This window comes from Mauremys mutica, chromosome 20 (genome assembly GCF_020497125.1).
Source record: "Mauremys mutica isolate MM-2020 ecotype Southern chromosome 20, ASM2049712v1, whole genome shotgun sequence".
NCBI classification, from domain to species: Eukaryota; Metazoa; Chordata; order Testudines; family Geoemydidae; genus Mauremys; species Mauremys mutica.
The window spans coordinates 4559275-4695832 of NC_059091.1; the positions used below are offsets into that span (position 1 = coordinate 4559275).

Consider the following 136558-nt stretch of genomic DNA (forward strand, 5'->3'; position numbering starts at 1 on the left):
GCGAAGATCCCAGTGGAACCGTGTTTGCCCCCGGAGCGGAGCCCCGGGAGCCCCTGGCCTTGTCCCTCTGCTCTTGGGTTCCCATGGCCTGTAGGTGCATCAGAGCAGGCTCCTCTGGAGCAGGCGTTCGGTGCCAGGCCCTGGTGCCACAGTGCGTGGGAGGAACTCCGGGGTGGGGCTTGGGTGTAGTTGCCGTGACGTGCGGCTCTCCTGGGTGCACATTTCCAGCGCAAGGTCAGTCTCTTTGCTGCTCCCCAGGGAGGCAAAGCTGCAGCCTCCGCGATGTCTGCCTAGCCCTCGGCAGGAATGAGAGCAGGAGCCAGAGGCGCAGCCCGAGCAGGAGGAGCCAGTCCCTTTGCTGATGTGCAGGAGGATAAAGGTGAGCAAATGACGAGGGTGCAGCACCCCGAGCCCAAGTCTGCCCTGTGCAGGAGGGGACAGACACACTCACCTGCCTTCACTGGCCCAGGCCCCGGTGATATGGCAGCACCGGGGTAGCCACTATTCCCCCCCCCACAGGGATCACAGAGCCAAACAGCATCCAGGGACCCCAATACACCCTGACCTGGCTCTGGGGCTGGCGAGGGGACAGTGGTTCCCCGCAGAGGGGGAGGGAAGCGAGACAAGCAATCCCTAGACAGACGGACCCCTCGCACCTTCAGGGCTACAGCCCGGCGGAGGGTGCAGGTTTCATGCCGTGCCTGGCCACCAGACGTGGTTGGTGGGGTCTGGGCAGGAGGCAGCGTTTATTCTAGGAACTCGGCACCTGGTCGGTCCCCGTGAGCTGTGCCCAGCCGGAGGAAGTCTCTTTTTAATCTCTCCTTGCGGACGCCCGATCAGAGACCCAACCCGCTCTCAGTTGTGGTCGGGGTGTTGTGAGATTGGTGCGGGAGGTCTGCGCGTGCCGCTACAGGGGATGCATCATCCCGGTGGATCGGTGCCAAGACAAAAGGTGGCAGGTGATAGAGACAAAGAGGGGCTGGGGGGTAGAGGGGCCTGGGTGCTCAGATGAGACGTGGGAGGAGATCGGGGCTGAGCACAGGAGCAGCTGTTGGGGACTCAGGAACCAGGCAGCATCTTGACCCAGCATGTGTCCCAGGTGCCCCCCCTCCACCCTCCGAGACGTGGACAAAACGCAGGGTCCCGGTTCGCGGGGAGTTTCTATGTTTTGTTAGGTTCCGATTTGGACCCAGACCAATTTAAGTGGAATAGTGTTCCCTGGGGACCTGGCAGCCTGAAACTGACGTGATCCTTGTCAGTTTCACATCCGTAATCCCAGAGCCCCCCCGAGGCACACGGCCCGAGCACCCCGGCGTCTCCAGACACTGGGCCAGCTTGCTGCCCGGGCTCAGGACTCGGGCAGGCCGGGGAAGGCAGCTGGCCAGGAGCAATGAACCCAGAAGCCCCGGCTTAGACTGGGGTTCTCTCAGGGCGCCAGCTCTGCGGCAGAGAGCCTGAAAGCCCCGTATGCAACCACAGACCCTGGAAGACCGGGGACCCCCCCCAGGGCAGGTGCCATCAAAGCCCTGCCTGTGACTGGCTGTAAGTTCATTGAACGCAAGGTGGTTCCGCGAAACCTTTCGGCAGATACCGACCCACAGGGACAAAGCAATGGCCAGACTGGCTCAGAACTGAGGTCCATTGAACCCAGGGGCCTGTCTGACAGTGCCTGGCACCAGACGCGTCTGAGGAATTTGCGAGAACCGCCCCGGTCAGCCCCTGCCCCAAATTCTGTCCCTCGCTGGTGTCTAACAAAGATTAAAGCAGGTGGTTTCATGTCCCTTCCAGAATCTGCCAGCATTAACTAGCCTAACACTTGTGACCCATTGCAATGTCCAATCCTGCTTCGAATGCTTGGCCTCAGACAGTCATGTGGCAAGGAGTTCCGCAGTCCAACCACATGTCGTTGCAATAAGTATTTCCTTGGATGTGCAGAGAGCTTTGTGGGGGCGGGAGCCGGCTCTGCGTGGGCCCCTTGCTCGCTGCCAGCACTAGCAGGGACTCCTGCGTCGTGGGCAGGCTACTTATTCTGGGTCACCTCATACAGATCGGATGTGCCACCTCACCATGAAGCTCCTCCCCAGGACACAAGAGCTGTGGCTTTGCCTAGGCATGGTCATGGGGGTTGCCATAGGATTTACCTTCATCTACACCTTCAGGACAGAGCAGAGCACGTCAGCGCCGGTGCGAAGACCCCACTACTATCATTCCCACCCAGGTGAGGGATGGACACAGTCTTTCTAATGCCATAGCTGACCCCTCCCCCCCCAGACCTGGCTCGGGGAAATCCCCCTCCCAGGGTTGTCTGTGCACATTTCACTGGTCCTGGGGAATGTACAGAGGCAGTGTGGCCCACTGGGTCACCACTGGCCTGGGCATCAGGAGTGTCTCTGCCACTGGCCTGATGGGTGACCTGGGGCAAATGCCTGCCTCTCGCTGAGCCTCGGTTTCTCCATCTGCAAAATGGGGCTAAGGACGGTGCTCTCAGTGACTAGGGGCTTTGAGATCAGCGGCCAGGCAGAGCTCTGTAAGCGTTATTAGTGCGCACAGGGACAGGAGCCAGGCACCGGTGCAAGGCGAGGAATCTCCGCAACCTCGGCGTTCAGCGCCTGGGTTCCAGCGCAGCTGCCAGTCTCTCAGGGATACTGTGCAAGGAGCGGCACGTGAAAGCCCTTGGGACGGGCACCAGGGAGTGAACCAGGCCTGGCCGCAGCAAAGGAGCCAGGCTCTGTAGCCAGGACTGTTCCCTCGCCTCCGTCGCAGAGGAGGTTGTAATGCAGCCGGCCTGGCCGAAGGGCCATTACGTGGGAGTAGGGGGACGGAAATGGCCGAGTCTCCATGCTGGGAAATAAACAGGGGCCTCCCAAATTCATGGCCATGAAAACTGCATCACAGGCCGTGAAATCTGGTCTGTTGTGGGCTTTTACCCTGCACTACACAGATTTCACGGGGGAGACCAGAGGTTCTCAACCTGGGGATCCTGACCCAAAAGGGGGTCACAAGGTTACTGTAGGGGGTTCGCGGTACGGCCACCCGTACTTCTGCGCTGCCTACAGAGCCGGGTGGCTGGAGAATGGCAGCTGCTGGCTGAGGGCCCAGCTCTGAAGGCAACAGTGCAGAAGTAAAGGTGCTAACACCATACCAGGCCGCCCACACTTCTGTGCTGCGGCTGCAGGCACCTCTGACGGGATCCCCAGGGCGCAAACCTGGGACCACTGTACCCCCTTAACTCGCCAGCCTGGGCCGTCTCTCACAATGCCTTGCTAGTGACAAGCAGCAGCCCCCTCCGGGTGCTGTGATCACTCAGCATAACCGCATGTGGACAGGGCCGGTGCAGCCACTAGGCAAACTAGGCGGTTGCCTAGGACACCAAGTGGTCAGGGAAGCCAAAAAAGCAGCAAGCCCCAGCCATGGAGGAGCCGGCATGGCGCAGGGGGGCAGCACACCTGCAAAGGCGTCGGCGCCACTAGCAGGGAGCAGCCGCGCCCCCCGCCCCTCCTGCCCAGGCTGCGGCCCAGCGACCCCCCACTCCTGCAGGCTGCAGCAGATGCATGCAGGCAGCAGCCCCCGTGCGCCCCCCAGCTTCCCCCTGGCCGCACTCGGGCTCTGCGGCTCCTAGGCATGTGAGCCGCTGCCACCGCCTGGGCGCGGGGCCCCGAGCCTGCTCCAGGAGCCGCAGAGCCCGAGCGCGGCAAGGGGGGAGCTGTGGGGGCGCACGAGGGCTCCTGCCCGTGTGCATCCGCTGCAGGAGCCCCCTGGGGGAGGCGCCAGGCTGCAGCCCGGGCAGGCACACCCCTGGTTCCCCCTCACCGCGCTTGGATTCTGTGGCTCCCTGGCGTGTGAGCTGCCGTCGCCACTGCCCCTGCTGGAGGGCTCTGGTGATCTGCGGGGGACAGAGGCGGCGGGCGGCATCCGAGCACGCAGCCGCCTCCTCCCCGGGCTCCAACTTTCCCGACTCCTGCCGCTCTCCAGCCTGTGAGCTCTCGGCCAGGTGCTTCCCCAGAGCAGCAGCAGCCGGAGCTGGGGGGCGGGAAGTTGCTTCGGGCCCCGTGGGTCAGGGAGCCGGGAAAGTTGGAGCCCGGGGAGGAGGCGGCTGCACGCCGGGGATGCCGCCCGCCGCCTCTGTCCCCCGCAGATCGCTGGAGCCCGGCGTTGGCTCCTGCCCTGGGAACAGCAGCGGGAGGCGGCGCAGGACTAGAGGGATGCTGCTATGGATCGTGGCCACCAGGCACAGTGGGGTTCCCGGGAAATGTTCCTGACCATCACCGTCTGGCCGGCTTGGCAGGAAACCTTCGCGGCGCCGACCGAACCTGGCAGTTGTAAGTTGCAGCCACTCGGGGTCCCTACATGTTGCACAGGCCAAGCCTCCACAGCTCAACCCCTCCCCGGACTTTTTAGTTGTATTTCCCTGTATGGATTAATCTGGGATTTGTATGAGAAAACCACCTGTTTGAAAAGTTACATGATGAAATACTTGATATTTGCATTAACCTAACTTTCAAAAATATGCCCCAACTTTTTTTATTTGCAGTGTTTAAATCAAGAAACCAGTTCCAGTTGCAATGACGTATCCTGCTCTTTAAACAGTTCAGAAAGCCACAGCATACAAAGAAAACGTAGCTAACATTTAAAAAAGTAATTCAACTGATTATAAAACACAGCCACAAAACTGGGACAATCATGCCAAGACACTTGGTGTCACACTTCCCACATAAGGAAGTGATCAGTAAAGTAAGAAACAAATATTATGCATAAGCCGAGTCAATGTCAAATAGAAAGAGACGTTTCAGTAAATATTAGTTTAAACTTAAAGACAAATGAAATCATACGGGAGGGGCCTGGTTTATAAAGAACATTTCAAAAAAGCACTTTTCAGCAGTTGTTGGAAAGTTGTCAGGTCATTTTTAAGTAGAGATCTCAAAGGTCTGCAAATCTGTTATTGAACTTATTACTATGACCACTTGAAAAGGACCAGGGCAATGGGGTTTAGCTACAGGGACGCATGATTTTATACAATCCCTTGTGCTGTCCCATTCTTTAAAAGAGGCAAAAGTGGATGAGGTGATATCTTTTAGTGGACCAACTTCTGTTAGTGAGCAGGGCAAGTGTTCCAGCTACACCGAGTTCTTTTTCAGGTCTGAAAAGGTGCTAGCAGTGTCACAGCTAAACACTAGATCTAACATAGTTTAGCACAAGTAGTTAGCACATATTCAAGGGGACCATTCACGGTGAAGTAGCCAGGGCCGGTGCAAGGATGTGCCGCACCCTAGGTGAAACTTCCACCTTGCGCCCTCCCCCCACATGCCCCCGCCCTGAGCCCCCTCCCCCCCGCAGCAGCTCCCCTCCTCCACCCTGAGGTGCCCCCCTTGCGGCAGCTCCCCACCCCCCACCCTCTGCCCTGAGGCACCCCCCTGCCCCAGCTCACCCCTGCTCCGAGCACGAGCACCCCGAGCACACCGGGGCCGCTTCACTTCTCCCGCCTCCCAGGCTTGCAGAGCCTAAGCTGATTGGCGCCGCAAGCCTGGGAGGCGGGAGAAGTGAAGCGGCCACGGCGTGCTCAGGGAGGAGGCGGGGCGGGGGTGAGCTGGGGCGGGGAGTTCCCCTGCGTGCCGCCCCCCTCTTACTTGCTGCAGGTGGCCCTCCCCGTGCTCCCCTGCCCCAGCTCCCTCCGCCTAAATGCCGGCGGCGACCGGGGTGGCCAAAGATCCGGCCGCCATGGTCGCTGCTGAAGAAAATGGCACCCCACCAAATGCCAGCACCCTAGGCGACTGCCTAAGTCACCTAAATGGTTGCACCGGCCCTGGAAGTAGCCCATTAACTCCCTTGTAATCCCAGGACAAAAAGGGGAGATTAGTGGGTTGCAAATTGTTGTAATTAACCACAAATCCGGTATCTTTATGCCGCTCATGCTTTTTGATGTCTAGCATTCAAGCTCCCAGGCTCATCTTTTGAAACGCGTATTGCAGGTTTCCTTTGAGGACGAGGGCTGATAGCGAGTGGTTTTGTGGGGGCCCAGCTCACCAGGTCTGAATGTGTGAGGTTGGCAATACTGGATATTACATCATGTCACCAAAGAAATTTAAGTCAAGGTTTCTCAGACTTTTTTCACAGGCCGCATCTTAATACAGTTATTGCTCCTTCTCTGCTTTCAACTACCTGAAAGGGGGGTTCCAACGAGGCTGGATCTAGACTGTTCTCAGTGGTACCTGATGACAGAACAAGGAGCAATGGTCTCAAGTTGCAGTGGGGGAGGTCTAAGTTGGATATTAGGAAACACTATTTCCCTAGGAGAGTGGTGAAGCACTGGAATGGGTTACCTGGGGAGGTGGTGGAATCTCCTTCCTTAGAGATTTTTATGATCAGGCTTGACAAAGCCCTGGCTGGGATGATTTAGTTGGGAATTGGTCCTGCTTTGAGCAGGGGGTTGGACTAGATACCTCCTGAGGTCCCTTCCAACCCTGATACTCTATGATTCTAATTCTAATGAACCGTGCCACATTATGTAGTATCAGAGGGGGAGCCGTGTTAGTCTGGTTCTGTAGAAGCAGCAAAGAATCCTGTGGCACCTTATAGACTAACAGATGTTTTGCAGCATGAGCTTTCATGGGTGAATACCCACTTCTTCTGATGCAAGAGTATTCATTTTTGCAAGTTTATAATAAGCGATGCTCAGGGGAGAGGGGGGTGCAAGGTGGAAGTTTCGCCTAGGGCGCAAAATATCCTTGCACCGGCCCTGCCTGTGGAGCCTCACACCCAGCTGGATTGCACAAGTGCTCCCTGAGCCACTCGTGAATCACACAGAGAAAGGCACCAGCCAGATCCCCCCAGCCCCCAGCACCGTACCCCAGGAATCTACCGTCTTGCACCGCCCAAGACGAGCAGGGCAAACTTATTAATTGGTTCACCACGTCATCAATGGAAAGTGGACGTACAGCAGCCGTTGCAAAGCTGAGCAGATTTGCCAAACACGTCCAGGCAAACTCACCGGTAAAGAGAAACGGTCAAAGAAGTTTATTGACTACAAAAGAGAGATTTTAAGTGATAGGCCAAAAGGTCAGAGTTAGTTACCAAAAGAAAAGCAGAGATCAGCACACGGCCTAAACTCTCAACCTTATTGGACTGGGCAACCTTCAGATTACGCAGGTTTTCTCACCCCACTGGATATTGCCGTTCATAGAGGGCAGGTTTCACCCTTGAAACCTGGGCCAGTCTCCTGTTGGAGTCTCCTGAGCGTCCTTGTTGCTTGCAGCACAGGTGGGGGAGGGAGAAAGGCCAAGCATGGGGCCCCTGTGTTCTGTTTTATACCCGGAGGGCAGGTCTTCATGTGCAGCGCTCAGGGGGTGTGTGTGTGTTTTTGCAGCACTGTGAAGTGCCAGTGTAGACAAGCCCTAAGTGGACGTGCTTGGAGACCACACGCCCAGGCATGTCTGGGTGCGTCGCTGAGTCTCCAGGCCAGGTTGAGCAATTCCCTTGGTGTGGCCTTATGGAGGCGAGTCCCTGAATTGCAGCTCCCTTGCAGGACAATGGGCGTTGACGGTTGGTTGACACCTGCCCGGGTGTTGGCTACTTTCCTTGCTGTTGTCTCCGGAGAGCGAATATTTGGCTGATTCCCCAACGGGCAGCACCGCGACCGCACTAATGAGATACGTCTTGTGCCAAAGTCCCTCCTCCGCCTCGGTGGCCCCTGCACTTATTGGCGGATTTGCTCGCCTCAGAGCTTGACGGCAGCCCTCAGTTCAAACCGGCCGTTCACTCAGCGCCGCTCAGCGCTGGCCAGCCTGGGGAAAGGGAGGAGAACAATCTAGTGGGTCGGGGGCCAGGCCAAGGACCTTCTCCTCTGGTGGGACCCACAGTCCAGGTCAGTTCCTCCTGTATCCAATAGGGAGTTGAGAGGAACCTGGGCCCGCCCTCTACTCCGGGTTCGAGCCGCGCGGATCGCAGCTGTTGGTAACATGCAGGGCCCCGTGCAGCCGGGGAAGGGCACATCCCCACGGCCTCCTCCCAACACTTTATCCTCATCTCAGGCCCTTCCTCCTGGGGCCAGGCAGCCTTTGTGCACCTCAGTCCTCCAGCAGCACCCCCCCACCCTGCTGCTTGCGCGCCCCTCGCCAACTGACGCGAGGTCCTTTTGAAACCAGGTGCCCCAATGAACCTGCCGGTCTTCATGGATTCTAGCAGCTTCTTAACTGGCGCCAGGTGTCCTAATTAGCCTGCCTGCCTTGATTGGTTCCAGGAAGTTCCTGCTTGTTTTGGTACTGTCCCTGTTACCCAGGGGAAAGGGACCTGCTTAATCTGAGGCTAATATATCTGCCTTGGATCACGCTCCTGCAGCTCAGATTCCCTGTGTCTGACCCTTTGCCTGCACTCCTGTTCCTGTTATCTCCTTAGCTGTCCCCGGGGATCGTTTGGCTTCCGGGCCCAGTGGATCCTCCCCTTAGGCTGGGGGGATCCTTTAGCAGTGGGCGGGCTCCGCTCATCCAGGTCCTGGATCCCAATAGGATCACTCTCCTGTAGCCATCTGGCCTGATCCTGTCACAATATTGAGCTAGAACCACGGCTTTCAGCAGAGCATAACATTTCCCCGATACCTCACATGACATGCTTTATACACGAGGAATATGGGGGTTCCAGGGTGCTCCCCCCAGGTATAGAATGTCACACCTCCCGCCCCTTAGAGGGTTAGTCACTGACTATCTGGAAGGCAGTTTGTGTTGTGGTTCTTTTGGCATCCAGCCATCTAGGCCAGGAGGTTTCCCCCTTCACACAGCAAACCAGATTCGTTAGGGTTTCTCTGCTGTGGTGAGGTTTAAATCTGTTTACAGGTATTAACTGAGAAGCGGCCTTATCATAAAAATGTCTTAATATGACAGGTGTCCCCAATGACCATTTCTAGCACGTCCCAAAGCTCATCCCCAAAATTGTGCCTCATGTATCTTATCCCAAGGTTTAACGTTGGGCATCAAAGTTCTTATCCCAAGACGTAACATTAATGTCGACATTTTTATCACCGCTGGGCGTTTACAAGTATCTTTATGATACCACGTCCTCTGTTCAGCGAGTCAGGTTCGAGGCTGGTTTGTTCGTTACTCGTTCGTTACCGCGTAATCAGTCACTGGCTTTTCTTTCCCTCCCTCCAGTGTTCCCTGCTGCCTGGCTTCTTACTTTAATCCTGTTTCTGGGATTTTGGTACCTCAGGGTCTGGCAAGACAGGGATCCAGGGGGATCCTGCATGTTGGGTGGCCCTTTGGGGAGCTGGCTCCCAACCCCAGGACTTTACAAATGCAAAACATCCAGCTTCCTTTTTGGGGTTACCCTGTGTCCCCCCCTCCCAGCACTGAGTCCTTCCCTGCCCCCTTTCCTAGAGGGCTGTGATCTGTGCCCTCTGGGCCAGGTGTGTTTACCCGTTGATCAGATTCACCTTCTCCCAGCAGCTTCCCCATAGCTGCGCTGTCTCTCACCAGCCTGGGGGAAAACACCCCCCCTCTGTCAGCTGGGTCATTTGTATTCTGGCAGACTAGCACCTGGCAATTTCCTGGTTCCAACTCCTCTCTTATCACAGGCATTGGAGCTGCCTCTTGATTTAAAGAGACACAGTTACGTTCCAAAAACTTATCAGAAACAGCATCCTGAAAAACCGGGACCTGGATGGAGGTGCCCTCTGCCACCCCTTTCTCTGTCCCTGAGAGGTCAGCTGTGTGACTGCTCCCCTCCAGGAGGTCGGTTACACTGTTCCCTCTTAAAACCTGGGTCACAGGCTGAGTGCCTGGTGTCAGGGAGTCCCCGGGCGATGCTCTGGAACCGCTCCCCACAAAGCCAGGCAGGACTCTGGGGAGCCTCCTCTCCCGTGGAGCAGACTGTCTGCAGGGCAAGAAGCTCACACGGCTTCACCTTCCTGGGTCTGACCTTGGAGCATTCAGCATCCTCTGCCCCTCCGTGCGCTTCCCCCAGTGAGTCCGCCCAGGCGGGGTCCTGGGGCAGCCAGAGGGTCCTGCACCCCCACTGCGCAGTCAGACGTGACTCTCAGCCAGCCAGTAACACAGAGGTTCATTAGATGACAGGAACACGGGCTAACACAGAGCTTGTAGGTACAGAGAACGGGACCCCTCGGCCGGGTCCATTCTGGGGCCCAGCGAGCCAGACCCCCACGTCTGCCCTCACTCCCCATCCCCAGCCAGCTCCAAACTGAAACCCCCTCCAGCCTCTCACTCAGCCTCCCCCCGGCTCCTCCCCCAGCCTTTGTGTCCTTTGTCCAGTGTCCAGGCAGAGGTGTTACCTGGCCTCCAACCCCCCACCTGGGTTCTCATGTTACGTGCTCAGGTATCCTCCCTTCCCCAATGCAGCCAGTCCCCCCCAAAACTCCCCTGCAGCCTTCCCAGGTCAACATTCCCCACTCAGCATTCAAAGAACATTCCCACTTCGCCACACCCGGGTGCACAGATGTTGACCCAGCCATTCAGCCCTGTGCAGCCTCTCCCAAGTGACCACTGAGGAGACATTCCTGTACCCCCCACTATTCCTACCCCCGTTTCCTCGTCTGGGCTCCCTTCTAAAGCGCATTTCTCCGGGCTCTCTAGGAAGGGGTCTGTCCCTTGTTCAGCAGCAACACTGCCAGCTAACAACTGGGACAGTTTCCTTGGTCACTGACACCCCCCCTCCTGCCCTTGATCCTGAGGCATGCTGCCTTCTGCTGGAACGGAGCTAGTCTCTGGCTCTCCCGTACTTGGAAGCACCCTGCTTCCCGGTGTTACGGAGTCACAGGAATCCTCGCCCACCTCAGTGGTTACTGAGATTCCAATCCCTGCCCCTTCCCTGGGCTCCTCTCTGCTCCCTAGCCCTTCCTGAGGTGGTGCTGCCTCCAGCTGCAGGGCAGGAGTTGGTCTCAGCCACCCTCCCACCTGCAAGCATGTGGCTTCCCCCCCCCCCCCGCTGCAGCGGAGTCAAAGAGCCCCTCCCCTCTTCCCTCAGCAGTTCCTGAGCCCGTACCCTTTCCCGGGGGGGGGGGGGGGGGGAGCATGAAACTCCCTCCTGCTGCAGGCAAATAATGTAACCGGAGCTACACGGGAAAAACCCTTTCCCAGAAGCAGGGCGCCTAGGAGGTGTTCCATTACCCCCACGTTCCAAACCTTCCCACGGCACATGGATTTTAGCCAGTGGTACGAGGAAGCTGCTTTCGCCCACCCGCACCAGCTCCGCCCTTTGGCCAGGTAATACACTAGCCTTTGGGACCACGCTCTGCTTAACCAGCGAGATCTGGGCCCCTGTAGCCCCCTGCCCCAAGCGTTCCCTGCCATTCACTGCGACAGCCGTAACGTGCGCCATAGCTGGGTCTGCAGAGGCTGATCTCACCAAACCAACCTGACGGGTTTCAGTCGCCTGGGGGTTGTCTGTGTTGAGGACAGCAGAACTAACATGAGCCTGCTTCCTCCTAGCACAGGGCGTTTATTCCTCAGGTGATCAGTGGCATTTCACGGCCGGTACCTTTTGGGCTCTTCTGTTTTTACAGGCTATTTGGGATGAGAGTTAGAGGAATGGCTCTGGGAAAGTGAGCTCCCAGCCTCCCAGCCAGTCTCCTTTTTGCCAGAGATCAAACGGGATCCTCCCTCCCCGCCGGGTTTAAATCCCCCATTACTCGGACCAATATCCCGCTTAAGATTCCTAAATGTAACTCGGGGGGGATTGGAAACCTTCGCAAAACAGTGTTTTTGAATTTACAATAGTCTAAAGCATCCTCAATAGGCATTTCATTGACTACATTCAGAGCGTTGCTAGTTAATTTCGCAATCAGGGTAGGAACTCTCTTATCATCAGGGATTTCACGCGCTGCTCGCGGCCTTTCAACGGTGGTCGGATATTCAGCCATATCATCTGCCGCGTTGTAAGCAGGACACAAGTGGTCCCAATTGTGGATTTGTGGAGTGATGGGAATTGCTGGGGTCAGTGGGTTCTGCTTCTGTAGCAGGTTCAGCTGGTGTCTTCACGCTCTTTCTCTTTCCTTCTCATTTATCTCCAGTTCTTTCAGTTCAATCATAGACTCACAGAACTAGCAGGGTTGAAAGGGAGCTCAGGAGGTATCTAGTCCAACCCCCTGCTCAAAGCAGGGCCAACCCCCAACTAAATCAGCTGCAATAGTCTCTGGTGCTCTCTCTCTTTTTCTGCAACCTGCAGCCTAAAACGCTCCAGCTGCGCAATTGCTTCACCGCTTTCACTCATTTTCCGGCTTTTCTGTCCCTACCTCCCTTTCCCGAAATAAGCAAACAGAAAATAATGAACCGGTAGCCACCTCCTGACTGTCCTTAGCCACCAGGCTTAAAGCCTCCCGTTCAATCTTTACAGCAGCGTATGAAATGCAAATCTTGCTCAGTGCACCAAACCGTGTATTTCCCCCGCCTCGCTGTGCAGGGCTTTGATGGCACCTGCCCTGTGGGATCCCCGGGGTGCAGCCTGGGCCTGTGGAACCGCTGTATCACAGAGTGTGGGGGAGTCAGGGCTCTGCACCCTGCGGCTTCCTGCAATTCACCGTGACTCTCAGCCAGCCAGTAACACAGAAGGTTTATTTAGCCGACAGGAACACAGTCCAGGACAGGTCTTGCAGGTACAGACAACAGGACCCCCTCAGTCAGGTCCATCTTGGGGGGCCCCAGGGAGGCCAGAGCCCCATCTGGGCTCCCCTCTCTTTTCCCAGCCAGCTCCAAACTGAAACTCCCTCCAGCCATCTGGCCCAGCCTCCCCCTGGCTCCTCCCCGAGCCTTTGTCCATTTCCGGGGCAAAGGTGTCACCTGGCTCCAAGCCCCATCCTGGTTCTCATGTTACATGCTCAGGTATCTGGTTTTAAGGAAAGTCTCCCATCCCCAATGCAAACAGTCCCAGCAAAACTCCCCTGCAACCTTCCCAGGTCAATACTCCCCTCTCCCCGCTGCATCACAGGCACCCACGCGGTCCGCAGCGAAACCATTAAGAACATTCCCACTTTGTCACACACTCTGCCCCCTTATCTCTCATGGGGTGTAGAGTATCCGAGCGGCACTGCCTTTGGAGCTCGACTCCCGGCCAGCAGCCACCGCTCTCCGGCCGCCCAGCTCTGAAGGCAGCGCCGCTGCCAGCGGCAGCACAGAAGTAAGGGTGGCAATACTGCAACCCCGCTACAATAATCCTGGGATTCCCCCGCACACACATAACCCATTTTTGGGTCAGGACCCCCCACAGTTCCAACACAGTGAAATTTCAGATTTAAATAGCTGAGCTCATGAAATTTACAATTTTTAAAATCCTCTGACTGTGACCAAAATGGACCGTGAATTTGGTTGCCCTTCTGTTCCCAGTGGAGGACAATGCGACTGCGGCCGAGCTGTACAACAAGGTGCGGATCCTGTGCTGGGTCATGACGGGACCCAGCAACCTGGAGACCAAGGCCCGGCACGTCCAGGCCACGTGGACGCGGCACTGCAACGTGGTGCTGTTCATGAGCTCGGTGCGGGACGACGGCTTCCCCACCGTGGGGCTGGACGTCAAGGAAGGCCGGGACCAGCTGTACTGGAAAACCATCCGGGCCTTCCAGTACGTCCACCGGCACCACCTGGAGCAGGCCGACTGGTTCCTCAAGGCGGACGACGACACCTTCGTGGTGCTGGACAACCTGCGCTGGCTGCTGGCCAACCACACGCCCGAGGAGCCCGTCTACTTCGGGAAGCGCTTCAAGCCCTTCGTCAAGCAGGGCTACATGAGCGGCGGGGCCGGCTACGTCCTCAGCAAGGAGGCCCTGAGGCGCTTCGTGGAGGGCTTCAGGACCCAGGTGTGCACCCACACCAGCCCGGTGGAGGACCTGGCGCTGGGCCAGTGCATGGAGAAGGTGGGGGTGCAGGCGGGGGACACCCGGGACACCAAGGGGCGGGAGACCTTCCACCCCTTCCCCCCAGAGAGGCACTTGATGGAGAATCTCCGGCTTGATCACTATTATCCCACCTACTCCTTCTACCCCATCCTGCTGGTGAGTGTCCGGGAGTCCCGGCTCGGGGTGGGAGTGGGGGGACAGCCGAGAGGCGGGTGGCCCGGTCAGAGGAACACTGGGCCTCGTAGCGCTTCAGACCGGACTGTCACGGTCCCATGATTCCCAGCACTGTTCTTGGCTCCGCCCACCAGCCCAGCTCCGCCCACTCACTACAGATGGTGCTGATGCCGCTGTGTGGATGCCGTGGGGGTCAATGTCCTGCTCTGTCCCCCCCCATTTCCCCCAGTGCTGGCTGGGCCACGTGAGCCTGCTGCTGCCTTGGCCAGCAGATCTGGGGCTGCTGGCTCATGCGTTTAGATCCTGGGTTCGAGCCCCAGCACCTTGGGCGGTTTTAAGGCCAGCGGGGACCCTCATGAGCCGCGTGCTGAACCTCTGCTTAACCCAGGCCGGAGAAAGTCATTCCGCGGTTGAGGTGCGCAGCCCTTCACAGGCCAGTGGGGGGCAGGATTCTGTCTCTTACGCTGGTGGTCCAGATCAGCTGTTTCCCCCAGTTATAAGCTCTCCAACCCCCGGGGCCGGTTTCCTTCCTAGCAGAGTTGGTTGAATTCACGTAGCAGGGCTGAGCCACCATCTCTCCAGCAGGGCGTTGTCTGGGCTGCGCTCCGAGCTGATTGAAAACCGCTGATAAAGGGTTCACAGAAGCAGACCAGCCTTTATTAGCACTTCTCGTAACGCTGAGGAGCTTCTAGCCACCTATCACTCACGGCAACAACATGGTTATAATGTAAATGAATCCTTTATAGCCAGACCCTTAATAGGCTGTAGGAGCCAGTAGCGTGACTAATGGGCCCTCTTAGTCACCGGCTCATTCGGGTAAAACATTTCTGCCTTGCTGGGCTTTTTCCAGACCGGTCTGTGAGTGTATTAAACATAAGAACGGCCACACTGGGTCAGACCAATGGCCCATCCAGCCCAGTGTCCTGTCTCCCCACAGCGGCCAATGCCAGGTGCCCCAGAGGGACTGAACAAAACAGGGAATCGTCACGTGATCCATCCCCTGTCGCCCATTCCCAGGGACCACACTTGCAAGCGACATGGGAGTGGGGGGTTGACCTGTAATCTGATGAGGTTCAACAAGGACAAGTGCAGAGTCCTGCACTTAGGCAGGAAGAATCCCAGGCACCGCTACAGGCTGGGGACCGACTGGCTAAGCAGCAGTTCTGCAGGAAAGGCCCTGGGGCTAACAGTGGAGGAGAAGAGGGAGAGGAATTATTTAAGCTCACTACCAATGTGGACACAAGAACAAATGGATATAAACTGGACACTAGGAAGTTTAGACTTGAACTTAGATGAAGGGTTTCTAACCATTAGAGGAGTGAAGTTCTGGACCAGCCTTCCAAGGGGAGTAGTGGGGGCAAAAGACATATCTGGCTTTAAGACTAAGCTTGATAAGTTTATGGAGGGGATGGTATGATGGGATAGCCTAATTTTGGCAATTAATTTGGCAATTGATCTTTGATTATCAGCAGGTAAGTAAGCCCAGTGGTCTGGGATGGAATGTTAGATGGGTTGGGATCTGAGTTACTGCAGAGAATTCTTTCCTGGGTGCTGGCTGGTGAGTCTTGCCCACATGCTCAGGGTTTAACTGATCACCATAGAATCATAGAATCATAGAATCTCAGGGTTGGAAGGGACCTCAGGAGGTATCTAGTCCAACCCTCTGCTCAAAGCAGGACCAAACCCAACTAAATCATCCCAGCCAGGGCTTTGTCAAGCCTGACCTTAAAAACCTCTAAGGAAGGAGATTTCACCACCTCCCTAGGTAACCCATTCTAGTTCTTCACCACCCTCTTAGTGAAAAAGTTTTTCCTAATATCCAACCTAAACCTCCCACTCTGCAACTTGAGACTATTACTCCTTGTTCTGTCATCTTCTACCACTGAGAACAGTCTAGATCCATCCTCTTTGGAACCCTGTTTCAGGTAGTTGAAAGCAGCTATCAAATCCCCCCTCATTCTTCTCTTCTGCAGACTAAACAATCCCAGTTCCCTCAGCCTCTCCTCATAAGTCATGTGCTCCAGCCCCTTAATCATTTTTGTTGCCCTCTGCTGGACTCTCTCCAATTTATCCACATCCTTCTTGTAGTGTGGGGCCCAAAACTGGACACAGTACTCCAAATGAGGCCTCACCAGTGCTGAGTAGAGGGGAATGATCACATCCCTCGATCTGCTGGAAATGCCCCTACTTATACAACCCAAAATGCCATTAGCCTTCTTGGCAACAAGGGCACACTGTTGACTCATATTCAGCTTTTCGTCCACCGTAACCCCTAGGTCCTTTTCTGCAGAACTGCTGCCCAGCCATTCGGTCCCTAGTCTGTAGCAGTGCATGGGATTCTTCCGTCCTAAGTGCAGGACTCTGCACTTGTCCTTGTTGAACCTCATCAGATTTCTTTTGGCCCAATCCTCTAATTTGTCTAGGTCCCTCTGTATCCTATCCCTACCCTCCAGCGTATCAACCACTCCTCCCAGTTTAGTGTCATCTGCAAACTTGCTAAGGGTGCAGTCCACACCATCCTCCAGATCGTTAATGAAGATATTGAATAAAACTGGCCCCAGCACCGACCCTTGGGGCACTCCACTTGATACCGGCTGCCAACTAGACATGGAACCATTGATCACTACCCGTTGAGCCCGACCATCTAGCCAGTTTTCTATCCACCTTACCGTCCATTCATCCAGCCCATACTTATTTAACTTGCTGGCAAGAATACTGTGGGAGACTGTATCAAAAGCTTTGCTAAAGTCCAGAAATAGCACATCCACTGCTTTCCCCTCATCCACAGAGACGGTTATCTCATCATAGAAGGCAATTAGGTTAGTCAGGCATGACTTGCCCTTGGTGAATCCATGCTGACTGTTCCTGATCACTTTCCCCTCCTTTAAGTGGTTCAGAATTGATTCCTTGAGGACCTGTTCCATGATTTTTCCAGGGACTGAGGTGAGACTGACTGGCCTGTAGTTCCCTGGATCTTCCTTCTTCCCTTTTTTAAAGATGGGCACTACAGTAGCCTTTTTCCAGAGGAGTGCAATTCTGGAACAGCCTACCGAAGGAAACAGTGGGGGCGAAGGACCTCCATGACTTTAAGATTAAGCTAGATAAGTTTATGGAGGAGATGGTATGATAGGATAACGGGCTTAGTCAATAGGTCAATTAAGTGCCACACTGGTAATTAGTACAATGGGTCAATGATAGGATATTGTTAGCCTTTTTCCAGAGGGTATGGCTGGAGAGTCTTGCCCGCATGCTCGGGGTTCAGCTGACCGCCATATTTGGGGTCGGGAAGGAATTTTCCTCCAGGATAGATTGGCAGTGGCCCTGGAGGTTTTTCGCCTTCCTCCGAAGCATGGGGCAGGGGTCGCTTGCTTAAGGAGTGGGTGGATCGGCTTATGTGGCCTGCATCTTGCAGGAGGTCAGACTAGATGATCATAATGGTCCCTTCTGATCTCGAATTCTATGATTCTATGAGTCTATGATCCGGGACCTCCCCCGATCGCCATGATTTTTCAAAGATAATGGCCAATGGCTCTGCAATCTCATCGGCCAACTCCTTTAGCACCCTCAGATGCAGCGCATCCGGCCCCATGGACTTGTGCTCGTCCAGCTTTCCTTCTTTCTCCACAGAGAGCTGGTCACCTCCTCCCCATACCATGCTGCAGAGTGCAGCTGTCTGGGAGCTGACCTTGTCTGTGAAGACAGAGGCAAAAAAAGCATTGAGTGCACTAGCTTTCTCCACATCCTCTGTCACTAGGTTCCCTCCCTCATTCAGCAAGGGGCCCACACTTTCCTTGACTTTCTTCCTGTTGCTAACATACCTGAAGAAACCCTTCTTGTTACTCCTAACATCTCCGGCTAGCTGCAATTCCAAGTGTGATTTGGCCTTCCTAATTTCACTCCTGCATGCCTGAGCAATACTTTTATACTCCTCCCTGGTTATTTGTCCAATCTTCCACTTCTTATAAGCTGTTTTTTTGTGTTTAAGACGAGCAAGGATTTCACTGTTGAGCCAAGCCATATTTGGGGTCGGGAAGGAATTTTCCTCCAGGGCAGATTGGCAGAGGCCCTGGAGGTTTTTCGCCTTCCTCTGCAGCGTGGGGCACGGGTCACTTGCTGGAGGATTCTCTGCAGCTTGAGGTCTTCAAACCACAATTTGAGGACTTCAGTAACTCAGACATAGGTTAAGGATTTGTTATAGAAGTGGATGGGTAAGATTCTGTGGCCTGCATTGTGCAGGAGGTCAGACTAGATGATCATAATGGTCCCTTCTGACCTTAAAGTCTATGAGAAGCTGGCTATGAGTCAGCAGTGGGCCCTTGTTGCCAAGAAGGCCAACGGCATATTGGGCTGTATTAGTAGTAGGAGCATTGCCAGCAGATCAAGGGAAGTGATTATTCCCCTCTATTCGGCACCGGTGAGGCCACACCTGGAGTATTGCATCCAGTTTTGGTCCCCCCGCTACAGAAGGGATGTGGACAAATTGGAGAGAGTCCAGCGGAGGGCAACAAAAATGATCAGGGGGCTGGAGCACATGATTTACAAGGTGAGGCTGAGGGAACTGGGATTGTTTAGTCTGCAGAAGAGAAGAGTGAGGGGGGATTTGATAGCTGCTTTCAGCTACCTGAAAGGGGGTTCCAAAGAGGATGGAGCTCGGCTGTTCTCAGTGGTGGCAGATGGCAGAACAAGGAGCATTGGTCTCAAGTTGCAGTGGGGGAGGTCTAGGTTGGATATTAGGAAACACTTTTTCACTGGGAGGGTGATGAAGCCCTGGAATGGGTTCCCTAGGGAGGTGGTGGAATCTCCATCCTTAGATGTTTATAAGGCCCAGCTTGACAAAGCCTCGGCTGCGGTGATTTAGTTGGGGTTGGTCCTGCTTTGAGCAGGGGGTTGGACTAGATACCTCCTGAGCCTCTTCCAACCCTAATCTTCTATGATTCTATGAAATGCCTTCGGCCCTAAAGGGACCCCCTATCCCCATGTGCTGTGCTGCACGGCTGGCCTCTCCCCGCATGGCGCCAGAATCCTTGGGCCGACGTCTGTGCATCAGGGCACGAAGATTGGGTGTGGGGGGGTGGAATTGTGACTGGCAGCGGCTTGGGGCAGGGTGGCATCAATTGCTGCCCTCGGGGTGTAGCCGTGTTGGGTCCAAGGCCGCCCCCGCTCAGCCTAGGGCGGGATGCAGCCCCCGGGCCCTGCCAGCCTGAGCTTGGTTCGTTCTCGTCCCCACAGGGTGCCCAGAGCTGCTCGGATTTATCCATCTCCTTCCACTACGTCCGCCCGGAGGAGATGTACATGTTGGAATACTTGAGCCGACACCTGCGCCCGCACGGCTACCGGCCCCGCTACCAGCCGGCTCTAACGGCCGGGAACCGCACGGAGCCCAGGGAGGGGTGACTGGCGGGGGCTCCGCGGAGGGACGCCAGCGAAGGGTGCGACACCCCAAGGGCCGGGGTTACACCGACGGTGCGTTAGAACCAGTGTGAGGTGCTCGGTGCCTGGAGCCCACGGTGCCAGGGGCCGTATAAAGGCGACAGAGGGGAGGGAGGGGGTATTTGGCGCTGGAGCGTGAGCTCAGAGCAGAGGAGGGGGGGGGCTCTCAGGCAGGGCACCTCAGTGGGTTTGGGAGGAGGGTGTTCTTGGGCACAACCCCTGAAGGAGTTTGGGGGGCCCCCCAGCTAAGGGGGGCAGATCCTGTCTACATATAAGGTGGCCTATCGTCATTACAAACCTCCCTTCTCTTTAGCTACCTCCGGATGAAATGAGGGTTTGTCCTGGGGGGGGGAAAAGGCTCCGTTTCCCGTCAGTCCCCACCCTGTCCCTGCCGCTCTGCCCTTTGCTGCCGGGCGGCGAATTCCCAGCTGCTCCCGCCAAGGCCATAAGCGGCCGGGGGAGGCTCAGGACCTGGTGCCTGGTTCCAGCAGGGGGCAAGGCAGCGACCCAAGCCCTGCCCCCCCCTTTGGCAGCCTCAGAACCCCCCCCTGCACCCTTCCGATTTTCCTTGCTCGTGCCACGCGGGGCTGCGGGTGGCTCCTGCTGCTCGGCCATGGAGCCCTCGGCACGAAGATCCGTCCCTGCCTCCCCCGGCTTCGCTGGGCCACTTTCCTGTGCGCAACAAAAACGCTGATGCAGAGAGAGCTACAGGGGGCCTGTTCTCCCCCCAAACTCCCCTGCCTGATGCCCCCCTCCCCCGGCCCCCGCCCCCTGCCTGCTCTGCAGGAAGGGTCGCTCCCAGCGCAAATAACCAGGCACATGCTACAGCTCTAAATCTGACATTGTTACGTACTTACAGTTACAATCCAAGAGATTAAAACGCTGTACACGGCCACTGGTGTCAGTGCCGGCTGGCCATTCCCCCCCCCCCCCCGCACACACACACGCCCCCCCCTCCCGCCACGATCCAGCCATGCCCGGGGCCGGCGTGGACCCTGTAGCAGGCTGCTTCCTCCCCCAGAGCCCCACGTCGCTGCCAACATCCGCTACCCGCCTCCCACGGGGTAGAGCCATTGCGATGCCGCTCAGGCCGGTCAGTTCCCCCCCACCCCCCAGTTCAGACCGGTTGCCCCGTCCCCCGGAGCCTACAGCAGCGCTGGCGGTCGGAGGGACGGGGCAGCGTCCTTGCCCCCTAGGCCTGGCTCTGTCCCCCCGGGGCCAGCGCAGAGAGGGAGGACGGTAGCCGTACGTTCATGACCTGAGCGGCCCAGCTGGTTTGGAAGAACCGGGGAGAGCTGGGGGGCCGGCGGCGGGCCCAGCGGAGAGCCACGGAGCTCTCGGCCCACTGAACTCCCGGTGGGGCCCAGCCACTGGGCCTGCACCCCCCGGCCCCCAAGGATCAACCCCCGCCCAGGCCTGGAATTAAAGCACGACCCAGCGGGAGTGGCTGTCAGCTCAGCACGGGGGGTAACGTGCCAGCCAGTGCCCCGGGCGGCGGCAGGGACGGCCGATTGGTGTGTGTGTGTGTGTGTGTGTGCGCGTGGGGGGAGGGGGGGGTCTGTATTACCCTGATCACGTATCGAAATAAAGCCTGACACCACGTCACTCACAACAGCCACTTTCGGAGTGTAAACATTGTGCCGGGGACGCTGCCAACCCAGCCTGGCCGGAGAGACGGCCGGAGGGCGGGCGGGAGATTCCTGGCACAAGCCAAACGCTCGGAGAAGCAAATAAATTAAACCAGGGTCCCGCGAGGAGGCTGGGAAAGGCCGGGCGGTGGGGCAAGGGGACGGGGCCTTTGTACAACAGGAACGGGCTGAAAGCTGGGCCTGGCGCTAAGGCAGTGCCGTGCCAGCTCCTGTATGGATGACCCAAGGGAGGGGCTGTCAATGCCCCATGCCAGGCCCCCCCCCGCCCCGCTCACCCGTGACTGGGATGAGATGCTGCTTTTCAGAGAGGTGCTGGCTGGGAGGGCGGGCGTGGGGCAGGGTTTGGAGCATGAAACGGGAGCCTGGCTCAGTGGGCGCAAGCTGGCAAGGAGGGGGCGGGGGGGGGCAGGGGTTGGCGCCTCTGTCGGAGGAGGGGAGGGGGGGTGCTCCTGCCGGTAAACAACACGGGGATACCTGCCCTGCCTCTCTGCCTGAGCCATCAGGGGCCCCCTTTTCTACAGCAGGGAGAACCCAGGCGTCCTGGCTCCCAGCCCCCACACCCCTCCTAGGGCTGGGATAGAACCCAGGGGTCCTGGCTCCTAGCCCTCTCCCGCCCCCACCCGCTCTACTCATTGGACCTCACTCCCCTCCCACAGCCATGAGGGCCTGATTGCCAGCCCCGCCCTTTAACCCATCAGCCCCCCCCCCGCTCCCCTCCCGGAAACCCCAGTGGAACCCCGGCGTCCAGCCCCACACGCTGCCCCACTCCCGCTCGCCTCACAAAACGGTAGCGAGGAGACTGTCGCCCTCTGGTGTCTGCACAGGGCCAGTGCACCCAGTTGGGAGCCCCCCAGCCGCACGGGGTGGGGGCACAGCTGTCCCCCCCACCCGCCATGGTGGAGACAGAGAGCAGGGCGAGAGGCTTCCCCTCCCCCCTTCATGGAATGGGAGGGGGACTAATGGGGGGGACAGGGACTGGAGGTTCAGGGCTATGGCAGCTGGATCGGATGGATTGGGGTGAGGGGGTCACCAGCTCAGAGGCAGCTGCAGGCCCATCACCCCCCACCCCCGGTAACATCAGCCCTCTCCCCTTGCTGCGGGTCCCTGTCTGGCCCGGGGCAGGCTGGGAACCCAAATACCTTGGCACAACACAGCACATTTCACCGGCAAAGCTCATTACGGACAGGAACGAAGGAGCCCTCCCCACCCCGGCCGTGTCCTTAAACCCCAAGGCAAGGATGGGAGGGTGTGGCCCACGGGGGGTCACAGGGCAACTCAGTGACAGAGCTGGGAACAGAACCCAGGAGTCCTGGCTCCCAGCCCTGTGCTCTGACCACTAGACCCCCCATTCCCAGAGCCAGGAACAGAACCCAGGAGTCCCAGCTCTCGACCCTGTGCTCTGACCACTAGACCCTCCCCACTCTGCTCTCAGAGCCAGGAACAGAACCCAGGAGTCCTGGCTCCCGGCCCTGTGCTCTGACCACTAGACCCTCCCCACTCCGCTCCCAGAGCCAGGAACAGAACCCAGGAGTCCTGGCTCTCAGTCCTGTGCTCTGAAAAAGCTGCCTCTCTTTGTCCTGTGTGTTCCCATCCCCTGCCCAGCCACACGGGAGGCCTCGGATGGATTGGGGTGAGGGGCAGCAGGGGCCCCGAGGAGACAGGGACAGATTGGGCCCCACCAGCAGGGGCTGAGTAATAAATAGAGCATCAAAAATACAAATTGTCCGACACTGGCCGGAGGATGGGGATGCCTGGCGTCCTGCCCAGCCAGCATCCAGGGGTGGCCTCACCTGGGCACCCGCCTCGCCAGCCGTGCCCGGAAAAGCTGGGCCCGTTGGGCCGAACGTCCCTTCAGCGTCCGGCAGGTGCGGCCCGCGCGGGATGGGCCTGTCACTGAAGTTCTCCCCTGGCCACCCGCGCGTCCTTCCCCTCCAGCCCTGCGTCGGGCTCGGGCTCCGTCGCACCCGGTCCAGGTGGCCCGAGGCAGGCCCGGAGCCCGCTGGGGAGGGCTCTGCAGAGGGCCGGGGCGCTGGCAGTCTCCCCCTCCGCTCGGGGCTGAGCCCAGAGGCCCTGCACGGGGCAGTCCGGCGGGGCTGGCCGGCTATACCAGGGCGGTCCGAGTGTCACACCGTCCCATGCTGGCGGTGCTGCTTTTCCGGCGCAGGCCGGGCGTGGCGGCGGTGCCGTGGCCCTCGCTGGGGCAGCCGTGCTGCAGGAGGATCTCGGCGCACTCCTGGCTCCCGGCTCGCCTGGCGTAGAAAAGGGCCGTGTGGCCCAGCGCGTCTCGGGCCTTCACTTCGATGCCGTACTGCGGACAGAGAGGTGGGGATGAGGGGCGCGGCTCTGGACCAGAGCTAGCCTGCCCCAGAAGTGGGCCCCAACCCCCCAGGGGGGATCCCGGAGCCGGGCATCGCTATGGCATCGCCCCTCCGGCAGGTGAAATCCCAGGCTAACAAGCAGCCGGGGCCCCGGGATGTGCCACTGCCACGGCGGGTCCCCAGGCTGGGCGATCGGGGCTCATCACCCCCAGGGCGGGGTAAGGAGGATCCCATCTGTCCAGCTCGGGGAGCGCCCTGGGCTCTACCTGGCAGGGCAGGAGCCCTCCCTGGCTTGGACTGGCCACCCCGTAGAGGTCTCTGGGTACCCGCACAACCAGTGATGTCACAGCCATTGCCGGAGCAACAGGCAGTGATGTCACAACGCCCAGGTTTGTGACATCACCGCAGGCTATAAGCTTGCTCGTGGCTGGAACGCCCTGCAGCTGGCACCCCGGCCCCGCAGCCCGCAGCCTGCCAAGCTCAGGGGGAGCCCAGTGTGCTGGTGCCCCCTCCCCATCTGGTCCCTGCTTGCTATGAGCGAGGGCAGCGGACCCCCCAGCCCCCCATGACCCGCGGCGCCCCAGGCAGACGGACGTACCCAGACCAGCAGCTGGGTGATGACCACATGGGGCAGGTCGCAGGCCAGGTGCAGCGCCGTGCGCCGGTCCTTGTCCCCGGAGCAGGTGTTGATCAGCTCCTTGGTGCTGTGCGCCAGCAGCAGCAGCACCGTGCCCAGGTCCTTCTCCTGCACGGCCCGGAACAGCTGCTGCCCCAGCGGGATCTCGGGGCTGGGGAACGGGGCCAGGAACAGCCGCTGCTCGTACTTCGCCCGGATCCATGACTCCCGCTCCTCCCTGCGGCAAGACGCACACGGGCGGTGATGTGTGCCCAGCAATGCAGACAGGCTGGGCAGAGATGCAGAGCCCAGAGCCAGGTACCCCCCAGGGACCTGCAGTGCCCAGAGCTGGGTACCCCCAGGGGCCTGCAGTGCCTGGACCAGGTACCCCCAGGGGCCTGCAGTGCCCAGAGCTGGGTACCCCCAGGGGCCTGCAGTGCCCAGAGCTGGGTACCCCCAGGGGCCTGCAGTGCCTGGAGCCAGGTACCCCCCAGGGACCCCCAGGGACCTGCAGTGCCTGGAGCCAGGTACCCCCAGGGGCCTGCAGTGCCCGGAGCCAGGTACCCCCCAGGGACCTGCAGTGCCTGGAGCCAGGTACCCCCCAGGAACCTGGGCAAAATCTGGAACCAGGTACCCCCAGGAGCCTGCAGTGCCTGGAGCCAGGGACCCCCCAGGGACCTGCAGTGCCCAGAGCCAGGGACCCCCAGGGGCCTGCAGTGCCCAGAGCCAGGGACCCCCAGGGGCCTGCAGTGCCTGGAGCCAGGTACCCCCCAGGGACCTGCAGTGCCAAGAGCCAGGTACCCCCAGGGACCTGCAGTGCCTGGAGCCAGGTACCCCCTAGGAACCTGGGCAAAATCTGGAACCAGGTACCCCCAGGAGCCTGCAGTGCCCAGAGCCAGGTACCCCCCAGGGACCTGCAGTGCCCAGAGCCAGGTACCCCCAGGGACCTGCAGTGTCTGAAGCCAGGTACCCCCAGGGGCCTGCAGTGCCCGGAGCTGGGTACCCCACATGGATCTGCAGTGTCTGGAGCCAGGCACCTCCAGGAAACTGCAGTGCCCAGAGCTGGGTACTCCTCCCCCCCCGGGCAAAGTCCAGAGCCGGGTACCCCAGGGACCTGCAGTGCCCAGAACTGGGTACCCCCCAGTGCCCAACCCATGATGCCTGCAACCTCCACCCCCAGGAGGCTGGTAATGCCCATAGCCTGGTGCCCACAGGGTCCTACTAGGCGAGCGAGGACTGTTATTTCCAGGGGCCTTTCAGCATCGCCCCCTCCTCCCCCATTCCTGAGCCATTAGCTGTCGCCCCCAGGAAACACCGGCCGAGTGGCAAACCCCACAGGGGGTGGGCCTGGGGCTGGCACGTGGGGCGGGGGGGAGGGCGCTCACCGGGACGACTCGCAGGTGGGCTTCCGGCGTCCCTGCGTGTTCTTCTCCCAAATGCCGTTGGCCGTCTCGTTGCCGATGGACGTCAGCACCAGGGTGAGCTCCAGGGGCCAGTCGTCGAGGTCCAGCGAGCGCACCCGTGACAGGTGGGTGCCCAGGTTTCGGTGAATGCCCGAGCACTCGATGCAGATCAGCGCCCCCAGGTTCAGGCTGGCCCAGGTGGGGTCTGGGGGAAGGGAGGGAGGAGAGGTCCCCATCAGCGCCGCGGCGTGGGAGCAGCCGCCCGCCCCCCAGGAGTGAGACTTACTCGGTGCCCCGCAGTCCACACACAGGGAATTGCCGCGGGCGTTCCGGATGGCCTGGATGGCTACCGCTTCGCTCTGGCTGTCCATCCGGGCCTGCGGGGAGCAAAGCAGGGGGGCAGTTGGCCAAGCAGCCGGGATGCTGGGAGATCCCGGACCCAGGCCATGGACCAGCCCCCCCGAGGTGTACCCCAGCGGAAGCCACGTCCAAGCTGAAACGGCCCCAGTCCTGGCAGACTCCCCTCTGCCTTGTGGGACGTCAGTGGCACCCACCTTGGGCTCCCCCTCTGCTCAGGGGTGAATCGCTCCCTGTGGGAGGGTTCCCTGCACAGACATTAAAGACCCCAGAGAAAGGGGTTTGGCCCAGTTCCACCCCCAATGCGTGGTTATGCCGGGAGCTGTACACTTTGGCCGCTGTCCCCCAGAAGTGGCTGCATTTCCCTCTCTGAAGGGACTGATTGATGGCAGGCAGGGCCCCGCCTAGGTGGCAGGGCAGGGCTTTGCAGGAGTTCCCAGGCTGTCCTGGCGGCTCAGCAGCTGGCTGGCAGAGAGAGGACTCTGGGAAATGCCCCAGGAGGCGGTTGGCCCTGGGGAGCAGCTGGGGGACGACATACCTTGTTTTTGCTGCTCTCGCAGCACTGCAGGCTGGCCAGGATCTGGCTCTCGATCGCCTGGACCCAGGCGTCCCTCTCCTCGAAGCTGCCGGCCTCGAAGTGCCACGTCTGGCCCGTGCTCGACACGATGATGAACTCGAAGTTCTCCTCCTCTGCAGAAGGGAAAGGGAGCCCCCAGCCCGGGGAGGAGGGGGGGGGGGAGGGTCACCACCTGGGCACCCCACCGGAGCGACCCAATGGCTCTGCACAGTCAGGCTGGGGGAGGTCTGTCTGCTGGACAGGGGGCGCCAAGGATGGGTGTGAGGGGCTCCCCGCCTGGCCAAGCACCCCCCTGCTTCCAGGTTTATTTGTAGGGAGGACCCAAAACACCCCTTTAAAGGAGCTGGGGCCAGAGGGAGCTGGGAGCGCCAGGGAAGTGGCACTTACCGCCCCCTGCTGGCCAGAGGGTGGCTGTGAGGCGGGGGAACCCGGCTGGGATGAGCGTACAGGCAGCATGCGGGCACGTAGCTAGCTGGCGGGGCAGGGGCCAGTGGCAACTTGTCAGAGCAGTGCCCCTGCCTTCATCCTGTGCCAGCCAGCACTTCCGGCATTGGCATGGAGCTCGACCCCCGGCTGTCTGCCCGGCCCCTTGCCCTCGGTCCGGCCGGGCTCCTCCCCGCCCCGGAGGGGGGCACCAGAGCCAGGCGGCCGGCGGCACCAAACGATGGAAGCACATCGACATGCATGAGTGACACCAGCACCGCGTGACGGCCGCTGCGCGTTACCTGTTTTATAAATATTTCTTAAACTACCAAAGGTTTTTAATTTCCACATTTTGCGCTTGGCTGCCGAGAGTCCGGGGTGGGGGCGGCGGGAGGCGGGAGAGAATAAAGGGAGACAGTCAAGAGAAAAAGCTAGAAGACGGGGATCCCACCCGGGGGGAGGGGAGGCAAAGCACTGGGGGGGGAGGGAGGAAGCTGTGAGCGGTGTGAGCCCCCCCCCGGAGAGGTGGGGGGCGTGGGGAGAGCTGGGCGGGGGGGGGCGCGTGCCGGGAAGCCATTCGCAGAGCGGGAATGAAACGGCGCAGAGTCTGGCTGTCAGAATGGAGCGGTATCGCCCGGGCGTGCCCCAGGCCACCCTGCTCTGGGTCAGAGTCGCCCTGCCCCCCAGGCTCCGTGGCAGTCCTGGGCGGGTCTCTGGGCACGTCTACACTGCAGGGGTCGAACGCGGGCTCGAGCCGAACCTACTCCTGTCTACACACAAGTCGCGCTAGCCCAGGGCTTGGATCAGAGTCAAGCCGGGGCCCAGGGTTCAAGCCCTGTGGCTTTGCAGTGTAGACACAGCCCCGCCCGTGCCCTGGGAGCCCGTCGAAGGTGTCCCACGGGCTGACTCTCTTTGTCTCTCTCCCAAGGGCCCCCGGACCCCCCCTTGCCCCTCCCCGCTCGGCTCCGGGCACTTCCTCCGAGGCCGTTCCCAGGGTGCTCTGGGGTCCCCGAGCCAGGGCTGCTGCTCACGAGGCTGCCAAGGGGCGGCTCCCTGCGTTACCGCGGTGACAGCCTCCCTCACCTTCCGCCTGCCCCGTCGACCCCTCGGTTTTCGAGGGGGTCATCAGCTTCTTCCGGCGATGCTTCTTCCTGTCAATCATGGGCGAAGGAGGCGGGTCTTTGCCGCCGGGGCTGGGGCTGGGGCTGGACACCCCTTCTCCGGCCGGGGACCCCTCTGCAGAGAGACGCAGGCGGGAGAAGTCACCCCACGTCCCCCCCCATCTTCCGACCCCCCCCGGTGCCCAGAGAACCCCACTGGCATTCTCAGGGATTGGGAGCCAGCCACCCTGTCAGGCTCTGGGGAGGGATTTCTGGGGCCCCTGGGCGTGATCGGGGTTCCAGGTTCAATCTCTGGGGTCCTTGGGCAGCCTCCGGCCGGGGTTTCCCTGAAGCGTCAGTGCCTCCATCGCCAGAGGTCCTGCTGGGAGCCCAGCGTGCCCCACAGCCGCCACGTACCCCCCCCCCCCGGTGGCCTTCCCTGCCCCCACTCTGCTCTCCGGCCATTGGCGAGGGACGCTGGGCGCTGCAGCGGGCAGCGCCGAACCTACCCCCACCCGAGGTCTTGGCGCTGGCGGCCGAAGCGCAACGCTGGAGGGGCCGGTCCGGCTTCCCTGAGGCCTTGGCCGCTTGTTCTGTCGGGATAGTCAGCGCCGCGGGGGAGAGGCTAGCTGTGGGGAGAGAAGGGGAGCTGAGGGGTCTCCCCAAGGCGGAGGACCGTGGATCCAGCCGAGACAGCGTGCTGGGCCCATACGATGACATATGGACTCACCGTGCCAGCCGGCACAAGGAGCAATCCACCGGGCCACTAGGTGTCACCGTTGAGCTGTGTTAGACAACTGGGCATAGGGCTCAGGCTGGGGGGCCCCGGAGTCACCCTAGAATGCCAGACCCTCCTGGGGCACCCAGCCCAGCCCACCCAGCCCGGCCTCCCTCCCCAGAGAGAGCCAAGCCCCCTCGTGCCCTCCCATCTGCCTCCCCCGGTGTGCCAGCCTCCCCTACGCACACGAGCGTCAGGCCCCCGACCTCCCCCACTTCCCTGGGGGTGCCAGGCTGCCCACCACCCACGGTCCAGGTGCTGACGCCCCGGCCGGGTCCCCGCACAGATCTGGGCCCTGCGGTCACTTACCGCCACCCTCGGGCGCCTGCCCCCCGCTCACGTCCCGCACCAGGCCGTTGATGCTGGAGGAGGGGCTGCAGGCGGAGATGGCCCTGGGGGGGCGCTTGCCAGGCACCTTGACAGTGGTGCGCAGGAGGTCCATCACCTTCCCGTGGGTGCTGTGAATATAATCCTAGGGGGAGGGGGGAGACGGGGAGTCACCGCAAAGCCCCCCTGGAGCGAACTCCACCCGGCTCTCCGCCCTGCGTGCCCATCCCCACGGCGCCTGGCCCGGCCCCAGTCCCGTACGACGGGGCGGCGCCCCCTCTCCCCTGGCGGGATGGTGCAGATTGGGCACCCGGCAGGGGGAGATGGGGAAACCAGGAGAGCCGCTGAACGAGCCACAGCTGGCGCGGGGTCTGGGCGCTCAGCCGCTGCTCAGCCGGGCCGGGCCCTGGCGCGGGGGGCACGGCCAGGCACTTACGTTGATGCTGGGGTGGTAGAAGAGAAGCCCGTTGCTGGACAGGGTCACGTATTTCTTCTTCCACTCCTTGTTGAGGGAGTTGCCGCTGCGTTTCAGCAGGAAGCTCTGGGGGGAGTGGGGCAGGTTAGCCAAGGCCAGGGGAGGGGGCCCGGGGTTCCTCCAGGCTACTGCCCAGGTCAGGGGAGGCTAGCGGGGTGACTTGGGGTGCAGGGGGGGTGCTCAGTGTGAGCCCCAAGGACCCTGTGTCCCAGGGACCAAGCGAGTGCAGTTCCCCCTCCCATACTCTATGGTGACGGCGCCACCCCTGGAGTGACCCCATCCCTGGAGTGACACTGGGCCTCATCCCACGGTGAGCCAGGGGGGCTGCCGGTCATTTACGGAGCCCGCCCAGCCCTGAGCCACCTCCTCCCGCCGGCCTCGGCACGGGACGAACCCTGTGCCCTTCCCAGGGCTGCCGGCCCAGGGTCGCAGAGTGCATTCTCCATGCCAAGGAGCCCCCCCTCCTTTCGACACAGGGGGAAACTGAGGCACAGAGCGAGGCTGTGCCAGGTGCCAGGTCACCCAGCCGGTCGGTGGCTGAGCTCGGAATAAAACCCCGGTCGGCTGGGTCCCGGTCCAGTGCTCTGTGCACTAGGGGCCACCACCTCCTCTCAGGCACCCCACAGCCGGTATCCAACCACGTCCAGGGCTGTGGGTCATCCTGCATTTGGCCCAGGCTGGGTGTGGCCCAGCCCCGTGCCTCAGCGTGGCAGGGGCTGCTGCCCGGGGGAGGTTCCCTGCGTTGATAGCTCACCCGTGCTCGCCGGACACCCCTCGCCCTCTGCCCAGTGCAGGATCGCAGACCTGGTCACCGCAGCGCACTGGCTGCGGCTGGGTCCCCGCGGAGCTGTGACCTGCGCTCCCCGATCCGTCCCCACCCACTCTGGTGGGGATGGAGAGGCTCAGCAGGTGGATTACAGCCAATGCCGCTTACCCCCTGGCATCTGGGCAGTCAGCCGCCCCAGGAGGGCCAGGGAGGTGGAGACAGCGTTTGCTCGCTTGTGCGGTGGGCTGGCTGGGTGCCAGGACTGCTCACCCCTAGCTGGACATGCACAAAGACCAGGGAGGCTGGGCTGAAGCCATCAGAGCTGTGTGCATCCCCATGTGTGTTCCTGGGCAGGCATGCATGTGCCGGGCGGTGTATATGTGTGTGCTGGGTGTGTGTGTGTTTGCTGGGTGTGTGTGTGTGTGTGTGCTGGGGGTGTGTTTGCTAGTGTTGTGTGTGTGTGCATTTGCTCTGTGTGTGTGTGTGTGTGTTTGCTCTGTATGTGTGTGTTGGCTGGGTGTGCATTTGCTGTGTGTGTGTGTGTGTGCTTGAGGATGTCCCTGTTGCAAAGGAAAATCCTGGGCGCGCCTCCCGGGCACTGGGGGTGGATGCCAGCTGCCACGGGGCGAGGGGCCGGGTCCCGGCTGTGCCCGCGGCTCTCACCTGTTTGATTGGGATAGCGCGGCCGCTGCCCGTGCTGTCCCCTCTGCTGTCCAGGCTCCTCTTCTCCGAATCGCTCCCCCGGCGGTTCTGCAACGCGACAAGGAGCCCTCGGCAAAAGGAACACGGTCCCCGGGCGAACCACTGAGCCGCCCCAGGATACACCGCTGTCCCGCCCCCAGGGGGCGCCACTGAGCCGGCCCCAGGATATACCACCTACCCACTCCCAGGGGGTGCCACTGAGCCGGCCCCAGGATACACCCACTGAGCTGTCCCAGCCCCAGGGGGCACCAGTGAGCCGGCCCCAGGATACACCGGTCCCGCCCCCAGGGGGCACCACTGAGCTGTCCCAGCCCCAGGGGGGGCCACTGAGCTGTCTGGGAGCCAAACCCACATGCCCGTGCCCCACCTTCCCATGTGTTCCCAATCCCCGGCAGTGGTGGGGCAGTGGCGGTATGTGGCCGGCAGCGGCACGGGGCTCCGGGGACCGGCACAACGTGCCCGGGCAGGAGCTCCGGAGATGGGGGGTGGCTCACCGTGAAGAGGCTGGTGCGGCGCTTGGCCCCCCGGTGCAGGGAGCTGGGGGTGCCGATCCCGACCGAGCCTTCGCTCCGCAGCTCGCGGTGGCTGATGTTGGGCGTAGATGGCAAGGAGGAGGAGTAATCGCTCGCGTGGCCTCCATTACTGGCCTGGAAAAGAGCCCCGGGCACCAGGCATCAGTGTCCCGCTGCCCGGAGCCACCCGCTGCCCACGGGCCCCTTTCCCCCTGGGCCTTGGAAATGCCCCCCCCCGACGACTCCTTCTCCCCGACGGGCTGAGGGCAGGGAGTGCAGTGAACATGTGGGGGGTTAGGGGTTAGAGGGACGGGGGCGGAGCCAGGGTCTGTCCCCAGCTCTGGGAGGGGAGTAGGGCCTAGTGGTTAAAGCAGCGGGGACTGGGACTTAGGACTCCTGGGTTTTATTCTCTGCCTATAACCCCTCCCCCCCAACACACACACTCCCCCAGGGCCAGGGCAGTGCCAGCTCTGCCTGTAACCCCCACCCCGGGCCGTGCTTGTCCCAGTTGCCCCGGTTCAGCGGGCAGATTGGGCAGGCCTGGGCATCGCGGTGCCGTTGGGGCTGGAACTGTCCCGCCGCCGGCTCCGTGAAGGGGGCTGCAGGCCTGGAGGCGGCTGGGGCTGGGGAGCGGGCACCCCTGGTGCTGCGGTGCCCCCTGCTGGCCGTACCTGCCCAGGGTGGATCCCGCCCACGGGGGTGGAGGCGGCCGAGTGGCTGGGGGTGCTGGGCAGGGACTTGCAGGAGGCCAGGAGCTGCTGCTGCTTCTTCAGAGTCACGACCTTCTGGGCGACTGGGAGGGGAAGGAAAGGCCCATGAGAGACCGGGAGCCACGCGGACCCCCCTGGGGGAGAGCCCGCCCCAGCCACGGTTAGAGGGACCCCCCCGAGGGAGAGCCCGCCCCAGCCACGGTTAGAGGGTCCCCCCTGGGGGAGAGCCCGCCCCAGCCACGGTTAGAGGGACCCCCCTGGGGGAGAGCCCGCCCCAGCCACGGTTAGAGGGACCCCCCTGGGGGAGAGCCCGCCCCAGCCACGGTTAGAGGGACCCCCCTGGGGGAGAGCCCGCCCCAGCCACGGCCACGGGGACCCCCAGGGAGACAGACCAACCCAGCCACAGCCACGGGGACTCCAAGGGGGAAAGCCCGCCCCAACCATGGTCCTGGGGACGTACCAGGGGGAGAGCCTGCCCCGGCCACGGGGACCACCAAGGAGACAGACCGTCCCAGACACAACCACAGGGACCCCCCGGGGGAGAGCCCACCCCAGCCACGGCCATGGGGACCCCAAGGGGGAACAAACCACCCCAGCCACAGGGATCCATGGGGGAACAAACCACACCAGCCCAGCCACGCCCACCCCACGGGGGCCAGGCCCCGCCCCTGGCAGACGGGGAAGGAGCAGCTCAGACCCCCCGGCCGGCGGTTACCTTCACTGAAGACCCGGTCGACGTTGAGGCCGTAGGTGGCGCAGGTCTCGTAGTAGAGGCAGCGTTTCATGTCGTTGCAGAGCGCCCGGGCCTGCGGGTCCTCGATCACCCGGGGGTTGGTGGAGCTGATCTTGTCTGGGGGGCGGGAGAAAGAACGGCCCTGTCTCACCCGGACGGACGGGTGGGCGGGAACCACCCAGCTCCACACCACCGCCCCCCTCTGGCGGCCGGGCGCCACCCCCCGCCCCCCGCGAGGGTCCTCGGGGTGGGGATCAAGTCACGAGCCGGGCGGCCGGCCAGGGAGGGGGGAAGATGCTCCAGAGTGACGGCGTGCGAAGGGTTAACGCCCAATGCACCAGATACAGCTCCAGCCTCTGGATCCTGGGGGCCATCGGGGCCAGCGCTGACTGCGAGGGGAGAGCGCCCCCTAGTGACCCCACCCCGCTCCCTGCACCACAGCGCCCCCTAGTGACCCCACCCCGCTCCCTGCACCACAGCGCCCCCTAGTGACCCCAGCCCGCTCCCTGCACCACAGCGCCCACTAGTGACCCCAGCCCGCTCCCTGCACCACAGCGCCCCCTAGTGACCCCCGCCCCGCTCCCTGCAGCACAATGACCCCCGCCCCGCTCCCTGCAGCACAGCGCCCCCTAGTGACCCCCTGCCCTGCTCCCTGCAGCACAATGACCCCTGCCCCACTCCCTGCAGCACAGCGCCCCCTAGTGACCCCACCCCGCTCCCTGCACCACAGCGCCCCTAGTGACCCCCGCCCCGCTCCCTGCAGCACAGCGCCCCCTAGTGACCCCACCCCACTCCCTGCAGCACAGCGCCCCCTAGTGACCCCCTGCCCTGCTCCCTGCAGCACAATGACCCCTGCCCCACTCCCTGCAGCACAGCGCCCCCTAGTGACCCCACCCCGCTCCCTGCAGCACAGCGCCCCTAGTGACCCCCGCCCCGCTCCCTGCAGCACAGCGCCCCCTAGTGACCCCCTGCCCTGCTCCCTGCAGCACAATGACCCCTGCCCCACTCCCTGCAGCACAGCACCCCCTAGTGACCCCTGCTCCGCTCCCTGCACCACAGCGCCCCCTAGTGACCCCACCCCGCTCCCTGCACCACAGCGCCCCTAGTGACCCCCGCCCCGCTCCCTGCAGCACAGCGCCCCCTAGTGACCCCACACCGCTCCCTGCAGCACAGCGCCCCCTAGTGACCCCCTGCCCTGCTCCCTGCAGCACAATGACCCCTGCCCCACTCCCTGCAGCACAGCGCCCCCTAGTGACCCCACCCCGCTCCCTGCAGCACAGCGCCCCTAGTGACCCCCGCCCCGCTCCCTGCAGCACAGCGCCCCCTAGTGACCCCCTGCCCTGCTCCCTGCAGCACAATGACCCCTGCCCCACTCCCTGCAGCACAGCACCCCCTAGTGACCCCTGCTCCGCTCCCTGCACCACAGCGCCCCCTAGTGACCCCACCCCGCTCCCTGCACCACAGCGCCCCTAGTGACCCCCGCCCCGCTCCCTGCAGCACAGCGCCCCCTAGTGACCCCACACCGCTCCCTGCAGCACAGCGCCCCCTAGTGACCCCCTGCCCTGCTCCCTGCAGCACAATGACCCCTGCCCCACTCCCTGCAGCACAGCGCCCCCTAGTGACCCCTGCCCCGCTCCCTGCACCACAGCGCCCCCTAGTGACCCCACCCCATTCCCTGCAGCACAGCGCCCCTAGTGACCCCCGCCCCGCTCCCTGCAGCACAGCACCCCCTAGTGACCCCGGCCCCGCTCCCTGCACCACAGCACCCCCTAGTGACCCCCGCCCCGCTCCCTACAGCACAGCGCGCCCTAGTGACCCCACCCCGCTCCCTGCAGCACAGCGCCCCCTAGTTTACCGCTGACCCGCTCCCTGCAGCACAGCGCCCCCTAGTGACCCCTGCCCCGCTCCCTGCACCACAGCGCCCCCTAGTGACCCCTGCCCCGCTCCCTGCACCACAGCGCCCCCTAGTGACCCCACCTGCTCCCTGCACCACAGTGTCCCCCGCTGAGCCCCCCCCCATTGCAGCCCCCTGGGATTGGCTCAGACATCCACCACCTACCTCGTGACGGCCTGCAGCGAGCGCCCACTCTGGGCGCGCCACCTTCCCTGCCCCTCCCCGGGGCCCCAGCCCTGCTCACGCCCCACTCACCCTGCGTGCCCACCAGGGCCACGGCCACCTCCGAGGGGCTGCGGTAGCCGGTCAGGAGGTTGTAGTACTGGGAGACCTCCTGGAAGCTGTCCTCATTCTCCAGGCTGAACACAAAGACCACGGCATCCACCCAGCTGGCAAACTGTGGGGGGGAGGGGGAGAGAGCGGGAAGGGGGGTTGGCTCTCTGTGCCGGGGGGAGGGGTCCCCAACACACAACCAGGGAACCCCCGGCCTTGAGGCCAGAGCTGCGGGGGCGTCTTCGGAGTGGAGACCCCGGGAGCCAGGGATCAGCCGTGGGAGCATCCAGTGCCCTGCGATACCCCCCCCTCCCGGCCCTCCCCCAGCGGTTACCTTGACGTCCGGGGCACCCCCTTCCTCTCGGATCAATAACAGGTGACTCTGCCCGTCCACCACCACTTCCTTCTTGAACTGTCCGCCTGGGTCCACAGAGAGGGGGAGAGAGCCGGTGAGCAGGGCCCCTGTGCCCGACGGCCCCTGCCTGCCCACGCCGGGCTCAGCTCCCTCCCGGGCACGGGCAGCCGTGTCCCAGAGCTCGGGGGAGGCGTTTGTTAGGGTCACAAAATCAGCCCCCGAGGTGATGCAAAGCTCAAGTCACTGGCCTCTGCCCAAAAGTCCTGGCAGGGGGCAGTGGGTCGGGGGTGAGGGGCACTGGCAGATCTGGGAGGAGCCCAGGGCTGGGCTAGCAGGGGCTGCGGGTCGGGAGTGAGGGGCGCCGGCAGAGCTGCCAGTGCCACGCACTCCCCTGCAGGGCCAGGCCTGTGGACTACAGAAGCAAAGGGGACATTGGAGGCCGAAGCCTCCTGGGCACAGGGCCCGTGTGCGGATGGGCTGGGGGCGAACGGCTGCGACTGGCCGGTTGCCGGCCCTGACGACTTAGCCCCTGTGTCTAATCTGGGCCCATTCGGGCTCTGGACAATGGCCGGGGGGAAGCTGCCGCCAGCTCTTTGTGCCCAGCCCGTCAGCTGCGCCCGCGGGACTCAATCGGGGCCATTGTCTGCAGCTCCCTCGGTGCCAGCAGCTGGCCAGTGCCCCGCCCCCACCCCCGGGCAGGAGAGCGGAGGGGTGGGAGATGGGGATCCACAGAGCCAGGCAGGGGAGCCCAGCTGGGACAGAGCCAACGCAGGGTGCTCCCCACAATGCACCCGACGGGGCCGTCCCACATGGGGCGAGCGGGGGCAGGGGAGGCGGGGAGAGGTCACGGTGCCCTGCTGGGAAATGCCCAGTTAGGAGAAAATCCAGGTATGGCAAAAATTAGGCTGAGGGACACATTCAGGCCCCAGAATGGGCACGGTCTGGCCACGGAACTGGCAGGATATGGCCATGGAACCGGCACCGTCTGGCCACGGAACTGGCAGGATATGGCCACGGAACCGGCTCGGTCTGGCCACGGAACTGGCAGGATATGGCCACGGAACCGGCACCATCTGGCCATGGAACTGGCAGGATATGGCCACGGAACCGGCTCGGTCTGGCCACGGAACTGGCAGGATATGGCCATGGAACCAGCACAGTCTGGCCACGGAACCGGCACGTTCTGGCCACGGAACCGGCACGGTTTGGCCACAGAATCGGCATGGTCCAGCCACGGAACCGGCACGGTTTGGCCACAGAACCAGCACAGTTTGGCCACGGAACCGGCACAGTCTAGCCACGGAACCGGCACAGAACGGCCACGGAACCGGCACGGTTTGGCCACGGAACCGGCACGGTTTGGCCATGGAACCGGCACATTCTCCGCTCTGCTGGCCTGGATGCCCACACCCCGACACGCCCCCGCTGGTCTCTGCAGGGCCCTGAAGGAGTGGAGCAGCCTGAGCAGCCCAGCACACGGCTCCATGCCCGCCCCCCCCGGCACTCACTCTCAGCTGGCTCCAGGCCCAGGTAGGAGCCGGTGAGGAAGCGATGGACGAGGGCCGACTTCCCGCTCTTGATGCTCCCCAGGACGCCCTGGGAGGCCAAAGGGCAGAGGTCATGGCAGGTCACGCTCGGTCCTGTGCTAGACAGCGACCCCCCCACCCCGCCACCCGGCCCTTCCACTCCAGTCACACCAGCGTCCCCCCCCCAACCTGGCCCCAGGGGTCACTGGCCAAGGGGCAAGGGGACCGGCTCTCCCTTGCGCGAGGCAGGAGGGAAGGAATTCCCTTGTGTCCGGGAGCCCAGTGCACCCCCAATCCCTCCCCCATCCCCCATTGGGGGGCCCCCGGAGCTCTCTGCTGCCCCCGTGACTGGGCTGGGAGCTCCATGTGTCCTGGAGCAGCCTGGGGCAGCGTCCGTCTCCACAGCCGCCCCCGGGCGCATCCCACGGCACAAGTCACAAGGCCTCTGAGCTCGGGCATCTGAACTGATGCCAAGTGTCAGCTGCCAGGCTCGGTGCCATGGGCTAGCAGGGGGCTGCGGGTTGGGATTGAGGGGCACCGGCAGACCTGGGGGGGCAGGCCTGGGGGCTGCGGGTTGGGATTGAGGGGCACCGGCAGACCTGGGGGGGCAGGCCTGGGGGCTGCGGGTTGGGATTGAGGGGCATCGGCAAAGCTGGGGGAAAGCCCAGGGCAGGGGGCTGTGGGTCAGGATTGAGGGGCACTGCAGAGGTTGGGGGGTGGGAGCCCAGGACTGGGGGCTGCAGGTTGTGATTGAGGGGCACCAGCAGAGCTGGGGGGGGAGCCCAGGGCAGGGGGCTGCAGGTCAGGATTTGAGAGGCACCGGCAGAACTAGGGGCGGGGGAGCCCAGGGCAGGGGGCTGTGGGTCAGGATTGAGGGGCACCACAGAGCTGTGGGGGAGAACCCCAAGGCTGCAGGTCGGGATTGAGGGGCAGAACGGTGAGGGGGGAGACGACCCAGGCCTGGGGGTCGGGTCTCACTGCCATAGGTCCCATGTTTCCGTCCGTCCCGCCCGCTTGGTGGCTGGCACAGAGGGTGCAGGGGGCGAGGAGACACCTACCAGTCTGAGCTCCGGGACGGAGCGGCTGAGGGTCCATTCCTGGCTGTTTGCTATGGCCTCTGAGGAGAGAAAGAAAAGGGGGCATGAGGCCCACGGAGATGCCCCTGGTGGGCCAGGCAGCTCCGCGCTGGCTCCCGCTGCCCCTGGCGACAGAGCCCCAACCCCATGGTGCTGAAGGGAAGCACCCGGCTCTGAACCACCGGGGAATTTGGGGCTCTGGCCTCTTTGCAGCAGCCAGACAAAGGGGTGCGAAGGGGCCTTGAGGCAGGCGTCGGGGCTCCGGATCAGGCCCCCCCCGGTGCGTACCCAGGTGCCGTCCTCCAGTGCTGGCCTGGCCAAGGGGGCCCGGCGCTCAGGGAGCGGCCCCCCCCCGTGCTGCGGCCGGTATTACCCCCCGCCCCCGGGGGGAAAGGGGAGGCGGGGGGAGGGCGTTGTGCCAGCCTGGGGACGGCAGGGCCTGGAGCCTGGGTCTTTACACTGGAAGCTGAATGGAGCCACGGGGCGCCCGGACGCGGAGACGCGGGACACAGAGGCTATTTACACGCGGGCCTGGCCGCTCGGGGAGACACTGGGTTATTGAGCCCTGGACGACAGAGGCACCGATCAGCGGCGGGAGAGCGGCACGGGAAAGCGACCGGAGGCATTTACGGGGGGGGGGGCCTCACGGCTGCTGGATCTGCCACCCCAGCACCGCCCCACAGCGCCACGCAGACCCCCCCCCCACCAGCTCCAGACGCAACAGCACGGACATAGTTCTGGGCTATACTGTACATACTGCTCCATATACACTCCGCTGCGCACCACAAACACTATAGAGACCTGCCCCATATAGAGCCCACTGCCCCGTATAGCCCGGCAGGGATCCAGGACCCAGTTTCACTATATATACTAGCCCCATATATACGCCCCCCCTCCCCATATAGACCAGCATGGATACCGCGGTCCACCTCACGGTATATCCTGGCCCCTGTGGAAAGCGAGGGCGGCCTCCCCCCGGGGCTGTGTCTGGGTGTGTCTGGCTCCCAGTGATGGGGGCTCACCCCCGAAGCAGGGAGTGGGGGGCAGGGGGTTAATGTCCTTTCTCTGCTGGTTTGCCCCAGGGGCTGGGCTCTGGGGTGACTCTGAGCCCAGGCTGCCGCCGGCGGGACAGGCCCTGCCACGGGCTTCGCCCAGCCGGGCTCCGCACAGTGGAGCTCATTCCTCCTCTCTGGGTTACCATGGAGCAGTTGCTAAGCAACAGTGCCCGGCGTGTTGCTGAGCGACCCGGAGAGACAAGGGCCCAGGCGCTGGATTCCTGGAGCTGAGGGTGTTTCCTGACAGCCAGGTACCCGCGGGTGCTACCTCCCATGCAGCCAGCCTGGCCGCTGGTCCCACGGTGGACGGCTTCCAGCTGGTGCCACCCCCACTCCAACCAGCTGACAGCTTCCGTCACCCCCACCTAGGGGCGTCTCTCTCTCATGCCCTGGGCCCCAACGGGGGATGCTACTCAACCTTCCTAACATCCTGGTCAGGCACGTCCGTGGCTATCTTGTCGGGGTCCCGTATGGTTCCCAGCACCACCCTATCTGAGCACCTCACGCTCTTCAACCCCCTCCTCCGAGTGTTATCCCCGATTTAAAGATGGGGAAACTGAGGCACAGAGTAGCTAAATGACTTGTCCGAGGTGGTAGAGCAAAGGGCATCGAATCTGGCTCTCCGAAGCGCCCCCCCCCCCCCCCGGGCTGGCCGTCTTCTCCAGGAAGGACTTTTTCAAAGGCCCTCAGTGGGAAAAGCAGCCCAAGCCCCAGTGAAAGCCGGTTTTGTGCCTAACTCTCTTAGGCACCTCTGACTATCCCAGTGCTGCAGGGACACAGGGACAGAGGAGGCGGGGGGCAGGAGACCCCCTCCTTCAGTATCGGCGGGAGACACGAGAAAGCAGGGCTGAAGAATCCTCCTCCCCTGCGGGTGCCTTGACTCGGTGATGCCCGGCGCTATGTGTCGCAGCGACAGGCTCGTCTCTCTCTGCCCCGGGCTGGCGCTGTCATCTCGGGTTGTTATGTAAGCGCTGCTCTAACAGCTACCGAAGGCTGTCACTGGGCATGGCCCTCCGGCCTCGGGGATCACAGGATCCAGCCCATGACGGAGAGGAACAGACACGACCGGCGTGGGCCCCCTTGGACGCCCCACCTTGGCAAGGAGGCAAAACCTGGATGGCTCGCGGCCTGCCCCGAAGCTGGGAAGCGACTGGGGTTCAGAACAGCCGCGGGGAACCCCTGGGTTCGAAGCATTCAGGAGCCGCTAGCCCCGAACGGGGCAGATGCCCCGTCCTCTCGGTCAGGGACGGGATGGGGAGCCTGGATCCCGGGACGCGGCCAGGCCAATCCACAAAGAAATCGTGCACTTGGGTAGTTCCTGACGGCCCCCACTCAGACCCACGCTGTTCCCTACGGGCACGTCGCACCGGCTCTGCGCCAGCGGCCGTAGCAGCCCCGGAGAGGGCCCGGTTAAACACCCCGTCGCCACGTGCGACAAGTCCCACTACACCCTTCCACCGTGCCCAGGCCTCCTCGGAGACGCTGCCCCTGCTGGGGACACAGTCCCATGCGAGAGATTGCGGCCTGCCATGAGGACCGGGCCGCGGCGGCGGAAGGGATCGCCCTCGGAGGAGCCGGGAGCTCAGGGCTGAGCCTCAGACGCTGCCCCCCGGCCGTGTCCAGACGGCAAACACAACGCCAGGGTTGCAGATGGGAGGGGGCAGGGGGAGCCTGGCAGCTGCCCCCCACCTTGGCACACAGCCCTCGGGTGACAGCATCAAGCAGGCTGGGAGAAGCCACAGTCTGGCACCTGCAGGCACCCACTGGCTCGGTCGCACTTGGCTGGGCGCCTGACGAGTGTCGCCGAGCGTTCCCCTGACACAACCCCCCCTCTTTAGTGTTAACGAAGGAGAAGCACCAGCACCAGTTAGAGCAGGACCTTGGGTAACAGCCCAGGGAAGGTCCTTCGAGGGTTCTGCCATGCAGCTTTGCTGGGGGCCGGAGGAAACCAGCGCCGGGCAGGCTGCCTGGGGCTGAACGTCACTTCGGGTTGGAAAGCTACAAAACCCCCTTCCTTTTGCACCACGTCAGCCAGCGTCTCCTTGCTCCCTCGTCTCAACAACCCCCCCGGGATGAAGGGCCAGAGAGCAGCACCCGACACTTGCACTAGAGCACAGCTTCCATGTTAGGCAGTTTGCGAGCTCTTCCGATAATCCAGCCGTGGGGGTCACCCCGGGCTATTCAGGTGCCTCAAAAGGACCTGAGCTCTTTGGAAAGCCTGGCCTCAGATCAAGTGCTGGAAAACTACGTCACAGCCTGATGGATCCCGCCTGCCAGGAGTTTGCCTGATGCCCTTTGGCTCAGTGTCACGCCACCGCCTGGACCCGTTGCAGCCAGACTGGACCTAATTCTCCTTCACCCTGGGCCTTGCACCCGGTTGGTGCAAATCTCTGCCCTGTGGATTCGGTCTCCCTTTGCCCTGAAGGATGCTCATGTCCCCCTCTGGAAGCCGGGCGTGCCCGTACTGGGCCGGGGGGCGCGCGTGCAAAGCACCCGTGCAGCACTTCGAAGTCGTGCAAAGATGCCTGTGCACCTTTATCCACAACGGTGACCAATGGGGCTGCTGCTTCCCCCCACGACCCGGCAGGCCTTTCATAAGCTATTGGTGCAACACTCGGCCACTGTATCGCTGGGCAAATCCTGCCTTGGCACCAGTAACAACCCTTCCCGGCTATGACATCACCCCTCCCCCAGCCTGATTGGTGCGGAACCGCTCAAGCAGCAAATCAGCTACCAAGATTGGGACAAACCCAGCCACTGCGATTGGCCCACCAGGTTCGGCATCTTGCTCCCAGCAGCAGCCGATATCTGCTGCGCGGTGGGAAGAAAAGCCCAGAATGCACCTGGCCTGTGGGCCGGGGGCTGGGATTCCTTCCTGACCCCGGGGTGAGAGATCAGCATAGGCCCTGGAACGTGAGATCTGACTGCCCCCAGCCCCAGCCGTCAGGGCTGCGAGACAAATCTGATTAGCAGGAAACCAATTAGCGAGCTGGCTTTGAAAGCCCCCCCCCCCCCCGGTCCTCATCACAGGGCGAGCTGGCCCTTTAAGGGGCACGGGGTTTAGTCCCCTTCTCAGCAGGGATCAGCAGGGATCAGGTGCCACCTGGCCCAGGTGTGGCTGAGCCCGCCTCCCCTTAAAGGGCCAGCTCACCCTGTGACAGTCCTAAGGAGGGATTCAGAGCAGCGGTCGCGGGAGGTCGGGAGTCGAGGCGATTTTGCCGCAGCGACAAGGCTGAGAGCAAAGCAGGGCTCTTGCTCTCCAGAGGGTGCTAAAGCCTGAGATACGGCCATGGAATTTAGGCACCTAACTCCCATTGAAACCAATAGGAGTTAGGCACTTACATACCACTGAGGCCTTCATCTCTATTGCTCTGGTATAGCCGGGCGGGAAGGAAATGCCTCTAGCTGCCTCGGAGATCCTGGCGGCCAACAGGAGAGGAGCTGCTGGTTTCCACCCCCCGGCCGAGGGCAGGTCCTGTCAATCAAACAGCCAAACGAGGCCATAAACAAAGCCGTGAAATCCGGCTACACATCCCACGAACATGTGTCGGCTGGCAAGGGATGGGTGCGGAGGGTTAGCGCCGTCCTAGCCGCTCGCAATCTACTCCTCTTGGGATGGAGGGCAGGGGACTGGCACGAGGGCACGGAACCACCGGCCACGGGCAGAGCTGGGGAGACGCCGCCGCGGCTGGCTGTGGCTGGAGGATGATCCGTGCCAATGGTGCCAGCTTGGGTCTCTCCTTCTGTCGGGCCCGCCTGCCGTCTCATGGGGGAAGGGACCGCACTGCACCCAGGGTAGTTGGGCCCCAATCCCCGACTGGGTCTCCTGGCACGACCACAATACAGAGAGAGAACGACTGTCGGCTGCGGTACAGTGTCCACCTCACAAAACCCATCACCACGCTGGGCACTGGGCTTGTCGGCCGCCTCAGCGGGGGCACAGCGCGAACTCGCCTCTGAAGCCCGGAGAGGGTCCCCCAGGGCTGAGGGATATCAGCGGTGGGTAGTTTGGGTAACTTACACTGGTGCTGCCCCACTTACCATAGTGGGGGCTTGGGCCCAGATCCTAACAAGGCATCGAGGCGCCTAATGAGGATCTGGGCTTTGGCTCTCCACGGTGGCCAAGCTGGCATCGAGCTGAGACCACAAGGAACCAGTGTGAGCACCCAGAGGCTCTTCCCCTGGGATTCCTACATCCAGCCCATATCTGCCGGGTGAGCTAGAACATGTTCCTACCCAGGCTGAGATTCTCCAAAAGCAGGTCGGGCACCCGCTGACACCCCTTGGCTCCAACAGCCAGAGATTTCCAAAATCCCAGCCCTACCTAGCTCCTCCCAGAGCCCACGTTCCAGCAGGCGCACGGTGCTGAGACGGACAAAACAAGGGAATGAGCATCTGACAGCTCTGGACCGGTTATGCGTCACCCCCTTATGCTCCCATAGGCAGCTAGCACCCCATTATACCCAAATGCTGGAGCAGAGCACCCCTGTGCCGGGCGGAGGAGGGGGCACCGCCACGCAACGGGCGTGCGGCTCTGCGGGCCATGGAAGCCGACAGCTCCCTCGGTGCCGACTGCCACGGCGCCCAGACAAAACACGTTTTTAATCCTGCCCCGCAATCCCTTCCCGCCGCGCGCTCCATCTCTCTAGGCCTCCCGCAGGTGGCTTCTCCCAGGCTGCGGCGTTTGAAATGCCAGTCAGCGGAGATCAAAGGCAAGCCTGGCGGGTAGAAAACCGGCGCTCCACGGGGACGACGCCCCTGATTAACACCCCCGCTGCGCGGAGGCAGAGCAGACGCAGGGCATCAAAGGGACCGGCACTCGGCTGCCTGGGCGTCTGCGTCTATACACTGGATCTGCCAGGCAGGGATGGCCAGGTCCCTGTAGCTGCCTGCTGTGCGCTCACTGGGACGTGGCATGAACCCCCTGCTCCCTGCCTTCCAGACAGGCCATTGGCCCCCTCTGCCAGCAGGTAGGTTGTGCCGCAGGAAGCCTTCCGGAGACCGAGGCCTGGCACTGCTCTGCCACCTTGTTCACCCAGCCAGCTCACCCGCCTCGTGCTTCTGGTTACCTCTCGTTCCTCTGCCTCAGGAGCAGCTCCCCGGGGCCGGGCAGATGGCTACTGACACGACCCGTCTTGGCTGGAGGGGGCACTGTATGTCTTATGAACCCGTCATGGCAGGGAGCCAGGGGGCAGTGAGGTCTAGCGGGTAGGGGCTCTCCCCGGGGACGAAGGAGACCTGGGTTCTGTTCCCAGCCCTGTCACTGCCCTTGGGCAAGTCACAACGCCGCTCCGTGCCTCAGTTTACCTGGCTGTACTATGGGGATAATGCTACTTAGCTCTTTGGTAAAGTGCTCTGAGATCAATGGATGAAAAGTGCTGTATCCTCCCCCACCCAAACCCCCCCTCTCTGTGCCTCAGTTTCCCCTCCCACTCTTAGCCATCTAAGCCATGAGCTCTTGGGGGCAGGGAATGTCTCTCATTCTGTGTTTGTACCGCACCTAGCACAATGCTCCTCCCCTGACACTAGCTGTTACCGTAACACATCTAAATAACATTAGAGGAGCACTCCCACGTTCAGGCGTTTTCACCAAAAAGCCCAGCTGAGCGGCCCAGGACTTTTCCTGCGCTTGCTCGTCACGGGAGGGGAGGGAGGTCTTCTTTAGCCCTAAACAAGGCCTTGGTTCTTTCCAGCTCCCTGTTTATCACCGTGGTGCTGGGAGGGGCTTAGAAGCCGCCCTCAGGTGAGTCACCTTGGCTCCAAAGCCAATCACAGACCTCACTAAAGCCGACGGGCGGCCAAGCGCTCTCCTTCAGAGCCGTGTGGACTGAAGGGTCTCCGTGGGGCAAGGGAGATACACCAGCCTGTGGGCGTTGGAGGCAAAGGAAGCCAGGAGCCAGAGCTGGGAGCAGGTCGCAGAGGGACGGCGCTCCTTGGGCACAGAACCTGCCGGAGGGCAGACCTGGGGATTTCCGAGCAAGGAAACGGTTTGCTGTCGTTTGTCCCACTGCGTTCAGGGATAGGCGACTCTGTCCTGACTCGGGGCATCGGCCAGCCCGCCCGGCCAAGCCTGGCAATCGACTGCACCGCTCAGGCCAAACGGCTAACGCTGCTAGTCCCGCTTCACAGGTGAGCCCAATCGCCTCATCCCAGGTCTCACGAGGGGTGTGGGGGGACAGAGCCCCCGACTCCCCGTCCGCTGCTCTAGCCACTAGCCTGCACTGCCTCTACAGCCCCTCGCAGTCCGCCCCACGGAGGCTGCTGCGATGGGGAATGGACTGCGGAAAGCAACCGGCAATAACCCCCACGGTCAGGAATTCAGGGGCCGCGCAGCACAGGATGGCCAGAGGGCTGATGGGAAGGTGTTTAATAAACACCAAGAGTTCTGGCATTACTAATTGTGAGGGGGGGGCTGGCACTGGGTTATGGCAGGGACAGGCCTTATAGAAAACCCTCCACCGCCACTGCAAACAGCTGGGCAGGCAAGGGTAGGCATCCTATGGCAACCTATGGCACGCGTGCCAAAGGCGGCACACAAGCTGATTTTCCGTGGCACTCACGCTGCCCGGGTCCTGGCCACCGGTCCGGGGGGCTCTGCATTTTCATTTAATTTTAAATGAAGCTTTTTAAACATTTTAAAAAGCGTAGTTACTTGACATACAACAATAGTTTAATTATATATTATAGACTTATAGAAAGAGACCTTCTAAAAATGTTAAAATGTATGACTGGCACGCGAAACCTTCCCTTAGAGTGAATAAATGGACTCGGCCCAGCACTGCTGAAAGGCTGCAGACCCCTGATTTAGACTGTGAGCTCTGCAGGGGAGGGGCTGCCTCTCACCCTATGCCTGTGCAGCCCTGATCAGTGGGGCCCCTAATCTCGGTTTGGGGCATCTAAGAGCTACCGTAATGCACCAGGTAGAAGCAAATTGAGCCCAGGACCCGGGCGGTTCAGGGCCTTTGCAGAAAGGTCTCAGGAGAGGGAAGGCTGAGAGCAGGGCTGGCATAGGCAGGTGACTTGCAAGCTTCCCACCCACAGCTCTGCCACGGGGCATCACTCCTGTTCTGCAGCCTCACCCTGGGCTCCCCACACCCCCAGCTCTGCCAGTGCCCCTCAATCCCAACCCGCAGCCCCTGCTAGCCCAGCCCTGGGCTCCCCCAGCTCTGCCATTGCCCCTCAGTCCCAACCCGCAGCCCCCTGCTAGCCCAGCCCTGGGCTCCCCACACCCCCAGCTCTGCCATTGCCCCTCAGTCCCAACCCGCAGTCCCCTGCTAGCCCAGCCCTGGGCTCCCCACACCCCCAGCTCTGCCAGTGCCCCTCAGTCCCAACCCGCAGCCCCCTGCTAGCCCAGCCCTGTGCCTCAGTTTCCCCTCCCATACCTTGTCTACTCAGACCAGGAGCGTTTTGGGGCTGGGGCTGTCTCTCACGTCAGGGGGCACGTGCGTTATCCGAGCCCACGGCGAGGCCCCAGGTCCGGGGGGTGGGCGGGCGGGAATGACGGCGCCTGTCCCCAAGGTTGGCGTTGCTAATTACAGCCTCGTTACCAGAGTGACTGTGAACCTGGCCAAGGAAGCAACGCCCTCCCCAAGGGTCTCAGAGCCCAGACCCGGTCAACTCAAGCCCGGCTGGCATCATGGACACCGAGCCAGATTCCCGGCTAGTGGCGAGACGGCGGGCGAGCAGCTGGCAAGGGGCCTGCTCATGCCACACCTCCATGTTGCCTCCCTCGGCCAGGGCTTGCCCAGGAGGGGGGGTCCATGTGCCCGCAGGCCTGGTAATGACTCAGCCCCACTGGGCCCCAAAATCTCCTGGCCCCTAGACTCAGCTCAGCTGGGACGTCATGGGGCGGGCGCCCATGTGGCCTAGGGGGCGGAGCACGGTGCCACCGCTGGACACGGCCCGGCAGCAGAGAAGCGAGCGCGTCTCCCTCCGACAAAGGGGAACCGGGCGCAGGGTGGCAGCCCAGCCCACACCACCCCTGCCCAGGGCGTGCCCGGCTCTGTTGCCAGTGGCACCTGGGGATCCCCTCGGGGGGGGTGGGGTTCAGGGGCTGAACAACAGGGAGCAGGATTCCACGCTGCCCCCACAGCGAGCTTAGGTGGGGTCAGGTTGTGAGCATGATGCCTACATGTTCTTTCTGCCCTTCACCGTAGCAGCTGGGCTGCCGTCTGTCCGTCCCCCCCCCGTTCCCATCACATGGCTGGGTCTTTGGAGCATCCTCCAGCGACGGGGAGTGAATGGTGCCCCCCCCCGCATCCTTGGGTCCTCACTGACTCACCCCCAGATCACAGCCCCCCATGCGCCCTCCACACCCTTCCAGCTCCGCCTCCCCCCTCCCCGCACGGTGTCACCAGCGGGGTGCCAGCGTGCCTACTGGCCCGGTGCCCGGGCGCAGCGGGTAGGACAGAAGCACCCCCTAGCCAGGCGTGGAGCCTCTCACAAGCCATTATACTTTCTGACAAGGGGAAAAAAAACCAACCAGCATCACGTCAAATTAGCCTCAAATCCCGAACTGTGAAGGGACAAATCGAAGCGGAGCCTGAGGACGCCCACGACAACTCTGGGAACAGGCGCAGGCATCCCTGCCACTGGGGGGGTCTGGCCTGCTGCTCACGACAAGCAAAACAGCCACAAAGGGGTGGAAGGAGAAACTGAGGCACGGGGAGTGGGGAAGGACGTGCCCGGGACAGCGGCAGAGCCGGGACCAGAACCCAGGCCTTGGTGTTATTCCGCTACAGAGGCTGGAGCAGTTCTAAATCACATCCGTTTCCCCTCCCACCTTTTGTCTATTTAAACTGGGATCTCTCTGAGACATGGACCGTCTCTTGCGATGTATGTGCAGCGCCTGGCGCAACGAGGCCCTGAGCTCACTTGAGGCCGACTGGCGTTACCGCAGAATAACCACACTTCCCCTTCACCTCCCTGGGCTCCCCCATCCTGCTGCCTGTCCCTGCGGCCCCGCAGAAGAGGCTGACGCAGAAGGCACAGCCGGGGAGATCAAGGTTAATCGCGGGTCATTTCACTGCCTGGGAACGTTACTCCCCTAGCAGAGTTCCCGCCCTAGGCCGGCCGACCCCACCCGCCCCGCTCAGCTGCTGCCCACGCTCGCCCCCCAACTGCCCTCCACCCCAAGGCTGCTCCAGCCCTGCTGGGCATCATGGACAGATACCGAGGGGTAGCCAGCGAGAGGGGACAGCAAATTTCAGGCGAAGCTTCCTGGCTGGGAGGTAAAGGCCAGGGAAGGAGCAGCGACCCAAGCCAGGCCAAACCCCGGGGAACGCCCTGCAGGGGCGATCCAGGGAGGGCCCCAGGAGAGGGAGTCAATGGGAACTACAGGGTCCTTCCCAGACCTGACTTCTACGGGCCAGATCCCGGCTGGGATAAACTGACATCACCCCACTGAGGTCAATGGGCCAGATCCCACCCCCTGCAAATCGGCGTGTGCCGGCCCCAGGCTCCCCCTGAAAAGTGGAGTGAGCCGTCCCCTAGGTACCCACCCTGCCATTGGGGCATGTCACATCCTGTGTCCCCCCCCTGCAAAAAAGGCGTGTTCCCCCGGGGTCCCCCTGCAATAGTGGTGCGCCACCCTGGGCTCTCCCCTGCCACCAGGGCACGCTGCCCCCGGTTCCCCCTGCAATAGTGGTGTGCCACCCCGGGCTCTCCCCTGCCATCAGGGCACGCTGCCCCTGGTTCCCCCTGCAATTGAGGTGCGCCACCCCCCCGGGTCTCCCGCAAACAGTGCCCAGTTTTGTCTGGTCCCAGCTTTCATGCCAAGAGCTTGGCTCAGCTCCCGTTAGCTGCCTCCTCAAGAGCCCACGACTCCCATGGAAAATGCCCCCGGGCACGTCGCACGTTACATAAGTGGCTCAGCGGCGGGTTCCCCTGCTTCAGCTGGTGCCCGGGCCAGGCAGCTGTCGGAGATGCTGGATTGAGGCAGACCATGGCATTTCCGGCTCCCCTCAAAGCTTCCCCAAATTCACCCCATCCAGCCAAGGAGCCCGGTCTCCAGTCTGACAACTCGGCTACGGGTCCCAGCTAAGGGCCAGGAGGGGGTCCCCCCATCTGCGAGGGCTGAGGGGGCTACAGCCACCCCACAGCTCCTGTTGCTGCAAACGGTCTGAGCCCGGGACACTCCTGGACACTCCAGAGCAGTGGGCACGAAGCAGCCCCAGGACGCTGCCCCAGGGGTCAGGGAGAAATCGCCAGGGGGTTGAATTCAATTCCATGGCTTTGGTGGAAAAAATTCCCCTCCGGGAAAGCAAAACCCATTCAGAAATTCCCTCTTGCAGACAATCCCAAAACACCAACCCCGCAAACTCTGCGTTCTGGGCCGAGCAAAACGTTCCCCTCGAATCAGAACGTTTCATTTCAACATCGTCAAGGAAAAGCTTCCCGCTAAAATGTTTACGGCGCAAAAAAAAAATCTCTCCACGACACACAACCGTTTGGAAGGGAAAATTCCAACCCGCCCGTCCGAAAAAACGTCGAAACAAAATGTTCCCGGCGCGTCGAACTGCAGGTTTGCCCTGTCCTCCCCCGCCAACGCAATCGACACGTTTCTGTGCAACGTTTCACCACCGACCGTTCTGCTCGGAAGCCGTCATGAGCCCAACTCAGGTGGGGGGGGGAACGTAGCCCTGTCGAAGGGGGAGGGTAAATCACCATTGGAACAATTCACCCCTGGGCTCGTCCCTGGTGGATTCGCCGCCAGGGGCGGGTTTTAAAGCAAGGTGGGATGTCTTTGCAAATACGCTTTTTATAAAGCTGTTTTATGGGGGTGGAGGGGTTCAGTGTTTCGGGCAGACTGTCCAGGGAACAGAGAGTCGGGATGCCTGGGTTCTGTCCCCAGCTCTGGGAGGGGAGTGGGGCCTAGTGGTCACAGATCCAGGGGTAGGGGGGCTGCATCATCGGCGGACAGGAACCAAGTATAATATTGGCTCTAGAAATTCTTCTAGGGACGGGCTGTGGCCTGTGGCATCCAGGAGGCCTGGGAATCTGGGACTCCAAAAAGGTATTTTCTGCTAGAAAGACGTTCCAGTGGAAAATTCCCAACCCGCCTCCCGGATCGCGACCGCCTCTCCACGGTGTCACCTTGGGAGGAGGAAGAAGCTATCGCGGCCAGGATTCGAACCCTGCTCTGAGGTGACGGTGTTTGCACACGAGGCGCTCAGCAAATTGCGAGATGGCTCCACTGGCCCCGCGCCCAGCTCCCACTTCTGCTAATCGCCCCGCGGGTGCGGCGAAGGAGGGGGCCATGTTGGGGGGTCCAGGGAAACGGGGAACAAAGGCAGTGAGAAGCTGCTGAACCCCCGGTTCAGCCGGGGGGGCGGGGGGCGTGTGGAGAAACCAGCGTTACACGAGCATCCCACTGCACGGCTCCTAGCCCCGGCTCGGAGCACATTTGCTCAGAGCCTGGCCGCCAGCCAAGACAGCTTTGCAGCTACCTAGCGTTGTGCCTGCTGCTGCCTTCGGTGACACCCTCCCGCACCCCCACCCGGATCCGCGAGGTGGGGTGGGGGGGGAATATGCTCTCCAGCAGGGCTAGCTCAGGCCTATGTCCCAGCCTGGCTCACCTCCCGGCCTGCCCGATGGCATGGAGGAGGCAGGATGCATCGGCCTTGAAATGGCACTTGGCATTTGGCTGAGAACCACAGCCCCCCCCCCCCCAGTCCTCAGAGGGGAGGGCAGCCCCGAGCCACTGGGCTTCAGGGCCGCCGGGGGGGGGAGGGCAAGTGGGGCAATTTGCCCCAGGCCCCCACGAGAGTTTTTCGGGGCCCCTGGAGCGGGGTCCTTCACCCACTCCGGGGGCCCCAGAAAACTCTTGTGGGGCCCGGGCCCCCGGAGCTTCTTCCGCTCTGGGTCTTCATCAGCAATTTGGCGGCGGGGGGTCCTTCCGCCCCAGGACCCGCCGCCGAAGTTCCGGGTCTTCGGCGGCAATTCGGTGGCCCCCTGCTGCCGAAGACCCTCAGGCCCCCTGAATCCTCTTCCTGCTCACTGCCGGGGCGGGGGGAGGAGGGGAGTCCAATCCTTTGGGAACGGCTTTGCAATTCCAGAAGATGAACGTGTCTTCAGGACAGCTGCCCAGAGCAGGGACACACCCCCGAGACCGGGGATCGGTTCCAGATCTCTCTCTACGGCACGGAGTTCTCCGACCTTTCCGGATCTGAGCCAGAAAGACTCCGGGCTTGTCTACAAGGAGCAACCGGCGGCCCTAACACTGCCGGCACAACTTCCCATGCGAACCCTCGAAAGTGGCTTTAAACTGGAGTAAGTGCTCCACTTCAGAAGCTCATAATAACAGCTAAGCGTTCTATTCGGTTCATACGCCAGGCCCATCACCCTGGCCTCTGAGTCTGACAAGGGGCCTCCTTTATCACCACGGACACAGGGAATATTTTAATCCAATTACATTTCTGCTTAGCATCCTGCCCCCCCCCCCTTTCTATATCCCAACTCGCTGTCCTGGAAACCAGGCGTTTCCTTTCCCCTTCCCCAGCCAAGCTCCTCTCTCTACCCCACAGATAAAGGCTCTTGAAATATTTGAAAAATAAAATTTGCAAATACACTTTTTATAAAGCTGCTTTATAGGGTGTTTTCAGTGTTTCAGGCAGGCTGTCCAAGGGAGAGGGAGTCAGGACGCCTGGGTTCTGTCCCTAGCTCTGGGAGGGGAGTGGGGCCTAGTGGTCAGAGATCCATGGGCAGGGGGCTGCATCATCAGAGGAAAGGAACTAAGTGCGAGACAAGCTCTGGATCAGTGCTGGAATTGCACCAGACGGACGCAGGGCCGGGTTGTGAAATTAAAGTCAAGCAAGGAGGCCCACACGGACACGCCGCATCCCTGAGCCGCTCGAGCTGCCTGCAGCCAGCTGGGTTGTTGCCTGGAGGATGAGTGTGTGTGTGTGTGTGTGTTAACTCTTTTGCACATCCACAACAAGGGAATGGTTGTGTGTTGTGTGTGTGTGTATGAACCCTTTGCACCTCCACAACAGAGGAAGGTTGTTTGTGTGTGTGTGTGTGTTAACCCGTTGCACCTCCATGACAAGGGAACGGTTTTGTATGTGCGTGTGTGTATTAACCGTTTGTGCCTCCACACTAGGGGAATGTGTATTAACCCTTTGCACCTCCACAACAAGGGAATGGTTGTGTGTGTTTGTGTGTGTGTATTAACCCTTTGCACCTGCACAACAGAGGAAGGTTTTGTGTGTGTGTGTGTGTGTGTGTGTTAACCCGTTGCACCTCCATGACAAGGGAACGGTTTTGTATGTGCGTGTGTGTATTAACCGTTTGTGCCTCCACACTAGGGGAATGTGTATTAACCCTTTGCACCTCCACAACAAGGGAATGGTTGTGTGTGTTTGTGTGTGTGTATTAACCCTTTGCACCTGCACAACAGAGGAAGGTTTTGTGTGTGTGTGTGTGTGTGTGTGTGTGTGTGTGTGTGAGAGAGAACCTTTGCACCCCCACGACAGAGAAACGGTTGCGTGTTGATTAACACTTTGTGCTACCCCAACGCCCTGCGGCTCTGTAGCATTCTAACCCTGACGTGGCAGGAGCGGCCTTGGGCTCGCCCGGCAGAGCGACGGGGCTGCCCGTCGTTCCCGGTTGCTAAAACGCACCCACCCATCAGCTTCCAGGGCCGATTCATCCTTCACGTTGCAAGGGGATCATTACAAGCACAGCCCCGTCTCACCGCTGGGAAGCCCTTTCCCTGCCCTCCGCCCCGGCCATATCCCAGAGCACCTGCTTCCGTGGAATACAGGCCGGGCTAGGAACCTGCTTGGCTCCTGTCAGCTGGTCAGAGGGTCAATCCAGGCTGCCCCTTCCGGCCCTTGCAAGTCCCTCCTTGCTCCTGGGAGCCGATTCTGCGTCCCTTTCCCACGGGAGAGGCCCGGCAGGGGGAACTGATGCTCGGTACCCACCTCCCTGCCAACGGAGCGTTTCCTAGGTGATCCCTCATCATTTCACCGTGGAAACTTTCAGTGCCAAACACGGACGGGGGCGGGAAGGGGGGGGTGGAGGATGGGGGGAGAACGCTCCTGGCTTTGAGAAGCATCTCCAAGCAATCAAAGCTGCAAAATCATAAGACCATAAGAACGGCCATACTGGGTCAGACCAGAGGTCCATCTAGCCCAGTATCCTGTCTACCAACAGTGGCCAAAGCCAGGTGCCCCAGAGGGAATGAACAGACAGGTTATCTTCAAGTGATCCATCCCCGGTCGCCCATTCCCAGCTTCTGGCAAACAGAGGCTGGGGACACCATCCCTGCCCATCCTGGCTAACAGCCATTGATGGACCTGTCCTCCATGAATCTAGCTAGCTCCCTTTTGAACCCCGTGATAGTCTTGGCCTTCACAACACCCTCTGGCAAGGAGTTCCACAGGTTGACAGTGCGTCGTGTGAAAAAATACTTCCTTGTGTTTGTTTTAAACCTGCTGCCCATTCATTTCCTTGGGTGGCCCCTGGGTCTTGTATGATGAGAAGGAGTAAATAACACGTCCTTATTTACTTTCTCCAGACCAGTCATGATTTTATAGACCTCTATCAAATCTCCCCTTAGTCATCTCTCTTCCAAGCTGAACAGGGCTGGCTTTAGGAAGTGCGGGGCCCGATTCGAATTGTTTCAACGGGGCCCTGACGGGATGAGTCACCCGGCGGCGATCCGGGTCTTCCGCGGCACTGAAGGACCCGCCGACAAAATGCCAACGAAGACCCGGAGCCAGGGAAGGACCCGCCGCCGAAGTGCCACGAAGACCTGGAGCAAGTGAAGTACCCACCATCGAAGTGCCACCAAAGACCCGGAGCGCCGCCGGGTGAGTAAAAATGAAAAAGGTGCCTAAGTTAGGTTCTCTTCTTTAGGGTGCGGGGCCCGATTTGGGGGAATTGGGGGAATCGGCCTAAAGCCGGCCCTGATTTAGCTGAAAAGTCCCAGTCTTATGAATCTCTCCCCATACGGAAGCCGTTCCAGACCCCTCAATCCTAGCACCAGAGCTTCCGGGGGACAACACAGCCTGAGGGGGGTGGGGGTGTCACATATTCGCCAAAGAGCAGCAGGTCCCACTGTCTGGGATGGTTCCACTAATCAAGTGTTAATAAACGCCGAGCAGAAGTTTCAATAAACGGCTAATCCATTGTCGGAGAGTCCACCAGGTCAAAGCCCCGCCTAGGATCCGCCCTGCTGGGCGTCTCACCGCCCCTAACCCGTGCTGCTCACACTAACCACGCAGAGACCGGCTCTTTGCCATGTGTTTGTGCAGCGCCCTGCACAGCAGGGCCCTGGTGTCGCCGCTGCAAGACTCCCCTCCCATCGGCCTCTATTAACCCTTTAGCAGCGGCGGCTTGAGACCAAACGCCCCCCTGCGCGGCAGTTTCTGAGTTCATGTCCCCGCTCGGTGACCCCCTGAGACACCTAACGTGGCGCCTCTTGGATTTCCACGGTCTCAGAAACCCGTCTGCGTGGTACTGGTCAAAGCGTCCTCCTCTTCTAGGCAGATTCCCCGGGAGAAGCTCTGGGAGGACCAGGCTTTCTAACCTTAACCAGAACCCCCCGTCTCCATGACCGACAGACCCACAGTGGAGGCTCCGGGCTCCATCACACCCCAGAGCGGAGCTGCTGGGGGATCCGTGCCATGGCTCACACGTGGGGCTGGACCCGCAAAGTTCCATAACACAGATTTGCCGGTAGCCCCCGCCCATGACTAAGGGATGGGGCAGGGACGGGTCTGCGTCATTCTCGGGGGAGCGGTGGTTTTACTTTGCCCATCGAGAGCCTCTTTCGCCACGGGCCTCGGAGCGCTGATCCCTCATCAGTGGCACTTCCCCAAATGGGGACTGTCACCCGAATTTTACCAAAAGGGAAACTGAGGCACCATGGAGGGATGTGCCTCACCCGCACTCATCCCTGGCTTCCCAGCCCCACCTGCTCTAACCACTAGACCCCCCTTCCCTCCCCTCCCAGAGCTGGGAATAGAGCCCAGGAGTCCCACCCCCACCCCCATCACTGCAGAAATAATCCAACACCCCCCCATCCACTCCTCCCTCCTTGGCTTTCAAGGGATCCCCCCCAAACTCCTCCCCCTAGCCCCCTCCCCAGGCCTGCCGCCGTACTTACTGGGGGAGGCCCCCTTGGCTCGCTCGGGGCTCAGCAGCTCCCGGCTGCCCAGGCCCCACCCGGGCCCGGGGTGGGTGGGGGTGGAGGCCGGGCTCTTCGTGAAGATACCGCTGATGAACTTGAGCATCTTGCGGTCCCGGGTGGAGGCCCGGCCGCCCTCGCGGCCCCGCTTCAGCCCCACGCCGGCCTCCGAGGGGCAGAAGCCCGCGGCCGCCGGCCCCTCGGCGTCCAGGAGCAGGTCGCTGTTGTCCAGGGTCTTGCTCTTGCCTTTGCGCGGCGACAGCTTCGCCCTGGCGGGGGCCCGGGGGACCGCCTCCCCGCCGCCTTTGGGGCCCCCTTTCATGCGGCCCTTCGCCTCGCTCTCCGGCCACGACAGCCGGTTGCCTGGGCCCCCCTTGTGGGCGCCTTTGCCCGCCTTGGGCTCGGAGCCCATCTTGGCGCCGCTGGTGGTCACCGTTTTGAAAGGCTTGTTGCTGGCCAGCCGGAGGCGCCGGCTCCCGGCCGCGGGGTGAGGCGAGGAGGCGCCAGGGCCCAGCGCGGAGGAGAACGAGGAGCCCCCGGTTCGGCCGGCACCGCCGCCCTCGGGCGCCCCGGGCTCCCGCACTTCGGGGCAGCCCCAGCTGGCATGGCTCAGCAGCAGCCTCCGGCCTGGAGCCGCCGCACTGGAGGAGCAGCTGGTGGTGAGGGGCAGCAAAGCTTCCCTGGGGGTCTGGCTCCGCTCGCCTGGCACCTCCAGGGTCTCATTCGCCCCCGGAGCCACTGGGGCCACAATGGCTTCTGGCTTTGGGGGCACAAGTGGGGCAGCTGGGTGCAGTGCGGTGTCCGGCTTGGGGGGCAGAGCTGGGAGCAGTGCAGTGTCCGGCTTGGGGGGCAGAGCTGGGAGCAGTGCGGTGTCCGGCTTAGGGGGCACAGCTGGGAGCAGTGCGGTGTCCGGCTTGGGAGGCACTGCTGGATGCAGGGCAGCATCCAGCTTAGGGGGCACCACTGGATGCAGTGCAGCGTCCGGCTTGGGGGGCACAGCTGGGTGCAGTGCAGCATCCGGCTTAGGGGGCACAGCTGGGTGCAGTGCAGCATCCGGCTTAGGGGGCACAGCTGGGTGCGGTGCAGTGTCCGGCTTAGGGGGCACAGCTGGGTGCGGTGCAGTGTCCGGCTTAGGGGGCACAGCTGGATGCAGTGCGGTGTCCGGTTTAGGCGGCACAGCTGGGTGCAGTGCGGTGTCCGGTTTAGGCGGCACAGCTGGATGCAGTGCAATGCCCGGTTTGGGGGGCACAGCTGGATGCAGTGCAGTGTCCGGTTTGGGAGGCACAGCTGGATGCAGTGCCGTGTCCGGCTTGGGGGGCACAGCTGGGGCTGCCGGGTGCAGAGCAGTGCCCGGCTTGGGGGGCACCGCCGGCGGCGTCAGAGTCAGAGGAGCGTCCGCTTTGGGATCCGGAGCTCTGGGGTCTTCACCCGGGCCGGGGGTGCTGGCGCTGGGCGAGGGCAGCCCCGGGCCGGCCCAGAGGGCGAGCAGCCGGCCGGCGCTCTCCGGGGACGGGGAGGGCGAGGGCAGCGGGGTCCTGGGGCTGCTGGGCGACTGCTGCAGGAAATAGTCCCCCGGGCCGGAGCTGCTGGTGCTGATCCAAAGCGCATCCTGCCGGTGGAAGCTCCGCTCCTGCCGCTTGCTCTTGGCGCTTTCGTCCGCCCGGGGCCCCTCGCCCTCCCGGCGCGCCGTCACCCCGGAGAGGCCCGGGCTGGAGCCGGCCTGGGGGGCTCCATCTCCCGCCCCCGCCTTGGCCTGCTCCTCCGGCGGCTGCACGGACTCGAGCTTGACCAGGGTCAGGGAGATCAGGTAGGTGGTTCTCCGCTGCAGGCTGCCCCCTCTGCTCATGAGTGCCCGGGGGAGCGGCCCGCGCCGGCAGCAGCGCCCCGCATCGGCCTCCCCTTCGCGCCCCGCGGGGCCGGCTGCGGCGAGAGCCCCTAGCGGGGCGTCGATTCCCCGGCCCGGCCGCTCCGCGCGGCTGGGAGGCGGCGAGCGCAGGGCAGGCGCGCAAGTCCGGGCATCCCCCTCCGGCCGCAGCCGCTGGAGGCCCGGCCCGCCTCGCAGCGCAGGGCGCGGGGCTCAGAGCAGCCCCCGCCGAGCGGCGCCCAGGCTGCCTGGGAGCGGCCGACCCCGCGGGGGGCTCCTGGCTCTGGCACAGCTCCGGGCCCCGTGGCGCACGGCCTCCCCCATGCGTCCTCCTCCTCCGGCGCGCCGCGGCAGGTGCCACCCGTCAGGAATCTGCCATGTCCGGCGGCCGGGCTCCGAAGCCGGGACTCCCCGCACAGCGCCGCCGCAGCCCGCGGGGGTCGCTCTACAGGGGCCGATGCCGCGTCCCCAGCTGCTTGGAGAAGGCGGCGGGGCTGGGGTGGGGGCGGGCGGCGGGGGGGTGTCCGCAGAACCGCAGGGCGATCGGGGGGGGGCGCCCGGGCGGAGCGGGGCAGCCGCCCCCTCGCTGGTCGTCGGTCCGGAGAATCAAGCCCCCAGCGCCCCCCGCCGAGGGAGCCGCCAGCCGCCGATGGGGGCCCGGGGGAAGCGAATGAGCATCTGAGAGTTGGCACCTTGGAAAAGCCAAGCGCCAAGGCGTGAGGCTGCCGCCTGCACAGGCGCGGGGAAAACCTGGGCTGGATTCCCCGGCTCCGGAATCCCGGGCCCACTTCCCCGCCCGCCCAAAGGAGATTGCGGGGGGGGGGGGGGGGGCTATGGGATACCCTGGCAAAAAGGCAGGTGGCCCCGGGTGCTGACCCGTTAGGGTGACACCGCTGGGCCAAGCTCAGAGGAGTAGGTGGAGGGGGGCTCCACAGGGGGGCGGGGGCTGTGGGGCAGGGTGTAGCACCTAGGGGAGCGGCCATGGCAGATCGGAAGCCTGCCTGTGGAAGAGCCATCCGGCCCCCTGCACCCATCTCCGGATGTGTCTGTCCAGCCCACCAACACCACCCACCTAGCTAACCGTTAGCGTGCCCTTCCTATTGCTATGGTTTATCTGTATTACCATAGTCAATGGACCAGGACCCCACTGTGCTAGGGGCTGTACATTATTTACTAGGTGTATTACAGCAGCTCCCAGGAGCCCCAGTCAGGGACCAGGACCCCACTCTGCCAGGCCCTGTGCACTACTAGGTGTATTATGGTAGCGACTCCCATTTTGCCAGGTACTGTACACTATTAGCTGTATTACAGTAGCAGCTCCTATTGTGCCAGGCACTGTACACTATTAGATGTATTATGGTAATGGCTCCCATTGTGCCAGGCACTGTACACTATTAGGTGTATTACAGTAATGGCTCCCATTGTTCCAGGCGCTGTACACTATTAGCTGTGTTACGGTAATGGCTCCCATGGTGCCAGGTGCTGTACACTATTAGGTGTATTATGGTAATGGCTCCCATGGTGCCAAGCGCTGTACACTATTAGCTATATTACGGTAATGGCTCCCATTGTGCCAGGCGCTGTACACTATTAGCTGTGTTACGGTAATGGCTCCCATGGTGCCAGGCGCTGTACACTATTAGCTGTGTTACGGTAATGGCTCCCATGGTGCCAGGCGCTGTACAAACAGAACCTAATGAATCCTTACACCCGACGTGTTTTAAGTCTCTAAAGCGCTCACTGATCTGTCTGTCCCCGTACACCCGCCTCCCTCTCTCCACCCCCCTGCACAGCCCTCATCTCCGGCGCACCACTCGGGTAGGGCCTACCCGCCCCCTGCCCCAGATGCCCTGGCAGTGAGCTCCCCGACTCCCCCCACATGGGGCTCCCCTGAGATCAGAGCTGGGCAGGAAGTCTGGAAACCCGAAAGGTTCAATTAGGAGACCCAGGTTCAAATCCCTGCTCTGCCAGACGTGGAGCAGGAGACCTGGCTTCCAGCCTAGCTCAGGGCTGTGCAGCTGGGTCTCCCTCCTCTCGGGGCTAGAGCGCCGGCCTGAGGGCCACTGAACGCTTCATACCCAGTGGAACCGCTGGGGCAGGACAGATTCTGACTGTGCAGCCAGAGGCGGAAGGCGCTGGTTCAAATCCCTTTGCCAGATCAGCTGAGACTCAAACCTGCCTGAGATCATGGGCCGAGGAATTGGAACTTAAGCAATTTTTAAGTGAGGAGAAACCTCTCCCTACGGTTCAGCGGCCTAAGGGGGGTGATTGACAGCACAGAGAGGGGGCCTCTCTCTATTCTGGGCACAGGCACAGAACAGGAGGGGGTAAAGGCCCCCACCCACCCACCCACACACCCTTTTCAGTCCCCCCGGCTCACCCAGCCTTCTCCGCAGAGGCTGCCGGTGACAGGGGCTAATTAATGCTAATTGCACCTGAATATCCCCACTGATGGGGAGGGGCCATTAAAAATGATTCACATTCAGACCCAGCGAGCTCCATCACCCACCTCCCCCCACGCTTCCTTTCCAACGCTGGCTCCTGCCAATGGGCAGCCTCGCCCCCCACAGTGACTGTCAATCCTTGATGGGGTGGGGGTGGGGCTGGGGTAGCTCTAACCCCGCCCTGCCCTTGTATGAGCAGTACCAGTGTCCGCCCCACACACCCGCACGGTCACTGGGGGAAACACCCGGGCAGGGGCCTAGCAATCGCCGAGGCCCCTGTTATTAGCAGATCCAGGGACGGACTGAGGCCTTTTGTATTCCCGGTAATAACGACACACTCTGCAGTCACGGAATACCACCACCCAGCGATCCTTAGCCCCCTGTTACAGATGGGGAAACCGAGGCACAGAGAGGGGAAGCGACTAGCCCTGGGTTCACTGCAATGGCCCCAGCCCCAGCCAAGGCTCGGAGGGCGTTTCACAAAGGCGCAGCGGGCCGGCCCCAATGTACCGATAGAGAAACCGAGGCAGAGAGCTCAAAGCCAACATCTGCAAATCTTGGGGGTGGCGGGGTGCTAAAAATCAGCCCCCTTAAATTCACAGTTAGAGGCCTCAAAAACAGCCGGCTGCTTAGGCACACGTGTGGCCTGATTCCCGTTGCCGCGTGGCCAAAGGGAACCACGGGGAGGGCAGGTGAGACGTCACGGGCCGGGGGGGCGACACCCCACTTGCCCCTTCTCGGGCTCCAATGTCAGCTGCAGCACCCCCCAGGGATCGGAGCCGCTGAGCCCAGACCTGGTAGTAGGAATCGGGAGCTCGCGGACCCCCTGGTATCCCCCTCGACAAATGCTGCCACCTGCCAACTCCCTCTCCAGCCCTGGGGTCCTGCAGAAGCAGAAGCACCCACTCCCACCTCCGGCTGGCCCCCCTCCAGCCCCGTTGGACATGGTGACCCCTTTCCCTGTGTGCCTAGTGCATCTCATTTGTATCTAGGGTGTCCTAGCTGGGAGAACGTGACTCGCTGGGAACATGCCACCCCAGTGCCGGGATCTCTGCACTACCTCTCCACTGAGCCTAAAGGCCAGCTGAGCCCCTCGTGACTGTGAAATCTGACAGTGCGGCCTAGTGGCCAGAGCTCCGGACCAGGACTGAAGAGATCTGGGCTCTGCCATTGGCCTGCGGGATGACTTTGGGCAAGTCATTTTCGTGCCTCAGTTTCCCCAGCTGCCAAATGGGGCTACGGATCCTGGCTTCCTTTGCACAGCACTTGGAGAGCTACTGATGACAAGTTAATTATTATTTTGAATTATCACCATGTTCCCATCTCGTCTGGATGCTGAAACGTTCAGCCAACAGCTGGTGGGGGGGAGAAGAGCCTAAGTGAGAGCCAGAGCTGTCCGAGGACCCGGACCTGTGGAACTCTCTGCCACAAGAGATAAGGGACCTCAAGCCTTGGCACGATCAGAGCTGAATACAAAACCCCAGCTTCCTTCCCGTATGATCCTCACGCACAGCGAGCGCCCACACACCCCCACATTGTGCTTATCTCCTGCAGGTTGGGAAGGAAATGAGAGACTGCTACCACCGTTCGTATTTTTAAAGATTCGGGAGGCTCCCAGAGGAGCCACCGTCTTCATTATGTTGCATTTATTGAGAAATCCACCCGTCTTCCCCTCCTGGCTTCCGGCAGTCAGAGATTTAGGGTTGTCCCAAGCATGGGGTGGTGTCCAGGGCCTGGAAAAACTCTCCCGTGGAGAGAGATTGAAAAGATCAGGGTTGCTTCCCTTGGGAGAGGCATTAGCGAGGACACGACAGAAACCTATACAATATTGAGTGGTCCAGAGAAGGGAGATCAGGTGTTTCCATTCTCCTGGCCTTGTGGCACAAGGGCAAGGGGATGTTGGATGAAATTGAAAGGTGGCAAGCCAACAAAAGGAAACACTTTTGCAAGCAGGGTAATGAGCCTGTGGAACTTCCTGCCACATGATGTCAAAAAAAAGGCCTGGACATTGACACGGATCCAGAATGGATCGCAAAGCGCTGTGCCATCTTTACTGTATTTCTCTCACAACACCCCCTGCGAGGTAGGGATATTCATTATCCCCATTTCGCCAAAGGGGGAACCGAGGCACAGAGAGGCTAAGCGCCAGTCACCTTCTTCCTCTGATGCATCTAGTGCTGTGCCTTGGCCTACAGGGACTGATCTCTGCGTTCCTACGGGCTTCATTTCCCACCCCGTGAGTCGCCCCCACGTGCCCTGGGTTAAGCGGGGACCCAAAAGCCAAGGCCTAACAGGTGGATGAGACAAATGGGCCGGCGAAGAGAAATCCCGGCTCTGTTAGCACAGACCAACTGCGAGCTCGGTTACTAGCCCCAGCCGGAGAGCATAATCAATGGCTCCATTGCTCCGCCGGATCAGGAGAGAGAGAATAGACGGCTGGAGAGAAAGCCGCCGAATACAGACCCCGATTCTTATTGAAAAGCCCAGTTTTAGCTAGAAACGAACATCCCCTCCGCGGCTGCTTGATTCTGGATGCTTCCTCCCCCCACCCCCCCTGAGCCTACAAGAATAGATCTATAAAAGGATCCAATCCAATCCGGCTGCCTCTCTGAGTCAGAAGAGCTGACAACAAAATTTCCTAGATTTAAAAAAAAATATATATATATATATATAAAAAAAATCTGCATTTGGTTGTTATGGCAACGGAAGCCCTGAAAATGCAGCAAAAACAGCAGGCGTAATTAACCTAAGTGGGGGAAAATCAGCGATCAGGGGAACGGTTAAAAAGCCCCTCAAGAAAGACATCTCGGGGGGGGAGGGGGGAGCAGGGAAATGAGCGAGTGGGTGTGGCGGAGAGTGTGGGAGCAGGAGCCAAAGGCAAAACCAGGCGGCGTAGTGAGGCTGGATCGGGCACGCAGCCTCCGTTGGCTGCACTTGGACCTGCCCCGGTAGCCACACTGCCCCCCAGCTCGCCACGTCCTGCCACGGAGACAAAGCCAGGGCCTGAGATGCTGGACGCAACGTCCCTCTCTCTAGACCTTGGCTTTCGCTGGGCCCAGCTTTCTGCCCAGGGAGGGGGCGGATCCTGGCGTTGATCGGCACCCGCCGTTGGGCCGCGGTGTCGGTCGTGGAGCCGGCCCCCTTGGCGCTAGGTGCTGTACAAACGCAAGCCAAAGAGCCACCCCCTGTCCTGAAAAGCCTGCGTTCGTTGCTTTAACGGCGGCATTGCTGCTCACCCCCCCTCCGTCAGCTGTCTCCGGGCCGCAGCGTGGCCCTCGCCTGGCACCCGGTCTGGCAGGGTGCAGGGTGAGCTCCGTCTACCCCTCCACCTGCCCCAGCCTCCTTCCTTTGCCCTGCCAGGCCCCGCATGGCATTTCCTCCACCAGGCCCGATGGGCTGCAGAAGGACCCTGGCCCGACCCTCTCCGCTGCGCTCTCGAAGGCGGGACAGTTGGCATCAGCCGCAGATGCAGGGTGCAATGCCCCCCTCCCTCCTGCCTGGGGCAACAGGCCAGCAGGAGCTCAGGGCTGGAAGTGGGCTGGAAAAAGTGCACGGAGAGGGGCGGCTCCCGGCTTCTATAGAAATGAAAGTGACGCCACATCTGCCTGGGCCTCTGCCCCCATCAATTCACCCCCCCCCATCAATTCGCACCCCCGGCCTGGGGGGCGCTGCAGCCAGGTCCCCTCTCCCCCTTCCCAGCAGGTTATTGCAGGGGAGGGGACGGGGGAGCAGGGGAGGAGCTGCCCCATTGCTTACAGGAGGGGAGGGGGGAAGAGGGGGTGGAGTCACCCTGATCAGCTGGGCTCGTTCTGCTCCCCCTCCCCAGCTCTGATTGGCTGCTTACACCCCAGGAGGGGGAGCAGTGGGGAAAACAGCCAATCCCCCCCAGGCAAGGCTGCAATGTGCACCCCCCTCCCCCAGAGACCCTGCTCCAGTGGTAGGGATTTTACTTGCTGGGTGTGTGACCTCCTGGGCTCCGTGCTGGGTGGGTGGGTGAGGCCAGGGCCATCTCACAGAGCCTCACCCCCCTGCTTTCCCTGGCGGGGGGGAGTGTTAAGGGGCAAACAGCTGATCAGGGCAGTGGCCCAGGCAGGATCAAGCCAGAGGACCCTAGGACACGAGCTCTGTTGCCAACCTCCGAGCTCTGGCCCTGCGCAGCCCCCTCCACACGCGGCTTTGCCTGGGAGACCCTGCGCCCCCCTTCTGCCCTCCCCAGAGGGCGCCCCGCACCTCCTGGAGCCGGCGGGGAGCAGAGCGTAATGCAGAGCAGCCTCGGGGTGGCTGTAATTGCCACTGAGACACGGGGAGTGCCAAGGTGGCCCAAAGCCCCATGCGACCTGCCCCTCCTCCCCCCCCCCCACATCTGAGGTCATATAATCCCATCTGTGACCTCAAAATCGGTTGCCATGGGGAGCGCCGTGATGATGCCACCAGCAGACGCCCTGGGACACTCTCTGCTGGCCTTTTGGGCTGAATAATCCCCCCAGTTATTTAAGGCAAATCTAAATCTCGATGCCCCCCCGCCGTGCCCCCGCCCGCACTGCTCTGCTCTCACCATTGCTCCAGACGCAAACAGCCGCTCCTCACTCAAAGCGGGCGTTATTCTCGGCCCCCCTGCGGGGTACCTCTCTGCCACGTTAGCACTGAAACCCCCCTTAGGCCCTTGGGGCACGATTGAGGGAAACCAGCTCCCCTGTGCCTTGCGGTGGGGGGGAGCACTCGCCCCTGTACCAAGTAGGATTGCCAACTTTCCAATTGCACAAAACCCAACACCCTTGCCCCGCCCCCTTCCCTGAGGCCCCGCCCCAGCCCCACCCCTTCTCCAAGGCCCCTCCCCTGCTCACTCCATCCCCCCTCCCTCTGTCACTTGCTCTCCCCCACCCTCACTCACTTTCACAGGGCTGGGGCAGGTGGTTGGGGTGAGGGGTGCGGGCTCTGGGAGGGAGCTTGGGTGCGGGAGGGGGCTCAGGGTTGGGGCAGGAGATTGGGGTGCGGGAGGGGGTGAGGGGTGCGGGCTCTGGGAGGGAGCTTGGGTGCAGGAGGGGGCTCAGGGTTGGGGCAGGAGATTGGGGTGAGGGAGGGGGTGAGGGGTGCGGGCTCTGGGAGGGAGTTTGGATGTTGGAGGGGGCTCAGGGCTGGGGCAGGAGAGTGGGTTCAGTGATGGGTTGAGGGGTGTGGGCTCTGGGAGGGAGTTTGGATGTTGGAGGGGGCTCAGGGTTGGGGCAGGAGATTGGGGTGCGGGAGGGGGTGAGGGGTGCGGGCTCTGGGAGGGAGTTTGGATGTTGGAGGGGGCTCAGGGCTGGGGCAGGAGATTGGGGTGCGGGAGGGGGTGAGGTGTGCGGGCTCTGGGAGGGAGCTTGGGTGCAGGAGGGGGCTCAGGGTTGGGGCAGGAGATTGGGGTGAGGGAGGGGGTGAGGGGTGCGAGCTCTGGGATGGCATTTGGGTGGGGGGGGGGCGGGGTGCAGGATCTGGCCTGGAGGCTCCCGGTCGGCCGTGCAACGGGGCTAAGGCAGGGTCCCAGCCTGCCCTGGCTCCGCGCTGCTCCCAGAAGTAGCCAGCATGTCCCTGTGGCCCCTGGTGGGGGGCAGGGGGCTCCGCCTACAGCCCGCGCCCACAAGTGCCACCCCCACAGCTCCCATTGGCTGCAGTTCCTGGCCAATGGGCGCTGCGGAGTCAGTGCTGGGGGCGGAGGCAGCGTGCAGAGATGCCTGCCCGCCCCCCGGGGGGCCGCAGGGACATGCCAGCCGCTTCGGGGAGCGGCGAGGGGGCAGGGCGCCTGCCTTCGCCCTGCTGCGCTGCCAGACTTTTCGCGACCTCAAATCTCCCGGTTTGGCTTTAGTAGCCTCCAGGAGATAGGGCCTGATTCTGGGAGCCTCCCGGCGACACCCTAGTGCGGAGGGTCCAGCCGGGGATCATGGGGGTGTCGCTAACCCAGCCCCCCTGGTCCTGCAGGCTGGACAATATGGCTGCCGGCTGCCCAGGGCCAGGGCTGCCATCTTGGCAGACGCCCAGGCTGCAGCCGGGAACAGCCAGCTCAGGGGTGGTGGGAGCTCTCACAGACCCACGTGGATCAGAAGCGCATCACGTGACACTGGCGCATCTCCCTCGTTTCGCCCACCCCTTGGAGCCACCACGAAAGGCCTGGAGCCAGCTGCTCCAGGGGATCCGGGTCCCTCTGGCCAGGGCTGGTTTGCCAGCGTGGTGGGGAGCCGCCTCCACCCCGGGCGCGGTTCCTTTCCTGCAGAGAGCAGCTGATCCTCGAACTCAGTGCTGTTTGCTGCGGGGGGCAGAAGAGGGTTTTTCCGCCCCCTTTGCAAAACGCTGCCTGTGAGTTCAGCCCGGGGGGACGGGGAAGGCGTCACGGCCCTGCGAGCTGAGGCCGCTGTGAAACTCCAGAGCAGGCCTAGCCCCCGGAGGTGCACGGCTGGCCGCTCACACCCCCCCAGCTGCATTCGTCCACCCCGCCCAGCGTGGGGAACAAACTTGCCCACCTCCCGCTCCCGCCGGGCTGGGCTCATGCAGCAGCTCTCCCTGTTACACACTAGACATTACCCCATTTTTCGAATGAAAGCACAAAGCCCCGGTCATGCCTGCAACGCGTCCGCGCAGCGACCGCCACGGTGTGAGCCGCCTCCCAGCAACTGGGACCGTGACTCCGCCGCTCACACCTAGCGCCTGGAGCAGCAAGGGGCTCCCTGGGAAGCGGTGCCAGCCTGGCACAGGCAGCCTCCTGGCACCTCCTGCCTGAGCCGCGAACGCTGGCGAGGAGCCGTTACTACTGCGCAGGGCTCTATGGGAGAACGTCCAGTTACCAGCCAGGGGTGCCAGGCACCCAAGGGTGCCAGGCATGCAGAGGAGGGGTTGGGGGATAGTGGGCCCTGTGGGGATCCCCTCCCCCTGTGCCCGCCTCTTCCCAGCCCTCCCTGACGCAGCCCCTGCCTGCCTGGCGATGGTGACTCAATCTGACCTTGGAGCCGAGCACAGAGGAGGCTCCAGAACTGACGTGCGGGTGCTGATGGGGCAGCACTGGAGCTGGCAGCAGCGCATCACCCAGAGCTGCTGCCTGGGCAGGGCTGGGCCTGAAGCCCCTTCCCAGCTGCTAAGGCAGCAGGCAGGACCCTGGGGAGGGGGCATCTCGGGGGGAAGCCCAGAGGCACTGATCTCAGCCAGCAGCGTGCGGTGCCAACTCTCATGGGGTTCACCCAGCTGTGACGAAGGGACACCAGCGCCCGCCCCGGGGTGGCACCAGGTGGGCACAAGCTCAGCATGTGCTGGTGTGAGATCACCCGGGATTCTCCATTCATCCCAATGGGTCGTGGGGAGTGAACGGGGGGCAGCTTCATCCACTGTCCCACTGCCACCACCACCAACACCCCACTTCCTCCTTCAGCCCCCCAGCCTCAACACCCCACTGCTCCCCCACCAAACACCCCCACCGCTAGCCCCACTCCCCCGCAGTCGGTCTGCCAGCCCCCACCCACCATGCCTTGCACTCCGCTAACCCAGCCAGGCAGCAGAGCTGCGGCTCCCCCAGTGGGGGGGGGTCCCCCCCCCCGCCCCGGCAGGGCTATAATAAGCTCAGCCGTAGGCGGCTTTCGGGGAGGCAGGGCCAGTTACACGGGGGAAGCGGAGACAAGACATTGGCTTCCCGGCAGGGTGGTTGCAGCAGAGGGGACCCGCCCGGGCCCACCTGCTTCCTCCCTGAACTAGTCCCCGGAGAGGAGGGGGTGTCCCTCCTCCCCGCTGCACCCCAAGGGCTGGGGGAGAATGTGGCATGGTGCCCCCTGATCCCCCCAAACCCATCCCCCCATCCCGCTGCCTCCAAGGCCTGGGGAAGAGTGGGGCATGACCCCCCCCACCCTGATTCCACAACTCCCCTCCCTGCCCTGTGTCCTGGTGTGACGGGGGGCGGCTACCCCCACCCTGAACCCTCGCCCTGCCCAGCTGAAATGCAGGAAGCGTGTGTCCCCTCCCCGTGCAAATTATGGTAACCCCCCGCCCCACCAAAGCTGCCTGGCATGGCCCCACTGTGCCAGGGTGCTACAGCCCAGGCTCTGCCTTGGGGGGGGCGGACCAGTGCCCTGGCTCACAGAGGCAGCCCGGCCATGTGTGGTAAAGCGCAGGGTGCCCCCACCCTCCAGGAGACTCTGGGGAGCCAGGAGCAGCCCCCCCCACACTCGTGACAGAGCTGCTCGCATCGCCATGGCGACCCACCCACGGCGTGTGCTGCTGCTGAATCCCAGCTCGTTCCCCCAAACCGGAGCCTGCGCTGGGGGTGGGGGTGGGGGTGGGGGGTGAGTTCACCCCCTATCTCTAGCATGCCCCAGTGCAGCCAGGACTGTGACCCAGGCATCCCGGGGCCGGGCTGCCCATGGAGACGCCCCCCCCCCATGGCACTGGGCATCTGCCGGGCCCACCGGAGCACCACAGTGTCAGAGGCAAGAAGCATCCTCTGCCCGCTCCAGCCCATGGCCGAGCTCGAGGGAACCCTGCCATGGGCGGAGCAGCTGGCGGGGTCATCCGGGGGTGCCCGTCCCTTGGGCTGGGTCGAGGCAGTTTCAACCCCTGGCCTGGGGTTCAGGGCCCGGCTCAGCAGAGAGGGGCGGGCCTGGGCCAGGCAGAGCGGGCAGCCACCCCAGGGAGACAGGCTCCGTGTGCCTGGCCTGCGGCTCCCCTCCGGGGGGTTGGTTCCCGAGAGCCCTGCGCAGCCTCCCCGAAACCGCCGGGCCAGCTGCAGCCAGGCTGAGAGCCCGGCCCGAGCCCGGGGTCAATGCACCCCGCGGCACGGCCACCCGGCAGGATCTTCTGGGCTGCAGCCCTGCGGCCCCTCCTGAGAGTTCAGCCCAGCTGGGTTTCCCCATCGCCTCTCCGCCCGGGGCCATGGCATGGGCCGGAGATCTGGGACACGGTGCACCGGGGTGGGGGGTGGGGGATATCACCCAGCGCATGCCAGGCTGTCGGAAGCCGCGGCCGGCAGGATGGAGGTCGAAGCTGAGTCTGAAAGAAAGGGGAGGGGTCGATGGGAAATCAGGACCCTGAGACTGACAGTCCCCGGGGGCAATGGGGAGAGGACAATGCTCCAGGTCAGCCTGATTGACAGGGGCCAGTCTAATCAGGGAGGCAAGAAGCCGGGGGGGGGGGCGGGCTCCCCTCCTCCAGAGCTGGAATTGCCTGGGTCAGTCAGCATGGGGCAGAGCAGGGGCCCAAGCTGATCTGGGGAGCAGAGCCCTGCCGGCCAGAGAAGCAGCCCAGGGAGCAGGTTATTGCTGGGAGCAGAGTCACAGAAGCAGCCCAGGGAGCAGACCTGTGCTGGGAGCAGAGCTGCAGCAACCAGAGCCAGAGAAGCAGCCCAGGGAGCTGGAGGCAGAGCAGCAGCCGTGCTGAGGCCATTTTCCAGCAGCCTCGCTGCAGCGCAGCCCAGTGGCTAGAGCACTCATGAGCCCTGGGGCGGGGTCTAATCTCAGCTCAGCCACTGACTCCCTGGGTGCCCTTGGTCAAGTCACCGCTCCTCCTACTCCTCATCTGTGTCGGCTACACACTCCTTGAGGCAGGGGCTGTGTCTGCTCTCACTAGGCCCCAGGGTAACACACACACACACACACACACACACACACCCCGATGCCGGGTGCTTCGGAGGGAACAAACGGAGCGATCCATCCCCTGTCGCCCAGTCCCAGCTCCTGGCCGTCAGAGGCTGGGGCCGCCCAGGGTTGCATCCCTGACCAGCTTGGCTAACAGCCCTTGCTGCAGGTTTTTCTCGCGGCTGGCTGGCGTGGGGGCCTTGCTTTCCCGTTTGGCACGTTTCAGGGAAGCAGAAGACGAATCGAGGCAGCCCACGCGGCGGGGCCCGGGACGCAGCCAGGCAGCCGGCACTGCCGCTCCATCTGGCCAGCCCAGCGCACGTGACTGCGACAGGAAGATGCCCCCAGACGAGCCTGCTGCTCGCTTGCCCTTGGAGCTCCAACTGCAGCCAGTGGGCAGGGCCGGTTCCTCTCCGGGGCCCCTCCCGCGTCACCTCTAGGGGGCGGCCTCAGGTACACGCTTCCCTCCGCAGCCCCTGCCCGCAAACCGTGGTCATCCGGACTGTGTCCCCACCACGGGCCTCCTTGCCCGACCAGGGTGGCGAGTGGCACGTCCTAGTGGGGCAGGTGGCTTGAGCGGGCAACCTTTCAGACGTGCTGGGCCGAATCTTCATTTATTCACTCTGAGTTAAGGTTTCGGTGCCAGTCATACATATTAACGTTTTCAGAAGGTCTCTTTCTATAAGTCTATAATATAAAACTAAACTATTGTTGTGTGTAAAGTAAATAAGGCTTTTTAAATATTTAAGAAGCTTCATTTAAAATTAAATTAAAATGCAGAGTCCCCCGGATTGGTGGCCAGGACCCAGGCAGCGTGAGTGCCACTGAAAATCAGCTCGCGAGCCGCCTTCGGCACCTGTGCCATAGGTTGCCCACCCCTGGTCTAATCTCTCCCCATTCCGCCTCCCCCTCACCCAGGACCGGGGTGGCGAGATGGCGGGGCCGGAGCTGCTGGCTCAGCAGAGAAAGCCGAGGGCTGAGTGCATGGCATTTCCCCGCTGTGATGCCTGGGAAACCTCCCGGACCTGGCAGGCTGGGCGGAGGGAAGCCAAACAAGCCGTGTTGTCTCTCTCCCTTAGTTACCTGCTGGGGTGGCGCCCGGCTGCTGGAATTCACCAGCTGCCCACAGCTGGCCTGAGTCAGCAGCGCCGCCAGCGCCCGAGGGCAGGGGCTGGGAACCAGGGCAGCGCCGAGAGAGAAGCGTTCTTCGGCTCCGGCGCGCTCCGGCTTGATTCCCTGTGCCCAGGGCACAGCCACCTGCCTTTCCAGAGGTGCCCAGCTGCACCGCGGCAACCGGACCTCCTCCCCGTTGCCATGACAGCAGCACAACGGGTTGCTTCGGGGGATCGGGCAGCCATTGTCGAAAGGAAAGGGGTGGGAGAGGCCAGGTCGATGGGGCCAGCGAGTGCCCGGGGCCGGCAGCGGGGAGGACAGGGGGAGGCGCAGGACGGGCAAAGCCGACGTCACGGCAGCTCCACGGGGGCTCGGCTGGCACCGCACCCGGGCCACAGATGCCACCTGGCGAGAGCAGCCCGGTGAGCTCTTGGCTCGGGCGGAAATGCCAGCCTGCGTGGCAGCCACCAGCCGGGCAGACGGCCGGGGGCGGTGCCTTCGAGATGCCAGTGGCAAGGGGCACCGCAAGGTCTGAGCGACAGGGCCCCTGCCCCAGGTCGGGGGGAATCTTGGACTTCATCACCATCATCATCATCTCACGGAGACCTCCCCCCCGCCCCTCCCAGGCCCGATCCCCCAGCCCCAGCATCCCGGCCCACAACCCGCTGCAGCAGCAGCCGCTGATGGGGACCAGCCCCTACACTGCTCCACTGCCCCCCTCACCCCATAGCCAGCCCTCTGCTCTCCCCACAACCGGTACTCCACTGGCCCCCGGCCTGGCCCCGCTCATCCCATAGCCCCTCGCCCCCAACCCCAGCCAGCCCCTTGAATATAGATGCCCCTGATGCAACTGGTTGGCCACAGGGGTGGGTCCCAGCCCTTCACAAACACCCCCTCCCCTCGGTCCCTATAAAGGCACCGCGCTGCGTGTGCCAAACAGCACCGGCGCCCACGTCTCCTTTCTCGCCATGGCAACAGCTCCAGCACCCGGGATCCACCTCTGCGTCAGAGCCAGGCGAACAGGAGCCACCCAAAGAGCCGGGCGCGGGCACCGAACCGGGCTCCGGCACCGGCGAGAGGCAGCCCCGTCCAGGCTCCCCAGCAGGCGGCGGCGGCGGAGAACGAGGCGGTGCCACCGACCGCAGGAGTCAGGTGTCCCGTTGCACAGGAAAACCGCAGCGCTAAACGCCAGTGGCGGGGCCGGAAAGGGCCTGGCGAGGGGCCATCCGGTGCCGAGCCCCGGGCGGCTGCTGCCTGTGACCCCAGGCTGTCCCTCCGCACAAGGCCGGGAGCGATGGTGCCCACAGGGGGCTCGGTGCCCACAGGCCCCAACAGCCAAGGCGAGCGCTGGGCACCGTCGTTCTCCGATCGGTCGTCCCTGCCCCCAGCCCAGGCACCGTCCTGCCCAGCCGGGATGTGGCCATGGGACCAGCATCAGCCCGGCTCCCCGCCAGCCCAGTGCAACTCCCCTCCACCCCCCAGCACGGCCCATCCCCGCGCTACAGAATCAGCCCCCCCTCCCCAGCATGGTGCACCCCCCCCTCTGCTACAGAATCAGCCCCCCTCCCCAGCACGGTGCAGCTCTCCTCCCCCCCAGCATGGTGCACCCCTCCCCTCTGCTACAGAATCAGCCCCCCCTCCCCAGCATGGTGCAGCTCCCCCCATATATAGTGCAACTCCCCTCCCCCAGCACGGTGCAGCTCTCCTCCCCCCCAGCATGGTGCACCCCCCCCTCTGCTACAGAATCAGCCCCCCTCCCCAGCACGGTGCAGCTCTCCTCCCCCCCAGCATGGTGCACCCCCCCCCCCTCTGCTACAGAATCAGCCCCCCCTCCCCAGCATGGTGCAGCTCCCCCCATATATAGTGCAAATCCCCTCCCCCAGCACGGTGCAGCTCTCCTCCCCCGCAGCATGATGCACCCCCTCTCTGCTACAGAATCAGCGCCGCCACCCTCACCGCCCCCCGCTCCATGCAGCTCCCCCCCCACACACACAGTGCAAATCCCCTCCCCACCCCGCACAGTGCAACTCCACCCCCCAGCACAGTGCAACTCTCTCTCTCACACACACACACACACACACACGGTGCAACCCGCCTCCCCCCTCAGCACGGTGCACCCCCTCTACTACAGCATCAGCCCAGCCCCCCCGCCCCGGTGCAGCCCCCCTCAGCACGGTGCACCCCCTCTACTACAGCATCAGCCCCGCCTCTCCCCCCAGCACGGTGCAGCCCCCTCTGCTACAGCCTCAGCTCCCCTCCCCGCTCCCAGTCCCATACAAGGGGGAGCAGGCTCCCCAGGAAACTCGGAGGCAAACTCCAGCCGGAAGGCGCACAGGGGCCTGTTACCACAGAAACCTCCCTGCTGCTCGGAGCGCGCGGCTGTCATCGCCGGCTAATGGCTTAATGGGGCGGCACTAATGCTGCCAAGCAAGGAGCCGGCGAGTGGGGCGGGAGGGCAGCCAGCCACGTGGAGGCTGGGCTTCCAAATCCCCAGGGTGGCCAGCCCCTGGCACGACTGGTGTGTGTGCGCGTGTACACATGTGTGTGCAAGCCTGCGTGCATACATGTGCGCGTGCACGGATGTGGGCCGGTTAAGAGGTGGGTGGGTGGCTGCAGGCAAATGCGTGTGACGTGTGTGGATGCGTGTGGGTGTTTAATCCGAGGGTGCAGCTCTGTGTGTGCGCGTGTGCGTGCACATGTGTGCGTGAACGCAGGTGTGGTCGAACACCGGCGTGTGTCCAGTGTTGTGTGCTTGTCTGCGTTAACCCACGGGGGGCTGCACACCCGTTGGAGCGCGCGCCTGCACGCGGGTGTGAGCCAGTGCAGGTGTGACTGCACACAAGCATGTGTGTGCGCACACGCGTGTGCAGAGGGGAGGAGCCACTCCCTGCAGGAAGGAGCTCGGTGCAGAGGCCGGGGCGGAGGGAACTTTCCAGCTGTCAGGACCAGCTGTTGCCAATGTGAAAGGAGCGTCCCTGGATGGCCAAGTGTGGGACAGAGCTGGCGACCGGGAGCCCGGGGAAGGAGCTGAGCGTGGCAGCCAGCTGCTGCGGCGCCTGCTTGGGAGAGAGCTGGCAAGCTGCTGAGGGTCAGCCGACGGCGCATGCTCTCCCCGGGCATCGGGAAGGGATGCGCCTTTTGCTTGGCGGCTCTGGGGCACAGGGAGCGGGATGCCCCCGGGCTGGCTGGCGTCCCCTGCTGTGCCGGCCATAGAGAAGGAATACCTGGCCATGGTGTGGGCCCGTACAGAACTGCAGCCAGCGGTGGGCGGCGTTTCACCGTGTACACTGACCATTCACCCCTCACCTGGCTGCACCAAATGAAAGGGGCTAATGCCAAGCTGCTGAGAGGGAGCCTGCTCCTCGGGGGTGTGACATGGAGCTGGTCCATGTGAGGGGGAGGCCAATGTTACAGCCGCTGCTTTATCACGGGGCGGGGACCCTGAACTTCCCCAGCTCACTGGCTAAGGGACCCTGCTCAGTTCAGACTCGAAGGGGGGAGAGAAGTGACGAAGTGTGTGTGTAGGGGGGTCTTGCTTTTTCCTTGTTTTTCCAGTGGGTTGCATGCAGAGGGGGTGGGACTCAGTTTCCCTGGGGGTTACTGGTTTAACCAGGTGAGGGGAGAGGGAGTTTGTTGGCTCAGAGGACTGGAGAGGGAACTTGGAACCTCGGCCGATGGCCTGGAGGATGGAGACCCCAGCGACTGGTGACCTGACGGCCCAGCTCAGGAGTCTCAGCCGGTTCTGGCCAGTGGGAGGACATTGGGCTGCGGGGACAGGACCCCGGTACCCTGACCAGCCCGTTCCAGCCCCAGGGGCCAGAGGACAGAAGAGGCGAGAGGAGGCCCAGGCGACCCTGTTTCCCTGGACAGAAAAGTCAATGGACAGAGGCAGGGGTTGGGGCCGTGCTAGCGGATGCCCAGCTGGGAAGCAGGGGGGCTCTGGGCTGGAGAGGGGGAGCAGGCAGAGCCCCCCTGGCTGCAGGGGGACTGGGAGGTGCTGTGCTGGGGGAGGCCAGGCCTGAGGGCCTGAGAGTTTCCTGTGCTGCGTTCAGACGCTCAATAAGCCCAGATGGGGCTGGGATTTGATGGCTGCTGCCGGGGTGGGCAGGGTGGCAGAGTCCCCTCCAGCCAACTAGGGAGCCCTGCCCTGGCCAGCCCTCCGGCATCTGCATCTAGAGCCCACCCTGCGTGCCTGGGACACCAGCCGGGGGCAGGTTGTTTGGGGCAGAGGAGGCCTGCGTGACGGATGCCTACCCCAGCTGCCCTCCCCCACCGATCGCAGGAGGCTCCAGAAACCCACAGGAAAGCAGCCTAACCGACGAATCTCTACGCCACCACGGGACTCTCTCCCTTCCCCCTCCCCAGCCGTTTGCGGGGTCCCCTCTCTCTTTACACAGCAGCCAGAGCCACGAAAAGGAGGAGGGAAACCCAGTGTGCCCCTGCTAGCGCCAGCCTGGTCCCAACAGCACGGACCTGACGCTGCACAGAGCGAATCGCTTACTGTCTCCTCCAGCGCCAGCCTAACGCTCGTCCAGGGGGCCAGTTCCCCGCCGCCAGCCCCTGTCTGGGCTTGCTCCGACTGCCCCCTGCATAGCCCTCCCCTGCCCGGTCCCTCCCCGTCCCCCGCCACCCAAGCCGAGATGCCACCTCCTAAAGACTTGCCCTGAGAACGCAGGAGCCCTGCAGCTGCGTGACACTGACGAGCGACATCCGGGGAAGCGCAACAGGGTGCTCTGCGCTCCATCCCCGGCGTCCCAGCTCTCTGCGAGCCGCCTGGCCTTGTGCATTTCGGCGCCCGGCCGGGAGGAGCCATTCGGACGGCTTCCCACCAGACTCAGCGATCCAGCCGCGGGCCTTTGCCCCGGGAAAGCAGAGTCTCTCGCGGTCACCCCGCACGCCAGCCCCGACCTGGGGCAGAGGAGCCAGCCCCGCCACGCCCCTGCCGCTTACCTCGGACGATGCTCAGCGAGGCCTTGATGCTGTTCTTCAGCTGCTGGTCGTTCACCCGTTCCACCAGGCGGAAAACTTTGTTCAGATGCAGTTTGACCCCCTCGTGCCTCTTTGCCTCCACGCGGATGGCTGCAGACATCAACTGCTTCTGCACGTTCATGGTCCCAGGCCCCTCGCCCCGTCGGCTAATTCCTGGCAGGGCTACGGCTGGATCTTCTGCCCATGGCCCCCCCCCCCGAAGACCAAAACTCCCCAGATCCTCCTTAAAAATGAAAGGGGCCCCGGCCCATCCGGCTCGGTCTGTGGCTCTGTCTAGCTCCGTCTCCGCTGCACTTCCTGAGTCACGTGTCACCCAAACCAGCCGCGCTCAGCCTCTGCCGCCCTACCTGATTCTGACAACACGCACAGGGTGTCGCTCGGCGAGGGCCCAGCGGCAGCAGGACTGGGGCCTGCGAAACACCTCGCAGGTTCCCAGGCGGAGCAGGGAACTCCCACAGCGGGTGGAGCAGCTCGTCGGGCTGCTTCATTGCCAGTGTTTGGAACATTGGCTCCCCGCAACGTGTAATTATTTCATTCATCTCGGCGGCACCCAGATATGGCTACGCAGGGGCACACCCAGCCGAACACGCCTATCCCTGCACACACACCCCTCCATGCACACCTTTGTGCATGCCCCCACCCACCCCACATGCATGTAGACATCCATCCAAACATGCCAGCCGCACACTCACACCCATCCGGGCACATGCCTCGCCGTGCACACAGGTGCACGCACCCGCCCATGCATGCACGCCAACACCCGTCCATCTAGACAAACAAGCCGTCCGTGCACATACCTGTGTGAACATCCATCCACACAAACATGCCCAGCACACATGCACACACCATGCACCCACACAAACACGCCTTCCGTGCACCCTGCAGGCATGCATTCCACACGCACACAGGCCCACACCCACCTGTCCTTGCACACAGGTATCAGCCATCCACACACAAACACATACGGTCATCCATGTACACACATTCCATGCACACACATTCATCCGCACACACCTAGCTAGCTAGCGATCCATAAACACCCCCTGCATGTACACAGGCACCCTAATGTAAACACACATACAGACCCATCAATGCACGCGCGCGCACACACACGTATATGCATCCGCCCATGTGCACAAACATTGTACATCCCTAGCCATACGCATATCTCTCATCCACTCATGTCCATCTCATCTCATCTATCTGTCCTATGCACCCCCTCTACCTATCTATCCAGGCCCATATGCCCTATCTATCTATCTCACTTATTTCCAGGGCGACCATCACTAGAGAATTGCAGGGCCTTGCTAATTCCTAGATTCATAGTTTAAAGCCAGAAGGGACCATTAGATCCTGGCGGCTGACATCCCGTGTACCGCAGGCCACTACATTTCACCCAGTTATGCCTGCATTGGGCTTGGTAACTTTTGTCCGGCTGAACGTCTCTCTTCCTGCCAGGCCTCCAGCCTTGAGCTGAAGGCAACAGGCGATCGCGACTCCCTCGTTTTCCCTCGGTGGTTTGTTCCAGTGCTTAAGGCCCCAACTTTTAACAGTGAGGGCGATTATTTCTAATTGGTATTTGTCTGGCTTCGGTTCCAGCCATTGGTTCGGGTCCTGCCTTTCTCTGCTAGGGCAAAGAGCCCTGCGGGACCCCGGGTTTTCTCCCCACGAAGGAACTTAGATGCTGTAATCCAGTCCCCTCGCAATCTCCTTTTTGACAAGTTCCTTGAGTCTCTCACTGGCTGGCATTTTCTCCGGCTTGCCAATCGGTTTTGTGGCTCTTTTCTGCACCCGTGACAATTACCCAACATCCTTTTTAAAATGGGGACCCCGGACCCAGATGCAGGATTCCAGGACTGGTTTCACCAATCCCATAGACTGAGCAAAATCACCTCCCACTTCCTGTTCAGTTTAGCCCTTTCTGCCACGGCATCGCACTGGGCGCTCATGCCGAGTTGTTTATCCACGGTGGCCCCTGCATCATAAATTCTCCAGCCAGAAGTGGGGTGTCATGGAGTCCCCGGGCGATGCTCTGGAGCTGCTCCCCACAAAGCCAGCCAGGACTCTGGGGAAGTCTCCTCTCTGTGAGCAGACTGGCTCCAGGGCAAGAAGCTCACACGGCTTCACCTCCTGGGTCTGACCTTGGAGCATTCAGCATCCTCTGCCCCTCTGTGCGTTTCCCACTGCGAGTCCGCCCAGGCGGGGTCCTGGGGCAGCCAGGGGGTCCTGCACCCCCACTTCGCAGTCAGATGTGACTCTCAGCCAGCCAGTAACACAGAGATGATAGGAACATGGTCTAAAACAGAGCTTGTAGGTACAGAGAACAGGACCCCTCAGCCGGGTCCATTCTGGAGGGCAGTGAGCCAGACCCCCATGTCTGCCCTTCACTCCTCATCCCCAGCCAGCACCGAACTGAAACCCCCTCCAGCCCCTCCTTCTCTGCTGAGTTTCTTTCCCAGGCCAGGAGGTCACCTGACCTCTTTGTTCTCCCACACTTTTAGCATCCCCTTGCAGGGGGGAAGGGCCTGAGCCATTAGTTGCCAGGCGACAGAGTGTCGGCCAGAAACTGAGGCAACCACACAGTATTCAGAGGGGACTATTCTTAATGTTTCACTTTGTCACATGGAGTCTAGTGGTTAGAGCTGGCGGCTGGGTGTCAGGGTGCATCTGGCCCTGTTGTAAGGGATCCAGAGCTGAAGTTTTTAGCGGTGCGGGGGGCATTGTGGGTGAATCATGTGAGCTGGATGCTTCTGCTAAAATTACTGCCATTGTTAGGTTTCAGAGTAAACACCCATTGAGGTGAACAACAACCCTTTACACCTCTCTCTGGGCTGCCATCTCAGGCTGTCTGCAGACTTCCATGTTCGGAAGGTTTTATTCACAGCCGTAAGGGGCAAGGGCCCTGACTTTAACGAGGATCTGGGAGTCAGGACTCCAGGGGTCTAGATCCAGCTCTGGGCTGAGCTTGCATTTCATCTCCCTTTTCAGGAAGCAATGAGGGTCTCCAGAGCAGCCAGTGTCTTTGCAGCATTTGTGTTCTGTACAGCACCGGGATACTGAGTGTTCATGTGCCGTCCCCATCCGTGATGCAGAGCCGGTCCCAGTGAATGGGAGGAAGGCTGTCTGCCCGCCATGCTTACAGGCAGTCCATGAGTCGGTTGGATGCTGGTGAACACAGGGGAACACAGCGCTCTCAACTGTGGTGCAGGAAATGCTGAATGGGTGCCTCTCCCTTCCCAGAAAACCACGTTCCGGGAAAGCCCCCCTCAGCCTTTTCCCCCATGGGGGGGATTTTGTCAGTTGCACAACCCTGGCCGGGGCAAGGTGCAGGCCGTCATCAGAGTGCACCGCAGAGAGGTAGGAAGTGCCAGCCTCCTACCTCCGCTGGCTTCCTCTTGACGAGATGACGTTTCAATCAACACAGCAGCTTGGAAATCGGACCTGGGTTTTCAGTATTACTCAGCTCCCGGCTAGGCATCGAATGGAAGCAGCCGGCTTTGCAGAAGCATTTGGCACCCAGCGGCTCCCTCCCAGAGCAATGGAGGATCCCTTTCCCCCACTGGGAACAATGGCGTATTTCCCTCATCACCACCTCTCCCACCTTATGGGAGCTGCTGGGCACTGAGCACTTTTGCAAATTTGGCACCTTAAAGCGCCACCTGGTGGCCCTCTCACCCACCCTGGTTCTCATTACGGGAGCTGTGCGGTCTGGGGCGTGGTTTGACGAGCACTAGTGACGGTGGATTTCGGTGGGGCTCGTTATGGCATTACGGTCTCTGATCTCCTGGTACCCGGCCTGCCTCCTGCCACCGGACTCTCCGGCTGCCCTCTGACTCGTCTCGGACTCTGATCCCCTGGTATCCTGACTCTGCACGGGCTCAAGCCCGGCCCTGTGTACACTGCTAGAGCAGGAGACACCCAATGGAGCTGCTGCCTTTTGCGTCACATGCAAGCGGAGTTCAGTCTTTGAAGCAACGCTGCAGCGTTGTTCGTTTTGCGATGCACGTTCGTCGGGGGGGCAGCAGTTGCAAGCAGCGGGCGAGTTCGCTCTCTGCCTTCAGCTCTAACTAGTGCAATGCTTACAAGTGACACCAAGAAAAGACCCAGAGACCATGGCACTGACTTCTCTTCCCACAGGGAGGCCTCAAAATCGACTCCCACTTGGCAGAGGGGCGACAATATTAACACCCGAACCCAGGCTACGCTGTACTTCCCACCGGTGCTACTGCCAGGGAGAATTACGAGGCCTAAATCAGCCAGTGAAGAAAGACGCAGCTGGCGGTGAGCAAACGGTGCCAGTTCACAGGCTTCTAAGCCAAGCCACGACCTCCCCATTCACCAAGCACCAGTGACCGGGAGCCATGAAGATATCAGGCAGCATTGACGCCGAAAGCCATAAACCTCCGGCAGCTTCACGCTTTGCAGGGGTCTTTCTGTTGCCTGCAAAATCGGAGGCGCTGCCAGGGAAATCACACGCAGCACTGCAGGGTCTGGCCGCGCGTCGCAGCTCGGCACAGGAAGGCGGGGAGAGAGACGGCGCTGGAGCCCAGACAGAAGAAGCGATTTGGGAAATCTCTGGTTTCATGGGTAGGGAGGTGTCACCTCAAAGGGGCCTGGTTCTTAGAATGTGCTGATCCCCCTCCCTCTGGAAAGCAGGCGCCTTCGGGACATTTCAGTCGGGCCCCCCTGAAAATAGAGAGGACCCTCTGTTTGAACAGGAACAGCTTTCCCGCCCCAGCCCTTGACATCACAAGCCGCACACGTCCCCGGCCTCTGCTCTGAATTTGTCCTCCATTTCCCCACGGCCTTGCCTGACCCCTCTGGGCCAGCGGCTCTCCTGGCGGGGGACAGCGGCGGCGTGTTCACCGGGCAGACGCAGCAGCTCCTTTCACGACAGCGCCCATCAGAACAGCCGCCTTTGGCCGCGACGGGAGAGTTCTCGGCCTGTAAAGTGTTTCTGGATTCCTGCTCTCATCATAGGAAGGGCTAGTTGAGCTGCTAATGATGAGATGGATCCTAGGCCGTCCTGGGGGTGCATGGCTGGTCCTGCTCCACTGGAGTTTTGCAACTGATTTCAGATGCAGGCTTCAGGAAGGCAAAAGGCTTCGCTCCCCCCCAGGCATCTTAGGTTTGTGCCTTTCTTCACTGCAGCTGCTGCCTGGGGAACCCCCGCCTCTGCGGGTGATTAAGGGTCTTCACGGTGGAGAGGAGAGAGGGGATGGATTTGGCTGCAAACTGCATCAGCCGGCAGGGCAGCTGGGATTACTGCTGCCACTCTGGAGCAAGGTGTGTGTGTGTCGGTGTGTGTGTGTGTGCGCGTGGAGAAGGGTCTGTATCTCTCAGGAGCGCTACCATGGCCTGGCCTACGCCCTGCCAAGGGAGATTCCCTGACACCTGCCCGCCCCCGGCGACTGGGAACGGCTGGGCCAGCTGCAGGATGGGGAGGAAGCCCGGCTTTTCCAGGGCATCTGTGCCTGTTTGCTGCCTAGTCAGGAGCTCTCAGGCCCGTGTGTGGCCGGGAGGCCTTAGTCTGCAGCAATATGGGATGTTTTCTGTCTAAACTACACCTGGAGACCTCACTGCCGTCACCATGGACAGCGACAATGGGGCAGGCCGTTAGCCGGGCTGCTTTACCAGTGAGAGCTCAGTGGCTGGCTGCTCCCAGGGGCCCGGTTGCCCTGGGGGGGGGCTCCCGGCCAGGACCGCTCTGAGCGCAGCACAAACCACAAGGCAGAAGCTCAACTGACCACCACCCCTGTTCCAAGATCCAAACGGAGCCAGTCAATTGGATGACTTAGTTGGGGTTGGTCCTGCTTTGAGCAGGGGGTTGGACTAGATTCCTCCTGAGGTCCCTTCCAACCCCGATAGTCTATGATTCTATGATAATGCGCACACGGCACATTAACCCTGGAGCCTGCAGGGGGCAAAGGAACAGGAACTAAATTAGCTCTGCACTTGCCCGAGGTTCATAGAATCAGAAGATCAGGGTTGGAAGGGACCTCAGGAGGTATCTAGTCCAACCCCCTGCTCAAAGCAGGACCAACCCCAACTAAATCATCCCAGCCAGGGCTTTGTCAAGCCTGACCTTAAAAACCCCTAAGGAAGGAGATTCCACCACCTCCCTAGGTAACCCATTCCAGTGCTTCACCACCCTCCTAGTGAAATAGTGTTTCCTAACGTAGCGACGTGAGACTCACCACTGCAGCGCCTCCTGCTAGTCATCTCGGGAATTAGCTCGTCCAGCCTTCGGAGCACCCCCTGCAGGCCGGTGTCCCACTGCTGCTGGGGCCCCGCATCCCACCCTGGACTCCAGTGCCCAGTTATCTGGGGTGCTGCCCCCTGGCAGTAACCCCTCACTCTCAGGGGTCTCCCCTCCCTGGGGAGCCCCCACCCCCTATCCCCACCTTGCCTCAGTATAAGGCCCCCTATCCCCACCTTGCCAGGCATCGTCTAGCCCCTGCCCCCTGGGGCAGACTGCAGTATCAGACTATTCATCACCGGGTTGATTCATCATCAGGGGGTTGGACCTGCTACCTTATCTACCCCAGGGCTGCCCTCTGCAACCCCCAGTACCTGTTGGCCTTCTAGGCCGCAGCCTGGGGCTTTCCAGGCTGGAGCTCCCCAGCTCCTCTGCCTTTCCCCAGCCCTGCTCCACTCAGACGCTCTGCACTGGTCCCTGCAGCCAGGTCCATCTCCCTCTACAGCTAGAGAGAGACTGCTGAGCTCCTGGCACCTGGCCTCTTATATAGGGCCAGCTGAGGCCTGATTGGGGCGTGGCCCAGCTGCAGCCACTTCCCCAATCAGCCTATTAGCTGCTTTCCCTGCCACAGCCCTCACCCCGCTACCCCTAATATCCAACCCTAGACCACCCCCAGTGCAACTTGAGACCATTGCTCCTTGTTCTGTCATCTGCCACCACTGAGAACAATCTGGATCCATCCTCTTTGGAACCCCCTTCAGGGAGTTGAAAGCAGCTATCAAATCCCCCCTCACTCTTCTCTTCTGCAGACTAAACAATCCCAGTTCCCTCAGCCTCTCCTCGTAAGTCATGTGCTCCAGCCCCCTGATCATTTTCGTTGCCCTCCGCTGGACTCTCTCCAATTTGTCCACATCCTTCTTGTAGTGGGGGGCCCCAAACTGGACACGGTTATTACCTAGTGTCACTGTGAAGAAGTAGGAAGCACAGACTGTCTGTGCGGGGAAGGGGAGAGCCAGAGGTTTAGGTGAAGATGCAGGAATTCAACTGTGAGCTGAGCTTGGCCTGGGGGAGGGGAGATGACACCTCTGGCCAGGGGAGACAAAGGAAAGGAGCTGAGGAAGAGGAGGGGCCGGAGGGAATGGGCAGACGAGTGCTGGCTGGAGAACAGAGGGGAGGCAGGGAGACCGAGCTCTGATCCCCAAGGGGGGGCTGTGGGGCCCCCCAAGATGGACCTATCCGGGGGATCCGGTTATCTGTACCTGCAAGACCTGTGTTGGACTGTGTTCCTGTCGTCTAAATAAACCTTCTGCTTTACTGGCTGGCTGAGAGTCCTGATGAATCTGCAGGGAGTCCGGGGGTGCAGGACCTGACTCCCCCACCCTCCGTGACAACTGGTGGCAGCGGTGGGATCGGCGGCACCCCGTGGACGGCGCTTCCTGCAGTAAGTGACTGGGGAGCAGTAAAACGAAGGGGCGATTCACCCCTGGGAGAGTGTGGCCAGAGAGCAGGACTTTGCAGTAACAGGGTCCCCCGGGGGATCACAGCGAGCGATCCCAGGGGCGGAGGAGTCTGCAGCTCGACCCTGGCAGAGGGGTGGTGACCTCAAGGACGGGCACACTAGGGGTCCCCCTGGAACCCGTGGGGAGCGGCGAACACCCCGGCCTGCGAGCGGCCAGCAGGAAGATGTATTCCCAGCAGCGCAAGTGGGAGCTGGTGGAGCTGTGCAAGCAGAGGGGGCTGCGCCATGGGAAGCTCACCAAGGCCCAGCTGATTGCCCGGCTGGAGGAGAGAGATCGAGTCAATGAACCGGTCCCTGTCTCTGAGGGAAGCAGCCCGGCAGATGCAGCGCAGGCACCAGTGTCTGTCCCCACTGGGAGTGGTCAGCCGGCCGCTGAGGGCTCCCCGAGACCCCCCACCCCTAGGCGTAGGGGGAGGGGGAGCCCAGCGACTACCGAGGGCTCGGTGGCCAGCAGGGGATCGTCCCGGCGGAGCTCCCTGTCCCTGGAGCGGATGCGGATGGAACATGACAGGGAGCTGAGACGGGAAGAGCTCGAGTTAAGGAGGCAAGAACTGAAGGAGCGGGAGAACCAGCGTAAACACGAGGAGAACCAGCGCCAGCAGGAGCTGGAAGAGAAGGAGAAGCAGCGTGAACATGAGCTGGCCATGGCCCAGCTGAAAAGCAGGGAGGCCCCGGCTGCGGTGAGTGAGGGGGGGCCCAAGCCTACAAAGAGCTTCGGTAAGAGCTTCCTGGCCCCGCGTAAGGAGGGGGAGGACATAGACACCTTCCTGACGGCCTTTGAGAACGCCTGCGAGCTGCACCAGGTGGACCCTGCAGACAGGATCCGGTGCCTCACCCCCTTACTGGACTCCACCGCCGTGGAGGTGTACAGCCGAATGAGAGGGGAGGAGGCGCGGGACTACAACCTGTTCAAAGAGGCCCTGCTCCGCGAGTTTGGGCTGACCCCGGAGATGTACCGGAAGAGGTTCCGGGGTCAACGTAAGACCCGGGAGGTCACATACCTGCAACTGGTCAACCGGGCGCAGGGGTACGCCCGCAAGTGGACGGCTGGGGCCCAAACCAGAGAGGACCTGCTTGACCTAGTCGTACTGGAGCACCTGTATGCGCAGTGCCCATCCGACCTGAAGCAGTGGCTGATGGACCGGAAGCCGGAGAACCCGCAGCATGCAGGCCGGCTGGCCGACCAATACATGGACAGTCGGGCAGGAGATGTCAGGGAGGCGTCTCGAAGGAGCAGGTCTGCCTCAACGCAGAGAGAGAGTCACCATGGGACCTCCCAGAAGGAGCCGAGGGAGGGCCCCCACCAAAGGGAAGCATCTGGCGTCAGGTCCAGCCGTCCCACTCGAGGGGACCCACGAGACATGGGCTGCTATCAATGTGGCCAACCGGGCCACGTACGGGGCCAGTGCCCCAAGCTCCGGGACAAACTGAGCAGACCAACCCCACACCGGGTCAACTTGGTAGAGACCCAGCCGGATGAGGGGCAGCGTTCGCACGAAAGGGGGGTGGGCCGCGTACCCCCTGCGAAGGAGGGAGGGGGGCCCCGGGTGGACCCCTCCGAGGGGCTGGATGCTCCCAGCCCTGAGTTTGGGGTTTACAGGGTGGGCACGGGACTACCCCTCCGGAGCGAGTGCCTTGTTCCCCTGGAGGTAGACGGGAAGGAGGTCACTGGGTACTGGGATACGGGCGCAGAGGTGACGCTGGCCCGGCCGCAGGTGGTGGGCCCAGATCGGATGGTGCCCAACACCTACCTGAACCTGAGGGGTGTGATCGGGACCCCATTCAAGGTGCCTGTAGCGAGGGTGCACCTAAAGTGGGGGGACAAGGAGGGCCTCAAGGACGTGGGGGTGCACCCACATTTGCCCACGGAGGTGGTTAATGGGGGGGGACCTCGAGGACTGGCCAAGTAACACCCAGGGTACCCTGTCCGTGAACCGTAGTCAGGGTCGACGCAGGGCTCTGCACCCTGACCCCGGGGAAAGTACTTTGGCCGAGACACCGGACCCTGACCCGGTAGGGAGGGAACGCCCAGGGACGGGGCTCAGAGAGGCTGTGGCCCCAGACCCAGCCGGGGAGAGAGAGCAGATCCCCGTCCCTGCCCCAGCGGCTGAGTACCAGGCCGCGGTGCGGGAAGACCCCTCCTTGCGGAGGATAAGGGACCTGGCCAACCTCGGGGGGGGACAGACCATGGGACGAGGTGGCCGGAAAAGGTTCCTGTGGGAGAAGGGGCTCCTGTACCGAGAATGGGCTCCCCCAGGGAAGAGGGAGTCAGGAGGGATCAGGAGGCAGCTGGTGGCACCCCAGGAGTATCGCCGCCAGCTGCTGTGCCAGGCCCATGACATGTCCCCCTCAGGGCACCAGGGAGCCTGGCGTACCCAGCAGAGGCTGCTGCAGAACTATTACTGGCCTGGGGTCTTTGCCCATGTCCGGCAGCACTGCCGCTCCTGTGACGTCTGCCAGAGGGGGAGGAAGGCCCGGGACAGGGGGGAGATGGGTGTAAGGCCCGGGCCCCACCCCGAGGAGCCTGTCCGGAGGGGGGCCAGGGTCAGGAGGGGGGCTCTGAACCGAGAGAGCCTGAATCACAGCCCCCCAGACTGGAACGTGGGGGGAAGGCCCCAGCCCCGTGTGCACCCCAGGGGTACTGGGGTGGGGAGAGGGCGCGGGCGGCATAAGGTTGTAGGTGGGTCTGAACTTCCCCGGGTCACTGGCTGGAGTGACCCCGCTCAGTTCAGTCTCGGAGGGGGGAGAGGTGTGAAGAAGTAGGAAGCACAGACTGTCTGTGCGGGGGAGGGGAGAGCCAGAGGTTTAGGTGAAGATGCAGGAATTCAACTGTGAGCTGAGCTTGGCCTGGGGGAGGGGAGATGACACCTCTGGCCAGGGGAGACAAAGGAAAGGAGCTGAGGAAGAGGAGGGGCCGGAGGGAATGGGCAGACGAGTGCTGGCTGGAGAACAGAGGGGAGGCAGGGAGACCGAGCTCTGATCCCCAAGGGGGGGCTGTGGGGCCCCCCAAGATGGACCTATCCGGGGGATCCGGTTATCTGTACCTGCAAGACCTGTGTTGGACTGTGTTCCTGTCGTCTAAATAAACCTTCTGCTTTACTGGCTGGCTGAGAGTCCTGATGAATCTGCAGGGAGTCCGGGGGTGCAGGACCTGACTCCCCCACCCTCCGTGACAGTCACATAACAGGCCACGTATGCACCCTCCCCAAACAACAGTCACTGCAAGAACCTAGCCGCAGGCGCCACGTGTGCAGGCGGGGGCCGGGGGAAGTCCCCCACTTGGGCCCCTGAAAACAGAGGGCAGGAGGGAGCGGCTGAGCGAGGGGAAGGTTTATTGTCGTGGTGCCGGGGGGCAGGGTCAGGGGGAGTTGGGGTACGAGGAGGCGAGGTACCGCTTGCCTGCGCCGTACTCCGAGTTGGCCCAGGAGTAAGTCTGAATCTGAGCCGATTTCCCGCCAAGGCTGAGCGTGCACCTGCAAGGAGATGGACGTGAGGCCGCTGGGGAGGCCGTCCAGAGCCACGTCGCCCTCTGAAGCCTCGAGCCCTGAGTGCGCCCCGCAGGGCGATACACGTGTGGTAGCTCTTAGAAGCCTCACACTGTTTAAGCCAATCCTGTGATTTGTTTTCCTGTGGCCTGACATGAGTTTTGAATACTTGGGGTTGGCAATGCTGAGAAGGCTGGAATCCTGATCCCAAGCCCCCCTGCTCTAACCACTAGGCCCCACTCCCCTCCCAGAGCTGGGAGAGAACCCAGGAGTCCTGACTCTCACCCCCTCTAACCACTAGACCCCACTCCCCTCCCGGAGCTGGGGATAGAACCCAGGAGTCGTGACTGCCAGTTCACCTTGTTCTAAACACTACACCCCACTTCCCTCCCAGAGCCGAGAGAAAACCCAGGGGTCCTGACTGCCAGCTCCCCCTGCTCTAAGGACCAGACTGCAATGATCGCCTTTGCCACAAAAGCCTGCGGGGAAGGAGACATTAGCAGGCTTCTCAAAGGCTTTTACGCACAACAAAGAGTTTTTTAAAAGTACATCAATTGCTCCCAGCAATGACCTGAACGTTCCTCCCCCTGGGCGGGTGTCTCTTCGGGGGCGACCCCCCCCGGGGCCCGGCCTCCCTGGCCTTGTGTCTGATACTCACAGCTTGTTGGGCCTGGTTTTGTAGCACAGCGTGTACACGGCCAGCTCAAACTCGGGGCTGGAGCCAATGAAGAAGGAGCCGACGCTCTTCAGATAACCCGTCCAGCGGTACTGGAAGGCCATGATGTCAGGGTAGCCGGTCCACTGCAGCCAGACAAGAGGATGCAAGAGGTGGGTGCCCCTGGCAGGGGGTACTCTGGGCGGTCTCCGGTTGGAAACTATCTCAAGAGGGCGCATGGGATAGAGGACGGCACCAGTTCGCTACCCAATGAGCCAGCGCCAGGCAGGGACGCTGGGCAGCCGCTCGCCAGCCGACGGCTGGACTGCGATGGCTCCGGACTCCGTGGGAGGAGACTCTGTCCCCCTGTCTGACTCACCAAGCCCCCCTCACCCTGCCCCACCCCGCCACTGGGACTGAGACTTGAGCCCAGACCCCTCGTGGGGCCAGGAGGCAGCAGGCTGAGTAGGGGAGCAGAAAGGGATCCTCCCTCCGGTCTAGGAGCCATGCTGAGCTGGGCCAGGCTGGGAGCCGCCTTCCCCTGGAGCGGGCGGGTAGGAGCCGCACTGAGCCGGGCTGGGAGCCGCCTCCCCCTGGAGCGGGCGGGTAGAAGCCTCCCCCTGGAGCGGGCGGGTAGGAGCCGCACTGAGCCGGGTTGGGAGTCACCTCTCCCTGGAGCGGGCGGGTGGGAGCCGCACTGAGCCGGGCTGGGAGCCGCCTCCCCCTGGAGCGGGCGGGTAGGAGCCGCACTGAGCCGGGCTGGGAGCCGCCTCCCCCCAGAGCGGGCGGGTAGGAGCCGGGCCAAGCTAGGCCCCATGGACGTCCTCCCCTCAGCACTCACAGGCCCATCGTAGCTGTAGCTCAGGTAGTTGATCTGCCCGTTCTTCTCCAGCTCGTAGTAATGGACCCAGTTGTGAAAGCCTGAGACTTTCCCGCTCTTGATTTCACCTGCAGGCGAGAGGAAGCAGAGCTGGAGTCACGGCCTGTTTCTGGCTCATTTCCCGTCCTGCCCCAGAGCAGGCAGCGGCTTCCTGCAGACCCTGTGCCCTTCCCAACGGGCCCCTCAGCTTCTTCCAGCCGCTCATCACTTTCCCCTGCGTTCCCATCGCCCCCGGGGATTCTGAGCGTACACAGGGATCTGTGAAGTTCTCCGGTACAACGGCCTGACCGCACGACACGTCAGGACAATCACTCGCGGGGCTGTATCGTCTGTTCAGCAGGGACCTAGAACATCCGTCGTCTCGACCCCGTGGGTTACGTGCTAACGTGGGTCGGGGTGAATTAATATCCCGTTGAGTGGCTGAGAATAACTAAGTGTCCTGACCTGAGAAATGCTGCCCAAGGTAAACGCCGGCCCGAAAAGACCCAGCGTTAAACTCGGAGCCATGCAGCTTACAGCCAATAGGGTCCACCAGATCATCCAGAGTGATGCGTGTATTGCAGGCCACCAACACCACCCCGGGCCTCAGTACAAGGGGGTTATCCCCAGGAAATCCCACCCTAGGCGTGGCTATGCCACTTATCAGACCGGCACACCTAGTCTGGTCCATTTCAGCCTTCACGTCAAACTGGCCCCTGGGCAAATTCCCAATGATTGACCTCCCCCACCCCATCCCCGTTCACGCTTGTGTGATTGGCAGAAATTCCATCCCCGTGATTGTTCCCAGCGGCTCTGCCACTGGCCTGGTGGGCGAACTTGGGCCAGGCACATCCCTGTCTGTGCCTTGGTTTCCCATCTGTAAAAGGGGGTTAATGATACCAGCCTCCTTTGGAACGCGCTTGGAGATCTATGGATCCAAAGGGCTGTCCCCAGAGCTCGGGCTGCTGCTTCTTAAACATGTGGCCTGATTTCCACAGAGGCTGCCCTGAGGCAATTTTCAGCAGGTCAGCCCCTCTGCAGATGAGGCTGCTTCCTCAGGAACCTGAATATTAGCGGCCAGATTTTAGGCCCCCCTGTGTTTGACCTTTCCAGCTCTAGTGTTTGGAGGGGGGTCCCCTCCAGAAGAAGGGGCTCTGCAAGTGGGCATACCAGAGCCTCGGGTTTATTCAACTTTCCGACAGCCCCCGAAGCTGTGGATTTGTGCTGTGCCCTCATCGGAGATCTCCCCCCGCCGCCCCGCGAGCAGCGCGGTACCGTGGAAGACGTGTTCGAAGCCAGAGGAGTCCATGGCCGCTCCCTTCGAGCGCGAGTAAAGCCCGAACCACATCTCCTTCAGGTCTGCCTTGAAGTCATTCTCCGACACGTAGATCCCTGGCCCGGGGAGAGAGCGGGGGTCAGAGCTGGTCTCCAGCAGGGCGATGCAGCCAGCTCCCCATAGCCCAGCCACGGGAGATCTCAGAGCCCCACGGCTGGGCTAAATCCATGGGTCGCTATTGAGAACATCAAACCCTCATAGCTGGGACACAGGCCCTTCTCCCCAGGCCGAGGCTGCCTCCCCTCCAATCCCACGCCCTCTCCCAGGGCCGCCCAGAGGATTCAGGGGGCCTGGGGTCTTTGGCGGTGGGTCCCGGAGCGGAAGGACCCCCCCCCCCGCCACCGAAGTGCCGCCGAAGACCCAGAGCGGAAGAAGCTCCGGGGGCCCAGGCCCCACGAGAGTTTTCTGGGGCTCCCGGAGCAAGTGAAGGGCCCCGCTCCAGGGGCCCGAAAAGCTCCCGTGGGGGGGCCCGGGACCTGGGGCAAATTGTTCCACTCGCCCCCCCCCGCTCCCGGGCGGCCATACCCTCTCCTCTCCGAATGTGCAAACTGCCCCTCTGCTGCACATTTCCCTCCTCCTTTGTCACTCCCGTCGGGCGCAGGTGCCAGCTACTACCTCTGTGTCACACACGCCCCCCACTGGCAAGCAGCGAGTTCCCCGCGTGCCTTCGTTTGAACAGCAGCCTTGTCTTTAGTGGCCTGAATCTTCCCGTTCCTGCCTCAGACGCGAAGCACCGGGACGCAATGTGCTATTTCTGACAACTGTTCGCGGCGAGCAGCTGAGCGGGGAGGGGCAACCGGGGCGCTGCGGATGCTGGCTTTCACGGTCTGCTCCTGAGCACCGTGCTTGGTATTTAGCAGACGGTGCGTTGGGAAATACACCAAGAAACACATGTTCCTTCTCCAACTGACGCGCACAGCGAGCTTCCCAGGCGAGAGCCGGCTGTGGTGAGAACAGGCAGTCCTGCTTGCCGGCGCTGACGGCCAGCAGGTGCCAGGAGCTGCGTTCGGCTCGGCTGGGAGCCAAGCTAGAGGGACTAGCTTGGGGGTTGCACTAGATGACCTCCTGAGGTCCCTTCCAACCCTGAGATTCTATGATTCTATGACAAGCATTCTGCAGGGAGCCAAAACTCCCGTCCAGCAGCCTCACATTGGGGTGGATGGTCAGCTCCTCCACACGGAGCAGAACCTAGTACAAATCGGCTCAGCGAGGGGAGGCGATTCCTTGCTTGGACTCCTGACGGCTCAGCCTGTCTCCACGGCACCTGGCAGAGCTACAGGATCCTGCACTGAGCCGAGGCCCCCTCTATGGTCCCTCCAGCGCCTGGCGGCAGACACAACCCATGTCATCACCCAGCTGTGCACCGCCTGCACAGTCAGCGCTTTACCTTTAGAAAGAAAGAACTGGGTCAGCTTCTCCATCACCTGGGTCTGGAAGATTTCATCCAGGAAAGCGTCCACTTCCTGGCTCTCAGAGGTGACCCCCACCTCCTCCTTGCCCGTCATGCGTTCGTAGTTATTCAGCAGAGCCAAGAGCCTGGCAAAGGTGGGCTTGGAGAAGAGGGCATCCTCATCCACGTAGCTGAAGAGCCTGGCAGGAGAGCGGAGAGAGGGATTTAGGGACACTGCTCCTGGTCACAGACCCAGCCAGAGAATCGGCGGCAGAGCCAGTGGGCTGATAGCGCTGCCTTAGGTCCTTATCTGGGTCCCATCACCGGGCCTCACAATCCTTAATGCATTTATCCTCACCACCCCCTGGGGGGCAGGGCAGGGCTATTTTCCCCACTGGGCACATGGCAAACTGAGGCAGAGACTAAGTGACTTGCCCCAGGTCACACCAAGAAGTCTGTGGCGGAGCAAGGGATAGACCCCCCCAGTCACCCAAGTCTCAGGCTGGTACCCTAACCACTGGACCATCCTTCCTCTCTGACCACAGACTAACTAGTCCCTCTCGGATAGTTATAAATGGGATCTGCAGAAGGAGGCACCCCTACCAGAGAGCTAGAACGAGGCGTAGGTACCACTTCCATCGCCCTTCGTGCACCCCCACACCCTGACCAGACCCATCTGCTGCATGTGTGTGCTACCTCTGCGGCACTCCTCTCTGTCTGCCCTGCGGGAACGTCTACATGGCTGTGGAAGGTTCTGCCCATGCAAGGATCTGGTGTAACCTCAATGCACCCTCCCCCCTGATCTGCACATCCCACACACGTGGGTTTTCTAGCATCTCCTGTCCCATCCACCCCATCCCCATGCCCTCACTTCTGGCTGGCGTAGTCTTGGCCTGCCCCGGTCTGGTCAGAGGAGATCTTGTGCTGCAGGTTGAGGACGATCTCGCGGCTGGTGGCCTTGTTCACGTCGGCAGAGTACAGCGTCTCAGAGACTCTCTTGATCTCACTATCGGAGACAGAGTAGAACGAGGGGACCTCCCACGGCTCACCTTCTCCTGGGATGGCAAAAAAAGACAGACCAGAGTTCACTATGGCCTCACCCCCGTGGCCAGATACTAGGGTCATGGGCTAGAAAGGTGGACGGAGGAGCACGTACAGCACCAGTCCCCAACTCCCCTCTTACCCGGCTCAAAGGGGTAGCTGGCTCACTGAAGGCCCGATGGCTGGTTTATTCAGTTCATCCAGCTAATGTGCCGATTGGAATAGTCACTAAGCCATCGTTGTTATGGAATAATTACTCCCAAGGAACCCTGTGCAGGCAATATAGTCAAAGGGGAGACTCCAGCTTCCCTCTTCCATGCACTCCATTCTTAATACCCAACTGTCTATACACACTATTCTCCCTGTGTCTGAGTAGGGTCTACTTCCTCTCATGTGTGTGTGAGAGAACCCAGCTCCGACCATCTGGAATGAGCTCCGTCTACCCTCCGTTTCCTTTCACACCTCGGTTTGGTCTTCTCTATGCTATACTTTCCCACTGCGGCTATTTCACACTACCTGCTGATTGCAGGATGAAGCCACGTTTCCTGGATTCCAGACCTGCTTCAAATCACTGTCACCTTTCTGGGGGTTTCTTCAACTTTCCCTCTCTGCTTGATTCCACAGCTGTACAGAACAGCCCCAGGACTCCCTCTCCGGAAGGATCGATCGACGCGGGGCTGCTTTACACAGTGCATCGGGAACCAGGACTCCTGGGTCCTTTTTCCCAGCTCTGCCACTGACTCACTAGAAGACCTTGGGCAGAGCATTTATCTATGTGCCTCAGCTTAGCTCCTCTATCCAATGGTGAGGTGGATACTGACCCAAGGCAGACCCTTGGCGACAAGAAGGGGAAATGACACTGTTCATGTAATATAGCTGGGAAGCAGGAGATGTTGCTTCTCTCTCTTTCGCGCCCCAACGCCATCCTTGGGGTGCGTGCAAGCAGAGGTGGGCCGAAGCAGCTCCCCATCTTGGAGGCAGCTGGCTCTGGCTGCCCCATATCACCTGCCCAGCGCACAGCAAGATTCAACTGCCTTGAGAGCAAATCATGCCGGTGCTGAAACCCCATCAGAGGCTTTGCCGCCAAGAGCGCTATCCATGGATTTTTAATGAGCCCTAAATGCACGTATCTGTGGAAGCTCGGGGGAGAATCTGCTCCCGCCTGTAGATATGGCAGCCAAGCCTTCGCCTTTCAGGTTAGAACTACAAATCTGACCTTAATTATTCATGAAGGTTCTTGGGATCCCGGCTTTCATTCTTTGCTACGCATTTGCTCTACGCGAGTACACGAGGGAAACAGGGAAGCGTTATTTCTGCCTTTGCCGGAAACTCCACAGACAAGTTCTCGGCACAAACAAGCAAGCAGCTGACCACAAAAACAGATGGGAAACAACATGGGTGAAATCCTGGCCCCCTTGAAATCAATGGGGAACCTCCTGCCGGCTCCATTGAACTAGGATTTCTGAAGCGCTCGTGCATAGGTGGCTACGACTTGATTTCACAGGTTTGATAAAATGCACGCGACACGGTGGTTATTTGCACAAAGTAACCTGCAAGGGGGGAAGAGCAGCTGTCGTCGATGGTGAACGTACACCAGGCTAGTAACGTGTTAAGCAAAAAGCGATTGGAAGATACTCCTGCAGCAAAACAGAAAGCGCTACCAGAATGCAGCATACAGACCCAACGGGAGAAAAGCCCCCAAGTGTCGATTTTGCTGCCGCGCTTTAGAACTTCACCATCCAGCACTGGAGTGGGAACAGACACTCGGGAAGTCTGGTGGTGGCACGTATAATGGCAGCAGAATCCTTTTAAAACCCGGGGGCCGATTCTGGGTGCGGAGCACTTTTAAAAGGTGGCCTCAAGTGTGTGCAAAGAGGTGGGTGGTTTTGCCCAAATTTGTCCCCGATGACGGCCAACGGCAGCTTTTCATGGAACAGATTTTTGTCTGTTTTTTCCATAGAGTCGTGGATGTTAAGCCCAGAAGCGACCGTTAGGAGCAGTCTGACTTCCCGCGTAACACAAGTCCGGGAATATCACTCAATGAGTCCTGCATCCAGCCCAGGCCTTGTGGCCGAGCTACCGCATGTATTTTAGAAAGCCATCCAATCTTGATTTGAAGCTGCCAAGGGATGGAGAATGCACCACATCCCTTGGTTGGTAAATTATTCTACAAGGGTAAAATTCACTCCTATGCAAGAGGCCAACATGGGGCCTTCTGAACCACTTAAGAAGTGAAAAGTAAGCAGGGCTTAGACCAGGGGTCGGCAACCTTTCAGAAGTGGTGTGCTGAGTCTTCATCTAGTCACTCTAATTTAAGGTTTTGCGTGCCAGTAATACATTTTAACGTTTTTAGAAGGTCTCTTTCTATAAGTCTATAATATATAACTAAACTATCGTTGTATGTAAAGTAAATACTTTTTCTTAAATGTTTAAGAAGCTTCATTTAAAATTAAATTAAAATGCAGAGCCCCCCGGACCGGTGGCCAGGACCCGGGCAGTGTGAATGCCACTGAAAATCAGCTCGCGTGTCGCCTTCGGCACACATGCCATAGGTTACCTACCCCTGGCTTAGACCTTGCTCCGGCCTTCTGAACAGGGCTGAATTTCGCTTTTGCAAAATCAGAGCTTTGGGCACCTGCGTTCATGCAAAAATGGCTCGTTTGAATCCATAATTTTTGCCAGGCTATTGGGCAGCAGAGAAATCTCACCCTGAATCACCCTTTTGTTATCATCACATAAATCCAAATGGGATACATTTTAGTTTAAAAAAACATTTTGAAAATCTGCTCTTACCCGGAAAGGAGAGCTGGGCCCCAGACGTTAAACAGGGCAGGAAGCAGACCAGTGCAAGAATGCCCTTCATCTTGGATGGGCTGCAACCTACCTGACACCGGAGCAGCACTGAGGGTTTATATCAGTTTGCTGTATCACTTAGATAACGCTAGAGAAATATTAAACCGCTCTAAGCTGGGAGCGGCAGCTCAAAGCCCAGGGATAATGAACACATGTGAAGTTTGTGAGCAGAACTAGAAAAAGTCAGATGCAGCTGTTGCACAGCTAGATAAGCCAGGGATAGGTGGGATAATATGCAAGACCAGAGAATTCAGGTATTGAAAGACAGTCAGGAGTCCAATGCAGAACAGCAGCTGGAGTTCTGAGGATCTGAGACGTCTCCACTAGGGGTCAGTTTCCCCACTGGTTCTATGGAGCGATGTGGGACACACAAGGCCCTTGTGCAGTCAGTGTGACACCCCAGGGAGACAACAGGGGGCCTGAACCCCACAGAGTAAGCGACTGTTTACAGTATTACTGCAGCAGAAAAGTATATTGAGTAAGGTCTTTTATGAAAGCCGGTGACACGCTGGTGATCAATATCATTGTGAAATGTGTTAACACTATATGAGTCATGGAGACGCACTGATATTATACTTTAAAGTCTGTGACCAAACAAAGGGAGAAACAGGTTTTCTCCCAGACAGAAGGGAAGGCAGCTCTCTGCCTGGCTCCAGTGTAAATGAAGCCGTATGGAAGCCACATTTACACACAAATCAGCAGTGGGATGGGCACAATCAGCCAAACCACACACAAGCAGCGACGAGGCTCAAACTCGTGATGGTGGGCTCCAAAATCGTCGCCCCCCCCAGCCAGCACGCTAAAGGAGCAGCTTCCCACGGGGTAACTGGGATGGGCGTTAGGACTGGTTGTGTTGTCTGATAGCAAGAGTCAGGCTTCCCCAGGGATCGGCTCACTCCGGCACTGTGATCTCATGAAGGAGCACCCTCCTGGTGCTAGATAGGGTAGCTCCTAGGGGCTGGAGGCTCCAAGGCTCCCAAATCTGGCTGTTTAGCCGGGGGTGGGGGATGACACATGACACATCAAAGCATCTCAACCGTCCTTGGGTCAGAGAAATTAAAAATAAAATCGCCTCTCTCCGGAAAACCGTGAGTTAATTCTTTTTTTGATTCCTCTTCATTTCCCACCTCTGAGCAGATGCACTTAGCCTGGATTTTATATTTATATATAAATGGCAGTATTATCTCCCAAGTACTAACCTCAAAAGAATAAAGAGGCCAGTGGGAAACGGGATGGTCTCTAGGGCATGAGGTTGGGGGAGCGATGCCTTTCCTAAGAAATCTACACGGCAGCTAACTCCCACAGCTTTATTTCCGGGATGGATTGGAGTATCAAATATCCGGGGTCTCAGGCACAAGCGGAATATGCTAATGCCGTTCTCCTTTAGGATTAGTCCTGAAAGCCGTTAATCATCTCAAATTGGCAGGCGGAGGCAGGATAGACACTTTCCAGTTGGAAGCGTATTTAGACACCTCGGCGCGGTTTAGCCAAAACCCAGGGAGGTGGAGAAGCCCTGTGGCTGTTCAGATACAGAATGCAGACCCTCGTGTTTTTCACTTTCATTGTTCCACGACATCGGCACGTGTTTTACTGTCAGAGAAATGGACTGTTTGGTTGTTTCAGGTTGAGGATGAAGCTGGAGATTCATTGGCGCTTCTCTGCGGTACCGGCAGATCGCGGGTGAAGGACGCGTGGCTCGGAGTCCAAATACAGCCAGCCCTGGGACTTCTGTAATGTAGCACTGACCACGTTCACCTTTCAAATGGCTGTGCCAGACATCTCAGCATCCCAGGCTCAGTCTCGACCGAGCCTGCCCACGCTGTGTTCCTGCACTACAGAAAGTCAGGTTATCCAATATGTATATTGCAGTGGGTCCTGGAGGCCCCAGTCAGCATGGCCCCTGCTCCATCAATATGGCACGTTGCATGCTAGCACTGTTGCCCTCCACGCACCCCACTGCTGCACTAGCGGTAGGGGCAGCTGAAATCACCTCCAATGAGGTGTGACTGTTTGCTTGTGCCCAGTTGTCAACGTGGCCGGATTTAGATGCCAACGATCTTAACTGCACACGGTCCCTTCACTTCTCTTACGCCCCCTGGAAGCTGGGGTAAGCCCAGTACACCCCCCTCCCAAAGGGGTCCTCACAGGGCGGCTCGCTCTGGTACGGTGCACGCAGGCAAGCTGTGCCAAGAAGCTGTGGACAAACAGGGGACGTTTTTGTTCCCACTCAGGACAGGAATGGCAGGATCGCCGGATGCAGGAACGGTGAAGGATGCAGGAAGGGTGATGCTGTGCGACTCAGAAGCCAGGAAAGGAAGTGCACTGCATTCTTAGAGAGTCATTCGTGAATGTAATCGACTCCTCGGCTATACCTCTCTTCAGACCCCAGGCCAGCCTTGAGAGGAACTGTGTGCGTGCAAGGACTGACCCCTCTGCCTTTGGGATAGTTCTCTCTCATTTGAAGGCTCTTGATTTCCAATACACCCGACAAGGCCCCTGGTCCGGATTACGTAGATTCCACTCAGCTGGTAAATTACCCTTCTGCCCGACAGGCAGGCCGCAACGTGATCATTTTATCTCCAAGGGCTTGTTTAATATTTAAGTGACCAACTGCTGCCTATGTTAGACTTTCCCACTGAGGGCTCAGAGGGATTTTGCTGGGTGAATGCTCTGAAATGTAAGGGGGGGGGGATAGTAAGGGGAAGTAAATTAGCCCTGGTCTCCCTTTACCTCCCCTTCAGGGCGGTGAGTTATATGGGCCCGTGGTGCCCAAGCTCCACCAATATCGAGGAACGTGGGCCCAGCTCCACCAATATTTGGGCTGATATTTTCAGAGCTGTCCTGTCCATAGGACAGACTGGGGCAACCGCCCCAGGCCCCACGCTTTGGGGGGGGGCCGCGCTTCAAGGGGACGTGGGGTCCAGGGCAGCCTGGAAGGTTAGTGGGGGGACTGGTGCTTGCAGCAGCGAGCGACCCGGCCCCAGCCCGCCCCACCTCTTCCCGCCCCTCCTCTGCCCCCTCCTTGCCCCCACTCCACTTCTTTCCGGCTTCCACCCCCTCCCCCAAGCAATGCCAGGAGCCAGCGGGGTGTGGTGCGCTGGGGCCGGGTTGCTTGCTCCTGCCTCTCGCTAATCCCCCAGGCCACCCTGGACCCCACGTCTCCCTGAACCACAGCCCCCCCCCCCCCAAAGCACGGGGTCCGGGGCGGTTGGAACAGCTAGAGCTCCTGCATATTTATATTATGAAACAGGCCATTTGCTTTGATGATTTCCTTAAGCTTCCAGCCCCAAGGGTAACAGGTGCCGTAACACCATGTCTACTAGCTGTTTGGCATGGGCCTTCCCTGCGTGGAGAGGGAGGGGCAGGGAACAGTTCCGGTAACCCCCAGCAAGCAGCCAGCCTTAGGATCCAGCTGGTCCCGGTTTCCGGAGGACAGATGCTCTGTTTCAATAGGAAGATCCTAGCACATGGCACTTTGGAACAGAGTTGGTAAGGAGAATTTGCATGTGCTATGTGCTAGCAAGTCTACACTGGGGAGTCCAGTTTAACAGGATTCTGGACTGCCAAGGCCCTGTGATCCATGCACACTGAAAGGGCTCCTCGTCTGTCTGGAGATCTGCCAGTCTCTTCTTGTTGCTAGAAGGCTGGAGCAAGGATTGCAACAGTGCGATCAGGAGGCTGTTTCATCACTCTTCTGGCTCTTCCATCACAAGGCCGATTAGCAAGGGGAAAGCGTCGATCACACCAAAAAATCCGCCCTTCTGAAGCACCAGAGGCCTCTTTGTGCTCCACATGGGAGAGTGGCACCGCACGGGATGTGTGACAGGGGGTCACGGGGAGCCCAGACGAGTACAGCAACTTTCTCTCCCTCACACTTCATTTTCATTGCCCCGCACCTGATTGGCCTGACGACCTGTCCCTGTGTGCAGAGTAGCTTTCATGGGGAGAACAGGGTTTAACACTGTGTGCCCATTTCTCATGACTGACCTTTTCTCATGCAGAGATTCAGGGCTCACACACACTGCACTTCTGCCCCGGTCCCTTCCCAACTGCTCAGTGATGGCATCTCTTTCACTATTTGTTACTCGCGTTTCTTTCTATTTTGATCAGGAATGTCTCATTCTCCTGTTGCACCAGTCACAGAATAACTCTTTGTGGAGTTCCCAGGGAACCAGTACCCCCATTCACAGATTCACAGACTCTAGGCCTGGAAGGGACCTCGAGAGGTCATCGAGTCCAGTCCCCTGCCCTCAAGGCAGGACCAAATACTGTCTAGACCATCCCGGATAGACATTTATCTAACCTGCTCTTAAATATCTCCAGAGATGGAGATTCCACAACCTCCCTAGGCAGTTTATTCCAGTGTTTAACCACCCTGACAGTTAGGAACTTTTTCCTAATGTCCAACCTAAACCTCCCTTGCTGCAGTTTAAGCCCATTGCTTCTTGTTTTGTCCTTAGAGGCTAAGATGAACAAGTTTTCTCCCACCACCTTATGACACCCTTTGAGATACCTGAAAACTGCTCTCATGTCCCCTCTCAGTCTTCTCTTTTCCAAACTAAACAAGCCCAATTCTGTCAGCCTTCCTTCGTAGGTCATGTTCTCTAGACCTTTAATCATCCTTGTTGCTCTTCTCTGGACCCTCTCCAATTTCTCCACATCTTTCTTGAAATGCGGTGCCCAGAACTGGACACAATACTCCAGCTGAGGCCTGACCAGCGCAGAGCAGAGCGGAAGAATGACTTCTCGTGTCTTGCTCACAACACACCAGTTAATGCAGCCCAGAATCACGTTGGCTTTTTTTCCAGTGTCAGATTCCCACGTTGACAACGTTGCCATCTCTCGTAGCTTTATTGTGAGTCTCACAATAACTGATTTTTTTACTTAAAGCCCCAGCTCCTGGAGTCAGGCGATGACATGATGTAGGCCGGGCTTGTCATAAGAAATTTGCCTCATTTCTTAGTGGGCATAATTGGGAAGGTGACTGGAAGGTTAAGTTGTAAATAGGGGCTTGACAACCAGTATGCTGGAGTCAGGATGTCTGTGCTATTTAAAATAAGCAGCAACACCTTGATGCTAGGAACCATGGACAAGATAAACCTGTAAGGTAAAGATCAGGTTCCCTGTGAACATCACACGGACAGAGCACAGAATCACAGAACAGACTATCAGGGTTGGAAGAGACCTCAGAAGGTATCTAGTCCAACTCCCTGCTCCAAGCAAGATTAAGCCCAACTAAATCATCCTAACCAGGGCTTTGTCAAGCCTGACCTTAAAAACCTTTAAGGAAGGAGATTCCACCACCTCCCTAGGGAACCCATTCCAGTGCTTTACCACCCTCCTATTGAAAAAGTTTTTCCTAATATCCATGCTGTACAGGGATTGGCTCCTGCAAAGTGACCAATCCAATAAAAAAAGTGTGGTGTAATATATAGCAAATGCTATGTAATGTGTAAATGTATACAAAGGACGAGGTTGTCTGTGCCTTATACCCGCCACCCCCTATGGTTGAGTCCAATCATTCAGCATAGCTTTGTTGTATGCCAAATAAAGGACTTGAGTGACGAAATACAGAGTCGGATTGATTGTTTTGGGTTCCAGAAAACTGGATGAAGTGTCCTCCCAGAACTGGACAAGCTGTTCGGGATAAGCTGAATGGAACTGGTCTTGGAGGGAATCCCAACACATGAGACTCTCGGCTTCCATTTAAAAAAAAAAAAAGTTTCTGCTCTTCATGACTGTGGAGAAAAGCTCAAAAATGTGACCTTAGTGAATATCCAAAAGGCCTAAAAACCAGAAGGCAAGTAAAAAGAATTATTTTGGTGCCTGATTAACGATTCTTGAATATTTGGGGTTGGCAGTATTGTGATAGATAGATAGATAGATAGATAGATAGATAGATAGATAGATAGATAGATAGATAGATAGATAGATAGATAGATAGATAAAGTGACTCACGGGCTCCTCAGCAGGGTCTCTTAATAGCGACTAATTGTGCCATAAGGAAACTCCATTCTTGCCGATTCATATTCAGGTTTGTGGTCCCTTCTTGTTTTTTCTGAAGCCACTGGGGATGAGGGAGGCGATGGGAAGACGTCTCTACTGGGGAATTGTCAGAGGTGGAATTTGCATTTAGACCTGTGGCCATTGCATTTCAAGGCTCTCCCTCTGAACTCCCTTCCCTCACTGCTATTTCAGGCTTTGCATTGATTTCCCCTCTCCATCTATCCAGGTGCTGTTTGTAACACCTCTGACCCTGCTGTCTAAGCTCTTCAGAAAAATAAGGAGTCACAAAGGCCTTGGAACAAATGGATGCTTTCTCTGTCCAGAGAAGAACTTTGTGAGGGCAGATTTCATTTTGTTAGCACGCTGGTCTCTTAGGGCAGCTCCATTGGCCACATTTGCCCCACACCTCAACAGGAAACCCCTCAGCCGTTTGTTATTATTTTGTATTACTTTGACTGGCACCCTCAGTGCCCAGGGTGGAGAGCAGCACATAGGGTGACCACCTGTCCCTTATTTCAAGGGACAGTTCCTTATTTCATTCATTTGTTCCTTAGGATGACTCCCCATCCCTTATTTTAAAGGGTGCCCCTTGACTCCTTTATTTCACTGTTTGTCGCATGAGTAAGGGAAGGCTAGAACATACCAAGGCCATACTGAGTCAGACCAATGGTCCATCTAGCCCAGTATCCTGTCGTCCAACCGTGGCCAATGCCAGGTGCTTCAGAGGGAATGAAGAGAACATGGCAACTATCAAGTGATCCATCTCCTGTTGTCCAGTCCGTCCCAGCATCTAGCGGGCAGGGGCGTGGGGACACCCAAGCACGGGTTTGCATCCTGGACCATGCTGGCTAATCACCACTGATGGGCCTGTCCGCAGTGAATCGAACTTTTGCAGAGCAATGTAACTGTTGATTAAACTTTGTTTTCTGGGGTAGAATTCAGCCTGAAGAAATCTAATCTTGTAACAAAAGCTGACTACACAGCTCAAAAAAAAAAAAAAAAAGAGAGAAAAAAAGGTTCACCCTTTGTGTTGCCCTAAGAGTGCACTGCGCTGCACACCTGAGATCAAAAGCATAGACGCAACTTCTTGTTTGAGACTTTGCCTGTTAAAACACGAGGTGAAATATTCAAGGTTTCTCCAGCCTCCGCTTTTGCCCTTGTAACAGCGGAAAGGAAAAGCTGCCAAGACTTGTGGAAAGGGAAAGGTTCATTGATGGCTAAGTAAACACCAACCGCTTGCCACCTATGGGCAGCACACTGGGGCGGGCAGGCGCCAGGCACAAGGCCAGCTGTCATACTGGGGGTGCTCATCACGAACAGGGAGAAGGGAGCAGCTTGGCACAAGGCCGAGGGGGGGGGGAGCAGGGGGTGTTGGGGGATATCACTGGGGGAGGGATCACCAGGGCACAGGGCTGGGGGGGTGGGGGTAGCAGGGGGTGTTGGGGGACATCAATGGGGGAGGGGACCCCAGGGCACAAGGCTGGGAGGGGTGGGGGTAGCAGGGGTTTTTGGGGGACATCACTGGGGGAGGGGTCACCGGGGCACAGGGCTGGGGGGCGGGGGTAGCAGGGGGTGTTGGGGGACATCACTGGGGGAGGGGTCGCCAGAGCACAAGGCTGGGGGGGGTAGCAGGGGGTGTTGGGGGACATCACTGGGGGAGGGGTCACCAGGGCACAGGGCTGAGGGTAGCAGGGGGTGTTGGGGGAGATCACTGGGGGAGGGGTCGCCAGTGAACAGGGCTGGGGGGTGGGGGTAGCAGGGGTGTTGGGGGACATCACTGGGGGAGGGGGCATCAGGGCACAGGGCTGGGGGGGTGGGGGTAGCAGGGGGTGTTGGGGGACATCACTGGGGGAGGGGTCACCGGGGCACAGGGCTGGGGGGGTGGGGGTAGCAGGGGGTGTTGGGGGACATCACTGGGGGAGGGGGCACCGGGGCACAGGGCTGGGGGGCGGGGGTAGCAGGGGGTGTTGGGGGACATCACTGGGGGAGGGGTCACCAGGGCACAAGGCTGGGGGGGGTACCAGGGGGTGTTGGGGGACATCACTGGGGGAGGGGTCACCAGGGCACAGGGCTGAGGGTAGCAGGGGGTGTTGGGGGAGATCACTGGGGGAGGGGTCGCCAGAGAACAGGGCTGGGGGGGTGGGGGTAGCAGGGGGTGTTGGGGGACATCACTGGGGGAGGGGGCATCAGGGCACAGGGCGGGGGGGGTGGGGGTAGCAGGGGGTGTTGGGGGACATCACTGGGGGAGGGGGAACCAGGGCACAGGGCTGGGGGGGCGGGGGTAGCAGGGGGTGTTGGGGGACATCACTGGGGGAGGGGTCACCTGGCCACAGGGCTGGGGGGGCGGGGGTAGCAGGGGGGGTTGGGGGACATCACTGGGGGAGGGGTCACCGGGGCACAGGGCTGGGGGGGCGGGGGTAGCAGGGGGTGTTGGGGGACATCACTGGGGGAGGGGGCACCAGGGCACAGGGCTGGGGGGCGGGGGTAGCAGGGGGTGTTGGGGGACATCACTGGGGGAGGGGTCACCAGGGCACAGGGCTGGGGGGGTGGGGGTAGCAGGGGCTGTTGGGGGACATCACTGGGGGAGGGGGCACCAGGGCACAGGGCTGGGGGGACCCCAGGGCACAGTCACGGGGGGGCACTAGGACATGGCACTGGAGGACTCTAAGGCACTAGGACAGGGCGCACTATGGGCGGGGGCCCGAAAACAGGGCCCCCAGGAGGAAGTTGTCCCCTCCATCCGGGTCTTTGTCCACCCGTGAGCCACTCTCATCCGGGTATTTGGGGACGAAGCTAAAGCCGGGCCTGGAACGCCCGCGCATGCGCATCATCAAACCGCGTTACCCGGCGCAGGCGCTCTGAGTGGGGGGAAAGAGCTTGGCGCGGGAGGTGAGACTGCTACGCAGGCGCCGTGCGTGTGAGCTGTGGTTGAGAAGACCGCACGCGCGCCACGCCAGAGTGCTGCGCAGGCGCACAAAAGGAGGTTATGCCCAGGCGCAGTGCGTGTGTGCGAGCGCGGCGTACGAACTGGTACTCACGCATAGGACTGCGCAGGCGCGTCCAAAGGAGGCGGGCGGGAGGGGGTACGTGCGCAGGCGCAATGCGGCGAGGAGGGCGGGCCCGGCGCGCAGGCGCAGGGCGGCGCTGGGCGCTGGGCTGGGATTTAAAGGGCCAGGAGCGGCCCGGCCTGCGCTGTCCCCGGAGCCTGCGGCCGGCTGCCCCCCCGCCCGGGAAGATGGTGTGTGGCGGCGGCTTCGCCTGCTCCCGCAACGCGCTCTGCGCCCTCAACGTGGTCTACGTGGTGAGCGCGGGCCCGGGGCTCCGGCGGGGCCTCCCTCAGCTCGGGGGTGGGGCTCGGCCTGGGGGGAGGGGCCCCCCTTCCCGCGCTGGGCCTGGGGGGGGCGAGAGCCCCCCTTGAGCCGGGGGGAGGAGGAGCCCCCCTTGTGTCGGGGGGGGAGGGGAGGAGCCGGGGGGAGCCCCCCCTTGTGTCGGGGGGGGAGGGGAGGAGCCGGGGGGAGCCCCCCCTTGTGTCGGGGGGGGAGGGGAGGAGCCGGGGGGAGCCCCCCCTTGTGTCGGGGGGGGAGGGGAGGAGCCCCCCCTTGCGTCGGGGGGGAGGGGAGGAGCCGAGAACTGCCCCCTCCTGTGTTGGGGGGTGGGAGTGTCCCTAAGGCAGGGTGTACTGCATGGGTGTGTGGCCTGTCTCTGCTCAGGTTGTAACTTCTCTGGGGCCCATAGGGGCTCTGATATCTAGGGCAGCTGACTTGACATCTTCCCTAGCCCTGAGCTCCGTGAGGAGAATGGCTTTTCCCCACTCCTGGCCGGAAGGAAGTAGAGCCCCCCCTCCCCCACAAACAAACATGGGTTAGTGCCGAAGTCCATGTCTCGGATCCAACACAGGCTGGGGATGGACTTCACTGTCTACTCCTCGACAGGCCGTGAAAACAGGCCTCCCCCATCCCATCCCATCATGCCCTAGCCAGCAGCCTGCCCTGACATCGGCATCTAAGGATCTCCAGTCGCCACCAGCAACTGGTCTACCCTGAAAAGTTTGACTGCTGTAACCCTGTAGTGTAGATGCTTCCTGCAGCGATGGAAGGGGTTCTGCCATGGATGTCATTAATCCACCCCTCAGAGAGGTGCCAACAAGGTTGAGTGAAGAATTTGTCCCTCAGACTAGCCCTTAGAGATATGACTAAATTGATATAATTTTTTTAAGTGTAGACCAGGCCTTATTGTTCTGTGAGGGGTATGATTCTTTAACAGCATAAGCCCTGCCTAGTGCATAACTGCATCCATCAGTCAAAAGTGCCTGATTTTGGTAAAGCTGTTTCTCCTTCCTGAACCAGAGTAAGCCATACAGGTTAAGCTCTCTATCCTATTTCAGAGTGGTAGCCATATTAGTCTGTATCAGCAAAAAGAAGGAGGCGTACTTGTGGCACCTTAGACTAACAAATTTATTTGAGCATAAGCTTTTGTGGGGTAAAGCCCACTTCATTGGATGCATGCAGTGGAAAATCCTGCTGATAATAGCCCACCTTCATCAATTACGCTCATTAGAGTTGGTATGGCAACCTGCATGTTTCATGTTCTGTGTGTGTGTACACACACACACACACACACACCCCCCTTCCGACTGTATTTTCCACTGCATGCTTCTGATGAAGTGGGCTTCAGCCCATGAAAGCTTATGCTCAAATTTGTTAGCTTCTAAGGTGCCGCAAGGACTCCTTGTTCTTTATCCTGATATATCCACTCCAGGGGGGTTAGCAGCTTTAGTTATACTGGAATAGGTCAAGTCACCAAACTTTCTAGTGGAGTACGGAAGTGCCTCAAACACCCAAGAAGCAGCCCATCTGCATTGCAGTCCAAACCAGCAGGGTTCGTGAGGCTGTGAGGCAGAACCTTTTCTCTTGAGTAAGCTGAAAACAAGGTTCCCCACTGTAAGTATAAAAGCTGCAGTCTGTCATTTTAGTTGAATGCTTCTAAGGGCCTGTCTATACGGAAACGGGAGCAGCTGCGCGGTTGTAGCGTTTCAGATGCTACCTGTGCCATTGGTCTAGGTCGTCAATCTCTGAGAGGTGGTAGCTAGGTCAATGGAAGAATTTGTCCATCTTGGGTCGCTATAGCAAGACATCTCGGGGGTGTGGCTTTTTCACACCCCCAGGAGACACAGCTATACCAATGTAAACTCCTAGTGTAGCCCAGGCCTAAAAGTTATTCATTGGTGATTGTATCTGTGAGACAAGGAAGTGAAACTTCAGTAGCTCTTTCCTAACATCTTGCTGTAATAGGCATCTTACGCTGATCATAGACTTTAAGGTCAGAAGGGACCATATGATCATCTAGTCTGACCACCTGCACAATGCAGGCCGCAGAATCTCACCCACCCGCTCCTGTATCAAACCTGTGTCTGATTGAAGTCCTCAAATCATGGTTTAAATACTTTAAGGTGCAGAGAATCTTCCAGCAAATGACCCATGCCCCACGCCACAGAAGAAGGCGAAAAACCCCCAGGGCTTCTGCCAGTCTGCCCTGGAGGAAAAGTCCTTCCTGACCCCAAATATGGGGATCAGCTAAACCCGAGCATGTGGGCAAGACTCACCAGCCAGTTTCAGCTGGCACTTGAAGGCTTAGTTAGCTTCAGTAATCGAATATGTTCTGCGGGAGAGTGTTACATAAATGCACATTATTTCAGTGCCTATTTAGCAGCATCCTCTTGATTCTCTGGGATACTCTTCTAATCTGGTTACCCAGAGGTCACACCCACATAACTGACATGCATCTTCTAGGGCTGTCGGAGGCATTTCTTGGAAATCTCCCGTGAGCAATAGCAATACTGAGTGTGCTGGCACAAGAGGAACTGGCCTGGTTTAGCAGTGTCCCTAGCGTGGATGACGACATGTCGACAGCATGGACTTTCCGCCATCGTCTGTATTGGGGTAGTGCCTGAGAGCCCCGGTCATGGGCCAGCGTCCGAGGGAGCTGGATGCTGAAGAGACCAAAAGATCACACTCTAACCATGAGAGGGGGTCTCTCAGATTGAGGCCTGGGGCTCCTGGTGAGGCCCCAAGCCTGGGCAGCTCAGGTCTGGAATAAGCGGAGTGGCCCAATGATTGCTGTGAACTTGATAAGCGAGGGCTGGATCCATGTTGAGATGCTCAGTGTCACGGCGCCAATCACAGGAATAACATGGCGATCCACAAAGCCTGAGTTAGGTGCCTAGACTCTCTATGTAATGAATGGGGAGAGGGAGGGGGAACTGCCTAAGCTAGCCAGTGGGAGGTGCCCAGGAGAGGGATGTAGGCTGAGTCCTGCCTCTCTGTCAGGGACAGGTGCCCAAGTCTGAGCTGTGTAGTAGGAAGAGCCTGAGACATAAACTCTTGTATTAGAGGCCTGGTATGAGGCAGGACCTGCTTATAGGCTCCCTTCTACTGCAGGGAGGCACCAGTCCTTGCTCGCAATCCCCAGCCGGTGACCCTCTCCTGGACGGCATAGGCACCTCAACCATCGGGAGAACGAGTTAAGCCCCTGCCTCATGCCACACAATGGAGTGATGCGTGGAGATGGTTGTGTCCACTTTAGGCCCAGTGGTTCGAGCACCCACCTGGGATGTGGGAGACAGTGCCCCCTTCTGCCTGAGGGGGTGATGATTTGAACAGGGGTCTCCCCCCTCTGAGTGCTCTGATCACTGAGTTAGGGGGTATTCTGATGTGGGGTTCTCTCAATCTCTCCTGCTGTTCATCATGTATAAATATGTGAGGCGTCACTGGGTGAGGGATTCCATAGGCTGGGGTTAGGGCCCCCACCTCAGAGGTGGGAGACCTATGGTCCAGTCCCCCTGCTCCAATCCGCTTCAGGAGGTGAAGGGAGCCCCACATCAGACTATCCCATCGCTCAGTGCGCTCCTGAGCGGTGGGAGACCTGTGTTCAAATCTTGTCACCTCCTTTGGTAGAGAGAGGAATCGAACTGGAGTCTCCCACATCCCTGGTGAGTGCACTAACCACTGGGCTAAAAGTGTTGAGGTGGTCTGTGGTAACATAAATCTGTCTCACTGACTGGCTCCTCCAGCCAGATTTTGAATGGGGCCCTGTCCTGTATGCAGCCTCTGAACGTGATTCCTGGACTGGGCCCTGCAGAGAAGCTAGGCAGGCAAATATCTACCTTCCTCCAGCTGATGGATCTTTCTGGGGCTCAAAGGCAGAAACTTACTCACCTAGGCCATGTCTACTGCAAAGACTTGAGTGTTGGGGGAGTTTAGGTGCCTACAGGGTTAGGTGGCCACCAAGTGTGGTTTTGCAGATTAAAGTGGTGCATAAATCTGGTACGTAGGCACCTATGCCCCAGACTTGGGTGCCTTTGTGGATCAGGGCTCAAGTATTTTTGCCTTAGGTCCTGCAGAGGTTTTGAGTCTTCAGAAGCATTTATGGCCCATAATGCCTCCCCAGACTCGGTGCTCAGAGCTGGCTTTTTAACAAAGTGGCAATGTTACTGATTCTTGTCTTGCTCTAAGCTTTTTCTGCCGGTCGCTGGGTTTGACTGACGCATCAAGGCAGAGAGGCTGCCCTCCTCCCTGAGCAGCATGTAGGAACAGGCAGGGATGGGTGAAACGAATGCAGACAGAAAGTGAGAGAACGCATGGTGAGAAGGGGGTAGGAAAATGGACAGACAAGTAGTGGGAGGGCAGCCATGAATCAAGGCCTGCCAGCAGAAATGGTTGGAGCCCTTGTGATGAGCGATCTAGCGTGCAAATTCGTGAGCTGCCTTCTCTGGATGTGCCTGGTTAAACTACACTGAGGGCCCAATTCTCTGGTGCCCTGCAGTCGCACCAGTACATGGTGCTACCAGTCTGACCCTGTTGCACTTCACACCAGGGCTGAATGGGTGTAAATGACAGTAAATTCTGGGCAATGGGGAATCAGGCCCCAGGTATCTATGGAAGCCGAAGGCATCTGTGCGACCATGGCTTGAATGGAAAGCCTGGCCATGCAGCCAAAGCCTAGTGAAAAGGATAGTTTGTTTAAAGCTCTGAACACTAGTTCCTCTTCTACGTGGCGAGAGCACTGGGAGCTAGGACTGCAGCAGGGCAGGCTGAGCGCGCGGCTCAGGCTTTCCATCCCATCAGCTCAAGAAGGGAAAGCCAGAATTGCGCTGCCCCTACCCCTGGGGCAAGCTCCGGGCATCCGCTGTAGCCTGTGCTTCCAAAGCGAACCGCGTAGGAACAGCAAGCTGAAAGGAGCAGCGCACGTGGGGATGACTGTGTTGGAATAAGACCTCATGTCCCACAATCCTGGCCTGGAGCAGAGCTCGTCTTCAAGCCTCTGCTGTGCGCCCACCCACAGACATGAGGAATTCGTCATGTCCATTAGCTTGGCCTAAAAGTAGGTAACTGCAGTAGCTTGTCTGCTCCATGGGGCTGACTGCTAGAAAATGAGACAGGCAGGGATGTCAGAAACCAAACTGGGCTGGGGAGAGGGCCCAGCCCTTGTCTGATGGAGAATAAGGAGGTGGAATCGCTCTAAGCGGAGAGTGAAACGCGCGCTGACAGGAAGCGGATTCATCGCTGACGGAACCTCGCTGCGGTCAGCTGCAGCAGGGGAAATCTAGCCTACTGTTTCCTTTGTCCCAGGAGACAGCTGTGCGGGATTCCTCCTGCGGAGGAGACCAGCACATCTGTCTTGAGCAGCTGAACGACACGCAGATCTGTGTGTCGCTGTGCTAAAGAATAAGTGCAGGAGAGAAATCCCAGTGCTCCTGCATGACCACTCCCCAGCCATCCTCAGCGGTAGCCCAGTTAGAGGGTGTCTCATGCTCTTTTTTGCAAGGTGCCCCCTCCCCTGCCCACATAAAGACATCTTCCATGAGAGCACCGCCAGCAGCAATGGTCACCTGCGACGTTCTCTTGTTTTCCTGGCAACCCAGTGGTCACCAGCTGCATTAGTTTGTGCAGAAATCAGCAGGGTTTCACTGACTTAAAAACCCATCTGGTCTCTGCTAGAGCTGACGTTACTGCAGATTCTCTGAAACATTAGAAGTTTAGAGCTGCAAGTGCCACCCTAACTCTGTTCTTTACACCAGCTCTTTGGAGGGGTGACTTCAAATACTGTCACGCTGCTAGATAGCTGTCCCTAGCGGCTGAGATTTGCCATGCTGGGAGGGGAGGTGCAGTAAGCTGGTACAGATGTTAGAGCTGCACGGTTCACGTCGTTCTAAAGTGCTTCACAGACGAGTCACCTAGGAGCTACCTAATCACTGAAATGCAGCCTGTTGTTTTTGGGGGTGGGCATGGGGTTGTTAAAAGCAGGTGGTGAACAGCCTGCTGGCAAAGAGACACTTCCATTCAAGGCGATCAGGGAAAATCTAAACTCTAGGGGCTACTGAGCATCTGTAGCAAGTGCGTGAGACTTGTCTGACAGTCCCACGCGAAGTCTCAGAAGATCAAACAGGCCAGGATTCAAACGCCTGGTTCTAGGCAACCTAATTGTTCACAACCCAGAACACAGAGAAGGTGGGTAAAATCCTGGTTCTGTTTAAGTCAAGGGTGTCTTCACTGGGGCCAGACTATGACCTGGTATTTCTGGTGCTCGTCGCTGTAATATCTTAGGGTATGTCTGTACTGGAGTAAAAGAGCCATGGCACAGCTGCAGCTGACTCGGGCTTGCAGGGGCTATAAAGTTGCAGGGTGGAGGTTTGGGCTCGGGCTGGAGCCTGGGCTCGGAGACCCCATGAGGAGTGATGTGATGGAGGAGGAGTTGCAAGAGAAGCAGCCTGTGTTGCTGTCTATATTCTTATTGCTGACCTGGTCATATTAATGTGCACAAGCTAAACAGCTGTTTGGCAACAGCTTCTGAGTTTAACTATATTGGCTCCCAGCCCCTGTATTGCTCTGTCTTGTTGCCATTTGACTGACCTGGAAGGTGCAAATGCACAAAGGTGCCTCTTTAACTGGATTTGGAAGCCAGCACGAGCCCCTCTGGAGGTGCTCTGAACTCACTTCAATTGGCCTGTTCTGATGTAGCTCAAGTCATTAAGGAATCAAACGCTGCAAAGCCAACATAAGCCCGTCAAACTTTTTTTTTTTCCTGAGTGCCTGCAGAGGGGCTTGGGCTAATTTAAGAAACCAGTTCAGTTTAAATGGATGCTCGTTTGTGTATAAAGGAGGCCAAAAGATGGCAAGACCTAGCCAATTCCTCCCCCAGTTGGAACCTATTTTATGAGCGCAAACGGTGAGTGGCTCTTTCTGGGACGTATCGGTCTAGGAGATGAGAAGAAGCAGCTACCCCACTCCTAAAGGAAGTAAAGGTTAACTTCAATGTGAAAAATACATCCGTGCTGTCGAATGTGCTTCTGGCTCGGAAGTGTGGGTAATAATAATAATCAGACACAAGCCAACTGATTAAAAGATGGCAAACTCAAACCAATACACCACACGCATGTAGTGAAACAGTGGAAGCTGAGGCCACAAATGTAGCAAGCTTCAAAAGGGATTGGATCCTTTTGTGGAGAACAAAAATCTCGAGTTATAATTAATGCTAACAATCTAGAAGGGATATAACCCTCATGCTTCAGGCTCTAATAGAGACCAGACTGAGACCTAGATGGCAGGAAATAGGTAAACGAGGGATAATCGACTGTTGGTTTCTTGCACTTTCCTCTGAAACGTGCTGGCTGCTGTCAGACAGGAAACTGGACGAGATGGACAGTGAGTCCAATCCAGTCTGACAGTCGCTAGGTTCCTGGAGTAGAGATTGTAGATTACAGAGATGCAGAAGTGCATTAGGGGTGCATGTAAAATGTGGAGACTCCCCCACCCCCAAAGATGCAAAACTGGAGCTGGCGTCCATTCTTCCAACATCTGATCTCTTGAAATGGGTGATTAAGAAGCCAGCTAATTGCAGGCGTGCGTGGGTGGGAATGTGAGCTTGGATCTTGGCATGAAAGGAATGGGGGAGGGCCCGCTAGCTGGGGTGGGGGCGAAGGGCTGGAATAAACAATGGTTAATGGAAGGGGAAACCGGCAGGGGTTGGACGAGAAGCTGAAAATAAAAACCGGAAAAGAGTAAGTCACAAAACGAGGCCCCAGGCCAGCTGATGCTTGGGCACGTGCTTACCTTTCCCGGCTTGGGGAGTCCTGTTGCAATCAGTGGGGCTACTCACCCAGCATTTTACTCTCCTAAGAGGAAGGCCAGGTTTAGTGGGTAAGTTTTGAGGCCAGACCAGGAAGGGGACAGTACTGGTTACAAAACCAAATAGCAGGTCTCCAAGTGCTTTACAAAGGGAAGTATCATTAGCCCCATTTTACAGATGGGGAAGCGAGGCAGAGGGTGTCACTCAGCTGGGAACAGAACCCAGGTCTCCCCAGTCCAGTGTGTGGTCCACTTGCTCACCCTCCCTCCAAGTAACATGGCAGGCCCCCAGCGCTCCCCCTTTGCAGCCTCTCTGTTTAGACTGTCAGGTTTTTGGGGGCTGAGATCTTGTCAAAGCCCCTCCTTGTGCTATGCAGGAGATGAGAGGTGCCTCTCCCAGGATGCAGAGGTGATGCGGGGACCAGTGTGCTGGGTGGTGCGGGGGAAAGGGCCCCCCCCACATCCCAGGTTGACCTTCTCTTGTTTTCCAGCTGGTTGGGTTGCTGCTGATCGGCGTGGCTGCCTGGGGGAAAAGCTTTGGCATCGTCTCCAGCATCCACATCATCGGCGGAGTCATCGCCGTGGGCTTCTTCCTGCTGCTCATTGCCATCGTGGGACTCATTGGGGCTATCAACCACCACCAAGTCATGCTCTTCTTCGTATCCTTCTCTGCCGCCTGGGAGGCCAGGGCCATGCCACGCTCCTCACGACTGCCCTGTGCTGCTAATAATCTCCCCGTTCTCTGGCACGAGAAGTGCTCCAGAGCTCAGCCGCTGCGTGGAGCGAGAACGGGCCTTGAGTAACCTCAGGGCTCGGCTCCATCTGCTGCGAAAACTGTCGCTGTGCGGCTCCATGAGGGGGAGCCCCACAGTTGTCAGGCCCTTCTCTGAGCAGGGTTATGGGTGGGTCAAACTCTGTCTAGCCCAGGGGTCCCCAACGCGGTGTCCGCGGGTGCCATGGGTCCAAGTGCACCCGTGTACTGGCCGGCGGGCGAGCATCTGCCGAAATGCTGCCAACAAGCTGCGTCATCCAGAGGCATCGCTGCCAAAATGCTGCTGATTTTCGGTGATATTTCGGCAGTGACACCTCTGGACGACACTGCTTGTCGGCATTTTGGCAGCGACACCTACAGACATTACCGCTTGGCAGCATTTCGGCGGGTGCTCGTCCACCGCCACGGTCCTCCGCGGCTCGCAGACGAAAAAGGTTGGGGACCACTGCTCTAGCTGATCTGGTGGCGGTAACGATTGGGAACCCAACCCGAGAGACTGAAATCTGAAGGTTTGATCCTTAGGACCCTGCTAGGTGGTCTCGCTCGCTACAGCGCAGCGGCAGCCTCTGCCGGGAAAGCCAGACGCTCCCTTCGGGCAGTGGGCCTGGCTTTAGGGTGAGGATCGCTGGCCCCTGCTGTGCTACAGCTCAGCCGGTCGCCATGGTCTGGTCTGGCTCTGACCTCTATGAAGAGGTGGCAGGGCCTTCCCTTGGAATTCCCCTGCGCCCCCAGCCCAGCTATGGGCACGTGGTGTTGCAACAACTACATGAATGACGTGACCGTTCTCTCCAAAGTTGGGGAGGAGGCTTGGTGGGAGGAGTAGCTGAGAGCAAGTGGGTAGAACAGGTGGGGTGTCTAGACTGGACTGGAGGAGGAAGTGAATGTGCCGTGGGAATCTGAGCGAGACGGGCTGTGGGTAAACGCAGGCTGGGGCCGGTTTGAACTCTCGCTAGGTAAAGCACTTGAGACCGGGTGGCAGGGACAGCCCTGCAGACTGCCAAGGGAGCAGCAGGGAGGGAAGGAGTCTCCCTGCTCTCCCACTCCGGGGCATGGGGCGGCCTGTGGGCGCTCACTGGGGTTCTCTGTCCTGCTGTGCCCCGTAAGAAAAAGGAGGCGGGCATCTCCGAGCGACCCACTCCTCCGGCCTGCGTCTCCACAGGCCGGTCAGCCAGAGGGGCCCCGTTGGGCCCTGCCCACTGCCAGGGTGGCTGAGAGCGAGGGTCTCGTTCGACGCCCGCAGCAGCCGGATTTCCATGGACTTGTTCTAACCCCTCCTGCTCAAACGTACGGGGTGGCGGGGGGAGAGCGCAGTGTCTGGCGGAAGCTTGGGAGTTACGGTTCTAGCCCCTCTTCCAGATGCTCCTTTTTCTCTATAAATAACCCCCCCAGCACATCCCTCCCCACCCTCTCCGGCAGCCAGCCTGACGCGCAGCTCCCGTTCCGCTCCCCTCGCGCGTGGGTGGGGTTTTTCATCTCCATTTAGCTGTCGTGAGGCTGGCAGATGTAGCTGCTGCACTTTGAATATGTTCTTCCTCTGCAGAGCCTGTCACATCACTGGGGCACTTCGGCATTGAGTGCTGGTTGCTAAGGGCTGCTGCAGGCTCAATGCCAGGCAGGCGCTTGCCAGAAGGGAGCTGGGGACCCAGCTTGGCCCAGATTGGGGCAGAACCTATGTCTACCTAGATGAGGGATGAACAGGGCCAGGCGTGGCTGATTGCTACCTACAAATGGGCTGATATTTCAGCGAAGGGGAAGTGATGCAAAGAGGAAACCACAGTTCCACTTGAAACCTTAACTTTTGAGAAACCGACCTAATCTTTAGCGGAGCTGGCTGGTGACTGTAGCATTTTTGGAGACCTCAGCAAGGGTGACGGGAACTCTGCCAGCCTCTGTTAAGGCTAAAGTCTCGTTAAACAAGGCGGGCTGGCAAATGCTGCCCAAGCACCAGAGGGCAAAACCAGGTCTCAGTGGGGATCATTCCAATCTTGGGGTGGGCAATCCCCCGGACTTTAGGGGAACCATAGCAGGAGGAAGGAAGGAGAAGCTGAAGCAGGAGGTCATTAACTCTCACGCTGAGGCTGGGGCCGCAGTCATTCAAGTCACTGAGGCCAGGTTCTGCACCAGCTGCTCTTGTCAGCAGACTAAGGGCGGGTAGACGGGCATTTGTTTTGGCCCTAGTGTAGGTGCAGTTATATGGGTGTAAAAGGGCTTTGTTGGAATAGCTTATTTCCCTCAGCCCCTGGGTGTAAGCGGTGGGTCCCCTAGGAGTGTTTGCCAGTATGGTGAGAGCGCGAACCTTTGAAGGAGAGACTAGGCCATAGGAAGCTCTGGGTGGCTTTGTCCTGTTTGCACCCTGCCTAGCACAGCCAGAGATCAGCATCATCCTGTAACCGCCTCGGGGTGGCTAGGCTCTGGCATAGGCCTTGGAGCGCCGAGCCGGCTAAACCCAACCGGCACAGCGCCCTGCAGGGGGGGGTCCCACTGCCCTCCACTCCTGGGCTGGGGCCGGGGGGGAGATCAGGCTGCTGGAGGAGAGGGAAAGTGGAAACATCTCTTTCCCCTGCCATACACACACTTTAAATGGTGGCTCTGCTGGCCCCAGGCCTGGCCCAGCAAAGCCGTGTGGACAAACTCCTTGCAGCACCAGCAAGCTGAGGCTGCTGGTTTTATGTCTGTTGCCTTCTCTGACTCAGCCGTATACTGAGCTCTACATTAACGTGTACGTGAGGGGTTGCCTGTGGATAAGTTGTGTTTAAAGGACCCTAATTAGCCATTGATGGTCACCCCTTGGGAAGGGGAAGCTCCCAGCTCAGCTGCTATGGGTGGGCTAGAGGAAGATGGGCCCTTTTCTCCTCACAAGGCACCTGGGATGGCGGAGTCCTTCCTGGAGCAAAAGTCTCTTTCCATGCAACTACCCACCCTGTGCCCTGAACAAGGTGTTAGAGCAGGACCCTGCCAATGGGCTCTACTCCTGCTCTGCCCTGGCCTTGTCTAAGCTCAGAGACACACAAGTCACTTCACCTTCCTCTGGCTCCGGTTCCCCACCTGTACCATGGAGCCGGCACAGCCCCCCCACCCCAGGGCTTGTCTGCAGAGGAGACCCACCAGAGGGACCTGCTCTGGAATAACCCACCTTGTGGACCCACTTCCAGCACAAAATCTACAGTGGAATAGCATCAACAGAGGGGAGTTGCTCCAGCTTTGCTGCGCTGCTCGGCAGGTTCCCGTGGAGACAAAGCCGACCACTGTCTCTTTGTAAAGCCGCAGCCTCCTTTCCCCGATGCCACACTCTGTACGTTTACACCCTCAACTGACCCCATGACTGTCTAGCTAACCCCCACTCCAGTCTGAAGTTCAGAAGGTTCTGGGGGAAGCACCCAGCATGCTCGGGCAGTTGGCTTGTGGTGCTAGCATAAGCAAGGGTTGCACAAAGAGGTGGTGTCCTCTCCATGGGAGTTCCTGGCTCCCCTGAAATAACTGGGCTATGGCTAGAGGGTGGTAGAGCGTGGCACAGGTTTGGTCTTCTGCAGGGGATTTGGCAGCTGGCGAAGGAAGCTGCCTGGGCAGGTGCCGGGTTGCTGTCACGGTCCTGTTCCACCCAGGAGGCGGGGTAAGGGGGCAGGAGGCTGGGAGGAGATGGCAGCGTTCCCCTGCCGTGTTTCCTTAACACCGACTCTTCCTCAGTACATGGTCATTTTGGGGCTCGTCTTTCTCTTCCAGTTGGGAGTCTCCTGTTCGTGTCTAGCCCTTAACACAAGCAGAGAGGTGAGTCAGCCTCCCTCCCCAGCTCTTGGCCACAGTGGCTTCAGCGAGATGCGCTGGAGAATCTGTACATCCGTCTTCACGGGGAAACGGGAAGGGGCCCTGGCAGCTGCTCTTGGGGCTTCCAACCAACGGGTTCAAAGGTGTTTGGTGAAACTCTCTTCCCATTAAGCTCTGGGCCTGGTAGATGTCTCGCCAGCCCCTCAGTGCAGTGAGGTGGCTCCTCTATCTGGTTTGGCTAGTTACAGCCCCCAGGTGTCCCCCCGGAATCAGGGCCTGCAGGCCAGCCAGACCCATGTGAGATCCCAGGCTCTGCCCCGAAGAGCATAGGCCAAGGGCTTGTTACTGCAGAGTTGACACAGGGGCACCACTTGACTTGTATCTTGCCTTGAATCCCATCCCCCCCCGACCCCCTAATGCAGGCACGGTGGTGCTTTAACTCAAGTTGCCTGGCCTATCTCGGAGAGGTTACAGGTTGCCTAAGTGCCCTGTATCACCTGCTCGCCCCAGCATGTGCAGTGCAGGCGGTGGCGAGCTCCACACGAGGGCGGATAGTCCTCGAACACCTTCCCACATTGCTGCTCTGGTGGCTGGCAAGGACAGCCATGTTTGCCCACAATCCACTGGGAAAGAATTCGAAGAGCAGCTCAGCTTGCTGCAGCGCCCGGCTCAGGCTGCGCCTCCCGGGGTCTTAGCGCCAGGCCCCAGGGTGGAGGTTCAGAACAGGCTGTCCGTGGGGCCGGTCTCACGTGGGAGGAGAACTCGGGTTGACTCGGAAGAGAAGACAGACAGGAAAGGGGGTGGGGAGAGCCAACCATGCAAGAGACTGTCTCTACATGCAGTGAGGATGGGGCTTGTTGGGGGACTGGTTTAACTCTGTTCCTCGGGGAGTTGCTGGGAGTCTTACCCCAGAGCAGAGGTGGGGTTCTCGGGAACACCCGCCCACTTTCTCTCTGCATTTTAAAACCATCCCCGGCCTTGCCCCTCATCCCACTCCTCCGTTCCTGCTGAGCTGGGTTGATCGTGGTAGCGTCTGAAGAGCTGCATCAGCAGCGCTTTGCGAAACACCCATTTCACACTGGTCTTAAAGCTTGTCTCCTGCAACCCACCACCCCCACTACCTCTTCCAGAGGGCACCCTCAGCCCCCCTGCCCCTGTGCCTTGGGACAGCAAGAGCCAGCATCTCATCATGGAAACAGCCCAAAGCCAGCTGTCAGTGCTGGTGGGGGGAGCTGTAAGGGCTGAACATTAACCAGTGTTAAGGAAGATCCAGGGCCGTCTAGTCCTGCTTCGTACCAGGGCAAACACACCATTAAAAAATCTTCTTAACCTTCATTAAAAATGAGAAGGCAGAACAGGTCCAGCCTTTGAACAATCAAGTATTCACTACAGCTCTCATGCTGGCCCTGGCCCTTGGTCCCTTTCCCTTGAGCTGGTGAGAGTTTTTTAGCAGGAAAACCCCCTTTGGGTGCCAGGCTCTTAGATCAGTGTGTCTCAGCGACCGGTCCAGGGATTGGTGCCGGTCCCTAAGCTCTTCCTGGCAGTTTAGGAAGGCAGCAAGCTGGTTCCCGCTATTAAATAAGGCAGGCAAGGAACACTGGACGGTATCGACGCTGGTAAGAACTGTCCCGCGGGGAAGGGAGGAGTTAGCTGAGCTGTCTGGAACTGCTGCGGCTGCTAAAGTCCGAGCCCGTTTCATCCCAGCTGGTGTTTGGGCTGGAGCTGGTGTCTGGATTCCCTAGGCCTGGCCGGGGCATCTCTCAGGCTTAGACTGGTGGAGGGCTGAGAGTCCAGGAGCTAGTGGGGTGGTAGCGGTGATGGTGACACTTGCTTCAGTAGCTGATTTTTCTCCCTAGTCACTTTCTTTACAGACACCCCCGCCCCCCCCCCCCAGTGGGTGGAGTGGAACGGCCCATCCCTTGCTTTGTCCATGAATCAGCCCTACTTTCCAGCACACCAATTCTGGGTTCCCTGATGCCTGGTCCCAGGCTTTACCAGGCCTGATCGCAACCCAGCCCTTGAGTTAGAGCAATGGGCCTTGGGGGCCCTGTCGCACCATTCCCCCATTACCGTTTGTTGTCGCCGGTTACCACGACGTCTTGAGAACTCGCGTTCCCTTCCTGCCGTCGAGCTGAGAATTTGGGTCCGTGTGTAGCCCCACTGATCACAGCAGGCCCTGCTCTCCGCCCCCATCCTTGACTTTGGCTGTGCCCATTATTGTCTTCTGGGGGGGGCTTCTTCCCCCATCTCTGTCTGCCAGCTCCCCTCCTAGGGGGTCCCTCATCTAGCGCTTCTCCCCCACTATCCATGTAAAGCTGGTCCCCTGCCCCTATGCACCGAATGAGGGACAAAGGGGAAAACCTCTGGCTACCTGGCTGTGTGGAACAGCGTCCTCTAGTGGCTGCAGAGCAGCATTGCAGGCTGGTCAGCGTGGCCGGCAGGGCCCTGGCCCAGAGGGCACTTGCTGGCCGTGCTGTTCGTGGGGTAACCCTGGGGGCTCTGCCCACAGGAAAGTCTCTTCCGCGCCGCCTGGGACCTCCTGAGCAACAAGACCCGCAACGAGATCGAGGTGAATCTGAACTGCTGCGGGCTGCTAAACAACACCAATGACCCAGTCGCCATCAGGACGTTCCAGATGGACTACAACTTCTGCCCAGCTGTGAGTCCCAGGGTGGGGCAGCGCCTTACCCCAGCGCTTCTGCCTCTGGGCTTTCCCAGCTCGCCAGGGGTTCCCAGCTGGTCACCTCCAGGGGAAACCAGCCTGCTTCCCAGGGGCGGCTGTGGAGGCATTCGGGCTCCAGGGCTGTAACTCTGACTCCTCCCAGCCGGGCACGAGTCTCTATGTGCTGGGGCCGGCGGAGGATCAGGCATGTCTCTGGCAGGAGAGGGAATCCCGTTCACGCCCAGCCCCCTTGCCTGCGCCATGCTCTCCTGGCTGCTCTAACCGGGGGACGGTTCTGCTCCCCCGTAGCCGCGCTGCCCTGCCTGCGAGGGGAGTGTCACTGGGGGGTTTTATCATCCTCTCCAGATGTGTAAGGACAACACGACCAAGGGCCACATGCCCAGCTGTCCTAAGTGCGGGGAGAAGATGCTGAAGCATTCGGACGAGGCTCTGAAAATCCTCGGAGGAGTCGGACTCTTCTTCAGCTTCACGGAGGTAATTCCTCTGGCCGGGGCCGGAGCAGGTGGGGTGGGGTGGGATGGCGGGGACTCCAGGTCATCTCTCAGCAAAGCGCTTACACAGTGACCCTCAGGAGCTCCTTGTGACTCACCGGGGAGGGACCAGCACCACCAGGGGGAGCTGCAGCCTGTGACACAGGGAGCCCCCATCACACCTAATCCCCCCCTTCTCTCTCTCTCTCTCTGTTCTCCTAGATCCTCGGAGTCTTGCTAGCCATGCGGTACAGAAACCAGAAAGACCCCCGAGCAAATCCCAGTGCCTTCTTATAGACGGTCCACCCCCTGCCCCTTCCCCTCCCCAGCTGCTAGCCCCTTCGCCCTGAGACTCCATCTCCCTCCTGCTCGGAAGGAAAGCGACGCCTGCATCCGCCCCCCTCTCCCATGACCGTGTTACCAAAGCGCTGAGCGGAGGAAACGGCAGCTGCGTGGCTCCATCCTTGACATGAAGCCTTTGGCAAACGGCTGGTGGGAGCGGCGTGGGGTGGGGAGCCCCGCGAGAACGTTCTGGTGCAGCGAGAGCCCAGGCTCGGCCGTGCCAGAGCCAGGCAGCCCCGCTGGGCACGGCTAGGAGCATGAAGCTGCTAACCTGTAGCTAGGGCCCTGCTCTGGCCAGTTCCCCGGCTCTGTTCTGGCGCGTAGCCAAAGGCAGAGAGGCACGTTGCCCTGCTGAGACCGGCCATGCCAGCCTGGCCAGGCGCAAACTCCAGGGCAGGATTTACCCCTGTGGAGACCCACCTGGCCACAGCTGCGCTGACCCGACAAGGAGAGGGAGGGAACCTGCGCAGCGTAGAGACCGCGGAGCTGGAGCCAAACGCCAGGGCCCCGTCGTCTAGGAAGTTAGTTACGTCCCTTCAAGGGGTGGGGCAGGGGGCTGTGTCTCTGGTCTGTAGTAATCCAAAAGGAGATTGTACAGCCTGGCACGGGGCTACCTGCCCTGAAGATGTTCATGTGACGGGGGGGGGGAGGGGGAGTGTCTAACAGGTGCTGGGGCATAGCAGGAAATTTGGCAGTTTTATCCTTAGAATAAGTGGAATCTTAAGAGCCAGGCTGTAGCCTTTCAGCAGGTGGCACCTGGGCAGCTGCTCCTGCTTCCTCTTGCCCCACCTAAGGGCTTTGCAGGGACATTTCAGAGCCTTGGACCAGTTCCTCAGCCCCCTGCAGAAGAACCTTTCAAAGCCTCTGACCTCTATGTCCATGGCTGACGCCCAGCTGTCTGCCCCTAACCTCCCATGGGGCAGTAGAGACCAGCCGCCTTCCTGGAACGGCGAGAGCCTCAGCCGAGCTGGGGGTCCCATCCTCGTCCGCTGGAGCTTGCTTCTGTGCTGTCATAAAGGGATTGGCCTGCTGCAGAGGGGCCACCCCCCGGATTCCTTGCCCGGGTGATCTCTGCAGGGCAGTTCCCTGCCTGTTGCAGGGCCGGCTGGGATCTCTGCCAGCCCCCAGCTGTGGCATCTTTGGTTTTTGCTGCACCCCCGGCCTGAGACCTTAGCCCAACAGCCAGACGCAGCCTGACCGATGCCTTACTTAGAGCGCAGTGTTACACCTCCCCGCAGCAGGTGAGTTCGGCTTGAGACTGAGTGGGAGGGCCGGGCTGGTCCCACTGCATTCCCACGCACAAGTCCTGTGCTCTGCAGTGGGGCTAAGCTGATTAGCGTGTGGGGCTGGGAATAGAGCCAGGGCCAATGGATTCTCCCCCCTCCCCCCCAGTACGGGGACAGACCGTGCTAGCTTCTCGCCTTCACCCGAGTTTGCACTGAGTGTCTCCGCCAGCGGCCGTAGCCGCCAGCTCCGGTGGCACAGAACAGCCCCCGCTGCAGGCCGGAGCTCCCTGGCAAGACAGCGCTGGCCCAGCCACCGCTTGGCTGGACTCAGGCGGGCAGTAGCTCCCCAAAAGATGCCGGCTGCTCCCCCTCCCCTCGCATGCAGTAGAGGGCCCAGGCAGAGCTGGGTAACCCCCCCTCCCCGCCCGGAGAAGCACCGTCCTTAACCAACACTGGATAGTTTTGATTCTTCTTCCCGCCCTGCCTCTGAGAGTCCCCTCACCTCTGTGACTAGTGTGGTTAGAGCCCAGAGGGGCTGCATGCTATTTATTTATAAGTCTAGCTGGAAACTCTAGGTATGTTGTAGGAGTAGAAGGTGTTTTCCCGCAGTGCGACAGAGCCCTCCCTGCACCAGGCTCGGGGCAAGGAGACTGGGGCCTTCTGCAGAACCAGCACAAGCGCCTGATCCTCCAGCCACGCTTCGTTAAAGGGCCCTCTCCCCAAACCCTGCGGGCTGTGCCCACCAGAGCCAGCAAGGGGGCGACCGGGCAGCAGCACAATGCTGCTGGCTCCCTTGTCAATTAACCCTTGTAAGGAACTCGGTGAGCGTGCCCACGCCTCAGTGTTAAACACACACCAGGTGCAGGCTGCCATTAGCGGGCACCTGGGCGCAGCCCGACAGAGTGGGGAGCCCAGGCGCTGAAGGAGTCGATTTCCTCTCCACCGCCCGCTTGGATCAGTTGCCAGCTGAGCCAGCCTTGCAGCATGGAGTTCAAGGCTTCGCTCCCTGGGGAAGTCACCGGCCCCAGCTGGTATGTAAACAGCCGCAGGGCAAAGTCCTGCACACGGGCCCTCGGGGGGCACTGGGGACTCCCGTGTGACTCAGCCCCAGGCAGTGATACTTTAGCTGGGCTGGCTGGGGCGGAGGCGGCTTTCCCAGCAGCGCTTGTGGGCGCGGGCAGAACTCGGCTGGGGCACCAGCAAAGCAGACGCTGTTCCCAGAGACTTGTGTTTAAAGAGACGGGCAGCAGGACGTCAGCCTCCGTCCTGGCTCCCCGGCCGGGGGATCCGTGCTGGACCCGTGTTATCAGCGTCCATTGGAGAGGCTGGAACCTGCCCAGCTCATTCACTGTTGTGTGTATCTGTTACTTTATCGATTATTCAAATAAACACCTTTCAGTGACCCTCCGGCGCCGCAGTATCACTGGGGGGTGGACACTCCCCTTCCCCGTGGAGTAAAGGTGCAGCGCCCCCCACAGGCAGCGGTGAGACCCCCAGCTGGCAGAAGGCATGACCCCTTCCCCCTTGGGGGGGGATGCCAGGTGAGAACACGTACACAGCTCTCAGGGTCCTGTCTCTGGCCCCCCGCTGCAACCTGGATAGACGCTCTGGGAGCAGGGGGCGTGGTTCTGTCCACTGCCGCAGAGGAAGGGGTGTCCGCTTCCTGGGGTCGACAACCCACCCCGGATCTCGGCCCCAAGGGCGAACAAGCCAGTCAAGAGCAATATGGGGCGATGCCCAGCTGCCTCCACTCCAGCGACCCCGTAACCTCCCAGTGTCACTGGGGCAGTGATCAGAGGAAGGGGACCTCTGACCCCCACATGACGAGGGGCGCGGTCCTGGCTTCTCAGCCGCATCAGTCAAAGCCAAGACGCTTTCAGGCAAGCCAAGTGACAAAGCAGGCTGGGGTGGGGCCGCACGCCCATCCCCCTGCCTTCCCTTTATTGGACTCTTACCATGTTTAGAGCCGATTTAAAAAAAAAAAAAAGTGTCTGAGAAAAATCATTATAAATATAAACTGTCGATCTCCGGCCCCGGGGGAGCACCTGCCCCCCCGGATTCCCCAATCCACCCTCAGGGAAGCAACTCCCACCTGTACACCAAGAATCTGGCAGTTCGCCCTGGTAGTAGAAAAACCGCGCGTGAATATTTCTTGTAAAAAAAACCCCACCTGCCCCGAGTGTGGGGAGGGGGAGGGGCCTGTCGTGCTGCTCTCAGCCCCTCGCTGGGGGGTGGGAAGAGCTGAGACCAGCGGCAGGAGGCTGGAATGCGATAAGGCAGCAACAGTTATCTTGTAAACGGTTACAAAAGGCTACTCAAAGTGTCCGTGAGAACGCGGGTGAGGCCCCGCCAGGCCCCCTCCCAACACAAACTGACCTTCAACAGAGCTAGGCCTGCTCGGGGCCAGGCGCCCATGGGGGGGGGACGGGGTTGGGGGAGACGCCACCGGAATCCCAGCGTCCCCGGGGAGGAGGCGTCTCGCTCCCTGCTCGAGTCCGTCTCCATGTGCGTGGGGCAGGTGCAGGGGACCGAACGGGTGCAGAACTGGCACTATCCCGAGTCCTCCGTTGGGTCCCCGTGGAGGGGAGAGGGGGGTGCTGGGGCGTTACCCCTCCACCGGGCTCTTGTCCTGGAGGTAAAGGTGACGCAGTGCGTTGAAGGCCGAGATCCGCTGGTAGGGGTTAAAGGTCAGCATCTCCTAGGGAGGAGAGGAGAAAGGGTTAAATGGGACGGACCCCCACCCTACTGGGTGTTCAAAGAGCGACGGGCGAATTAACAGGACCCTGGGTCCTGTCCCCCCTCCCCGACCCACAGCCCCCCGCTCTCCCAACCCCAGGCTCCCCACCACGCAGCTCTGCTGGTGCTCCTCAATCCCGACCCGCAGCCCCCTGCTCTCCCGGCACGGCACGCTCCCCCCCGCTCTGCCGATGCTCCTGGGCGGGTCATTTCCAGAGCCAGCCGACCCCACGGGCTGGTTTCACGGTGGTGAAACCTTGTCTCTCCAAGCAGCATCAGCAGCTCCAGGGGCTCGGACGCGAAGCCCAGAGGGCCCCCTCCCCAATTCTCCTTCTCAGGCTGAATTATTGCTGCTCCCACGTCGTCTCCCCCCGCCCCGACCTACCAAGAGAAGCTGTGCCCCCAGCTTCTCCATCTCCGGCACAAACATCTCCACGGGCTGTGGGGAGCGTGCCGTGAAGGCGCAGTGCGGCAGGGCCACGTCCAGGGGCCAGTCGTCCTCCGCCGGGAGCCCGATCATGCTGCGGGGGAGGGAAGAGAATGACTGGGACGGGGCAGCAGGGAGGGGGCGGGTTTTGCACAGCCACTGGCACCCAGGCAGGGAGTGGGACATGGGCACTGCCAGCACAGAGCAGAGGTCCACACAGCCCACTGTCCCATCCACCCAAGGGCAGGATGAAGGCGGAAGGTGCGAGGAACCCTGCCCGGGATGCGAGGGACCAGCCTGCCCTGCTAACTCCAGCCAGCGTTTTCCCTCTGCCCTGAGGCTAAAGGACTCTGAGCCCTTGTTTAAAAACAAGCTACTTTTTCTCTCTCTCTCTCTCTCTCTCTCGTTATCCATGGGGGGGGGGGGGTCGGATTCTCGTCTGAACCCTGCCAAGCTCTCGGCCTCGTGAGCTCTTGTGGCAGGGAGTTCCCCAGGCTAACGCGGCATGGGATTCCAAGGATACCGGCTTTCCGTTTCCTTGATAAGCCCTTTGTGAGCCGAGCCCAGGCTCCCTGACCCACTGGCGACTCGCTGTCCCATCTCCCGCCCCATACACAGCCCAAGCCTCTTCAGCCAAGAGCCCCTCCCGGCCCAGTTCCAAATCCCTCACCCACGAGTCCCAGCAGGATCTCCCCCACCCCGGCTCTCTGCCCCTCCAGCCTTGTGTGACGAACTGGGACTGCTCTTAATGTTTCCTCTGAACACTGTAGGGGTGCCTCAGTTTCCCCTCTGCATTTCTTAAGTCTCTAGGTGGTGGGATAAGGGGGTGTCATTGTTGCAGAGCAAAGGGCCAGTGCACATAAATGGCGACACTGTCTCCTGGCAACTGATGGCCGGGGCCCTTCCCCCCTGCAAGGGGGTAGCTAAAGGTGTGGGCGAACAAAGGAATCAGGTGACCTCCTGACCGGGAAAGGAACAAAGCAGAGGAGGAGGGGCTGGAGAGTCAGTTTGGAGCTGGCTGGGGACGAGGAGTGAAGGGCAGACGGGGGGGTCAGGCTCACTGCCCCCCAGGATGGACCCGGCTGAGGGGTCCTGTTCTCTGTACCTACAAGCTCTGTTTTAGCTCATGTTCCTGTCATCAAATGAACCTCTGTGTTACTGGCTGGCCAAGAGTCACGTCTGACTGCGAAGTGGGGGTGCAGGACCCCCTGGCTGCCCCAGGACCCCGCCTGGGCGGACTCGCTGTGGGAAGCGCACGGAGGGGCAGAGGATGCTGAATGCTCCAAGGTCAGACCCAGGAGGTGAAGCCGTGTGAGCTTCTTGCCCTGGAGCCAGTCTGCTCACAGAGAGGAGACTTCCCCAGAGTCCTGGCTGGCTTCGTAGGGAGCAGCTCCAGAGCATCGCCCGGGGACTCCCGGACACCTTGTCTCTGCTAGGAACAAAGGGGCCTCTTTAATCCCCACTAAGGTAACCCATGTTCACCAGACTGTTCCCTTACAGCGGCCACTCTCGGGGGCAAGGGCCGTCTCTGTTCTGTCTGCGCAGCGCCGTGCACCAAGGGGTCCCGGTCTGCGACTGGCGCTCCTAGACGCTACTGTCCCCTCGGCCCCAGGGTTGAAATGCACCTTCCCTCCTCTAGCACAGAGCTGCCCGTGCTGCTGGGCCCCGGGCCGCTTGCACGAGGCGGCTCCCTGGACATTCTGCTCCATGCGGCAAAAAAACCCCTCGGCCGGTCGCCTGCTGCCTTGGCCACCCGGGGAGGGAAGGGGGGATGTGAGAGGAGGTCACTAAGCAGCACAAGGCTGGACCCGGCTTGGTCTGGGAGCACAGCAGGGTGGGTTGGTTACTGAGTGTCCCAGAGAGTTGTTAACAGGGTAAAGGAGACGACAAGCTCCCAGCAGCCCCCCCGCCCCACAAACTCTTGTTTCTACCTCCAGCAGCAGCGCTACACCCAGGCACGCTGCCCCGCCCTGTCCCATCAATCGGCAGCTCTCAACCAGGGCTGGGTCCCCCAGCCCCACCCTGGCTCGGCCCTTAGTGCCTCACCCCCCTCCCCTTGCTGAGATCCCAGGGGGCCACCCCCGCCCCCATCCAGCCCTCTCCTGCAAGACACTAGGGAAGCTTCAGAACTTACTCAAAGATCTTGCCCAGCTGGTCGGCTTCTGAGTTGCCACAGAAGAGGGGCCTGCAGGGGAAAGAGGGGCTGGCTGCTGAGCTGAGCGTGGGGCATGCTCCCCACCGTTAGCCCCCTCCCCCCTCCCTTTGGGGCAGGACCCATATCAGAACCAGAGCCGGGATCTGCTCAGCTGCTCCATCCCCACCCAGAGGTGGCTGCATGGGCACAGACTCCCACCCACGTCACCCTCCCGCCCGCTCAGAGGCCAAAGAAGCTGAACAATGGCGGGAGGGCTTGGAGGGGCCAGTAACCGGCCAGGGCCCAACTCCCCCTCCCCCAGCTAGCCATGACCTGCCCAGAAGGGACCCCCTGGGCACCAGGGCGTCAGCCTCATTATCACACATCCCCCCACCCCTGGAGAGGCCCAGAGCTGAGCCCACAAGGCCGGGAGGGGAGATCTGGCAGCACGGGGCCCCTCCCCGTCTATCAGCACAGAGCCCAGCCGATAAGCCTGGAGGGGGGGGCAGTTCCTGGCTCAGCCCTAATCAATTGTCTCCCAGCTGGGCTTGCTAAGCTCCGGCAAGGGGCTGGGGGAGAGAGGGGAGGCAGAGACCAGCAGGTGGGCTCCCCACCATGGGCTGCCGCCAGCCACAGGCCAGAGCCAAGCCAGCCGTGCCCGTCCTAGTCCCCAGCCGGGCCATGTTACCGCAAGGCAGCGTGACCGACTGGTCGGAGCAGGAGCCTGGGCGTCGGGGTTCCTGGCCCCGTGAGATGCTGGGCAAGATGCCTCCCGCCCAGAGAAGGGACCTGGCAAGACCAACCCCCTGGCATCAAGCACTTTGGGGTCCTGAGTTAAGTGGTGCCGGGGAGATGCCACCCTGGGGGGCTGTGGGTGGGGTTCAAGGTTATACATGGACATGCAGCCAGGCCTACCTGCACCACACACAGCCACGCCCTCACCCGCCCATGCCCACGCCACCAAGTGCCCGCCCGGTGTCTGCAGGCACCCCAGCCCTGCTCAGCCCCCGCCAAGCTCCTCCCCACGCACACTCACTTTCGCCGGAACATCTCGGCAAAGATGCAGCCGACGCTCCACATGTCCACGGGGGTGGCATAGGTCGACTGGAGCAGCACTTCCGGGGCGCGGTACCACAAGGTAACCACCTGCACGGGCACAGTCACGTTGGGGGGGGGAGGCGCGACAACCCCAAAGGGGCCCCTACAGTCAGGCAGCCCCCCAAGGCCACACGTCCTGATGCTTCCCAGAAACAGACTGTGTCCCCATCCCTGGGTAGACGCCTGCTGGGGTTTAGGGCTCCCCTCCCGCAAGCAGCTTATGAGTCCCCCATCTCCTGGAGGGAGAGTCTCTCCAGGGCTGGTTGGAAGCTCAGAGCTCCGGATCCCTGCTGGGCAGGAAATGCCTTTAGGCTGAGTGTCCTCACCCGCCAGTCCCACTTCCTGCTTATGGCACAATATTTACCCTACAGATTCCACGCACCCCACTGGCTGAGGGGAAGCAGCATAGGGGCTGCCAGAGACTGCAGCTTCCCTCCTTCCGCCCCCCAGCACAGGGACCCGCCACACTGGAGCTCGTCTCCGTGGAGACGTGACGGGGTAACCCCCCGACAGCAGCACCCCAGCAACAGACCCAGCCTGCCCAGGCAGGGCTGCCCCAGGCCCTGCCCCCAGGTGCCCCAAGAGCGGGAAGTTAGCAGCTTGGAGAACCCCCAGATCTCTCAGCCCTCAAGCGGGGCAGGGGCCCTCAGACGAGGGCCTGAATCTCCAGCCCCCAGAGAAGGAAGAGCTGCTGAGTCAGGCCCCCTTGCTTCTCACACAGCCGTGCGCTCCAGCTATACCGTGCCCCCCGCCCCGGGTTCTTGGACCCCCAGCCCAACAAGGGCCCTGGGAGCCCAGCCCAGTGATGGCTGAGTGCGCCCAAGCCGCTGCCAGGTTCCCAGTACACCCCGCTCCCAGCAGCATCGGCGGCAGGGGGACCACTCGGCACGGCTGAGGTCTCCCCGGGATCCCCCCTAGGGTGACCGAGGTCCCGATTTTTGCGTCTTTTTCTTATATAGGCTCCTATTACCCCCACCCCCATCCCGATTTTTCACATTTGCTGTCTGGTCCCCCTAATCCCCCGGCGGGTGATGCCCCGTAGAAGCTGAGTGAAGATCCCACTGATGGGGGTAACTGGGAAGCACTCATGTCTGGTCGGCTCCGAACCCTGGGGAAATCCTCCCTTTGCAGCAGAGACGGCACCCAGCGGGCTGCTGCCCCAGCTGCTCGGAGCACCGCGTGGGCTCAGACAGCGAGAGCAGGCCAGGCCAGGCCGGCCCGGGGAAGGAGCCCGTTGCCCAGCACAGGATCTCCGGCTCGGGGCCGGGCCGGCGCCGCTGTGGGAAGATGCCCGCAGCAGAGGATGAGGCAGCAGGCAGTCACCCTCCAGTGACTCAGGCTCATGCGGCTCCCAACCTGCCATCCCCACCCACGGCAGCGGCTCTCCCCTCCCCACAGCGGCAGGAGCCTCAGCACCAAGGGCAGAGGATTCCAGGAGGGAGCTAGGCATCTGCATCACAGGGACAAGTGCGGGACGGCCGGGGGTCTGGGGAGCAGCCGGGGAGGAGGCACCTCAGCATTTCCAAGCCGGGCGCCATGAACCAAAAGCTGCTCCTGTCCACCCCCTCCACATGCACAGGCCGAGGGCTCACCACAGGGGTCAGGGCCATCTGGCAGCTGTAGATCCGGGCCAGGCCGAAGTCCGCCAGCTTCACCTGCCCACTGCTAGTCACCAGGATGTTCTCCGGCTTCAGGTCGCGGTGCACGATGCAATTCGAGTGCAGGAAGTCCAGGCCGCTCAGGAACTGGCGCATCAGGTCCTGGCCGAGCAGGGGGAGAGCGCAGGGTCAGATTCCCCGCCTGCCCCAGCTGCACAGGTGGGGCGGGGGCCAGGGATCCAGAAAGGAAGGACCCTCCTGGGGCATCGAGTCCAGCTCTGGAGCCTGTCATGTCATTCGACTCGTTGTCTTTTGGCTTCACTAGCTCGTCCCTCCCCTGGGCTTCCCCCGGCTGTACTGATGGAGAGCAATCCGATGTGTTTAGGCCAGGCTGAACCAGCCCAGCTCCTGCAGCCTCCTCTGGGCAAGCAGCTCTCCCCTCCCCAATCACCCTGGGTGCCGCGGGGCGGGAGCATCCCCAAAGGTCCCTACAGCCGAGGGCTCGGTTCCCCTCGTACCTTTATCTTCTCCACTGGCAAGCCAGGGGCCGGCGCCTTGTCCAGATACGTCTTCAGGTCCTGATCCACGTGCTCGAACACCAGGGTCACCTTGGTCTCGCGCTCCGTCCGGGTGGTGGCGCAGACGTCCATCAACCTGCGGGGAGGCGGAGAAGGGAGCTTGGCGGGGGCTGGGGATCCGAGTGCGGGAGGGAGGGGCCAGGCAGGGGTCTGACTGACACATGCTCTGCTGGAAGGGGGGCTCCCGCTCGCAGCTGCAGGAACTCAACAATCCAGCTCAACACAACACGAAGGACCGGGGCTGTCTGGGCCCAAGGCGGGACAGATGGGGGCCAGGGACCCCCCCCCAGACCCATCTAGAGGGATGGAACACAGCTCTGCCAATGCCCCTCAGTCCTGACCTGCAGCTCCCTGCTATCCCAGCCCCCCCCCCCCCCGCTCTGCCAATGTCCCTCAATCCCAACCTTCAGCCCCCTCTCCTGCTCCCCATGCTTCATATCACATGGTAATTTGGGGACATGCTTCCTGAACCCCTGTTCTGAGCATGCCCCTGAGCTCACAGCATCAAACCCCCCCCCCCCCCCATAACAGAGCTCCAGCCAGTACTGGGCTGATTTGATTCCCCAGCTGCAGATCCTGCCACCAGATAGCCCAAGGCAGGGCTGGAGACTCTCATCTGGCCAATTCAATCAGCAATTCCTGGGGCCCCTCTGCTTCCTCCCTGCTTCCTGGAAGCTAATCAGCGCAGGACAGGGAGCTCCTTCCCCCACTGCACCGCCTCACTGCCCTCGGGCTCACAGAGGCAGGCAAGGGGCTGGGCACTGCCTGGGAAATGGCTGTGAAGCTGGCAGAGGGAAGAGACAGGCGGGCCGGGCTCACGTGTAGACAGAATGCGACTCAAAGGGACGGAGCCAGCAGAACCGGCCCCTGCAAGCTCCTCTGACAGGGGGAACCGTAGCGCCGAGGGCAGCAGTGTCCTCACCCGCCACCCCGGAGATCACTTGGGGGCAGCGTGCCAGGGCCTGGCCCTTCGCAGTGGGGTCAGGACAGCTCCACTAGCCCCTCTCACCATAGGAGGCCGCCAGGGAGCTAAACGCTTAAAAAGCTACGGTCCCTCGAGATGCGGCTGCCCTCAATCCCCAACGCACCCCCCACACCGCTTCCCCCTGCCGCCCGGCACCCACCCCCCTCCCCAATGGCTTGCCACTCGTCCCACCAGCCCTGCCCCCGTCCCCTCCCGCCAAGGCCCTGCTACCGAAGCTGGATTTTTAGAAGCTCCCGAAAACGTCTCAATTTACCCCCCTGAGCGTCTCGTCCAGCCGGGAGAGGGGCAGGATGGGGACCCCACCCACCAGGGACCTCCTTCCCTGGAGCTCTCCTGCCGTCACCCCAGTGTTTCTGTAAAGCCAGCAGTGCCCCAGGCTGGGGTGGGCCGGACCCCCAGCGGAGCGGAACCAGCTGGCAGAAAAACCCTAACGCAGCAGGCCTATAAACACCTGGGGGCCAAGGCCGGGCTGCTCTTGAGCCTCCTCCCCCACCCCCAGCGCAGGCAGGCCCCTCGGCGGGGGGGAGGACGGACATCCTCTGCCAGGGGAAAGCCGCCCGGCTGCCAGCCGAGCCATCCCGCGGCCCAGCCCCGGCGCCGGCGTTTCAGGACTCGCAGGAAGGAGGCAGCTCCCAGGCCGCCGCGGCTCAATTCCTAGAAGCGGCCGCACGTTTCCCAGAGCTGGAAAACCGAGCGCAAAGCGGCCTGGGGCTGCTTCCAGCTCCCTGGGATTAGCTCATACAGGAAGAGAGGCCCCAGAGAGCAGGGCAGGGTTCTGTCCCCTGCACGGCCACTCCAACCTCCCAAGCAGGCCTAGCCGCGTGCCTCCTACGCAGACCCCCGATTGGGGACCCCTCCCCACTTCTTGTCTCCCACCCACAGCCCCAAGCCCCCCCCCCATGGGATACTGATTCCCCTTCTTGCACCGCCCGGGGCCTTTATCCCAGAGGGAAGTGGCTGTTGGGTCCCCAAAACCAAACTCCCTCCAATGCAAACTAAGCGCCCGCCAGCCCCTGCCCCACGTGACTGGGCACCACGTGCAAGTCCTCCCCGGTCTCGGCTTCCCCCCAGCCCTCCCCGGTCCGTACAGCCGCCCCCCCGCGCCTCACCGCACGATGTTGGGGTGGTCGAAATGCTCCAGCCGCTTGAGCAGCGCCACCTCGCGCACGGTGGAGAGCGGCAGCCCGTTCTCGTTGGTCTGGACGCGCACGTTCTTGAGGGCCACGAACTTGCCGCTCTGCAGGTCCCGGGCCTTGTAGACGGTGCCGTAGGCGCCGACGCCGATCTCCGCCACCGGCTCGTACTGCGCCCGCATCTCCTTGGCCATCCTGGCTCCACGCCGGCTAGGAGGGAAGGGGGACGGCAGGTTAGGCAAAGACTCCGGCAGAGGGGATTACGAACTGTTAGCAACCCCGCCTGCTCCCTCTTGCACCCCCACTGCCCAGCCCGCTCCCCCTCACTCAGATACCCCGTCTGCTCCCCCCCCCAGCTCAATCCCATGGGGCCGCCCCCCCCGCCCAAGATAGAGGTGTCACCTTCCACCCCAGCCCACCCCCGAAACACACAATATGGGGCTCCTGCAGCAGAGCCAGGGCAACCCCACAACTGCCCAGCGCCCGGGAGCCTGAGCGACCCCAGAAAGGCTGCCCCACCACCACAGACCCCCCCACACACACAGACACACATTACAGCTGTCCCATGCCACCCTAAAACTGCACCGACACCCCCCCCCATACCCGCAGCCACCCTACAACAGCAGCGACCTGGGCCCCAGACCCCTTGCGCAGCCCTACAAGGGCACCCACGTGGGGGGAGGGAGGAGGAAGCACGCGACGCGTGGGGCCCAGCCCCCATCGGCGACCCTACAATAACAGACACCCCACCTGGCCATTTCAGCGCAGAAACCCTGCTCCGGCCCCGCTGGGCAGAGGGAGGCTCCGGTCCGGTCGCTGGGGAGGCTCCGGGCAAAGGGCTGGTCCCACCCCGGTCCCACTCCACCGGCCAGGGCCAGCCCTGCCCCCACCGGCCCGCACCATGTGCTGTGGGGGAGGGGACGGGGCTGAACTGCCCCTCCCCGGGGAATCCCCATGGGGACCAGCAACTCCGCCCCCCCCCCCGGCAGGGGCTAACTGGGGGGGGCAGTGCAGGGGGGGGCAGAATTCCCAGGCGGGGGGGGGGGCGGGGGGAGCTGTAGGGGCCGCGGGGGGGGTCTGTAGGGAGGCGGGGCCCGGGAGGGGGAGGTCGGGGGGGGGGGGCGCGGACTCACCCCGAGGTGGCAGCGCAGCGGTCGGGGCCGGGGGCCGCGGGTGTCGGCGGCGGGGCCCGGGCGGGGGCGGGGCCGGAGGACCGGAACCAGCGAGACGGGCCGGCTGGAAGGTCGATGGAGCAGCCCCCTCCCCCCACTCGCCCGGACGCCTGGGTTCCTTGGCGGGAGTCTGGACGCATGGGTTCCTTGGTTCCGTGGGCGGAGCCCGGACGCCTGGGTTCCGTAGGGCGTGGGGAGCCCGGACTCCTGGGTTCCGTGGAGCGTGGGGAGCCCGGACTCCTGGGTTCCTTGGTTCTCTGGGAGGAGCCTGGACTCCTTGGTTCCGTGGGGTGTGGAGAGCCCGGATTCCTTGGTTCCGAGGGCGGAGCCCTGAGTTCTGTGGGGTGTGGAGAGCCCGGACGCCTGGGTTCTGTGGGAGGAGCCCAGACTCCTGGGTTCTGTGGGGTGTGGCGAGCCTGGACTCCTGGGTTCTGGGCAGGTTTCGAGGGCCCCTGTCTCCGAGGAGGGGCAGAGTGGGGCAAGGCCGAGCTCCCCTCCCCCTGGCAAAGGCCCTGCTCCCTTTCTGAGGTGGGATAACAGCTCTACTACTGCTGCCAAACCCCCCCTACCCACAGCCACCCTACAACAGCAGCGACCTGGGCCCCAGACCCCTTGTACAGCCCCACGTGGGGGGAGGGAGGAGGAAGCACACGACGTGGGACCAGATGGCATTCACCCAAGAGTTCTGAAAGAACTCAAATGTGAAGTTGCGGAACTATTAACTAAGGTTTGTAACCTGTCCTTTAAATCGGCTTCGGTACCCAATGACTGGAAGTTAGCTACTGTAACGCCAATATTTAAAAAGGGCTCTAGGGGTGATCCCGGCAATTACAGACCGGTAAGTCTAACGTCGGTACCAGGCAAATTAGTTGAAACAATAGTAAAGAATAAAATTGTCAGACACATAGAAAAACATAAACTGTTGAGCAATAGTCAACATGGTTTCTGTAAAGGGAAATCGTGTCTTACTAATCTATTAGAGTTCTTTGAAGGGGTCAACAAACATGTGGACAAGGGGGATCCGGTGGACATAGTGTACTTAGATTTCCAGAAAGCCTTTGACAAGGTCCCTCACCAAAGGCTCTTACATAAATTAAGCTGTCATGGGATAAAAGGGAAGGTCCTTTCATGGATTGAGAACTGGTTAAAGGACAGGGAACAAAGGGTAGGAATTAATGGTAAATTCTCAGAATGGAGAGGGGTAACTAGTGGTGTTCCCCAAGGGTCAGTCCTAGGACCAATCCTATTCAATTTATTCATAAATGATCTGGAGAAAGGGGTAAACAGTGAGGTGGCAAAGTTTGCAGATGATACTAAACTACTCAAGATAGTTAAGACCAAAGCAGATTGTGAAGAACTTCAAAAAGATCTCACAAAACTAAGTGATTGGGCAACAAAATGGCAAATGAAATTTAATGTGGATAAATGTAAAGTAATGCACATTGGAAAAAATAACCCTAACTATACATACAACATGATGGGGGCTAATTTAGCTACAACGAGTCAGGAAAAAGATCTTGGAGTCATCGTGGATAGTTCTCTGAAGATGTCCACGCAGTGTGCAGAGGCGGTCAAAAAAGCAAACAGGATGTTAGGAATCATTAAAAAGGGGATAGAGAATAAGACTGAGAATATATTATTGCCCTTATATAAATCCATGGTACGCCCACATCTCGAATACTGTGTACAGATGTGGTCTCCTCACCTCAAAAAATATATTATAGCACTAGAAAAGGTTCAGAAAAGGGCAACTAAAATGATTAGTGGTTTGGAGAGGGTCCCATACGAGGAAAGATTAAAGAGGCTAGGACTCTTCAGCTTGGAAAAGAGAAGACTAAGGGGGGATATGATAGAGGTATATAAAATCATGAGTGATGTTGAGAAAGTGGATAAGGAAAAGTTATTTACTTATTCCCATAATACAAGAACTAGGGGTCACCAAATGAAATTAATAGGCAGCAGGTTTAAAACAAATAAAAGGAAGTTCTTCTTCACGCAGCGCACAGTCAACTTGTGGAACTCCTTACCTGAGGAGGTTGTGAAGGCTAGGACTATAACAATGTTTAAAAGGGGACTGGATAAATTCATGGTGGCTAAGTCCATAAATGGCTATTAGCTAGGATGGGTAAGAATGGTGTCCCTAGCCTCTGTTCGTCAGAGGATGGAGATGGATGGCAGGAGAGAGATCACTTGATCATTGCCTGTTAGGTTCACTCCCTCAGGGGCACCTGGCATTGGCCACTGTCGGTAGACAGATACTGGGCTAGATGGACCTTTGGTCTGACCCGGTACGGCCGTTCTTATGTTCTTAGGCCAGCCCCGGGGCCACAGGCAGTCTGCTCCTGTGTGCCAAGGGGCCAGCCGCCCCTGGGTTGATCCCTGCTGACAGCCACGTATGACCCATCCTGGCTTCCCTGCCAGAGCGCCACCCGTCCTTGGTGCCTGAGGTGCGGGGTGCTACTCTGAAGGGGCCCAGCCTGGCATCCCCAACACTCACATCCGGCCCCTTGAGGGCAACTCTGAGGCTCTTCTTTCCCCTCCCCCACCTTCGTGGCCCCCAAGGAAGCAGCAGAAGCCTCCCAGGAACCCATCTGTCTAGTGTAAACCCCCCACCCCGGTTGGCTTGAACTCTGGATCATCAGCACCACGACACAGATCTCCTCTAGCATCGCCAGCCCCAGTAGTGAGCTGTTATCTTCCAGGTGCACCAGCCAAGGAGAAGGCTTATTGTGGTAGCACCTAGGAACCCCAATCTCGGAGCAGGACCCCATTGTGCACAGGCCTGTGCCTGGTTGCCGCATCTGCATCGCTGACTGTTTCAGGCAGGCTTCTCTTGGATCTGTTGAGTCGGCACCACTAAAGGTGGTTGGGTCGTGGTGCTGCTCCCAGCCCCCAGAGCTTGTGATGGGGCCGGGGTGCCCCAAGGGAGCTCCTCTCTCTCCATGCAGACTTTTCTTCCTTCTCTCAGCCCCTTGGCAGCAACACATTCCTCTGTGACTGGGATCCGTGTCACCCCCTGGTCCTCTTTCCTCCTGGGCCATCCACACAGTCAGCAGAGGGCAGCTCTCTCATGCCACTAAAGCTCTGGATGCATGGTGACTGCTGCACGTCCTGCCAGCCTCCCCCTGCATCCCAGCCCACGGGGATGGGGGCCCTCGCGGCTTCCCAGCCGTGGTGCACACCCCAGTCTTGTCCACAGCTGGACCCCATCTAGGAGAACTCCTGGAAGCTGCTCCCTCATGATTCCATCCCCACTCCCCTGGATTCCATTGCCTTCTGGTCACTAATTGTGGTTGCTGTGGTGGTGACTCAATGGAGGTTGTCAAGGCTCATTCCCCACGCTGGCACTCCGAGTGCAGAAGGTGGGGCCCGCAAGGATTCTAAAAATTAATCACTGGCCCCTCCAGCCTTGTATTAAACTTCCAAGGTTACAGCTTTTCTCTGACCTTGGATGGGTAGATGCTGCCACCGCCCAAGTGCAGAACCCCTTTGGGAGCCCAGGAAGGAGCACTTGGGAATTCCTTCCTATGGGGTACCCTCATGCCGTTTCACACACCCCTCCGGGGAAGAGCTGAGAAGGGGGGGGAGGAAATCAGCTGTTGCCACCAGCTAATTAAACAATCTGCAGAAACCTCTTAAGACACAAAAATCCAATTCTGTTCTTAAAAAAGGTAAATTTTATTAATAAAAAAAGAAAGCAAGAAAATACATCTGGGAATTCAGGCTATTGCCAGGTTTAATAAGAGCAACTACAAGGATTAAGCACCAAGAATCGCTTTCTTGAGGTCCAGCTTAA

General features: G+C 60.5%; 5 protein-coding genes across 11 annotated transcripts; 2 read left to right on the plus strand and 3 right to left on the minus strand.

Moving 5' to 3' along the window:
- Window positions 1-210: 210 nt before the first annotated feature.
- On the plus strand, window positions 211-20177 carry LOC123353853 (glycoprotein-N-acetylgalactosamine 3-beta-galactosyltransferase 1-B-like). 2 transcript variants are annotated; one of them, XM_044995278.1, is made up of 4 exons: window positions 211-379; window positions 2048-2218; window positions 13320-13984; window positions 19232-20177. In XM_044995278.1, exons 1-4 carry the CDS (start codon window positions 307-309, stop codon window positions 19394-19396), a joined length of 1074 nt encoding a protein of 357 aa, XP_044851213.1. In that variant the 5' UTR covers window positions 211-306; the 3' UTR covers window positions 19397-20177. The 2 variants fall into 2 exon arrangements, with proteins under 2 accessions (XP_044851213.1, XP_044851214.1); XM_044995279.1 differs by having other exon boundaries at window positions 13320-13789.
- A 2323-nt stretch (window positions 20178-22500) lies between these two features.
- AGAP2 (ArfGAP with GTPase domain, ankyrin repeat and PH domain 2) lies at window positions 22501-75337 on the minus strand. Of its 4 annotated transcripts, none has more exons than XM_044995272.1 (19): window positions 75142-75337; window positions 37985-38043; window positions 36909-36996; window positions 35380-35465; window positions 35028-35169; window positions 32861-32995; window positions 32107-32228; window positions 31418-31570; window positions 30885-30971; window positions 29417-29521; window positions 28963-29125; window positions 28385-28504; window positions 27859-28011; window positions 27078-27137; window positions 26314-26465; window positions 25705-25795; window positions 25401-25623; window positions 23998-24253; window positions 22501-23389 (listed from the first exon to the last, which is right to left on the minus strand). In XM_044995272.1, the coding sequence occupies exons 1-19, from the start codon at window positions 75299-75301 to the stop codon at window positions 23183-23185; spliced, it is 2562 nt and encodes an 853-aa protein (XP_044851207.1). In that variant the 5' UTR covers window positions 75302-75337; the 3' UTR covers window positions 22501-23182. The 4 variants fall into 4 exon arrangements, with proteins under 4 accessions (XP_044851207.1, XP_044851204.1, XP_044851208.1 ...); XM_044995269.1 differs by lacking the exon at window positions 75142-75337 and adding an exon at window positions 55169-57404; XM_044995273.1 differs by lacking the exon at window positions 27078-27137.
- Window positions 75338-86226: 10889 nt separating this feature from the next.
- Window positions 86227-103608, minus strand: LOC123353855 (poly(U)-specific endoribonuclease-D-like). 2 transcript variants are annotated; one of them, XM_044995283.1, is made up of 7 exons: window positions 103562-103608; window positions 91495-91678; window positions 90621-90823; window positions 89173-89289; window positions 87880-87986; window positions 87042-87184; window positions 86227-86371 (listed from the first exon to the last, which is right to left on the minus strand). In XM_044995283.1, the coding sequence occupies exons 1-7, from the start codon at window positions 103563-103565 to the stop codon at window positions 86257-86259; spliced, it is 873 nt and encodes a 290-aa protein (XP_044851218.1). In that variant the 5' UTR covers window positions 103566-103608; the 3' UTR covers window positions 86227-86256. The 2 variants fall into 2 exon arrangements, with proteins under 2 accessions (XP_044851218.1, XP_044851217.1); XM_044995282.1 differs by lacking the exon at window positions 103562-103608 and adding an exon at window positions 101583-101883.
- A 15-nt stretch (window positions 103609-103623) lies between these two features.
- TSPAN31 (tetraspanin 31) lies at window positions 103624-122303 on the plus strand. The gene is made up of 6 exons (XM_044995174.1): window positions 103624-103824; window positions 112138-112305; window positions 116103-116183; window positions 118690-118839; window positions 119209-119337; window positions 119556-122303. The coding sequence occupies exons 1-6, from the start codon at window positions 103624-103626 to the stop codon at window positions 119628-119630; spliced, it is 804 nt and encodes a 267-aa protein (XP_044851109.1). The 3' UTR covers window positions 119631-122303.
- Window positions 122304-122786: 483 nt separating this feature from the next.
- CDK4 (cyclin dependent kinase 4) lies at window positions 122787-132917 on the minus strand. 2 transcript variants are annotated; one of them, XM_044995274.1, is made up of 8 exons: window positions 132724-132917; window positions 131567-131800; window positions 129413-129548; window positions 128889-129056; window positions 127235-127344; window positions 126199-126249; window positions 124023-124158; window positions 122787-123599 (listed from the first exon to the last, which is right to left on the minus strand). In XM_044995274.1, exons 1-8 carry the CDS (start codon window positions 132900-132902, stop codon window positions 123507-123509), a joined length of 1107 nt encoding a protein of 368 aa, XP_044851209.1. In that variant the 5' UTR covers window positions 132903-132917; the 3' UTR covers window positions 122787-123506. The 2 variants fall into 2 exon arrangements, with proteins under 2 accessions (XP_044851209.1, XP_044851210.1); XM_044995275.1 differs by lacking the exon at window positions 132724-132917 and adding an exon at window positions 132341-132475.
- Window positions 132918-136558: the final 3641 nt, after the last annotated feature.

What these genes read in the sequence shown, in the direction of transcription:
- LOC123353853 (XM_044995278.1), top strand. Translation starts at nt 307, where the DNA reads ATGAGAGCAGGAGCCAGAGGCGCAGCCCGAGCAGGAGGAGCCAGTCCC. An exon ending in TGATGTGCAGGAGGATAAAG is followed by an intron (nt 380 to 2,047) that starts GTGAGCAAATGA and finishes CACCTCATACAG; the next exon opens with ATCGGATGTGCCACCTCACC. An exon ending in CCTTCTACCCCATCCTGCTG is followed by an intron (nt 13,985 to 19,231) that starts GTGAGTGTCCGG and finishes TCGTCCCCACAG; the next exon opens with GGTGCCCAGAGCTGCTCGGA.
- AGAP2 (XM_044995269.1), bottom strand. Translation starts at nt 57,035, where the DNA reads ATGAGCAGAGGGGGCAGCCTGCAGCGGAGAACCACCTACCTGATCTCC. An exon ending in GCAGGCGCCCGAGGGTGGCG is followed by an intron (nt 28,505 to 28,962) that starts GTAAGTGACCGC and finishes CTCTCCCCACAG; the next exon opens with CTAGCCTCTCCCCCGCGGCG. An exon ending in GTCGACGGGGCAGGCGGAAG is followed by an intron (nt 27,138 to 27,858) that starts GTGAGGGAGGCT and finishes GACTCTCGGCAG; the next exon opens with CCAAGCGCAAAATGTGGAAA.
- LOC123353855 (XM_044995282.1), bottom strand. An exon ending in CAAGACTACGCCAGCCAGAA is followed by an intron (nt 90,824 to 91,494) that starts GTGAGGGCATGG and finishes CTCTCCTGCCAG; the next exon opens with GCTCTTCAGCTACGTGGATG. An exon ending in GCTACAGCTACGATGGGCCT is followed by an intron (nt 87,185 to 87,879) that starts GTGAGTGCTGAG and finishes GTCTGGCTGCAG; the next exon opens with TGGACCGGCTACCCTGACAT.
- TSPAN31 (XM_044995174.1), top strand. Translation starts at nt 103,624, where the DNA reads ATGCGGCGAGGAGGGCGGGCCCGGCGCGCAGGCGCAGGGCGGCGCTGG. An exon ending in ACCAAGTCATGCTCTTCTTC is followed by an intron (nt 112,306 to 116,102) that starts GTATCCTTCTCT and finishes ACTCTTCCTCAG; the next exon opens with TACATGGTCATTTTGGGGCT. An exon ending in TCTTCTTCAGCTTCACGGAG is followed by an intron (nt 119,338 to 119,555) that starts GTAATTCCTCTG and finishes CTGTTCTCCTAG; the next exon opens with ATCCTCGGAGTCTTGCTAGC.
- CDK4 (XM_044995274.1), bottom strand. Translation starts at nt 132,902, where the DNA reads ATGCGTCCAGACTCCCGCCAAGGAACCCAGGCGTCCGGGCGAGTGGGG. An exon ending in TGCCAGTGGAGAAGATAAAG is followed by an intron (nt 129,057 to 129,412) that starts GTACGAGGGGAA and finishes CTGCTCGGCCAG; the next exon opens with GACCTGATGCGCCAGTTCCT. An exon ending in CAGCTGGGCAAGATCTTTGA is followed by an intron (nt 124,159 to 126,198) that starts GTAAGTTCTGAA and finishes CCTCCCCCGCAG; the next exon opens with CATGATCGGGCTCCCGGCGG.